General features: G+C 40.9%; 3 protein-coding genes and 1 long non-coding RNA gene across 4 annotated transcripts in view; 3 read left to right on the top strand and 1 right to left on the bottom strand.

Moving 5' to 3' along the window:
* Positions 1-15,083: 15,083 nt before the first annotated feature.
* Positions 15,084-26,052, bottom strand: LOC149318964 (uncharacterized). Its single transcript, XR_016280115.1, has 4 exons — positions 24,509-26,052; positions 17,103-17,156; positions 16,304-16,351; positions 15,084-15,629 (listed from the first exon to the last, which is right to left on the bottom strand). It is a non-coding gene; the product is annotated as an uncharacterized LOC149318964 (long non-coding RNA).
* A 167-nt stretch (positions 26,053-26,219) lies between these two features.
* On the top strand, positions 26,220-71,183 carry TM9SF3 (transmembrane 9 superfamily member 3). Its single transcript, XM_089510821.1, has 15 exons — positions 26,220-26,403; positions 32,987-33,182; positions 40,044-40,166; positions 45,375-45,535; positions 46,691-46,768; positions 49,117-49,248; positions 49,915-50,081; positions 56,945-57,039; positions 60,713-60,843; positions 61,287-61,426; positions 64,090-64,158; positions 64,293-64,439; positions 66,605-66,688; positions 66,804-66,880; positions 68,758-71,183. Exons 1-15 carry the CDS (start codon positions 26,317-26,319, stop codon positions 68,823-68,825), a joined length of 1,755 nt encoding a protein of 584 aa, XP_089366947.1. The 5' UTR covers positions 26,220-26,316; the 3' UTR covers positions 68,826-71,183.
* A 5,202-nt stretch (positions 71,184-76,385) lies between these two features.
* On the top strand, positions 76,386-86,554 carry LOC149318962 (eukaryotic translation initiation factor 3 subunit F-like). Its single transcript, XM_089510820.1, has 8 exons — positions 76,386-76,710; positions 78,543-78,613; positions 79,728-79,807; positions 81,820-81,957; positions 83,196-83,287; positions 84,372-84,508; positions 84,617-84,730; positions 86,289-86,554. Exons 1-8 carry the CDS (start codon positions 76,410-76,412, stop codon positions 86,364-86,366), a joined length of 1,011 nt encoding a protein of 336 aa, XP_089366946.1. The 5' UTR covers positions 76,386-76,409; the 3' UTR covers positions 86,367-86,554.
* A 16,097-nt stretch (positions 86,555-102,651) lies between these two features.
* ANXA7 (annexin A7) overlaps positions 102,652-135,261 on the top strand; it is a 33,683-nt gene continuing 1,073 nt past the window's right edge. The window contains exons 1-13 of the mRNA XM_089510819.1: positions 102,652-102,758; positions 113,381-113,435; positions 119,125-119,347; positions 124,143-124,238; positions 125,185-125,225; positions 125,925-126,027; positions 126,525-126,619; positions 127,752-127,865; positions 130,425-130,595; positions 131,504-131,674; positions 131,819-131,894; positions 133,936-134,048; positions 134,876-135,261. The exon at positions 134,876-135,261 is cut by the window's right edge and continues 1,073 nt beyond it. Of these exons, the coding sequence (XP_089366945.1) occupies positions 113,382-113,435; positions 119,125-119,347; positions 124,143-124,238; positions 125,185-125,225; positions 125,925-126,027; positions 126,525-126,619; positions 127,752-127,865; positions 130,425-130,595; positions 131,504-131,674; positions 131,819-131,894; positions 133,936-134,048; positions 134,876-134,998 (1,380 nt within the window). The 5' untranslated portion in view covers positions 102,652-102,758; position 113,381 and the 3' untranslated portion in view covers positions 134,999-135,261. The remainder of the gene's footprint in view (positions 102,759-113,380; positions 113,436-119,124; positions 119,348-124,142; positions 124,239-125,184; positions 125,226-125,924; positions 126,028-126,524; positions 126,620-127,751; positions 127,866-130,424; positions 130,596-131,503; positions 131,675-131,818; positions 131,895-133,935; positions 134,049-134,875) is intronic.

The raw sequence follows: 135,261 nt of genomic DNA, 5'->3' as shown, positions 1-135,261 counted from the left end.
ATAATAATGTCGTCTATGTATGCAGCCGCACAGTCAGATAAGTCCCGTAGGACCCAATCCATCAGCCGTTGGAAAGTGGCCGCGGCCCCGTGCAAGCCAAAAGGCATTCTCGTAAATTGGAACAGCCCCTTAGGAGTAGCAAATGCCGTTTTTTCCTTATCTTCTGGCCGTAATTTAATCTGCCAATAGCCCTTCGTTAAGTCTATAGAAGACAGATATCGGGCTTGACCCAAACGTTCCAACAAATTTAGGGCCCCGGGCATAGGATAGGCGTCAAATTTAGAGACCTTATTCAGCTGTCTAAAGTCTACACAGAACCGTACCGACCCATCTGGCTTGGGGACCATTACGGGTAAGCTTCTCCACGGGCTTGTGGAGGGTTCAATTACTCCCAACGCCAACATAGCTTCCACATCCTAATTAATTACCTCCTGTAGCCTCCATGGCCATGGTCTAATAGGTAGCCTCACAATGACCTTCGGGTCGGTGTAGATGGCGTGTTTGTAAGATCCGCCAACTTCCACCAGTGATCCACAACAGCAACTTGCTTAAAAGCAGTGAAGTTTATTGAGATACAGATGAAAGTGAACAGACAGACTTTTCAGTGAAATCTGAAAGCCAAGCCTCAAACACCAAGTTAAAAGTACCCAAGCCCCCACCTTTTTTCCTCTCCAGCCTTTTCTCCTCTCCACCTTCTTTCCCCCCTTTGCTTCCCAAGCTAACGATGCCTGAGAAACCAACCTGACCTTGGACAGTCTCCGCAGATGTCTCCAGCTAATTAAACAGTGCATTCCAATCCTAAGTTGCAATCCGTCCCAAGCACCCCATCCCCCTTAGCAAAGCAATGCAAAGCAGACAGAACTACAATTAAAGCAATTACCCAATATGAACAGTAACCAAGGTGAATGTGAATATTGATCAGTAATTGGCTTTGGAGTTCTGACACTCTGCCCCCCCAAAGCTCTATTTACTCATTTTAGGTTTATCAGGGTAAGCCAAATGAAACTCATGTATCAGCCGCTCAGCATTGACATGTTTAACCCCCACCCACTCAGCCATATCAACTGGGAAATGTTTCCACTGCACCAAGTATTCTAAGCCCCCTTTTACAACCCTAGAGTCCAAAATCTTCACAATCTCAAAATGTTCTTCCCCCTCAATGAGCAATGGCAGTGGAGCAGGTTCCTTCAGTTCATCTTCAGTTCTCTTCCCAGCAGGTTTCAGCAGGCTGAAATGAAATGTAGGGTTAATGTGTTTGTACATCTTAGGCAGGTCCAACTCAACAGTCACTTTACTAACAAGTCTTTTTACAGCAAAAGGACCCACAAATTTGGGGCCTAACTTTTTACAAGGCACTCTACACTTTAAGTTCTTGGTAGACAGGAACACCCAGTCTCCCTCCTGAATGTCCCAACCAGGCTTCCTGTGCTGATCAGCAAAGCGCTTGTAGTCCAATTTGGCCTGTTTCAATGCCTCCTCAATTTTAGGCCAACTGTCCCGCAATAGCTGACTCCACTTTCCTACTGGCACCGGATCCTTTGGTTCAGGGGATAGTTGTGGGATGACCCTAGGCTCATATCCAAACACCACTTGAAAAGGAGACATCCCAATGCTGGCATGACTAGATACATTAAAGGCCACCTCCGCATGGGGCAGCAAGTCCATCCAGTTATCTTGTAGGTAATTGACATAGCACCTTAAATAGACCTCCAGGCTCCGATTAACCCTTTCCGTCTGACCGTCCGTCTGGGGGTGAAAAGCAGAGCTAAACGCCAATTGCACCCCCAACTTGTCTTGCAAACACCTCCAAAATTTGGAAGTGAAGGACGATCCCCGGTCGGACAGAATCTTGTCCGGCAAACAATGGAACTTGTATATGTTTTCAATGAAAAGGTCAGCCAGTTTGGATGCAGTGGGGACCCCTTTGCAACCCACATAGTGCACCTGTTTGGAAAACAAGTCCGTAACAACCCAAATGGTGTCTTTGCCTTTGCTTTCTGGCAAGTCAGTAATGAAGTCCATTGCAATGTGTTGCCAAGGCCTAGATGGGGTCTCCACCGGCTGCAATAGGCCACTCGGCTTGCCCGTGTGGGGTTTGGCTCTGGCACAAATTGAACACCCCTGTACATAAGCCTCCACCCCTTTACGAGCTTTGGGCCACCAGTACTTGGAGCTTAGTGTCAGCCAGGTTTTAATGAAACCCCAATGACCTGCGGCTTTGACATCATGACATAGCTCCATCACTTTAGGCCTGCAGGCCCCAGGCACATATATTTTCCCATCTTTGGTCCATACTCCCTGCTCTGAGCATTGGAGTTCAGTCTTTAGGCCTGCCAACTCCTCATCTGTTTCATATGCCTCCAGAATTTCTCTCACCATGGGGTCTAGAGCTTCCCAGCTAGATTCCTGCTCCCTTTTGGCCTGAGAGCGCGTGGTCACTCCCAGCCCCAATTGTTTGGAGGAGAACAGAGTCTGAAGTTCACTACGTTCTTGTTGTCCAGGGCCATGCATTCTGGACAACCCATCTGCCAGTACATTGTCTTTACCAGGGAAGAACTTTATTGTGAAGTTGAACTTATAGAACTCCTTTGCCCACCGCCTCTGTTTGGGGGTCAATTGCTTGGGGGTTTGTAGGGCCTCTAAGTTTCGATGATCCGTCCACACTTCGAACGGGTGCGGAGCCCCCTCCAAGAATTGCCTCCACACCTCCAAAGCCCTCTTAATGGCATAGGCCTCTTTCTCCCAGCATGGCCAACCTTTTTGGGTAGAATCAAAGCGTTTAGACAAATAGGCGCAAGGCCTCAGTTTGCCCTCGCTATCCCTTTGCATCAGCACTGCCCCCACTGCTTCATCTGAAGCATCTACTTGCACCACAAAAGGCTGCTCAGGGTCTGGGTGCTTTAACACAGGCTCCGTACTGAACAATTTCTTTAACTGCACAAAAGCCTCTGTGCACTCCCGAGTCCAGTCCACTTTAAAGGAAGGTTTCATTCGGGCTGCCTGTTCTCCAGCACTTGCAGGTTCACCAGATTCCCCCACCTTGGTTTTTAACAGATTGGTGATGGGTAATGCAATTTGAGCAAAATTGGGGATGAACTGTCTGTAAAAGTTAGCAAACCCTAGAAATCGTTGCACCTGTTTGCGGGTTTTTGGTTGCGGCCAGTTCATGACATCTTGTACTTTATGTGGGTCCATTTGTAATCCCCGGGTGGACACTCTATATCCCAAGAACTCCAAACTATCTGTGTGAAATTCACATTTAGACAGTTTAACATACAGTTTGTTCTCTAACAGCCTTTGCAACACCTTTCGCACCAGTTTCACATGGCTGGGAAGGTCCGGGGAGTAAATGAGAATGTCGTCCAAATATACCAGCACCCCTTCGTACAGCAAGTCCTGCAGCACCTCATGGATCAGCTGCATGAAACACGAAGGCCCCCCCGCAAGGCCAAACGGGAGGACTAGGTATTCAAACGCCCCCAACGGGCAATGGAATGCGGTCTTATATTCATCCCCCTCCTTAATCCTTACTCGAAAGTAAGCATCCCTTAAGTCCAATTTGGTGAAAATCTTCCCCGTGGCCAATCTGCTCAACATGTCCTTCATCAATGGAAGGGGATATTTGCTACAAGTGCTGATAGCATTCAAGTTCTTGTAATCTGTCACCAACCGCAGGGACCCATCCTTCTTTTCCCTGAAAAACACTGGCGCACCGAACGGTGAGCTGGAGGGGCGGATGAACCCTCTAGCCAAATTCTTGTTAATGAACTCCTTCAATGTCACCATCTCCCTTGGAGTCATGGAGTACAGTTTGGGTTTAGGGAGTGGGGCCCCGGGGGTCAATTCAATGGCACAGTCTGTGTCTCGGTGAGGCGGCAAGAGGTCACACTCAGTTTCCTCAAACACTGCACTCAAATCCTTATAGACCTCTGGGAAACTCCCCATCTCCTGTAGCCGGTTGACTGTCGCTTTTGGGTAAGGGCCATAGACCGTCACCGCAGTGGCACGGTGCGGCTCTCTCCCCATGTTCCCTGCAGGCGCCACATGCTTACCGCACCCAGGGTCGTTGAACACCAACTGCTTGGTTTTCCAATTGATGAATGGGTTGTGAAACGCCAGCCAGTCTATTCCCAACACTAAATCGCAACCCCTGGTGGGCCCAACCACAAACCGGAGGGTTTCCCAATGTCCCGAAACCTGAAGCATAAGTTTCTCAGTCTGATGACTGCTGGGTTTTCCCCCCATGACCGTCCCATCCATCTGCAGGAAAGGGATTGACTCTGGCAAAGGCTCCTGTTCAATCTGGAGCGATTGCACCAGCTTTTCGCTGATTAGACATCGGGTGCACCCCGAGTCCAGAGCTGCCAGCATTGGCTCTGTAGTCCCTTTTATTTTATGTCCCAATTTAACTTCCAAGTAATAAATGGAGATCCCTCCACTCACCAAATCCGGAATGGCCTGGTCTTGGGCCGATCCAGCTGGGCGCTCGTCCTCGGCCCCGGCCGGCTCGGCAGCCTAGCCGGCGGCCCCTTTCCCTGGGCCTCCGGAACCGCCTGGCGCCGCCTTGGGGGTCTTTTTGCCGGTGGCCCTATCCGGGCAGGTCGCAATCATGTGGCCCTTTTTCCCACATGCCAAACACAGGCCCAGTCTCATCCGGCGCTGCTTCTCCACCTCCGCCGAAGTCTTGGGTCTGCCTTCTCGGCCCGGGGTCGTGGCCACCTTCCCTTGTTGGAAAGCTGCTCGCTGCTTGGCAAGCCGAATCCGCTCCCTGGTGGCCTCCGCCTCGCCGGCACAACGAATCCACTCTTGTAGGCCCACAGGCGTTTCTCTCATCAGGATCCACTCTAGCAGGTCTGCGCGGAGGCCATCCTGGAACTGGCGGGTCATCATCGCGTCCGGATAATCCGGAATGTTTGCAGCCACGCTCCGGAACTCCAACACGTATTCTGCCACGGATCGACTTCCCTGCTGCAGGGTGGCGAACTTGGCCTTTGCCCGATCCACGCGGAACGGGTCCTCGAACCGGGCTCGAAGTGCTGTCATGAAGGCGTCCAGGGACCGCAGCTCGGGTGCCCCACAATCATACAGCTGCACTAGCCACTGAGCCGCTTGGCCCTCCAGTCGGCCGGCCACGCATCTCACCTTCTCGGCTTCGTCCGGGAAGTAGTCCCCTCGAGCCCGCATGTGCCCCGCCACCTGCGCGAGGAAGAATGGGAGCTGTTCCGGGTCCCCGTTGAACTTGGCCTCCAGCTTGCCCGCCAACAGCTCGCGCAGCGCCTCTGCTTCTCCCCGACGAATTCGTGAGGTTCCCCCCACTCCTCTCCGACGAGAGGGCGGCCTTGAGCTCTGGTCATCCTCGTCCTCCATCTCCGAGTCGACGTCCTCCTCCAGGTCCACTGGACGGGCGGCCCGGGCGGCGGCGAGTGCGGGTGCCTTTCGGGCTTCCTGCCCCGGTTTCTTCCCTTCCTTGGGCATCAGGGTGGCCATCATCTCCTTCAGTTGACGGATGTCGTCCTTGACACCTGCCACCTCCTCCGATAGGTCCTCAGGTCCGGGGCTCTGCAACATAGCTTCCCCCAGTCCTTGGTTCCACGCCGTCAGTCTGCCAGCCCGGCGCCGGTGTCTCCCGGTCCCCGCTGGCAGGTACCACCAGTCCTCTGGTTGGTCCTCTGAGCTGGTCCCTGTCTTGGGCCTTGCTCCCTGGCGTTCCTCGACGCCGCTCTTTCCCTCGGTCCCGAGGGCCCCGGTGTCTTCCACCACCTCGATCTCCAGATCGGATGGTTCAACCTGCACCTTCACTTCAGTCATGATGACAAGTAGATTACAGTAGATTTCACTGACTGTAAGATCCGCCAACTTCCACCAGTGATCCACAACAGCAACTTGCTTAAAAGCAGTGAAGTTTATTGAGATACAGATGAAAGTGAACAGACAGACTTTTCAGTGAAATCTGAAAGCCAAGCCTCAAACACCAAGTTAAAAGTACCCAAGCCCCCACCTTTTTTCCTCTCCCGCCTTTTCTCCTCTCCACCTTCTTTCCCCCCTTTGCTTCCCAAGCTAACGATGCCTGAGAAACCAACCTGACCTTGGACAGTCTCCGCAGATGTCTCCAGCTAATTAAACAGTGCATTCCAATCCTAAGTTGCAATCCGTCCCAAGCACCCCATCCCCCTTAGCAAAGCAATGCAAAGCAGACAGAACTACAATTAAAGCAATTACCCAATATGAACAGTAACCAAGGTGAATGTGAATATTGATCAGTAATTGGCTTTGGAGTTCTGACAGTGTTGGATTACTTCTGTACAACCGGGTTTACCCACAAACACATCACCAAATTGTTGCTGCAGAGCCCTCACCTGTTCCTGTTGTTGTTCAGTGAGTGGGGACCTGATATCCACTTCCCCTGCCTCCATGAACTCCTCGGTCTGAGGCCCTATGAGCCACTCCTCCTCCTCAGACTCATAGGCCACCTCAGCACACATGGCCTCTCGTACCTTCCAAGCCTTTAGGAGATTAATGTGAAAGATTTGCTTTTTAGGGGGTTCAGTGTTGAGTTGTACTTCATAATCAACCGGTCCCACCCTTCTCACCACTTCAAAGGGCCCCTGCCACTGTGCGAATAATTTAGCCTTCTGTGAGGGCAATAATACCAGCACTCTCTGCCCAACCTGTAGTTCTCTTTCCTTTACCTTGCTATCGTATAGCCGCTTTTGTTCCTCCTAGGCCCGGGCTAGATTCTCTGTAGCTATTTTCCCAATATCTCTCAACTTTTGCCTCATCTGTAAGACGAACTGGAGCTCAGATTGGTGGGAGGTTTGTTCTTCTTCCCACCCCTCCTTTACAATGTCTAGTATTCCCCGGGGTTTTCTTCCGTAGAGCAACTCAAAAGGCGAAAACCTTAAAGAGGATTGGGGTACCTCTCTGAAAGCGAACAATAATGGTTCCACTAACTGAGGCCACTGTTTGGGGTGTTCTGAAATGAATTTTCTTAACATGGTCTTCAATGTCCTATTAAATCTCTCGACCATCCCATTGGCCTGCGGGTGGTAAACCGAGGTCTTAAAGGGTCTAACTTGCAACATCTTCCAGATGCTAGCCAGGGTTTGACTCATGAAGTTAGTCCCTTGGTCCGTCAAAATTGCCCTCGGGAACCCTACCCGGGAGAAGAGCTTAATTAACTCCTGTGCTACTCTAGGAGCGTGGATAGATCGTAATGGGAAAGCCTCTGGGTACCTGGTAGCACAATCTACTACCACCAACAAATACTTATATCCTCCCGCCGCCCGCTCTATTGGGCCCACTATGTCCAACGCTATCCGGGAGAACGGTTCCTCGATTATAGGTAAAGGCACCAGCTTTCCCCCGGGAGGTCCTTTCCCTTGAACTAACTGGCACTCCGGACACGACTGGCAAAATGCTTTCACATCCGCAAAGACCCCGGGCCAATAAAAACGCTGAGTCACCCTTTGCACCGTTTTGTCCGTCCCCAAATGCCCAGCCATCGGTATCTCGTGAGCCAACTTCATTACTCCCCCCCTCAAGGCCTTAGGAATCACCAACTGTTCCTCTGGGCTTCCGGGGCTCCCTGCGAGAGGGATCCGATACAGCAAATCCCCCCTCATTTCAAACCGGGGCCTCTGTAAACTTTCTCCCGCCTGCGCCTGTCTTAGCGCCTCTTGGAGGCTAGAATCATCCTGTTGCCAAGCTACCACCTGCTCTCTACTCACCCCTGCTATATCCAGTTCCAACTTTTGGGTAACTTCCCCAGCTAAACCCTCTGCCTCCTTTAAGAGACGCCGCCAGTTAGGCCAGTCTCTTCCCAACAACGCCTCTCTCCTCAAGGAAGGGACTACCCCCACCTTCAACCTTTTCTGTTGTCCCTCTACCTCCACTAGGGCCCAAACCGTATCATATGCTTTTAAATCGCCATGGATGCACCTCACATTGATCTTGTGTGAAGGGGCCCCTCCTGGGTCCTGCCTTACTAAGTCTGGTTGCACCCAGAATCAACCATTGCTAGTATTTCTTTACCATTGACCCTGATCTTCACAAACTTGCCCTTTAAATCTTTGTCCCTTACCTGAGCGGCATCCCAGGTGTCTCCCCAAGAACACTCCATCAGGGGGCAATCGCGGCGTACGTGTCCCTCCACACCGCAGGTATAGCACACTACCGGCTTTCGGTGACTCTCCGTGGACCCTGGGTCGCCCGTAGCCTTCGCCCCTTCCTCCCCTTTCTGAGGATTGCCCTTCTCTGAGGGTACCACCTGCATCACCATCTCCCGCAGCTTGGCTCTCCCGATCCCCGCCGGGCTTTTGCCCCCTCTGAGAGGTACTCCTTCCACGCCCCGCCGCAGTCGGCCTCCCTCGCTTTCTTCCGCCGCGGTAAAGGCTTCCATCAGTCCAATGGCCTTCTCCAAATCTTGGGGTCGGTGGCACCTCACCCAGTTACGTGCTTGCGGGGGTAGCCCCCCTACAAATTGCTCCACCATCACCAACTCCGCTACTTCACAGGCGGTGCGCTCCGTGGGCTTTAACCACCTCAAACCACTGGCTCTGATTTTCTGTCCCAAGGTCCGTGGATGCATTCCCGGTCTCCATCGGAGGTCTCTTAACCTCAATCTATAGGTCTCTTCTGAGATATTAAGGGTTTGCAAGATTGTTGCCTTGACCTTTGAGTAGTCTCGCGCTTCTTCGGGTCCCAACGTGTCGACCGCTTCTTGTGCCGGCCCCGTAAGGCAAGGGGTCAAAATAAGTGCCCATTGTTCTTGTGGCCATTGGGCTGCGGCCGCCACCCTTTCAAAGGTATTAAGGAAGGCCTCGACATCATCCTGTGGGCCCATTTTCATAAGTTTTAGGGGATTTAAACCCACCGTCCATGTTAAGCCACGCTCCTCCCCTTCTGCCGTCCTGGGCGACTTCCACAAATTCGTCAACTGGGCCACTAGCTGGGCTTGCGCATTTTGTTGGGCGGCACAGACTTGCTCCAGAACGCGAGTTTGTTGGGCGGACACGTGCTGTAACATCACCTGCTGTTGTTCAGCAAACCATGCAAATAATTGTTCTTGGGCCGGTCCTGGCCCCGCCCTAGGGGCGGTGCCCGCATTCTCCACCAATGTGGGCGGGGTCGGTGAGACCGGCTGCATGCTGGGGGATGTAGTTTGAGGGAACACGTGCGCAACAAACTTTCCACTGCGAGCGTTGCAAGAACTGTGTCCTTTAATGGCAACTTATAACATTAACTTCGTGCAACACACCCCAAAACTCCCAGTCCCAAAGTAACAGTGTCTCGTGGTCTTGACCTCGCTACAGCGGTTCCTCCTCGCTCTCTTCTCGAGGAGGCCCACGCTCGGCGGCTCGTCCACCAGCGTGCTTTTCAAGGGGCTCCCTTTCCGCTTTCTCCTTCGCTGGGGGTGGAGGTCCCTGCTCCCAGTAACCCCCTTTGCTATCCCACCACTCACTCGTTAGGCTCCCGGACTCCTGTTTCTTCCAGCCTTCCTCATCTGGAAAGGGGAAGTCACCCTCTTCCCGGGGGTCCCTCAGTAGTAAAGCCTCGTGAGGTCCCGGTGGTCTTGGTGTCGGCTTGTTTTGGAGGGATACGGGCCGCCCGGCCCTCTGGGGACTATGGGTCACTCTCTCCCTTCCTAACTCGACCGCCTCGCCCCGACCTCCTCTTCCGCGTTTGTTCCCTCTTCCTCGACGCACCTCTCCCTCTCCTCTTATCCACCTCTTCGGCTCCTCCTCCTTCTCTTCCAGCCCCTCCCCTGGGTTCTTCCTCCTTACTTCCTCCACCTGATCGCTCTCTCCTCCCCCAACTCTCCCGCCAGGTACCTCCACTTTGCTACAGGTAGACATAAGGGGGGACTGGCCATACTTCTAAAACTTTCTAGTGGTCTTAAGTATACCGTACTGACACCATGTGCATCAATAGCACAAGTTATCTCTTTGCAATTAAGAAATGTTAAAACATTTTTGTTTAATATCTATATTCCCTCTATCTCAAATGAGCCTAATTCAGCCACTTGCTGGTTTGTTTTTTCAAGGTGCATTTTAATGGGTGATTTCAATGCAAGAATTGGGCCCTCAAATGATTTTCTTTCTGAGCATTTCACAATTGATCCAAGTTTGCCACCCTTTCCATTAAATCTCCCTTGTGTTGGGATTCAGTCCAAATCGGAGTACTTGTAAGGAGCCCCGTATTAGTAAGTTGAGCAAATTTGAGTGATTATCCTTACACAGTCAATGTGTTTATTTAGTCAATGTATTTTTTCAGTAATATCTTAAGTCCCTATGAAATCTCTTGCTTTGGGAGGATTGAAAGGCTTCCATGAAGCTGTGCTTGAAACATGTGCACACTTGCTCCAGAAATGTATCTTTTAGACATGTTTGACCCTCATTCCTGTTCAAAGAGAAAAGTCCCTTTCTCACAAGATACTGTAATTAAGCATGCAGATTCCATTTTAACTGCTGCATCCTATGGAATTATAACTGGCTGCATTTTATGAACTTATAGCATGATGAGAGGCACCAGAGGAGATTCCTGGCTGAGGATTCAAAATGCTCCTTCCTAATAATAATAATAATAATAATAATATGTTTTATTTATATACCGCTATTCCAAAGATCATAACGGTGAACAGCAAGTAAGCTAATTAGCAAGTAAGCTAATTTGCCCCCCAACAGTCTGGGTACTCATTTTAGCAACCTCGGAAGGATGCAAGCCTGAGTCGAGCTTGGGCCCTTTTGCTGGTCTTGAACTCGCAACCTTGTGGTTGCGAGTGAATGGCTGCAGTACAGGCATTTAACCACTGCGCCACCAGGGCTTCTAGCTTTTCTGCTCTTCCAAACAAATTTCTCCATCTCTCTATTCCAATCCGTAAACACTTTATTACTCATTATAATAGGCAGGTTCGTAAATAAAAAAATTAATTTCGGCAGAATATTCATTTTTAGTATTGCCACTCTTCCTGTCAGAACTCCAAAGCTAATTACCAAACAAGATTCACAGTTCCTATAGTCATTGATCATCTTGCTTAGCAATTGCTTTAGAATTGTAGTTCTGCCTACTTGTAGTGGGGGGTTGTAGTGCTGGCTGGTGCATGGGAATGATTGCTGCTATGGAGTGGAATGTGATAAGGCCGAGACATCTGTAAGCGTCTTCAAGGCCACAGTGTTCGCTTCTCAGGCTTCTTAGTCCTGGAAGGAGGGGGGAAAGGGCTCACAGGAAAAAAGGTGGGGAGGAGTAGCTGTTTTAACTTAGTGCTTGAGGCTTGGCTCGCCAGATTCTGCTGAAAAGTTTGTCTAGTCACATCTACCTGTATTTCCAATAAAACTTCACTGCTTTGAAGCAAGTCGCTGTTGTGGATTTCTGGTGGAGGTTGCTGGGTCTCACATATAAAGACATGGACAGGGGGAGCGTGTCCCTGTTAGTGCTCTTGGACATCTCAGCGGCCTTCGATACCATCGACCATGGTATCCTTCTGGGACGCCTGAGGGAGTTGGGAATTGGGGGCACTGCTTTGCAGTGGTTCCGTTCCTACCTCTCGGGTAGGTCCCAGATGGTGGAGCTGGGGGACTGTCGCTCCGATAGGAGGGCCCTGACATCTGGTGTCCCTCAGGGAGCGATTTTGTCCCCTATGCTATTCAACATTTACATGAAGCCGCTAGGAGAGATCATCCGGAGACATGGGGCGCGGTGTTATCAGTACGCTGATGACACCCAGATAATTTTCTCTATGTCTCCGACTGATGCAGTAACTAAGGATGGCATCTCTCCTCTAGATGCCTGCTTGGCGTCGGTAATGGGCTGGATGAGGGAGAACAAACTCAGTGTGAATCCAGGGAAAACGGAAGTACTGGTGATAGGTTCCCCGGTTTCTGGTGGTGAGATCTGTCACCCGGCCCTGAATGGGGTCACGCTCCCCCTGAAGGACTCGGTGCGCAGCTTGGGAGTACTCCTTGATTCGTCGCTCCAGCTGACTTCTCAGGTGGATGCGACGGTCAGGAGTGCCTGTTATCAGCTTCGGCTGATACGCCAGCTGCGTCCCTACCTGGACCGAAAGGACCTAGAATCTGTTGTACATGCTTTGGTAACCTCTCGATTGGATTTCTGCAACGCGCTCTACATGGGGCAACCCTTGTACCAAACTCGGAAGCTGCAATTGGTGCAGAACATGGCAGCCAGATTGGTCGCTGGTAGCTCCAGGTCGGACCATATAACACCTATTTTAAAAGACCTTCACTGGCTGCCTATTCGCTTCCGAGCTCAATACAAGGTGTTGGTTTTGACCTATAAAGCCCTAAATGGCTTGGGCCCAGGGTACTTGGAGGACCGTCTCTCCCCATATAATCCACCCCGCACACTCAGGACATCCGGGACTAAATTGTTGGAGGTCCCTAGGTCTAACCTTACTCGGACCTCACAGAGGGCTTTTACTACTGCTGCCCCTTTACTTTGGAATAAGCTCCCTGCAGAGCTTCGCTCCGCCGCCTCATTAGCTGTTTTTAAAAAACAGCTGAAAACATATCTATTCCGGCTGGCCTTCCCACCTTAATTTGTTTGTGTATTCTTCCTGCCCCCCCCCCCTTTTTTTTTCCCCTTCTGACCCTGGACCGATGGAACTTTTTTGCATTTTCTCCTGCCCCTGATATATGTATTTTCTTATTTTACTGTTTCCTGTTCCTGTTTTTTGTTTTTTGTAGTAATGGTTTTAATTGTTATACTGAATTTTTAATCCTGTATTGTAATGTTTTTATAAATTTTGTAAGCCGCCCTGATCATTTTCATGGAAGGGCGGGGTATAAATAAAATTTATTATTATTTATTATTATTATTCAATTTATCCCATTTTTAGCTTCACACTAATTTTTTCCACATCTCTATATAGTTATTTTGATACAAATGTGCATTTCTTTCTGAAAGCCATATCCCCAGATATTTTGCCTTTTTCCCCCCCTTTGTATTCCTGATCTTTCCACCAATTCATTCATGAGAGGCTTTTAATAGAAAATGAAAATACTCGGAGAAATACACAACATTGAAATGAAGGAACTGAAGAATGAGAGTGCTCATAACACAAAAATGCATGACATAGAAATGAAGACATGGGACTTAATGATCAGTTTAGAATCTAGAGTTACTCATATTGTTAAGAATAACATTAATGGGTTCCCTCTATATGATGTGGAAAAAATTTCTAAATATGTTGCTGGAGATAACTTTGACTTATATATAGTTAATTTTGAACAAACATGTGATGATATGGAGTTAAAAGACAAGGAGCTTGCCATGATTAGGCTTGAATTAAAAGAACTAAAACACAAAAAAGATTAAGCAAAAAAAAAGAATATGTGAGAGAGTTAACTGAAATATTTGAGAAAAAGAAAAGAAAAAGAATGGCAACTTGTGAGGGAAATAAAAAGAAAAGAATTCCCAGGCTCACACAGTATATATACACATACACCCAACTTTTTCCAGGCAAAGCATTCTCTGAAGGTGCCAGCTACAGATGCTTGTGAAACGTCAGGAAGAAACTTTTCCGGAACATGGCCACATAGCCCGAAAAAACCACAAAAAACTACTTCTGTTGTTGACTTTTAATGCCTTGCATGGGTTGCCCCTCCTTATTTATCAGACCTTCTTTCTCCTCACCTTCCCACTTGTACCCTCCATTCTTGTAGTCAAAATCTGCTGTCCCAGCCTAGGATTTTTCTCTACCCTGTCCCAGATTCGTCCCTTTTCACTTGCTGCCCCTCACTCCTGGAACCTCCTGAATGCTCGGCAAATGAATTAATTTGATTCACAAGATTACATTTAAATGCCAAAAACACACTGGCCAGTGTACCATACATATTACCAGATGAATTATCTCTTTCTTCCCCCTTTTAGGAAATTCATAGTAAAGGGATTATTTTCATTGCCCATAAAAGGCAAGACTACAGTTGTCAGCTTTATATTTCTGGGATATCGAAAGAAACGGTGCTTACTCTGCATGTTCTATCCTAAGTATCATCTTGAGCCTTGCACATGAGATCCAGAATTTTTACTCTAGCTCTGATTAAAAGCAAAAATGGCAGTTTCAGGGTGACGTCAGACTCCATAGCTAACAACTTGACTGATTCCATTGACATTATGTTAGCGCTGCAGCAAATTTGGATAAAGAATTTTATAAATCCCTAAATGTTTTATGCAGACAATTGGTATATTCAGACTTTCACAGAAAATAAGACAGAAGAAGTAAAGTGTGGTTTAGCAGAACTACATTTCTGCTTTTTCTAGTAGACTGAAGCACTCATTATTTTACAATGCATAATCTATGCCTATACTTCTTTAGCTAAATAATAAGCTGATGAACAGCTTACATGCACCCCTAGTTACAGTGTTTTCCTATTAGGTCTAAAGTGCTGTGGCAAAGGGGTACATTAATTATTTCATGTAACTTAATATAATTGTGTAAACCCAAAATTAGGCTTTGATTGGCACTTTAAATGTTTCTGTTAAGAAATGGAAGCTGTAATCTCGATGGCCACTTGTGTTTTCAATGTGAAGTGTTAAGCAAGCTCTCTCCCAAACACATTTCCTGGATAGCAATGGCATTTGTAAGGACTAGTGTTCTTTATCTTTCCTTATGACTTGTTCATTGCCTGTCACTAATACTTGATCTTGTTGTATTGTCACCTAAATACTGATGCTGGTACTAATAGAAATTAATATTCATATTACTTTTGGTCCTTTTTTTTGCTGTTGCTGTTACTGCTCTTTTAAATTGCTCTCCTTTGAAAAGCACCGTTACAAGTTTGAGTTGGTTTCCCCCTTTAAGGGAAATGACAGCCAACATGTTTATTAAAATAATAATAATAATAATAATAATAATAATTTCTTCCCTTATTCTAGTGTGTCTTTGGCAATTTTTAAATTAACTCTGAAGAGTTTATCTACATCCCTACTTAGCTCACATTCTGATGTCTCTATGAATCTTGCAAATTGTGACATTATGCTCTTGTATAAGTTTTCTTTTTTAAAAAAATAATTTTTATTAAGGTTTCAACATTTAAAAACAAATAAAGAAAACTATTTACATCCAATGCTTATAACATTTAACAGATCACATCATACAAACCTTATCGTCCAGTACTTCCTAACCATCAGTCCATTTCTGCTTATTTAAACATAAAACCATCCTTGCTTAATATCTTTCAAATACAACTCAAAGTTATTAATTGTGTACATGTTTATCACCCTCTGATATCCTGCCCAGCCATAATCCTTGGCTGCATCGCAGAAGGAAGCTCCACCTTAAAGGTAAATTATGATGGCCTTGGGGCTTGCGTATCGAATTGTCTCTTAATTTGACTTTCTAAATCATCAAATTAATATCAACGAAAATAGTAGGGAAAGGGCATAAATCATCTACAATATTCCTACTCCCACTACTGCATTTCCCCCCCCCCCCCATTCTTTTTGAAGAAAATTAATAACAACAATCCAGTCTTCTTTGTAAGTGTTTGGTGTTTCATTATGGAGAGCTCTTGACAGTTTATCCATTTCCATCATGTCGAGAAGTTTGTGGATCCAGTCTTCTTTATGAGGAATCGATTTGGATTTCCAAGTACGTGCATAAATTATTCTTGCTGCCGACAACATATAGAAAATGATTTTACCATATCTCTTTTCCAAACTTAAATCTATTATATAAGTTTTCTTATGGACCCGACAGATGAGTATCCAGTCCCTTTTTAAAGACCTCCAAAGAAGGAGACTCCACCACTCTCCAAGGGAGTGTGTTCCACTGTCAAACAGCTCTTACAGGAAATTCCTCCTAATGTTGAGCTGAAATCTCTTTTCTTGTAGTGGGAGCTCCTCCGCCACGCATCCGCTCACTTTGAATTAGCGAACGGCACTCTTTATCTTTACACCTTTCCATCTACTACACTATTATTACCATATTCAATACGGTTTAGGGGCATAAAACCCTTGTGAATATGGGAAAACCACAAATAACAAAAACACAATGTTTTTACCTGAGAAGACACCTCTCAGGACCTCTCTAGATCTTCCAGTGCAACTCTGTGGTCAAGGTCCAACAGACACTCACCATAGAACTGCACTGGAGGAGCTACAAATGCCTAGTAGAATATTCTCTCTGGGAACCTCTAGGTCTTTCATTGCAACTTCAAATTAAAGTAGACCATAGAGTTGCACTGGAGGACCTAGATATTCCTAGAAAAAACATATTAATCAAATTCAGGAATAATCAAAACCGTACATATCAAAGCTGCAGATACGGAGGGATGAGTGTACTTACTTTGCAGCTCGCGTAGTATGGCTTGTAAAACACAATTTGTTTTGAGATCTGTAAAAGAAATGGTAAATTCATAGAATCACAGAGTTGGAAGAGGCCACAAGGGCCATCCAGTGCAAAACTACCGACTCATCAAGAGGAGACTGATCTTCCCAAGGGCAAAAAAGATTCCTTCCCTGAGCCTTCCCCAGCTAGTGATGAGGTGCCTTTCCCATCTGAATTTATGAGAGTGCTTTCATTTGAAGAATGGTCATAAACCTGCAACGGTTAGACCCAATCCTTCTTCTGTTAAAAAATTCTATTCCCTCCCTCAAACCATGATGTCCAAACTACATATTCCTATTGTGGCCGCTCCAGTGTCGTCTCTTGTTACATCTGCCGTCTATTCTAAAGATGGAGAAGATTCCCTTAAATTGCTAGAGGACAAAAGGGCTGACTCTGCCCTCAAAAGGTCCTTTGAGGCATCTTCCATTGCTATCAGGGCCGCCGCCTCTACTTCTGATTTAACCAGGAATGCTCACCTCTGGGCCAGGGACCTCCTATTACAGGTGCCTGGGGGAAATACCAGGCTACGCCAAGGAATTAATGAATTATTAAAGGTTTGATTCCTCCCTCAGTGTCATTCAGTTTAGTGCCGGTGCCCAGGCAGCTTCTATCCCTGTCAGAAGACATTTTTGGCTAAAAAACCGGCAGGTAGATTCTAGATCTCAACAAAATTTAACTTTGGCTCCCTTTGGGGGTGTCAAGCTCTGCCTTCACCAGTGGAAAAAAGACATATACATTGAGCTTTGAGTGCATGTACTTTCTGACTCATTTGAGTTGCTGTCTTGTTCATCTTGTACATGGTTCTTGAAACCTGTAAAAAAAGAAATGGTAACTTCATAAATTCTGCTTACTGTATATACTCAACTATAAGTCAATTAACCTTTGCCCCCTAATAGCCTCCAGAATCCTGGGTAGTAGACTTATGCAAGGGGCAATAGGTCTTTCACCAAGCTTCTCCACAGCTCGGCTACCTCCGTAAGGGGCAGCCCAGTTGGGGAGAGCCGCCCTGGAGTCTCTCCTTCGCTGGGCTGCCTCCACAGAGGAAGCCCAGCAAGGGACAGGCTTCCCAGGGTGGGTGTGTTCGCCCAGGAGACCTCTCCTTCACTGGGCTCCCTCCACAGAGGAAGCCCAATGAGAGACAGGCTTCCCAGGGCGTGTGTGGATATGGCTACAGATATATAGAAAAGCTATATTACATAGAGCGAACGGCTTGGTTTTTTTGTTTTCTTGCTTGACCAGATAATATAAAAAGCAAATGTCAAAAGGTCAGCATGTAGACATGTGCTGTGTGCTATGGAATTCTGGGAAGTGTAATTTACTGACACCATTCTAACCGCCATGACTCCATGCTACGGAATTCTGGGAAGCGTAGTCTGTTGAGGGACCGTTTGACACCATTCTAACTGCTATGACTCCATGCAGTGGAATTCTGGGAAGTATAATTTACTGAGCCACGGTTTGACACCATTCTAACCGCCATGACTCTATGCTATGGAATTCTGGGAAGCGTAGTCTGTTGAGGGACCGTTTGACACCATTCTAACTGCTATGACTCCATGCAGTGGAATTCTGGGAAGTATAATTTACTGAGCCACAGTTTGACACCATTCTAACCGCCATGACTCTATGCTATGGAATTCTGGGAAGCGTAGTCTGTTGAGGGACCGCTTGACACCATTCTAACTGCTATGACTCCATGCAGTGGAATTCTGGGAAGTATAATTTACTGAGCCACGGTTTGACACCATTCTAACCGCCATGACTCTATGCTATGGAATTCTGGGAAGTGTAGTCTGTTGAGGGACCGTTTGACACCATTCTTTTTTTTTTTTTAATAAATTTATTGATGCTTTACATTCATACAAAAAACATAATATACATACCTACATACATACCTACATACATACATATAAAATCATCTCTTCCCATTTCCACCTCCACATTTCCTATTTTCCTATCCTTCTATCTTCTCTCTCCTACTAAACCTTCCTTCTTCTCAATCCACAACCTTCTAACCACACGAGTCACTACAAATCTATCCTTCTCATTCACTTCCACTTCCAGCTAACCCCCTTCTTCTCCAATCAATCTTAACCTATCTTAACCTACTCTCCTCTCTTCTCCTTCCTTCACATACTCTCACCTTCTTCACATACAGATATCTTTCCTTTCTCCCCTCATTCACTCGACTTCCCTCTCCTCCAAATGCTGGTGATTATTTTCTTATCTTATCTGTAACTTTCTTTTATCTTATCAGTTGCACCTCCGTTTACGTTTTCAAATTTTATTTTCAACCTTATGAAGCGTGGAGATTGAGCAATCTTAGTACTGCATTTGCAACTTGATTAAATCCATTGTCCCTTCAATGATACCGATTCCTGTAATGATTGAATTGTATATATGGAGAAACAAAAAAATAAAAATGAAAATGAAAATAGAAAATAGGAACTATTATATACATCAACTACTCGCTTTCTCATATAGTCCATATTTTCTCTAAATATATTAATACTTTTTCCCATGTATGATTAACCTCATTCATATCTTCTCCCCTTATCATACAAGTTAGCTTGTCCATCCCCACAGCTTCATATAGACTCAGCAACCATTCATTTCTATCAGGGATTTCATCTGTCTTCCATTTTTTTGCTAGGGATATTCTTGCCAAGGTAATTGCGTAATACAGTATTTTACCAAATTTCCTTTCCATAGTTTCATTAAACATATTCAGTAGATACATTTCTGGCGACTTTTGTATGGTACAGTTTAGGATATCTGCTAGTGTCCTGTTCACCATATCCCAATATTTTTGAATTACCTTGCAAGACCACCAGCAGTGGAAGAAAGTGCCCTCCTCCTTCTTACATTTCCAACATGTTGGGGAGCTGTTCTTGTAGATTTTTGAGATTCTATCAGGTGTTAAATACCAACGAAAATACATTTTATAGAGGTTTTCTTTCAGCTTTTGCGAGGCCGAAAATTTAGAAGTGTTTCGCCATATTTTCTCCCATTTATCCAATTCTATATTGTGGCCTAGGTTTCTTGCCCATACTACCATCGTATCTTTAACCACCTCTGTTTTCATTTTCTCTTGCAACAATAATTTGTACAGTTTCCCAATTGTTCCTTTCATATATGATGCTATAATCTTAAAGATTGGGTGCTCTTTATCTTTTTTTATGAAATCCAATTGTCTTTCTATCCTCCCTCCATCTTTCTCTAATCTGCCTATACGGAAACCAGTTAATTTCATATCCCTCTCTCACCAGTTCCTCTTGAGACTTTAAGTTGGCCTCCTCCCCTTGCCACTTTAATAAATTCTCATATGTCAACCACTTTTCTTCTTGGATCATCTCTCTCCTCTGGAAAGCCTCTTGTGGCGAGACCCAGCTTGGCAGTTTTGTCATAATTCGTTTTTTATATTTTTTCCAGACATCTAATATGGCTTTCCTAATATAGTGGTTATTAAAGATTTTATTAATTTTGTCTTTTCCATAAACTAAATAGGCATGCCAGCCATATCGTAGTCCTTCACCTTCTACTGCCAGTAACCTGTTGTCTCTCATAGTTAACCATTCTCTTAACCAAAATAAGCAGCACGAGTCATAGTATAATTCCAAATGTGGCAGTCCTAACCCTCCTCTCTCTCTGGAATCTTGTAGGTATTTTAGACGAACTCGGGGTTTTTTTCCTTCCCATAAAAAAGACGTTAGTTCTTTATTCCATTTTCTAAATGTGTTTCTAGAAATTGAAATTGGGATCATTTGAAAATAAAAGAGTAATTTGGGGAGTATCGTCATTTTAATAGCCGAGATTTTCCCCAAAAGGGATAGATTAAGTCTGTTCCATCTCCTTAAATCTTTTTTAATTCCCTCCCAACATAATTTATAATTATTATCAAACAAATCTATATTTTTGTTAGTAAGCCTAATTCCCAAATATTTTATTACTTTTTGCGTGTTTATACCAGCACGAGAGCTTAGTTCCTCCTCTTCCGTTTTGGGTAGGTTTTTAGTCAAAAAGAGAGATTTTTCTTTATTCAATTTACACCCAGTCATATCACCAAATTCTTCTATCTTACTCATTAACAAATCTATGCTAGAAATTGGGTTGTCCAAGATTATCGCAAGATCATCCGCATAAGCTCTAACTTTGTATTTATGATTTTTAACATGTAATCCTTTAATATTAGTTTCTCTTTTGATATTTTTTAATAATATTTCAATTGTCAACACAAATAACAGAGGAGACAGAGGGCAACCTTGTCTAGTGCCTCTTTCAATTTGAAAATTCTGGGTTTTTAAACCATTTACGCATACCCATGCAGACTGCATTTTATAAATCTCTTTTATCCATAAAGCAAAATTATTTCCTAATTCCAGTTTATCGATAATTTAGTACATAAATTCCCAGCTTATTGTATCGAACGCTTTTTCAAAATCCGCAAATAATATAGCTAATTTCCTATCCCCGTGTTGTTTATAATATTCTAATATGTCCAATATAATTCTCACATTATCCCCCATTACTCTTCCCGATAGAAAGCCTCTCTGATCTACATCGATCCATTCCTGCATACAATGTTTTAATCTTTTCGCCAAGATATTAGAAAAAAGCTTATAATCTAGATTAAGTAGAGAAATGGGTCTAAAATTCTTGGGGTTCGATAAATCTTTGCCTTCTTTAGGAATGACAACGATATTTGCTTCCGTCCATGAGGGGGGGATTCCTTCTTTCAGAACCGCATTCATTGTCGTTCTTAAGGGGCTAACCAATTCCTCTGCAAAGATTTTATAAAATTTAGCCGTAAACCCATCAGGGCCCGGAGCTTTTCCATCTTTACAGTTTTTTATGGCCTCTAACACCTCTTCATCCGTAATCTCTTCGTTTAAGTTCCTCAGTTGCAAATCTGATGGTTTATAAAGTTCAAATTCCTTCAAATATTCCCTAATCTTAGCCAATTGTGTAGGTTGTTTTCTATATAATTCTTTATAATAATCCTGGAATACCTCTTGAATTTTATCTCCCCGTACCGTGACTCCCTCTTGATTTTTTATCTCTGTTATAGTGGCCTTAAGTTTCTTCTCCTTCAATTTCATAGCCAGAAGTCTCCCTATTTTATTCGAGTGTTTGAATTCCCTTTGTTTTACCTTGGTTAAATCTTTCCCCATCTCTACTGTGTTTTCCAAATCTATTTGTCCCTGTAAGATCTCAATTTCCTCAATTATGTTTCTATTGGCTGGGTTCATTTGCAAGCTTTTTTCTCTCTCTTCTAGCTTTTTTGTTAAGTGTAATATCTTTTCACGTTTTTTCCGATTTAATATTGAGCCTTGTTGGATTAAATGACCCCTAAAAACCGCCTTACTCACTTCCCATATCATTATGATCTTCATTTCCCCTTGGGTGTTTTCTTGAAAATAATGAGTTATAACCTTTTTGAGGCTTGCAACTATCTTTTTGTCTAATAACATCTCATCCTTAAGTTTCCAAGAGTAACAACCTCCCCCGTTTTTCTTCAATTCTATAATGACTGCATTATGATCCGATATCGTTCTTGGGAGCGTCCCTACCTTACATATGTAATTACTTAGAGACTTGGAGAGGAAAACCATGTCAATTCTAGAAAGAGAATGATGTCTCTCTGAATAGAAAGTGTATTCCTGTTTATCTCTGTATATATGTCTCCACCCATCACATAAATTCATGTTTTTCATCATGTTAAAGAAAGCTCTGGGCAATTTTCCTTGGTTTTCGTCAATTTTTTTTGTAGATTTCCGGTCAATTTTGGGGTCTATCACCGCGTTGAAGTCTCCCATTATTATTACATTCATGTGCTCATAATCTGAAATTAGTTTATCAATTTTTTTGTAAAATCTACCTTTGTTAGTCTGGGGGCCGTAAATTCCTATTACTAAAATTGTTTCTTTATCAAAGTTTATAGTTATTCCTACAAAATGACCTTCCTTGTCATTAAATATTTCTTTTGGGTTCATGTGCTCCTTAACATATAATACCACTCCTTTTTTCCTATTTATAGTTGCCGAAATGAATTCTTTCCCAAGTTTGGGGGAGTATAAAAATTGTTTATCCTTCATCTTAATTCGTGTCTCCTGTAGACAGATCAGGTCATAATTGTTTTTATGCAGGGCGTGAAAAACCTTTTTCCGTTTAGTAGGGGAGTTCATACCTTTCACGTTCCAAGTAATTAACTTCATTTTCCTTTAAATCTTAGTTCAGTTAGGAAGAGAAAAAGGATCCAATAAGTTTCAAAAGCTTATTTATTAAAAAAAAAAGAAAAATTGTTATTAGATCAGTACGTTTAATTTGTTCCAAAGAATAGGTCTCCACTCAGATCTTCGTTTCGTCCTACGTTAAGCTCTTCCTCGTCCTTTGACGCCTCCTCCTCCTTCGATGCTCCTTCTTCTGTCTGTGGTTCTTCTTCGTCCAGGGTTTCTTCTCCATTTCCGTCTTCTCTCAGATTTGTTCCTTTCCCCATCTCCTCTGTTTCAGTCCTGTATTTCTCCCAGAACTCACGTGCTTTCTCAACCATCGGTAGATTGAACCTCTTTTGCTTCCATAGCACCGTGAGGCCATCCAGCTCTGCCCATCTGTAGGGAATTCGATGTTTCTTTAACAAATCTGTTAAAAATTTGTATTCCTTCCTCCGTTTCAAAATCTTTGGAGGGATGTCTTTATAGATATGGGCCTCTTGTCCTTGTATCACCAATCTTGTTTTGTGATTTCTCTGTAGCATAGTATCTTTTATTCTTTTTCGTACCCAATAGATCACAATGTCCCTGGGCAATTTTTTCTCTTTCGCTACTTTTGAGTTCAATCTCTACATCCGATCAATCTCCCAATTCATTTGTTGTACCGGGATGTTCACATATTTCGCTAGTATTGGAGTTAAGAATTCATAAAGATCTTCATTTGGCTGCTCAGGAACCCCTCTAAGCTTTAAGCATAGCTCTCTCATTTTCAATTGCAGTCTCAGAGAAATTTCTTGTTCCTCTATCTGAGTATTTGACAAGGTCTCTACTTTCTTCTCCAATTTCTTTGTGGCTATCTCTAATTTTTCCATTTTCCCTGTAATTTTTGTAACATCCTTATTAATTTTGTCCAAATCCTGTCTGATTAGTTTAGTTTCCAATTTTAATTCTGAGGACATTCCTTCCCTTGAGTCCCTTATCTCCTGCTGGAGCTCTCTTTGTGAGTTTTTGATTGCTTCCATCAATTGGTTAAATTGATCAATGTTTTTTGTGTTTGTTTCCATGGAGTTTCTTCTTTGAGTTTGACTTGCTGCTTTGGCTGCCATCTTTCTAGTTAGCATTAATTGTTCAAGAGTTCAGGTACTCAATTTTTCCCTTATATCTCAATGAATTCTACTTGTCTGCTTTAAGAAAAGTATCTTATACTTTTTTTTTCTTCAAAAGTACAAATATTTCAAATATGTGCTTATATTACTCTTACTCTTATATTCCTATAACTTCCTATATAATTTTGCACTTAAGTCAGTCTCTTATTATGTCAGCTTTCAGATGTTTTGTAAATTTGCAGTTAGTAGAGTTAAGCAGCAGATGTCTCTAAAAGGAGAAAACAAGAGCAAAAGAAGGAGGAGGTTGAGAGAGAGAGAGAAAAAAAAAGGCAGCTGCGTTATGTAAAGCTTGTTATCTCCTTATCATATGTTAGTTGGCCTTGAATTAATGGCACCCGTCAACAGCTGCCTCAAATTTAGCCCAGAACAGCAGCAATAACAATGTAACAAGAAGGAGGGCAATTATAACTCCAAAATATTCTCTTAACAAAAGAGACTGTATAGTAACTTCAGCCTTGTGGCTCACTGACTTCTGAAGAACCAGCCGTCTTAGCAAAACACTAATGTAGCAAGCACCTCTCTCAATAAGCCTAATTGTTACAGAGTATTTGTTTCAACACCTAAACTCACAATCTCTTGATTTCAAATTAAACTCTTACCCAATAATAAGGTACTCCTACTATATAGATACTTTATAGCTCACTTCTTTATATTATTTCAGTATTTTAACATTCATCCAGAACTTATATCACCTTATACCTTTTACCAATTACAGAAGGAGCAAGAGAAGATCTTTACTTTCTCCTTTAAGTGATACTAATGAGGGGCTAAGTTAAATATATATTCACCAGAGACAGCAATCCAAGTCCCTAAAAAAGGGAAGCAGTAAAGAGAAAAAGTCACCAAAGTCCAAGCAACTCAGCGTCCTTTCAATCCTCTTCTTCCAATCTTCCCAACTCTTAACCCAACAGAAGAGAGGACATCTCTGTAGAAAAACAAATTGTCCCAAGCCCCAGTTCAGCGCCAAAGAGAGAGGTAAGCCAGAAGACTCCAATGGGAAATCACAGCTAGGTTCCTACTTCTCCCCGGGCATGCAAATAGTAAAGTTTCCGCAGCCTCAGATTGCCCTAATGATAGCGGGGCCGATGCTTCAAGGAGTCAAATTCCCTAAGAGTGGAAAAAATAAAAAGGGGACTTCTGGGGCTCTGGGAAGAGCTAAAGTCTCCAACCGCCCTCTTAATCCGTTTTCTTCTCTAAGCTCTCCCCCCCCCCTTAGGTTCTTCTCTTGCTCTGACTCCTCTGACAACGTCCAGATCTTCTCTTATCCCGGCTATCCAGCTGCAAAGAGTTTCTCCCTTTAAGCCTCCAGGTCTTGGTATCCTTAATCCAATGTTCTATCCCAAAAGCGGCAGACCTCATTGCCCAATCCCCTTAGGTGTTCTTACTCATTAATTGTCCGCGGTGGTCTTAAACGGAAAGCCCAGCCCCAGCATTCGAAAGTGGCTGCTTAAAACCAAGCTGCATAAAAATCTTCTTTAAGAATGCAGAAGCGGCGGCGGGTCTGGTGCCGAAAAAAAACGGCTGCCTTTTGCGGACGTGGCTTTCTCCACCTCTTCTCCCGATCCTCGCGTCTCACCCCAGCTCTCTCTCTCTCTCCTCTCTCCGCTGGGGTGGAACTGGATAGAAATGTCGGGAAAATCGGGGTCTGAAGTGTATAGGCGAGACCCTCTGTTTCTCCTCAACTTCGGAGGTTATATCCTGGCCGCAGATATCACTTGCAGCCGGACTAGCCCCCGCAATTGGCAAGCACCCCAGGGAGCCAAGCCTTGGAGGTGCTTAACGACCCGCCATGCCACCGGAAGAACCAGTTTTTATTTTCCGTTTGACACCATTCTAACCGCTATGACTCCATGCAGTGGAATTCTGGGAAGTATAATTTACTGACACCATTCTAGCCACCATGAATCTATGCTATGGAATTCTGGGAAGTGTAATCTGTTGAGGAACCGTTTGACACCATTCTAACCGCCATGACTCCATGCTACGGAATTCTGGGAAGTGTAATTTGTTAAGGCACAGTTTTGACGCCGTTTTAACCACCACAGCTCCATGCTACTGAACTCTGGGAAGCGTAACCTGCTGTGGAACACTTATGACCCCATTCTAACTGCCATGACCCTGTTCTTTTTAATTGTGGGAAGTGTAATTTGTTGAGGAACACACCTGACACAATTTCAACCGCCACGGCTCTGTGTTATTGAAGTCTGGGAAGTGTAGTTTGCCTAAGCACCAGAAGGGAGTGCCTCAACAAAGGACGCTTCTCAGAACTCCATAGCATAGAGCCATGATGGGAATTAAAGGCAGTGCCTGAGGTGGATAGACCGACCGTTGGGGCTGGCCCCGCCCACTGCTTGGAAACCGCCGCCTCAGATGATCATTAACGCCTCCCTCCCTCCCTCCTCCTGCCGTGTGACGTCATTCCCTCGCGCAGCAAAGGCAGCAGCGCTCCCCTCCTTTTCGCGTTTGGGCGTCTTCTTCTTTTTGGCCGCCGCCGGCCGCCGTAGGTTAGCGGTTGTTCCGGCGTGCGCCCGGATGACGTGGCGGGAACGGCGGAAGCGGCGGCGCCTTCTCCTCCTTTTCTTCGGCGGAGACGGGGATGGCGCCGGCGGGCTTCCTGTGGTGCCTGGCTGCGGCGGCGGGCCTCTTGGTGCTGCGCGCCCGGGCCGACGAGCACGAGCACACGGTGAGCCTCCCTCGTATAGGCCTCCTCCTGCTCCCACTTGGGGAAGGCCCCTCCCTGGCTGGGCCTCGCTGGCTTCCTCCTCCTCCTCCTCCTCCGTCGGCAGTGAAGAGGGCCAAGGGATGATGAGCCCTCCCGGAACCGAGGCCAGGCAGGGCGACTCACTGGCCCAACGCTGCGCCCGCCTCTTCGCTCCCCATAAAACCAGGCGCCAGAGAGAGAGAGAGAGAGAGCTTGGGGCTCCTTTGAGACTCATTGAGAGAAAGAAGTCGGCAGCAGGAGCTTTCCTTCAGTCTACCTCCTCATCAGATGCATTTGCATATAATAATAATGATGATGATGATGATAGTAATGTAAAGAGAGATCGTGCAGCACCTTTGAGACTCACTGAGAGAAAGAAGTTGGCAGCAGGAGCTTTGCTAGACTTCGGTCTACTTCCTCAGATGCATTTGCATATAATGATGATGATAAAGCAGAGAGGGATCTTGGGGCACTTTTGGGACTCACTGAAAGAAGGAAGTCGGCAGCAAGAGCTTTGCTAGACTTCGGTCTGCTTCCTCAGATGCAGTTGGAGCTGACGGAATTTGGACCAAATGCATCTGAGGAAGTAGACTGAAGACCATGAAAGCTCCTGCTGCCAATTTGTTTCAGTTTAGTCTCAAAGGTCAGAGACTCAGAGTATAAGATCTCTCTCTATATATATATTTCGCACAAGACCCCCCATGACTGTGGAAGAACCGCAAATAACAACACAACGTTTTTACCTGAGAGGACACCTCTCTAGGAATCTCTAGGTCCTCCAGAGCAACTCTGTGGTCAACATCTGACAGACACTGACCATAGAACTGCGCTGGAGGAGCTACAAAGGCCTAGTGGAGTACTCTCTCTAGGAATCTCTAGGTCTTTCAGTGCAACTTTTAGTTAAAGCTGACCATAGAGTTGCATTGGAGGACTTGGATATTCCTAGAGAGAACGTATTAATCAGATCTGTGAATAATCAAATATTGAAGCTGCAAATATGGAGGGATGAGTGTAATGATAATGTAGAGAGAGAGATCTTGTAGGCCCTTTGAGACAAGACAGAAAGAAAGAAGTTGGCAGCAGGAGTTTTCCCTAGGCTTAAGCCTCCTTCCTTAGATGCAGTCTAGGGCCTGTTACAGACTGCCAAAATAAAGCTGCTTGGGGTCTCTTTGAAGGTATGCTGTTTAAATGATGCATGCATCTGAAGAATCTGGAAGCTGCACCAAAGCTGCACTCCAGTGCTTAGGAATGGAGTGTGGCTTTGGCGCAACCTCCGGACTCTTAGGACCCACACATCATTTAAATAGCATACCTCCAAAGAGACCCAAAGCAGCTTTATTCTGGCAGTCTGTAAAAGGCCTAGGAAAGCTCCTGCTGCCAACATCTTTCTTGCGTTAAGTCTCAGAGATGCTATAAGATCTCTCTCTACTACACTATTATTATTGTTATTCTCATGATTATTATATCCATCTGAGGAAGCAGACTTTAGTCTAGGAAAGCTCCTGCTGCCAATTTCTTTCAGTTATGTCTCAAAGGTGCTACAAGGTCTCTCTTTACATTATTATCGTTATTATTATATCCAACTGCATCTGAGGAAATAGATTGAAGTCTAGCAAAGCTCCTGCTGCCAATTTCTTTCTTTCTCTTTAGTCTCTAAGGGGCTACAAGATCTCTCTCTCTCTCTATGTTGTTATTATCATTAGCATTATATCCAATTGCATCTGAGGAAGTAGACTGAAGTCTAGCAGAGCTCCTGCAGCCAACTTCTTTCTCTCAGTGAGTGTCAAAAGGGCGATAAGATCTCTCTACAGACTGATTCCACAGACTGACATGGCTATATCTTTGAATTCTTCCACCATGGTTGCCATAGTTTGTGGTAAGAACTATGCTGCTTACTAGGTGTAAAAAGCTACATCTAGTTAAGTTTGACCAACAAACCAAATCTGCAGAAACAACAGCTATTGTTACAGTGCTTGATATGAAATTTGGAGCCTCTCTCAGTCTGAGTGGCACAGCCTCTTGGCCGCTTTAATATCCCTAAACACAGACTCCAGGGCAGCATTGCGTAGTGGTTTGAGTGCTGGATTACAACTGGAGACTGGGGTTCAAATGGTCATTGTTCTCATTTGCAATACAGCAATCCACATGGGATGTCATCAAGGCATGTGTTAATGTGGCCAGATCTCACTTCTCCATAAATGGGGACATTTAACTGGGCAAATCCACCCCTGGTCATGGCTGAATCCAGGAGTACCCCCAAACAGCAAACCTGCAATTTTAGGGGGAGTATAACCACATCTAATATTGTCTGAATCCTTATTTTCCAGATCTGTCTATTGACTGGTCAGGAGCACCAGTTTCTTTGCCCCCATCCAGCCCATTACAGTTGCCATGCACTGCAGCACAGAAACAGTTTCTTTGGCATTGGATGGAACGGAGTAATATTGCTGGGTATCATCAGCAATAGTGGTGATACCTGATCCCAAAAACGTTGGACAACTTCTCCCAGAAGTGTCATGTATATGTTAAATAACATAGGGAACAAAACAGAACCCTGAGGGACACTGCAGGCAAGTGGTGGAGGAGTCAAGTCAAACAAGAATCTTACAGGAATGGCCCTGCAGGGAAAAATAAAACAGAGCCACTATAAAATGGTACCTCCAAGCCTCGCCCCAGCAATGTGGCCAAGATACGATGATTGATGGTATCAAAAAACTATTAAGAAGTCCAGCAGAACTGACAGGGATTCAACTTTATCCATCCAGTACTTGGAGTAGGCAAGAATCATAGAGTTGGAAGAGACCCTAAGGGCCATCCAGTCCAACCCCATTCTGCCATGCAGGAACTCACAATCAAAGCATCCCCAACAGATGGCTATCCAGCCTCTGCTTAAAGACCTCCAAAGAAGGGGACTCCACCACTCTCAGAAGCACAACAAAGCAAACAAAAACAGCTCTTACTGTCAGGAAGTTCCTCCTAATGTTGAGGTGGAATCTCTTTTCCTGTAGCTTGTGTCCATTGCTCTGGGCCCTACTCTCTGAAGCTGCAGAAAACAAACTTGTTCTACCCACAGCATGACATCCTTTCAAATATTTAAACAGGGCTATCATATCACCTCTTAACCTTCTCTTCTCATGACTAAATATACCCAGCTCCCTAAGCCTCTCCTCATAAGGCATAGTTTCCAGATCTTTTACCATTTTGGTCACCCTCCTTTGGACACACTCCAGCTTCTCAACATCTTTTTTGAACTGTGGTGCCCAGAACTGGACGCAGTATTCCAGGTGGAGCCTGACCAAGGCAGAATAGAGTAGCACTATTACTTCAATCGATCTGGACACTATATGGGTGCATCCTAGAATCGCATTGGCTTTTTTAGTTGCTGCATCACAGTCAACTCATGTTCAACTTATGGTCTACTAGGACTTCTAGATCCCTTTCACATATACTGTTGTAAAGCCAGGTATCCCCCATCCTGTATCTATGCTTTTCATTTTTACTGCCCAGGTGTAGTATCCTACATTTTTCCCTGCTAAAATTCATGTTGTTAGTTTTGGCCCAGCTTTCTAATCTATTAAGGTAATGTTGAATTTTGATCCTGTCCTCTGGAGTATTAGCTGCTCCTCCTAATTTGGTGTCATCTGCAAATTTGATAAGTATATCCCCAATTCTATCATCCAAATCATTGATAAAGATGTTGAATAACACTGGGCCCAGGACAGAGCCCTGTGGGTCACTTCTCTCCAGGATGAAATGGAGCCATTGTTGAGCACCCTTTGGGTTCGGGCAGTCAACCCACAAATCCATGTAACAGTTACCTTGTCTAGCCCACATTTCGCTAGCTTGTTTGCAAGGATATCATGGGACATCTTGTCAAATGCCTTACTGAAATCAAGAAATATGGCACCAACAGTATACCCTTCACCTACCAAGCTGGTAATTTTATCAAAAAAAGAAATAAGATCAGTCTGGCATGACTTGTTTTTGAGAAACCCATTTCTTTTTAAATGCTTACAGACTGTTTCTGTACTGATCTGCTCTAGAATCTTTCCTGGTATTGATGTTAAGCTAACCAAATGGTAGTTGTTTAGTTCCTCTTTTTCCCCCTTTTTGAAAATGGGGACAACATTTGCCCTCCTCTAGTCCACTGGGACTTCGCCTGTGTACAGGAATTCTCAAAGATTATGGCCAGTGGCTCTGAGATTACTTCTGCCAGTTATTTTAATATCCTTGGATGTAGCTCATTTGGCCCTGGAGAGTTGAATTCATTTAGATTAACCAGGTATTCCTGTGCTACCGCTTTACTTATTCTGGGTGCTGCGTTTTCCCTGCTGTGTCAACTGTTCCATTTCCCTCAGGTTAGGCATCCTTTTCCTTTTGTGAGAAAACTGAGGCAAAGAAGTTCTTGAGTAGTTATCACTGTCTCCTCCACACAATGGCCCTACCATTTCCTCCTCCTTCCTTTTGCTACAGACATAATCAAAACCCCTTTTTTATTCTTATCCTCTCTGGCAAGCTTGAGCTCATTCTGCACTTTAGCTTTTCTGACTTTCTCCCCTACATGAGCTAGCTATTTGTTTAAAATTCCTCTTTGTTGGTTCCCCCTTTTCAATATCTTATACATGTCACTTTTAAAACTTACCAGTTGAAAAATATTTAGTTAGACATGAGATACTCACATTTTCCCTTCTCATTGGAACTGTTTGAAACTGTGCCATCAATATCTCCCTTTTGTGAAACTCCTATTCCTCCTGCAGAGGACTAAGCTGTCTCTGTCCCATTACCAGGCCTGATACCAGACTGAAATGGATCTAGATAATTTGTCTCATCTGGGAATCCCTGTAGCTGGGAAGCCATCACACTCTCTAGTAGCTTGCCCAAACACGTAGTGTTGAAGATTGGCCTTCCTTCCTTCCTTCCTTCCTTCCTTCCTTCCTTCCTTCCTTTCATTTTTATGCCGCTTTTCTCCCAGAAAGAGACTCAGCATAGTAGGATCCAGGGAAGGTTTTTTCAGAAGTCTTACAGTAGCCTCCTTCAGGCATGTTGGTACCCTGCCTTGTTGTAAAGTGGCATTCATCGCTCCCCTTATCTACTCAGTCATTACCTGTCTAGCCTGTTTAATAAACCAGGAAGTCCAAGGTCTAGTACACATACAGTGGCTCTTGTTTCTCCAAGGATCCTGTCCACATCCCCAGGCTGTAAAAGGTGAAAAGTATCCATCAAGCAGGGACCAAAGTTACACCCGCTGAACCTGTGTCAACACTTTGTGTGAGGTGGTGGGCAAATTCTTCATAGTGGGGTATTTTTTGGGTTAAATTGTGACTGTTTTAAGTGGTTGGAAAGAAGCTCAGTAATTCTTAGCATTTGTATATCTACTAAAGATGCATAAGAGGACTGAGGTTTCTCCACTGGACAACAGAATGTGCCCTTGTGGAAATTTAACATTGAATGGGTAAAGAATATTAGAAATCAGGAGAAACTGCTGGATCTTCTCTGGCCAATACAAAAATTACAACTAATCTTGGTTAAACTATATTAGGGTAAGCAGCTGAGTGTCCTCTAAGTCATGAGTGGGCAACTTGTAGACCTCCAGCTGTTGGTTGCTTCCCTCACCTTGTCACCATTAGCTCTTCTGACCAGGACTGGTCAGATTTACAGTCTTACAGTGTGTGTGTGTGTGTGTGTGTGTGTGCGCGCGCGCACGCACGCACGCGCGTGCCCTTCAACTTGCATACTGACGTATGGCAACCCTCTGAATTTCATAGTGTTTTCTTAGACAAGGAATACTCAGAGATGGTTTTGCCAGTTTCTTCCTTAGAAATATAGCTTACCTGCTAGAAGAGATTTGCCAGTTATCCTCACTCGAAGCTTTCAAAAAGGCGACAAAAACCTTTCTCTTCCGGCAGGCCTTCCCCGATTGATAATGTCCAGAATCAATTGAATCCCCCTCCTTTTATTGTTTTTCTTATTTGCGGTTTGTTTTTTAATTTTGATGTATTGTTCTGTACTTTTTAACCATGTTTTACTGTTTAATTTTATAGTTGGGAGGGAGGGTTGGGTCGGGGTCTTGTGGGGCTTGTTGTTTTTATTGTACATTGTATTAACTCTGCTGTTACCCGCCTCGATCCTCAAAGAGGAAGAAGCGGGATATAAATAATAATAATAATAATAATAATAATAATTATTATTATTACAGCACCTGGTATTTGTTGGCAGTCTCCCATTCAGGTACTAACAAGGGCTGACCCTGCGTAGCTCCCAAGATCTGACTGGATCTAGTGCATTTAGGGTATTTGCAGCATATGGAGGGCCAGGAATTACCTATCCATGATCTAGATATTTGGACTAATCGCTGAACATTGTCCATGCTTGCTGGGGCTGGTGGACCTTTAGTGTAGAACATCTGGAGGTCATCTCATTGCTACCCCTAGCCATTGCAATTCTATTTACATTTTCCAACTTGTATTTTCACCTTATGTCCCCAGGAGTATCTCTTCCACATTGAGGAATTAACTTATTATTTTAATTCTTTTATTTATTTTTCATTGATTGTTTTTCTTTTCAGTACCAAGATAAAGAAGAAGTTGTTTTATGGATGAATACTGTAGGACCATATCACAATCGCCAGGAGACATACAAATACTTCTCTCTCCCTTTCTGTGGTGGATCAAAGAAAAGCATTGGTCACTACCATGAAACACTGGGAGAGGCGCTTCAAGGAGTTGAACTAGAGTTCAGTGGTTTGGACATTAAATTCAAAGGTAAAAAAATCCCCTGCTGTTGCTAAGGTTTTTTGAATTGTACATTATTTTTCCTGTACTAAAATATTGCTTTGATATTCTTATAGTCAAGTTTACTTACAGCTTTACAATTATTTATTGGTTGCTTTTCTTGCTGTCATATTATTTTCACTTTGACTCCATGAGTATTCAGTTATGGTTAAAAACTCAAGAGCAGGCCAGAGGGTCTCATACCCCAGCATCTCCTGTATTAATTCTCCTGTACCTGCTTTCATTTTAGTGAACACTTACACCAGCATTGAACTTGGGATTGGTTGATGCTGACTGACACTTGTTATTAACCAGTACTATTTATAATGTTAGTCCTATAGGGTTTGAATCTGATTAGCATTTCCTGTGTGATTGAGGCTCATTGAGAAATTTGCAGAGACATAGGAAAGGGCATATAATGCTGTAATGTGATCATTTTTTAATCATGGTAAGTCATGGGAACATTATATCAATTAAAGCTTTTAAGGTTGGCATGTTCTTCCTACCTTCTCTCATGCTACTTGGCAGTGGCCATCTTTGTTACTGAATCAATGGGGAAAAGAAGGCAGCTCAGCATACTACTACCTCCTAGTGTTAGCTGTCTAACCATTCAATTTCATTGTCATTGTTTTCTTTTCAAAGCAGCTGTCATATTCTATCAAGTATAGTGTGTGTACATCACCTGGAATATTGCATTTCCCAGTTGTATGCAGTATTTATTTTTAAAAGTAATAGCAATAAAAAGTACATTTCTACACCACTTATCAGTGCACTTAAGCACTCCCTAAGCGGTTTATAAAGAGTAAGCTAATTGCCCCCAACAATCTGGGTACTCATTTTAGCGACCTCGGAAAGATGCAAGCCTGAGTCGAGCTTGAGCTCTTTCGTTGGTATTGAACTCACAACCTTATGGTTTGTGAGTGAGTGGCTGCAGTACAGGCATTTAACTATGCACCACCAAGGCTATTTAAAAGACTTTAAATAAATATTTGTACATTACAGGTTAGATTCATTTGCTGCTTCTGTGTCAAAACTGCATTACCTTTCATTTTGTGAAAGCCCTTAAACATTAAACTATTACCGGTTGAGTACTCCTTATCCAAAATGTGTGGGACCAGAAGGATTAAAGATTTTTTGTCAGGTTTTTTGAGATCAGTCTCTCTATATTGAATTAAATTAAGAGTGAATAAATATAATTTTTTTACACTGTATAGGACATATTGAACACTCTAAATCAACAGTCACTAATCATACACCTAGTTTATGCATTCTTAGAGATTATAAATTTTGGAATTAATCAGCATAAAATGTCAACTTCAGGTTGCATTATATCAAAGTGATCCAAGTTTTATAAGTTTTTGTTACATAAGATACAGTGTTCTACTGTCGAATAGCTCTCAGCGAACATTTAAAAAGTACCAACTAGGCTGTAGCCATTGTACAAGCAGAGGTATGAGACAAAATATGATGTGTCTCTACTGTTCTTCTGATTGTGTAAATACCTGAGAGACATAGACTAGGTTTATCTATTTTAATAGACCTGGGGTCAGTCACGTAGTTCTGACATCAAGTAAAACTGATAGAACTCAGAAATTATCAGGATCATTTTCAGAAACAAAATGTGTATTTTACGTGTAACCAAAATTTGAGTAATATAAAAGTTGTTCTATGTTAGGTGTAAATGTGGCTGGTAACAATGTGAGAATAGACATTCTAGGATCCTCTAAAACTCCATTCTCTGGCCGAGTGAAGCTCTTTCTCCTAATGCTGTCAAATGCAGCCTCCATTTAAGGTGAAGGAAACGCTTACCGTATGGGAATCCTTTTCTTTCCATCATGTGACGTTATCAGTGATATGATAAGAGTGGTGTTATCAGAAAATATCCAATTCATTCTTCAGATTGCATTTATTTATCTGTTTTTGTTTTGTTTTTTAACCCACCCACTGCAGATAAATTATCCTTGGAATTCATAAAAAGTGCCACCTTCATGCCAATGAGGGGATTAATGGCATTTGCCATATATATTCTGCAGGCTTGCTGGAAGCATCTTAGCTCATGCAGCTTTTGGTGTTTAAATTCAGGCCAGATGCTCTTGCAGCTTTGGCAGAGCTGCTGCTTACAGTTAAGCTAACAGAGTCCCATGCAATTGAGGGCATTACTTTATGATAATATACTTGATTCAGTAACCTTTTGTGTCCAGACTCTGAATGCTTGGAAGCAGGATGAATGTGGGTCCTTCTTCTATATCTGGTAACAGTTTGATACACTTTGTGCTAGTTTCGCTGAATCTTGAAGCTTACGGCTCATACAGTTAAAATAATATTGAAAAATGAAGGCGGTGCTATCCATTCTCAGTTGTTAGTACCAGTTTAAGTAGATGCATTGAATTATTGGAACTTGCACAAATGTTGGTGTACTAACTTCCCATTGATTTCAGCGAGTCTCCTCTAAAGAGTTGGATTTAGATTAATGTCTCCAAGATATTCAAGTAATTGGGGACCCATGGTCTGAAACGCATGGGCCAAATAAAGCGGATTCCAGCTGCTTTGGGATCATGGCATTTACATGATGGACTTACTGCTTTGGGGGTGTGGCGTTTATATGACAACTTCGGAGCAGCTTCCGGCCCCGTTGGAGAATCGAAATTGGTTATTTAGTGTAGACCAGTGCTACTCAACTTGATAATTCCTGGATTGCACCCATCCCTGAGCCATTGGCTGGTGCTTCCTGCTAACTTTCCAGGAAAGAAGAAAGGAATTGTACACAGTGTGCAACATTTAGTGCCTATCCCTTGGGAGAATGGAAAGCAATAATTGCTATCCTTTCCCATCAGATAGCCTGGGAAGCATGGGTGCAGATATTAAAAAATGATGTGGTTTTACTTTCATTAACTAATATTTGGGCAGATTGATCTTTGTAAATGGTCTGAATCCAATTTTGAAATTTCTATCCCAGATCAATTTTAGAAAGAAATTTAAGTATACATTTCCAACCAAACTATATTAAGATTATGAATGGCAGTTGGCATGGGCATTGTTGTGTCTCTTACTATTTATACCTGTATTAGAAATCTTGAGTAATAAATTGCAAATAGAAGATTCTCTCAAAGGCCTATCCATCTGGGGGTCAAAATTACAAACTACATGTCTTTGTGGATGATCTGATTATACCTTTGGAAAATCCTATAGAAAGTATTGGAAGGCTGACTATAATTCTAGAAGAGTTTGGAAATTTGTGAGTTTAAATATTAATAAGGAAACATGTTATAATTACTAAAAATCTAACAAGAAAAGAAGAAATAGAATTGGAGAATTTTGCAAAATACAAAAAAGTTTACTTAATACAGTGCACCCACGTCATACGCGGGCATGCTTTACGCGGCTTTCAGCATACGCTGAAAGCTGCGTGGAGAGGAAGGCCCGGTGCGTCCCATAGGGATGAATGGGGTGTACGCCTGTGGCGCGTGTGCGCCGACGCCGCACTGCAGCGTGCATGAGGCCCATTCATTTAAATGGGCCTTGAGCATAGGCGGTATTTGTTTTACACGGGGGAGACCGGAACGGATTCCCCGCGTAAACAAAGGTACACCGTATTACAAAAAAGGCATATAATAATTTGAGAATAATTATAAGAAAAAATGGTCTCAAATAAGAGAAAATCTTAGAAAATGGAACAAATTGGATTTATCTTTGTTAGGAAGAATTTTGACCATTAAAATGAATGTTCTCCTGAAAATGTTATTTTTATTCCAACATAAGCCTATACAGTTGGCCCTCCATATCAATAGATTCTTTATCCACAGTTTCAAGTATCCACAGCTTGAAAATATTCAAAAATATACAAATTCCAAAAAGCAAACTTTAATTTTGTCTTTTTATGTAAGGGACACCAGTTTACTATGTCACTGAATATATTGGGACTTGCACACCCACAGATTTTGGTATCCACAGGGGATCTTGGAACCAAACCCAATCAGATGCCAAGGGCCCACTTGTAATAGCAAATGGTTTGTTATTCAAAGAATGGCACCAAGAAATCTCAACATTTATATGGGCAGGAAGGAAGCTGAGAATGCAGTGGAAATCAATGCAAGATTAAGGAGGAAAAGGTTTAGGCCTTCCAAATTTGAAATGGTACTAACATACAAGCTGCCTCTTTTGGTTATTAGACTGGATTAATCTTGAAAATGGGAAGCTTTTAAAATTAGAAGGTTTTAACTTGTGTTATGGATGGCACCCGTACGTAAGGTATGGAAAGCATACTATTAATAAAAAATTTAGAAATCATTTTATTTGAAACCCATTATTAAAAACTTGGTTGAGGTACAAAATAAACTTTTATAACATGATACCAACATGGAAAGCTTTTCACAAGAGAGAGAGAGAGAGTTTGATTAAAGGGAAATGGTTAACCTATAAATATTTACTAAAAAGAGAACGGTCAATTTAAGAGGACTTAAGTAAAGAGGGAATAATATGTAACTGGTTTCTCCATCGTCAGTGCTCAAGAAGATTCAAAATAGATAGTAAATTAAAAATAATTGAAGCCGGGGGGGGGGGGTAAAAAACACCCGAATTTGGTGTATTACATCCACGAAAAGGCACGTAATTACTAAATTATACAAAATGTTGAAAAAATTAGACCTGGAAAAGGAAACAATCAAAGAAAATATGGTTAATGTGAAGTCGAAGGCTTTCATGGCCGGCATCGTTTTTTGTGGGTTTTTCGGGCCATGTTCTGTAAGAGTTTCTTCTTGAAGTTTCGCCAGCATCTGTGACTGGCATCTTCAGAGAAGATAGCCTGAAAAAACCACAAAAAACTATAAAAATATGGTTAAGTGGGCCCAAAATTGAGAAGTTGGGAATGAGCTTGGAATCAAAAAGCTAAAAACTTATGGAACATGATACATATTTCTATTTCTAAAATGTTAAATATAGTATTTCCGATGACCCTTGTGTTATATTTGTTAAATATTTTAGGTATTTTGGATACCCAGCAAAAACAATTATTGACAAATAATTGTATATATGATAACGGTGGCATGGTTAACATCTGCTCAAAATTGGAAAACGTACAAAACCCCAGATGAAGTGGGTACTTAAATTAGTTGATATGGCAGAGATTGATATATTAACAAACATTTTAGAAGACAGAACAAACAAAAAAGTTTTTCTAAGATGCGACGTTTTGTATTTTGATACCTAACAGATTTTTTTTTTATTTTGAATAGCAGAAAGGGATACATATTAGCAGAAACAAAGAGGAAGCAAGTTAATGAATCTACAAAATATTTTAAGTCTTTAGTTAAGTTTACGTATGGGGAAAGGAAATATAAGTTATATGAATGCATGGGGATGAACAAATTACAGTTGGCCCTCCTTTTTTGTGAGGGATCTGTTTCAAACCCCCCCCCCGCAAAAACGGAGGCTTGCGCATATTCAAGCCCCATAGGCTTGAATGGGGTGCTCCCCCGTGTGCATGGCCTGGGCACACATGCCATTGAAAATAAACAAAAAAGAAAGAAAAAGATTTCATAGAAAATAGCAGAGGTCACCCCTCCGTGGATATGCAAGTTTTCAGATCTCAGATCCCCGAGTTAGGAGGGGCGACTGTATGTGAATGTTGTGTTCTGTAATTGTAAAAATCAAATTACAGAGGTGGTAAATGGCTTATTATTAAGGAGTACAAGTGACAATACACAAATTTTCATACAGAAAGTCAATTTTTGTAAAGTAGTACAGTATACTATAATCCAATATAATACAGTCGGCCCTTCTTATACACGGATTTTTTATACACGGATTCAAGCATACACGGTTTGAAAATGTTCCAAAAAAGTATAAATTTACCTTGATGTTCCATTTTTTATTAGGGACACCATTTTGGTATGTCATTATATTTAATGGGACTTGAGCATACACTGATTTTGTTATACACGGGGGATCTTGGAACCAAACCCCAGCGTATAACATGGATCCACTGTATAGCATATTGCTATCATTTGCTTAACTGCTCTTCTGTTGGTGAAGCATTTTTAATCAAACCAAGACTAGAGCTCTCTGGCTGCGAAGGCTAAATGTCTCACAAAACTACAGCTCCCAGGATTCCATAGCCTTGAGCCAGGGCAGTTAAAGTGGTCTCAAACTAGATTATTTCTGCAGTGTGTTTTGGGCCCAATTTAACGTAATTCCTTAACTCTTTGTCACAAACTTAATATCCATGAAGTTAATGAAATAGAAACATATTAGACACACACACACACATTTAGCCTTCTCAGTCAGAGAGCTCTGGTGCCAAAATAAACTACAGCACTGAGCCAGGATAGTTAAAGCACTCTCAAACTGGATTATTTCTGCAATGTGTTTTGGACTTCATTTACAACAAGGAGAAAGGTTAACATTGAAGAATAGGCCTGATACTGAAGGAAAATTGTTTACTTGTTCTTTTTGTATTATTTGTTAATAATGTCTTTGATGAAAAATGCTTCACTAACAGAAGATCAGTTAAGCAAAATGATACCAATATGCTGTATGATTTCTAAGAATTTCTCACTGTTGTATGTATATGTGTGTATATATGAAATATCAATAAAAGTTTTATATTAAGAAAAAAATTATGTGGTTTGATGTCTATCTGTGAGTGGATTTTAGGGCCTTCTTGGTGGGGTTTGTCTGAGATGAATCATGAGTGTTAGGCATCAACACAGCATAAAGGCTTCATATGTCTTAGGTCAACATAACTATATTTAAATAGTGGGTTCCTTCAACAAATCCTTATGATAGCATTGATATTAAGATTAGTTTACTCCTCTTAGATATTTCACGTTTGACACATTGTTTTAATTTCCACAGATGATGTAATGCAGACCACGTATTGTGAAATAGACCTGGATAAACAAACAAGAGATGCTTTTGTTTATGCCATCAAAAACCACTATTGGTATCAGATGTACATAGATGACTTGCCAATATGGGGTAAGATATATCTGTTTACATATTTTTCTGAAAAATATTCTAGTAAGTACTGTATTATGCTTCCTTCTTTGATATTATACTTATCCTTTTGCTTTTTTTCCTGTTTCTGCTATTCAGTGGATAGGAGCTGCAATTAATGTTTTGTTTGTTTATATATTTTGAATGAGGGTGATGCCAGGTAACTCTCCTGATAGCGTCTTGTGAACTGAATTTTGAAGTTGCTAACATTTAACTATACTCAGCTATCCACTGTGTCCACTGAATTTCTTACATTCACATGAAGATGGTTATGCTCTGCATTACTTTTTCCAGGGTTTAATGCAAGTTTACCTCTATCTGGGATGCCTCTGTTCAGCTAGTGGCAATAGAGCTCCCTTTCTCTGTTACCCAACATCTTCTCTGAGGGAGACATTGGCCTATCTTGGCTATGGGAGGATTTTTAAATAGCATACAGTTTCTTTGGAACACACTATAGCGGGTTGTCTTGAGTGCTCTGCAAGGTGTGAAGTGCATGGGATAAGGGTGGATTTAGAAAGTTGTATTTGAAGCATGCTCATCATGCACATAGATTACATAGCAGGGGTTGTTGTTTCAACATGAGAGTTTAGGTTGTCTGTTGAGTGTATCTAGAGTCTTAAGACACAGGGTTTTGAAGATGTTTTAGTGGAGAAATTTCCATTTGCCTTTATTTGTTATGGGAGTTGCTTTCCTTTTTTTGCAATCTGCCCTTTTTACTAAGATCACTGGGAACTTAGTTGTGTGCAGCTATAGGCATGAAGGGCTGACAAAATTAACGTAATTTAACTGTATTGCTGAGGCTTAACTGCTCCTAAAGCAACACCATGACTAATTTTGAGTTGATTAGAATCTGGAGAGAAAAATCCAAGAGGTGCAAGTGGAAAGGAAGAGGCAGTAGGGATCACATTGCAAATATACAATAAGTAATAAGAGTGCCCCAAGGAGTTCCAAAAGAAAATCAGCATGTGGTTAATATGCCATAGCAAAGCATTTGACTGCATAGAGCATGAAAAGCTATGGGATACTTTGGCAGTGCCACCACATCTGATAGTCCTGATGAGAAATCTGCACTTAGGACAAGAGGCTACTTTAAAACAGAATTTGGAGAAACCGAATGGTTCCCAATTGGTACAGAAGTCAGACAAAGCTGCATCCTTTCACCCTGTTTGTTCAGTTTTTATGCAGAAAATATCATATGAAGAGCAGGCTTAGACTCGGAGAAAGGAGTAAAAACAGGAGGAAGCAATGTCAATAATCTAAGATTTGCAGGTGACACCATACTAAAGCAGAAAACATTGTGGACTTGGAACAATTACTAAACAAAGTCAAAGAAGAAAGTACAAAGGCAGGCTTAATACTGAACATAATGAAAACAAAAATAATGACCATAGAGGACCTACATGAGTTGGAAGCGAGTCAAAGAAAGTTAACAACAACAAAGCGTGTTATATACAGCTGTTGCCACCTTATGTTCAATTCATACAATGTATTCCCCCACACCATAGGAAACTAGCAGCTGTTTATAGCATGGCCAATATTTTAATTATTTTTATGAACCTGAAATTAAATTTGCCTTGTCTGTAGTTGCTTTCCAGTTTATAAATATTTCAGCATACCACTAAAATGCTCCATTTTTCCATAATCACTTTGATATCATGGTGGTATGGGTATTGACTTAGTTGCAAAACTCCTGCCCCTGTTACCTGCTATCTTGTTTCAGGACTAGGTGTAGCTGCAGATAGGAATTATTACCAGTGCATAAGCTTTATCGGTGGTAAATGATGCAGCGTATGGTATACAGGAGAGAACCTTTCCAGTTCTTTTGCTGATAAGAGTCAGCATCCTTTTGTAGCCAGGGTTGAATTGGCTACCAATTCTACCCAGACTATCCCTTGGCCAGTGATCAAATTCCTCATTGCTGGAATATGTGGAGAGTCCTTAGGTTCAGGTATAATCCCCATCAAGGCAAGGCCAATGTAAAATGGACTTCCGAGGGTTACATAGTGCAGAAACAAACAAAGAAAATCAAAGTGCTCACGTGTGACCTATTCCTCCCATAGCAATGAGAACAGTACAGGCAGGTTAGCAACAGAAAAATTCACTCCTCAGTTCATTCTCACACTTTTTATCTTTTCTCTGCTTTCAACTGCAAAGTACAATAAATGCAAAAAGTATCATATGCAATCACTAAAACGGAACCACTGGACAGCAGTTAACATTTGGCCAAGATGCTAATAAGGACCCCCAAACCCATCTACCTGGTAGAAGTGGCCCAACTCACTACCCTTCATCCAACTTTGGCATTAGTTGGATGACTGCTGGTAATCTCAATGAGAGGGACTACAGTCATGGCTGCAGAGGATGCCATTGTCAGCTATAGTTAAATTATAACTCCACCCCCCACTAACTAGCCAATCAGTGTGTGCAAAAACCTGTTATACATACTAGAGCACTTCACAGAACAAACACACAGTCTTTTGCGAGGAGGGAGCTGCAGTTGTACACAAATAAAGGCCACAGCCTGTCTTTAGAACAAGAGGCAAGTCTTAAAGAGAACTTGGAAATGGCATTTGCAGTCATTGCTCTCCAAGGAATCCACATTCCATTACAAGCTGCTGGCAATCTCCTGTTCCATCTGGTGGCCATAGCGTGCCACGGCTTCATGTTTGCAAGGTGCTTTTAGGTCAGAGAATGAAAGTGTGGAGGAAAATGAGGATGGGGTTCAAATCCCAGCTTGGCCATGAAACCCACTGGGTGACACTGGACAAGACACACTGTCTAAGCCTCAGAGAATGACAATGGCAAATCCCTTTAAAGACACGTGCCAAGAAAAGCCTATGATAAGTTCGCCTTAGAGTTGCCATAAGTCGAAAATGACTTGAAGACACACAACAACAACAAAAATGTGGCAAGGTAAGACTACCCGAGCCACTCCTATACTGGCATTCCCCTCTTTTCAATAGCTCCTTCTGCTGTTTTGGCAGATCTAAGCCATAGCCATATACTGCACTTTCAACCCCTGGTTTGCTTTTTACCACTACTGCTGCTCTCCCTCCACCCCCTCAACTCAGCACACTGTTGTTGTTTTTCCTCTCAGTCTATTCAGTGTGCAGGTTTTTTTCCTCTTAGTCAACTTGATGCCATCTAGAGTTCAGTCTTGTATTTTCAAACTAAAAAAAACCCCTGAGTTTTAGTTTTCAACAGATTTTCACTTTTTGACAGACCTTTGTATCCACATTAGCCCTGGAAATAGAATTGTGGATGTGAATCTGACAAGTGAAGGGAAAGTTAAACTAGTTCCCAACACCAAAATACAGATGTCTTATTCTGTAAGGCTAATGTGGATTTAAAAAAATAAACAGTCACCATCCAGATAGCTATTTCTTTGAAATCTGTCTTTAAATCTATGTTGGTGTACTTGGAGGAAGGGAGAGTGAAAGAAGAAAAGGAATATAGCAAACCAGTTAGTCTAAAAGGTGCTACTACATTCCTCCCCACCCTTCTTCTCCCCACCTCTCCCTTTTCCTCCTTTTTATCCATTTAAGGACAGAGAAGGTGTGGGAAAACATTGTTTTAAGAAGGGTTATAATATGTTAATCTGCCTGTCTGAGTAGATTAACCATCTGTAGATACAGTTTGTTTAGTAGAGATCACTTTATTTCAGTGAAAATAAAGTTACATTGGTCATACAATTAAAGATATTTTCTGAAGGGTCTTTTGGTTTTGGTGTATTACCATAATAAGACTGAGAAAAATGACCAGTTTTAACAATGAATGTTGGCCTTTCTCTATTGTACAGTATTGTGACTGTTGGTTTGTTAGTTTGTTTGTTGCATTTCTGTATCGCCTCCCAGCTCCCAAGGGCTCCCAAGGTGATGAATGAATAAAAATCAGTTAAAACAATACAGAGATTAAAATATTTTTAAACTGATTAAATTACTCTTTAAAAACTCTTAAAAGCAATCTACAACAATCCTGGAATCCAGTTTGAAACAATTAAAACAGCAATTTCAAACATTGAATGCTATGTGGGCAGCACTGTTTTGGCTGTACATTGGAAGCTGGAAAGAGATAGGGCTAGCCCAATGTCCTTGGGTAGAGGGTTCCATGGTTTAGAAATCCCTGTTACATGTACCCACTAACCTAACTTCACAAGGTGTTGGAACACACAACAGGGCCTGCACTGATGCTCTCAAATGGTAGGCTCTTATGGGAGGAGGTGGTTTTTCAGATACTTTGGTCCCGAGTTATTTAGGACTTTGTAGGTGAGCACCAGCACCTTGAATTGAGCTTGAAAACAAATTGGATCCCATTGTGATTCTTTCAAGTCTGGTGTTATATGGTCTCTAAAATGTGCACCTGATACCAGTCTGGCTGCTGAATTTTCCACTAGCTGTAGTTTCCAAAAAATCTTTCAAGGGCAGCACAGAGCTCATGGTAGTAGTCTAATCAACAGGTGGTAGCTAAGTCACTGTGACCAGATTGATCTTGGCCACCACAGAACTTGGCTTTCCAGGAGCAGCACTAGGTCCAAGGGCACCCCTAAACTACGAACCTGATCTTTCAGAGGGAGAGCAACCCTATTTAGAACAGGCTCTGATCCCAATCTTAAATTGGTTTTCCTTCTGACCAGCAAATCTTCTGTCTTGCCTGGATTAAGCCTCAGTCTATTCATCCGCATCCAGTCCGTTACTGCAGCCAAATAAAAATGCAATACTACCACACCTTTCTTGGCATCAGTTGTAAAGGAGAGACAGAGCTAGGTATCATTAGCATTCCGGTGAGACCCAACCCCAAAGCTCTGGATCATTTCCTAGTGACTTCGTGCATATGTTGAAAAGCGTAGGAAACAGTAATTTACATTTCTGTATTTTTGTTCATGTAGAAATGTATCTAAAATTTTATTGGTAATTAAAAAAAAATCTAATTGATTAACTCATAAAATCCCAGAAGCTCAAAATGAGGGGCTGAATTGAATATCCATAGCTCTTTCCTTCTTTGTAAGTAGTAGAACCAAAGTGCTAATCTGTTTATAAATTGCATAATTAAGCGTTATTATGCAGGATTAGGATTACTTTGGGATACAACTTTCATTTGTAAAATACAGATTACAGATTATTCCTTCTGCTCTCTTGCTTCTGTAAGCAGTGAAAAATCAGTGTATTTTCTTTCCTCTTCCTGTTCTTGCAGGTATTGTTGGTGAAGCTGATGAAAATGGTGAAGATTACTTTCTCTGGACATATAAAAAACTTGAAATAGGGTACAATGGAAATAGAATTGTGGATGTGAATCTGACAAGTGAAGGGAAAGTTAAACTAGTTCCCAACACCAAAATACAGATGTCTTATTCTGTAAGTAATTTGAATGTGTGGGTAAAAATATTTTGTCAAAAGCAGAAGAGCTGATTATTTAGCCCAGAGTGGGCAGAGTGCAGTCACTCACGTCCTGTTTTTGTGGTCCTGAACCTCTCTAGACTTCCCAGGCCACCCTTTTCTAGCCTCAAAAACAATGCATTGCCTCTTCTGAAGGGCTCCATGAAGAGCAGTTCCTCTTTTAAACAAGTTGCAATCTCACTGTGCACAGTTTAATAGAGGTGGGGGATTCAAAACCAGAAGGTGACTTCCAGTTCTGGGGGAAGGGGATTTTCTGACAGTCTGCATGGGCAAGTTAGTGGTGGGTGGCTGCTTTAAAGGGCAGCAAAAAGGTTTTCATTTTAGCCCTACATTAAGGGCTAACTGTTGTGTTCCTTTCCAGAACTGTTGTGTTATGTTCTTTTCCAGGTAAAATTAGAGCTTGGATGTAAAAATATATAGCCAAAGGATTATTGTAATTTTCTTTCTTCAAATCTACTTTGTCTTCCCACCCTCCTCTTCCCATCAATGTCTTTTGGGCTTCATTATCTATCTTAGGCTTTCTAAGTCTACCGCTTGAAAGGCTCGCTGGTTTAGTAAGGGTTATGTAAAAGCAAGAATTTCACCAGGGGTAGTGCACTTGGTAGAATTTCCCCCAGGTTGTTTTATTACCTATGGTCATTCAACGTCCAGACACCTCTTCCCTGAACAATTTCCCTCCTTTTTATGACTTTCAACAACAAAATACAGGAAGAAAATAAGGAAGTGAAATTTTATTCTCATGTTCCTGCTTAAAAAACAAGCTTGCCCTGTTTAGTTCTTTACTGTTGAACATAGGAGCAGGAAGTGGGGTGGCAACTAAGATTGCCACATCTCAGCTCATAGTCTTAAGTATACAGTGATAAAAGTTTGTACAAGAGAAGGGCCAGAGAAATGGTGCTGCCACATTTAGAGATTGTGCTAAACAAACTACACACCCCAAAATCTGTTGTTGTGTGATCAGGCACTATGCATTAGTATGCTGCTCATACACATCAAGCCAGGGTTTCTGTGACACACACTATTTAAGAATGGTGTGCAAACCCGTCCGTTCTGAACTGGGGCTCTGTAGATTCATAATAGAATATTGTCTTTTTAAATGTGATTTCCCTGTAGGTGAAATGGAAAAGATCAGATGTGAAGTTTGAAGATAGATTTGACAAGTACCTTGACCCATCATTCTTTCAACACAGGGTATGTTTTTGTTATTTAGTGACATAAGCCCACCCTAATTTTATTGATGAGTATCTGTTGAATGTTTTTTTAAATGTCTTTTTAAAGGCTGGACAGTTAACTCTGAATATGTAGACACTGTAATATGCATACTTTAAGGGTACTCCCCACCATAAAGATCATGATCAGCAATTTTTGTTTCCAAAAATATTAAAATATATTAGAATACACATTAAAATAATGTATATATTTACAGTTTTTAAAATTTTATTTAAAAATATATTCTACATATATAAATAAACATTTAATTAAAAAATAAAATACAGAATATTATCTAAAGTATCTGTCACTTATGTTCTAAACATCCATGCTTGATTGCAGAGTCACAAAGTTATGTGTGTTAATCTTCGCTGCATCTCATCTGCAGAAATAATGCAGTTTGACACCACTTTAACTGCCATGGCTTAATGCTATGGAATTCTGGGGTTTGTAGTTTGTGAGATACTTAGTTTTCTTTGTCAGAGAGCACTGGTGCACAACAAGCTACAGATGAGAAGATTCCATAGCAGTTGAGCCATGGCTGTTAGCATGTCAGACTACATCATTTCTGCAGTGCAGATGCAGCCCTTATCAGGCCAGAAACATAATAAAATTTTGAACCTGATCTTCTAACTAGTTTGGGTACCTCCCAAACACTTCAGAGTTCATATTTTACAGCAGTTGTCAAGGGTGTAATATCCAAATTTGAGACATGGTGTTGTCCATTCTCATTCACATTCTCTGTGTTAGACAGTGTAAGCAGTAAATGGTTTCTACATACCTAATTCATTCATGTTACGTATATACCTTGCACACATAGTCTGAATGTAATTGTAAACATAATAATAACTTTTAATAATTTTGTTTATGAAACAAAATTTGTGTACACTGAACCATGAGAAAGCAAAGGTATCACTATCTCAACCACCTATGAAAAAAGTTTTGGGTTTTGGAGTATTTTGGATTTCAGAATTCCAGATAAGAGAGACTTAACCTGGATCAACAGTAGGTCAGACAGGTTAAAACTTGGTAATTAAGAGAAAAATTTAGAAACCATTACTTTAACAACAAAGGGAGATTTAGAAAAGCAACATGGTTAAGCATGTATCAGACATTTTACTTTATTTCATTGCAGTTGGTGCAAATAGCCCAGTTAATTTGGGCAGTGCATTGGACCAGTAGGGAAGCACGCAAATTCTGCAAGATGTGTTTCTATACTTTCCATTCAATAAAGAAGATATTGATATGGTAGTCCATGTATTTTCAGGGGGAAAACCCTGGAATTGGGAGACATGGCCCTATTGCCACACTGTTGATTTTACCATACCAGTTTGGCTTAGGTTCATATTATTTGGCTTGGATGGCTTAGATCCAGACTGCCTGAAAGACCGTATCTCCACATATGAATATGCCAGAACTCAAAGATCTTCAGGGGAAGAGTTTTTCTTAGTTCTGCCACCATCACAGGGTTGCTTGGTAAGGACATATAAGAGAGAGTCTTTTCAGTGACTGCTCTCACCCTTTGCAACTCCCTCCCACAAGAGGCTAGGCTAGCCCCCTTCTTGTTTTCAACTCGGTATGTTTTTAATGACTTGATATTTTTAACATGTTATATTAATGTGATGTTTTAAATTGTGCTTTTAAAACTTCTGTTTTTAAAGTATCTTTTGTGAGCAGCCTTTTGCCCAATCTAGGAGAAAGGCAGCATATAAATAAAATAAATAAATTAAATTAATCTCCTTTCTGTACTACCCCATCATTTGTGAGGATAAATTCGGTTGGAGAATGGGCTAATCCTGTATGCACTGCTCTGACTTCCTTGAAAGTTTATGCAAATAAATAACAGTGTTCTGAAATTTTACAAATAGTTCCCTGGTTGATACCTGATCTAAAAATCATATTTTAAGGTAGTTGATGCCATCCATTAAAATGCTGCATGGTGTGAGAGGTTTCTGAACCTATATTCTTACTAGGAAATGATTGAGTTTAGAAATGGTTTGCTAGATCTGTCTGGGTGTTCAGATTTGTCCATGTTGTATAACAAGATTTAATTTCAGTTTATGGGTGGTTGAATTACTGTATATGCTCATCCAAAAGTCTAGAAAGTTTAGTCATATCCATTCAGCCTTTAGTAATTTCTTTGGCATTGTTTTCCTTTGTTTCATCCTATACATCCTTTGTTACATGCCTCTAAGTTTTAACCTTGACTTATCCACAGGTCATATCAAAATCCATAATTTTGGCCCCAAAACCTGCCCTCGACCTATACATGAGGTCAAGTTATAGTCGAGTATATACAGTGTATTAACAACATCTCATTTTTTCTGTAGATTCATTGGTTTTCAATCTTCAATTCCTTCATGATGGTTATTTTCCTGGTGGGCCTGGTGTCTATGATTTTAATGAGGACACTGAGAAAAGATTATGCACGGTATAGTAAAGAAGAAGAAATGGATGATATGGTAAAAGTCTTGCTTAGCTCTTCTTCTTTCTTTTTTTTAATGGATTGTCAGAAAAAAGACTTCCAGATATCAGTATGGCCTCAGCAGTTTTGCACATAGTTTTGCCTCATACTATGTTAGATCTTGGTTCATCTTCTAGCCTCTCACTGTCTTCACTGACTGTAGAGTAGTCTTTCTTAGTCTGATATGCAAATGCTAGTAACTGGACCTGCAGGAAAAGCATATCTAGATTCTATTTGCAGTTAACCTAGTCCCAAAACTTTTATTAAATTATGCCATTATCCAAAAGAAATTGCAGAAATGTTATCTTGTTAAGAAAATGAACTTTGTGTTTGAGCTGTTAATGTAGACACTGAGGAATAAATTCATTATTTTGGAATTTTAACTTGAGTATATCAGATGGAGGAATTAAGTATAAAAGGAAGCTCAAATAAACATCTTTTTAAAATAACACTTCTTGGCTAACATCTTGTTGGTTAGTCCCAACTAGAAAAGACCTATTCAGTCAATTGTGGACTGGTAAGTCAACATGTAAGTTAACTGAATGGTACTCTAGTCAGAACTAACAACAGGATTTAGGTTATTTTGTGTTACTATTCTATTAGTGTTCTACATAAATGGGTTCAGTTTCTCTTTGGTAATTATTTTCAAACTATGTTTTTATAGGATAGAGATTTGGGTGATGAATATGGCTGGAAACAGGTTCACGGAGATGTCTTCAGACCATCTAGCCATCCTTTAATATTTTCATCCCTTATTGGTTCTGGCTGCCAAATCTTTGCAGTTTCTTTTATTGTGATCATCGTTGCAATGCTGGAGGATTTATACACAGAGTGAGTATTGGTTCCTTTTCGTCATATTTTTAAGGTTCTTGGCTGTGATCCAACAGGCTCACTGAACCAGTATGGTTGCTTGGAACTCTGTTTAAGTTTTCAAATGTGGTTCATATGGGAAAAATTGCTTTCGACTCATAATCACCATTTGACAATTAACAACACAATGTAAAAGTGCTTCCTGAAGCTATCCAGTTTTATTATCCTTTCCCCATGATCTCTTACGGAGAGCAGAACAGATAGGAATGGTTCCAGGGGTGTTGATTGCCCTGAATTTAAAAATGAACATTAGACAGTCATTGAAATTACAATTATTAAGAAAATTGGATTAGTTTTATGGCTTGAAAAGCCAAATTTCTGGTAAAGGAGTGGTCACAAACTAGGTTAATTATAGCTGATCATTTTAGGGGGGAAACTACTATTGTCAGATTTTTTAAAAATGTCCTTTCTCTTTTAAAAATAAAACCTGAATTACAGTACAGATTTTTTTAAAAACCTATGTGTCTAATCTGATTATTTGAGTGCATTCTAATCAAACATACTTAGCTAAAGGTGTAGAATACAAGTCTTTGGCTCAAGAAAGCTGCTATACTTGATTCTGGTAAGACAAATCACTGAGCCTAATACCGGATCTGTGTTGTTTTATTAGATTTTATGCACCCTATCTGAGCTCAGTAGTGTTTTCAGTGCAAATTAAAAATTATAAAGCTGACTTAAAACTGTTAATTTTGATTGATCTAAATAATTTAACATTTCATCAGCAATCAAATGTATAAACTTTATTATTTTCTATTTCTGTTTCACTTTTCTATAACTTCATCGGCAACTGTAAAGCAGCAGCTGTAATCCATTAACTCTGCAAGTTGGAATTGTATCTAATGCTTCTTTCTTAAGCACTGCCATCACCCCTTCTGTTTACCCTGCTTTAAGAAGAGACACCCCCCCCCAAAAAAAACCCACCAGGTTTGCATCTGGAAGGAGAAATTTGTAATAAACTCTCCTTATATCCTCTGTGGTAAGAGCCAGCATGGTATAGTGGTTTGAGCTTTGGACTATGGCTTTGGAAACCAGGGTTCAAATTCCTTCTTGGCCATGGAAACCCACTGGGTGACCCTGGACAAGTCACAGTCTTGCAGCCTCAGAGGAAGGCCATGACAAACCCTCTCTGAACAAATCTTGCTAAGAAAACTTCATGATAGGTTTGCCTTAGGGCTTAGGGCCTCTGTGGCTCGAAATGCATGGGCCAAAAGAAACAGCTTGCGGCTGCTTGGGGTGTGTGGCTTTTACATGACGCACACCCCCAAAGTGTCCAGAATCTCCTGGCGGCGGCTGTCTTGGGACCGCAGTGGCAGCCCGCTTTGGAGGCTGCCCGTGCCATTGCCGCGGTCCTGGCCTTATTGCGTCTGGAGCGGCCTCTGGCCGGTCCTGATGGGCCGTCTGCTTCATCCCCATAAATCATAAATACCTTGAAAACACACAGCAATCTCCACTAAGCAGTGGTCTGTCATTTCCCCCTTTTTCCATTTTAGAACAAAGTACATGGTATAAATAATCAAGAAATATTAAACTAGTAACACTTACAGAGAAAAGGATTGGTTTATCCACTTCGTGAAAAAAAAAATCACAGGCGAGACAAGCTACATTTTATCTTTGTTAGCAAGTAGAGAAGTTGAGTGTGTGTGAAGAGAAGACAATAAATAAATCAAGTATTAACAACTATTTTATTAGTGGGTTTCATATTAATTTTGACAGAATAGATGGCTGAAGGGGGCGGGGACAAGATCCCTGGAAGTTTTGTATGTGACAGAAAAATTGTGGGATGGAGAGGTGTATGTTCAGGGTGGCTTCACAACAGCTAAACTCAAATATTAAAAGCATTCTATACATTAAAAGCATTCAATACAGAGTAAAAAATCAGTTGTGAAAAAGAAACCAGTAAACCAATAAAAAGTGAAATCACACAGGGTTAATGTGATGCTATCTGTACCTGATAAATATGCTGGTGTTTCCTTATTTAAATAAGCAATTTACATGATGCGCACAAACATCTGAAGTCATTTGATACCATTCCAGTGAGTAGTTTTACCATTGGTACCTTTTTCATTGTAGTATGAGTGTGACAATTTAAATTAGTTATTACTCCAGTCACTTCTTTGAGGCATGTATTCTGCTATCCCGTGATCTGTCACTCTTTTTTGTTCCCCTCTCATACTGATGACATTCTGCTTCATTAGCAAAGTCTCCCCTCATCTTCCCAATCATATCTTGGCTTCATTTTTTGTCCAGCATTTTCATGCACAGTCCACCCTGTTGTTGTTGTTAACTGTCTTTGCGTCGATCTCGACCCATGGCAACCCTATGGATGAGACTTCTCCAGGCCCCCCGTCCTCTACTGCTCTCCCAGCTCCTGTAAACTCATTCGTGGTCTCTTTAATGAAGTCCATCCATCTAGCATGTGGCCTTCCTCTCTTTCTACTTCCCTCCACCTTTCCTAACATTATTGTCATTTCCAACTATTCATTCTTTCTCATGATGTGTCCAAAGTATAAGTCTTGTAATATTGGCTTCTAGGGATATTTCTCGCTTGATCTGCTCTACGACCCATTTGTTTGTTCTTTTGGTTGTCCATGGAATCCTCAGCACTCTTCTCCAGCACCACATCTCAAATAAGTTGATTTTCCTCCTATCTTCTTTCTTGACTGTCCAGCTCTCACATCCTTACATGGTAATAGGGAATACAATGGCCTGTACAATTCTGACTTTTGTGCTGAGTTGTATGTCTTTGCATTTTAGCATCTTTTCTAGATCTTTCATAGACACTCTCCCCATTCTTAATCTTCTTCTGATTTCCAGGCTGCAGTCCCTGTTCTGATCAGTGTTTGATCCCAGATATGAGAACTCTTTTACTATTTCTATTTCCTCATTGTCTAGTTTGAATGTGTGTAAGTTCTCTGTGGTCATTATTTATGTCCAACAGTAAACCTGCCTTTGCACTTTCTTCTTTGATCTTCCTTAGTAGTTATTCCAGGTCTGTGAGGTTCCCTGCTAGTATTATGGTGCCAGCTGGATATCTCTGATTGTTGATATTTCTTCCTCCTATTTTCACTCCTCCCTCTTCCATGTCCAAGCCTGATTTCCTTACAATATGTTCTGCATATAAGTTGAATAGGTAGGGTGATAGGATGCAGCCTTGTCTGACTCCTTTGCCAACTGGGAACCATTCTCTTTCTCCTTGTTCTGTCCTGACAGTAGCATCTTGTCTTGAGTACAGATTCTCAGTCCACTACATCACAGAAAACATGTGGAAGTAGCAGCCTCTCCTGTTTCTTTTCCTCATAATTCCCTTGCCTGCTTATTGTCCTTCCTTTTCTTTCTGGATCTTGTTACATTCTGTCCCACTCTCACAACTGTATAAATATGCTTTTTAAACGAATAGTTTAATATCACTCTGTACTGCATTGGAAAGCTATGTTAAAATAAAAACCAGTTAGTCGTGAAGGTGCTGCTACATTTCTTTTTTTTCTTCCTCCCTCTCCCTCCTTCTCTCTTTCTTTTGTTTCTCTGGGAGGATGTCTGCTGTTGTAATTAGGCTTTGGTGCTGAAATATGCATGCACCTGCAGAAAGATCACTCATTGTTTTTCCTATGCGGGGAAGGGGCAGAAGGTCAATTTACTTTCTGTATCTATTTAATTTTTAAATGGATTTCAGGGCACCTTGAACTGTTTAATATGACAAACCCTATTTTTCAAAACCAAAAATGGACTTTATTATTGTTTCAGTTTTGTGTGTGTGTGTGTGTGTGAGAGAGAGAGAGAGAGAGAGAGAGAGAGTTTGGGTGTTTTATTTTTCACCGTTTCCATAGTCCTGAGGGGCAGAAAATTTGGGCCCACTGCAGTTGCCACCTCTACTTTCAGGCTTTGGGCAGTGATTTTGCAATATTCACCTTTCACTTTGTTTTAGGTTCAGAAAGAACAGGAAGTAACCAGAAATTAGTTTTGGTTTTGGAAAAGATCTCCTTTCCTCAGTCCCAAACATGTTGCAAAATGCCCTCATAGGCCCTAGAGGGTACAAGGGGCTATTTTAACCCATTAAAAAAAGTAGGTGGGGATACATGTTGCACATAGGCCACACTTTGCTGAGTCCTACTGTACACTGTACTTCAAAATGTACAGTATAGGACAAGACAAGACTCGTACAGTACTAGGCAAGACTAGTAAAAGCAAGATCACTATGAGGAGATGGTCTTGTAGTAATAATAGCCCTATAGTTACTTTAGTTGATAGAAAAGAAAGGTTGTGTATGCCACAAGGTCCATGGAGATAAAAAATACGAGTAAGTAATGAGGGCAGCTATGAAGGAACTAGATGAAATCCTGTAACGATATATCATTGAATACTAAAGTTAGTCTTGTCCATGTGATGGTATTTCCAATTTCTATGTATGGTTGTAAAAGCTGGACAGTTGAAGAAAGCTGAGAGGAAGAAAATCAACTCATTGGAAATGTGATGCTGAAGAAGAGTTCTGTGGATACTATGGACTGATAAAGAGATAAAATAAATGGGGCCTAGAGTACATCAAGCCTGAACCCTCCCCAGAATCCAACATGATTATCTTGAGACTGTTGTACTTTGGCTATATCATGGGGAAGACATGTCTTCCTAGAAAAGGCAATATTGCTTGGTAAGGTATAGGGCAATAGGAAAAGATGAAAACCTCATTACAGATGGATAGACTCAAACAAGCAGGCCATGCCTCCAAGTGTAAGACCTGAATTGGGTTGTTCATGAGAGAGTGACTTGGAAACATTCATAGTGTCATTGTAGTGGACTTGATGGCAGCTAAGAACAAGAGACGTGGGTTGACCTAGCATTAGGTCATATTTCAGAAGTCTGGCTTCCTTTTCTTCTTTGTATTGTTTTTTAAAGTGATAAAAGTATTGAGTTTTCAGAAGAGCTCTAAATCCTATGCTGGTAGTACCTTTAACTTGTCTTGCAGGAAACTCTCGCTTTATTACATTAGGTTTCTGAAAATAGTGCCCCAGTATGAGAACCCATTTATTTTCTCTGCATGATACTAGGGAAATGGGCTCCTGTAGCATATAATTTGAAATGCACAGTTGGTGGAATATTGAAATGCTTTAACTTGTATCTCGTCATGGGAACAGAGATCCTAAAACTGTTTTTTAAACTTAGCGCTGTTTCTCTGTATATTTGCAAAAAGAGCTCTATAAATGATAGATAGTCCCCCTTCCTATAATGTAGGTAGTTACGGCGACTTTGTTGATAAGAAACCTAGGGGATTTCTTTTCATTTCATCAGACACGAAACCAAGATTTGGTTTCAGATGCCACAAATACTGATGCAGGTTAGTGGGTAAACAAGCATTGGAATAGGAAATACTTAAAGGGAAATAACAAGTCTTCTATTCTTTATTATATCCCCAGGAAAATTAGTTCTTTATACATCTTTTCCTCTGCATGCTCTCAGATAATGTTTCTTTATAATCTCAGTCAGGTAGTACTGTATTTATAATAGCCAATGTTAAATTTTAATATTAGCACTTCAAAACATGTCTTGCTACTTACAAGAAATAAACTGATTTGGAGTTAATGAAAATAGAAGTGAGAGTTAGTAGAAACAAGAGAGTCTGGCAATAACTGATGCTGTGTCATAGCAACTTTAAATCCATCCATAGCTGTATTATATCCTCTGGTATAATATATACAGTTGGCTCTCCATGTCCACAGCTTCTGCATTCACATATTCAACTATCTAGAACTTCAAAATATTCCATTCAAAATCTAATTGGAAAGGAAACCTTAATTTTGCCATTTTATATAAGGGACTCCATTTTACTAACCCAGTGTATATAATGGGAATTGAGTATCCACGGATTTTGATATCCATGAAGGGCCCTGGAGCCCAGCAGATACTGAGGGCTTAGTGTTTGTTAGTATACATATTTGTCCACTATCCAGGTTCTGTGCTGCAGATAATTTATTTTGCATTCTGAATCTGAATATTGTGGGAACCACCACAATGTATGCTTCCTCATCCCACCCCTGCCATATTCCATCTTTGAGGTTTGAATTATCTGCAACATAGGAGATCAATAATAGGATTTTCCTCAATGATAATGTTAAAAGCAGCAGGAGAAAATTCCTATCCCCTAACCTATTTGCTACATAGTGGAAAAGCTGCAACTGATGTTATAACTTCAACAACCATGGGAACTTGTATTTATAGATCTTCTTCAACAGTAGTAAATTTGTAAGGTAATCTGTAATCATATAACCTGAAAAATATTACAGTTTTTTCAGTATCGTAACAGGGATCTTAACACCATCTGAGTTTTGTTGAATAATTAATTGTCAATTAAGAAATTTAAAGTAATATTTTGATTGTTCCTGTGATCCTAAAGAGTGGCAGTGATACCAGCCTCTTCTATTCTGCAAGCGACTATGTTTAAATATGAGAGTAATTGACATAATTGTTAGGTATTAGTTTGGCCAGTGAATTTTGTAAAGTGTCTTGTGTCTGTGTGCATGCTTTCATGTCCTTCAGCGTGGTTTATTGCTCCTTACCTCAAATTGTTATTATCTAGGCCAGTTACTTCTATGATACTTTTAATAGTCACATCTGTTCAGATGTAACATACTGGCACTTTCAAGCAGGAAGTTTATTTCCATACTTTTTAAAAATTTCAGCACATCTTGTTGTTGTTGTTGTCCTACTCTTTCTTCTTTTTAAAAGAAACTAGAACTAAATATTCAATAATTATATTGTGGCTGTTGTAACATTTTTCCTGTAGTAGACATCAGACGATCATTTGTGTAGCCAAAAATACATGTCTTTCATTTTAGGAGAGGATCAATGCTAAGTACCGCTATTTTTGTTTATGCTGCAACATCCCCAGTGAATGGCTACTTTGGAGGAAGCCTTTATGCCAGGCAGGGAGGTAAGCCTTATCACAATAATTTTTGTTTAATCACATTAAAAATTATAAACCAACTCCTTTCCTCTACCTCATGGATAGGGGTTGTTGGGATTATCTGCACTACTAATACTATTTCAATTTTTCTGGATTCTAAAATAATCTGGTGCTAATCAGATATATGTTGGTTGATTATTTTACAGAATAAATGAACATTGTGGTTACAATGTAATGTTGCAAATAAAATATTCCATAAGAAAGTGAACATATCTGAAAGTTCATACTATTTGTTACAGTTCTATTCTAAGAAGGATAAGTGTCTGTATTTTGTAATTCTCATGTAATTGTAAAAGTTTGCAGTAATTCATAGGCTGAAGGAGGGGCAAAAGAATAATGAGATCATCAGCCTGAGAGAGACATGCATTTCCTTGAGATGCTATATCTTAAGATGTTTCTAATCTGCCTGAGCCCCAAGAAAGGCTTTGTTAAGATAGATACAACTTGATTTTCCCGAGCAGCACTGTAATTATGAAAGCTTCCCTTTTGTCCCCCAAAAGCAACAACAGTTTTGCATCTTCCAACACGGTTGGCTTCAGGGCAGATTTCTCCCACCTGCTGGGCTCAAAAGAGAGTTCAGTGATTTGGTACTTGTAAGTTGGCCACCTAGTATATACAATTAGACTGAAAAGTTCTTTATGGTAGAGCTTCAGCAGCACTGTAGTTGAAGAGATAGCGCAACATCTTTCCTGTCCTTTGGACATATTTTACCACCTGAGAAAATCCCTCTGAGGATCTGCACAAAGCTATAATTGGACCTTGCTGATAGGAAAAGACACAACCTGCTAAGTTTTTGGCATGGATGTCAAATAGCAGCCCTTTACTAGTTCAATGAAAACACAATGAAAAGTAAAAGGAACATTTTTCTGTAGTTACTATGTTCCTGGAATCATAGAATCAGATCCAGGACATCCAGTTCAAATTCATGAGCAAAGAAGGGTCTGCAGTGCAGAAGGTGGTTAAGCACCTATGAGAGAGATAGCTGTGTACTCTGTGTTTAAATACCTGTGAATGAGAGACTATTCCGTCAAAAGGCTCTTACCATCAAGAAATTTGTTTTTCTTTTGTGAAAGCTTGTTTCCACAACGTTTTCCCTTTCTAAGTCTAATTTTGTATAATACTTAATGATAATAATATTTATTTATACCCCGCTCATCAGCCAAAGCTATCATATACTCTGGAGCAACTGAATTATAATCTTATATGATATCCTTTTAAATGTTTCAGCACTGCTGTCATGACTCCCTTAATTATATCTTCTCTAAACTTAATATACCCACCTGCTTCAACTTCTTTTCCATGGGATGGATTCCTGCTGATGTAACCATCTGTTGCACTAGCATAGTCTAACAATCTGTTAGTGTAATCCTCTGTTACATTAGCATAGTGCACTTATTAGGACTTTGCAACAGACAAAGGAAGAAGTTCATCATGATTGTCCTCAGGAGAAGATGGTTACCAGCTCCAACAGTCTATTTCTTTAAGGATGGTCTTGGTGTTTGGTGAGCATTGTCAGAACTAAAAGCGCTCTGAATAAGATGGATTGCTAATCTGCCTGCACCTCAGGACAGGCAGTTTTACCAGTCTGTATTCCCAGTGTGGCTTGGGCTCTGAGGACACCTCAGAGCACTGGAAAAACAGACAGCTTGGAACTGTAAAATAAACATCCACGATAAGTCCAGTATTCTTCCTTAATAGCTGCTGAACCCTCATCTTCTGTATTCCTGCTAGTAGTGTGCTGCTAGTGCATCCTACATTGGCCTAATTAGATTGGCATAAGTACCCAACAGAATCTCAGACATAATTTCCAGACTATTATCCAGTTTCCCAGTGTTCTTAAAATATGACATCTAGTACTGGATAGAATCTTGTAGATAGCACAAAATAACCCAAAAAGAAACCTTAATGCAGCCTACAATTGCATTAGGTTTTTTAAGCAACTGTATTGTACTACTTTCTCATGCTTGTTATCCACCAAGACACTTAGATCCTTTTTATATGTACAGTTCTCAAACCAAGTGTCTCCATCCTATATTTGAAACACTTTCTGTATCTGCATCATCACCATCATCATCATCATCATCATCATCATCATCATCATCATCATCATCATATCTTTATATAGAATCAGCAGTGTATGTGGCACTGCTTTACAAAGTAAAACAATTAGGGTAAAGAGCCAAAGATATGCACACTGAAAAATGTATACACAAACTTATATTTACATTTATCTCTTGTTGAATTTTATTTTGTTAATTTTCAACTCAAACTTCCAACCTGTCAAAATCAATTTGATTTTAGATTCGGCCCTCTGCAAAGTTGTACTCTGTCAAACTTCTAAAAATGCCAAACAGCACATGACCAAGAATACAACCCTGTGACATAACCCTTATGTAATTTGAGACTCTCCACATCCATGCATAGCCATTAGTGATCATTCTCCCAGTACAATTTTTCATCTAACCTTGGATCCACTTAACAAGTCTGTAGTATTATTTTATTTATGCCGATATTCATACAGATGTCACTGTTTGACATGATGCAGCCAATAGAGATGTAAGAAACAAGGTACATTGACTTCACTGTACAAAAAGCCTTGCTACCATGTTGGTCCCAAGAGAGTCCCAAAATTACACTCCTAGAATAAATACCTGAAGATGTTCTATAACATGTAAAAGTACTTTTTCATCATCAGGCTCTAAATGTTCTGCTTTTTGCACCAATCCCATGGTAGTAATGGTTAAAATAAATACATTTTAATAAGAGTGATTCTCAATAGAATGAATTAGTTAAAACAGGATTGGTCTTTTAAAATTCTGTTCATTACCTTCTGTTTCTAATATTTCTGTATTTTTAATTCCTGAAGAGAAAATTACTTAAATTATACATTTTTTTTTCATACTATCAGAAGAAGCCATACAGGTAGCACTGAGATGCCAGCAACCATTATGAACAGGAGTAAAGGAAGGGAGGAATTGATATAGGAAGGAAAAGCAGAAGCTTAGATGGCTAATAGAAAAAGCTTGGCAGGATTGATATAACCACAGTGTACTTGTCTTACTCTTTGATGTACACCGCTGTGATCGCTGGAATAGCGGTATAAAAATAAATTTTTATTATTATTATTATTACTGTAATGTAATGGCATGTGGACCAATGAACATTGCCTTAGTTGGATATAAAGAGACATTTAAGAGACCTGAACTGAGTCTGTCTACTAGTCCAATTCTGAGACTAGGTTCAAATACATTTATGGCCATATTTACTTGTTCTTTTTACTATATATATATATATATATATATTGAGACTGGAATTTTTACAAGAAAGTTAATTGGAAACACCATTTTGGTTGCAATTTTACGTTGATTTTATGGGGGGAAATAGTTTTTAGATCTGGGATTTGTCAGATATTTCTGCCTAAATGGTATCAGACATACCTGAATGAAGACATTAATATGCCTGTTTTTTTATCCAAAACAAAAATTCAACTCTTGATAAATAATAATGAATGTGGAAAGCTCTTTCCTTTTATCTAATTAACAGTCTAGCTATCAATTAAGTGAGACCTCACAGTACAGTGCTTTTCGGATTGTTGTGGATAACCAGAATCTTGGATGAATTGAGATGTTCTTCCTTGCAGGAAGGCGGTGGATAAAGCAGATGTTCATTGGAGCTTTTCTTATTCCTGCAATGGTGTGTGGTACAGCTTTCTTCATTAACTTCATTGCCATTTATTATCATGCATCAAGGGCTCTTCCTTTTGGGACAATGGTGAGTACTTTGATTATCACTACCAGTTTAAACTAGTAAAAAAGCAAGTTGCTATATATTGCCTTCAACAATCCAACTGATCAAAATAGGTAGAAATCTGAATAGAAAGCTTTTAATTAAAATGCTTATTTCCTGTTTATTTTAATTTCATTTTCATTTGACACTGGATCAGATTCATGCACAGGGACACATGTAGAAGCCCAGCTAAGTACAAACACAGGAGCATCTCTAGGAAGGATGAGGAAGTTGTGTTGTTTCATCACAGTTGAAATAGCTGATGGTGAGGGACTTTAGACAATGTTTATTGTTTCTCTCAAGGAATACAGTTTACTTTTATTAATCTTGGTAGACAAAAGGGGTATATATTACAATTTACATTGCTAGAAATACATTAATATTATAAAGGATCCATTTTATATCTACACTTCTTGTCTGACATACAGGTGGCTGTATGCTGCATCTGTTTCTTTGTCATTCTTCCTTTGAACCTTGTCGGCACAATACTTGGACGAAATCTTTCGGGTCAGCCCAACTTTCCTTGTCGTGTCAATGCTGTTCCTCGTCCAATCCCAGAGAAAAAATGGTACAGTACAAATTGAATTTATTTGCATTTGTCTGTCCATTGAAGCAAGTTGTCCATTAAACTATTCCTGTACTACAGTGCGTCCTTGTTATACGTGGCTTCCAGCATATGCTGGAAGCGGCAATAGAAATGAGAGAGGTGCACACTGAAAAGAAACAATGGTGCATGCTCCTGTAGCATGCGCCCCATGCGCCAGTGCCACATCACCGCGGGCATGTGCCCCATTCATTTGAATGGGGCTTGAGCATCCGCTTTTTTCCTTTACGCAGGGCGGACTGTATTTACACACCACTTAGGAAACAAATGCAACATAGGAAACACAACATTTCAAATAAAATAATAAATGCATAAATATATTAATTATCTAAATAAAACATATTAACAACAGTAAAAGCACTATTCACAATGTAAAAGGACAAACTAAAATAATGTGTTAAAACACTGAGCTTTAACTGCTTTCCAAAAAGCTAAGTGGCTAAGATCGATCTTAGTTCTGAAGGGAGAACATTCCACTATTTGAGAATGATTCAAGAGAAAGCCCTTCCTTGTTTATCAAAGAAATGGGCTTCTGAGGCAGATGCATCCTCAAAACTACCCCTTCTGCAGATTGTATTAGAAGGTCCTTCAGATTACCACACCAAAAGCCATTTAAAGCATCAAAGATTAAGAGCAATATCTTGAATTGAGCCTGGAAAACAAGTGACAACTAAAGTATATTTTTCAGTCTACCTGTACCAGATAACTGCTCAGGTGATAAATTTTACACAAAATGAAGCTTCCAGTTTCAAAGACAATGCTTTGTAGAGCTCATTGCAATATTTAAAATGGTGTAATCAAGGCATGAATAGATCCACGATTATACTTTATACTTAATTATTTTATTACTCCTTTGTGTCACCTGGAGGGTCCCTCCAAGTGATGCAACATGTTCCTGACCACAAAGCCTCCTTTGTATAATCCAACCTACTTCTGTGTAATGGAGATTATAAATATGCTGATTCTGTACATTGTTTATGTTTGTGATTTTTTAATATTTATAGTGCCTGTAATCATTAATTTATACTACTTTGAAATCTAAACAATTTACAAATATTTTCACTTAAGTAACAGTTGCCAGAAGGAAGGGGTTCAGATGGTCCAGTTAAATATAATTGTACAAACACACTACTTGCTACCATCATTTTGTGAAAAGGTGTCACCAAGGACCCTGTAGGATCAATGAACAGTCCAAAGATATGAATTTGACTTTTCAGAGGGGGTCTAGTCCTTCCAAGACAGGTTGAATTCCAGTCTCCAGGCCAGATTTTCTGCTAATTGAAGTCATGTCCACCTTGTCTAGATTAGATCCCAGCATGTTTACCCTCATCTTAAGTAGTAGCAGCAGCAAGGAACAGGAGATAGGGGTACAGCAAGAAGTATTGAGGAAGATTTAGTACTGCTGTCACCTTCATGACTTATTGCTGATTGAAACTGTGCATGAGTGAATTACAGGTGATGAGTGCTCTAATCCAAAGCACAGAGAACTTGCTAACACCCCCCCCCCCCCAAAGTCATTAGCACTTTGGGCATTTATCTTAAACAGATACTGATAGAATTGGGACTCCAAAGAAGCTTTATACAATGGAGGAAAGTCTTAACTTACCACAATTGTATCCTTAAATCACCTGTTTGCACATATTTCTATGCTCCTTATATACCAAAATTTGTAAGTGGTATATATCAGTGAAATACAAAATATTCATAAAACACAATCATACAGAACTTAAACTTCAAGAAGTGGTGTCTAGTTAGAACAAGTAGGGGAGGATTGCTGAAATATGTTATTTTTAACTTGCATTGAAAAATAAGGACCATTGAAGCATATTGAAGTTCCTGTAGAAGAGCATTTCATATAGTAGGTCCTTTTACATTTAATGCACTGCTCAGAACAACTGCCAGGCAGATTTCAGGAACATGTGGAACTACCACGAGGGCCTCTCCAGATGATCTTGGACATAATGGGTATATAAGGGAGAAGGTGGTCTCTAAAATCACAAGATTCTAAGTTGTTTAGGGCTTTATAAACATAGTAAAACCTTAAACCTCGCCTGATCGCAGATAGGCAACTAGTTCATTTCTTTCAGCAGAAGTGTTAAAGACCTTTCATTAGATTGGTCTGTTCAGAAGCTTTGATGAACTATTCTGTACCAGCTGCAGTTTCTAGACAAACTCCACATAAAGCACATGGCAGTAGTCCAGCCTTAATCATACTAGTGCTGGACCACTGCAGTGAACAATTACTACGATTGATGTATTAACCAGAATGGGTAAAAGGGGTTAGTTGGGCCTCCGGTTCCAAAAATAGACCCAGGAGTACCACCTGGTTGAGAACCTGACCCTGCTGAACAGTGCCACCCCATCCAGAATAGGGAGCCTTCCTGTTTTCCAGACATGGGAACCCATTCACCCCCCAAGTCCTCCATTTTGCCAGAATTCAGTTGCTCTCATCCAGCCCACCCATGCTCTGCTCCAGAACATGTGCTGCTGTCTCTCTGATTCAGCACAGTGAACTTTGGTTGATCTCACTGATAACCACTGCATGAGTTTTGCATGTACCTTCTACTCTTTAACACATTCCATTGCTTTTCAACTCATTACAAGGTAAACTCTTAATTTCTTTCCAGGTTTATGGAGCCAGCTGTTATTGTTTGCTTGGGTGGGATTCTCCCATTTGGATCCATTTTCATTGAAATGTGAGTCTTTTACTTGGAGAATTGTTCAAATTTTTTCATATTTAAATAATATATCTATTCATATATAAATAATTGTCAGAGTAATTTAGTTAGTGTGTTTCCATGCACTAAATGCAGGGCTTTTTTGTCCTTAGGTATTTTATCTTCACCTCCTTCTGGGCATACAAGATCTATTATGTTTATGGCTTCATGATGTTAGTGCTGGTTATCCTCTGTATTGTGACTGTGTGTGTGACAATCGTGTGTACATATTTTCTACTGAATGCAGAGGATTACAGGTGGTAAGTATTGATGCTTCAGTTTATTAGACATCAGTTTTTTAAAAAGAGAATTTCTAAAAAAGTCAGTCAAACACTATTAAAAGATGATTTTTTTAAAAAAAAAACAATAAAAGCAATGTATCTGTATCCATGATACTTCTGGGTTTTTAAAAAAAATCAGACCCATCAGATATGTGGGAATTGAAAAGCATTTTAATCTGGCACCAAAAAAATTGTTATATTCAAAATGACCTGAATAGACTATAAAACTGAGCCAAAGGTAACAAAATTAAATTCAACACGGAGAAATGCAAGGTACTGCACTTAGGGCAGAAAAATGAAATGCACAGATATAGGATGGGGGACACCTGGCTGAATGAGACTACATGTGAAAGGGATCTGGGAATCCAAGTTGGCCACAAGTTTAACATGAGTCAACAGTGCAATGCGGCAGCTAAAAAGGCCAATGCAATTTTAGGCTGAATCAATAGAAGTATAGTGTCTAGATCAAGGGAAGTAATACAGTAGTGCCACTGTATTCTGCTTTGGTCAGGCCCCACCTGGAATATTGTGTCCAGTTCTGGGCACCACAATTAAAAACGGACATTGAGAAACTGGAGCGTGTCCAAAGGAGAGTGACTACAGTGGTGAAGGGTCTGGAAACCATGTCCTATGAGGAATGCTTTATGAGTATGTTTAGTCTGGAGAAAAGAAGGTTAAGAGATGATATGATAGCCCTTTTTAAATACTTAAAGGGATGTCATAATGAGGCAGGAACAAGCTTGTTTTCTGCTGCTCCAGAGACTAGGACCCCGATGCAAACTACAGGAAAAGAGATTCCAGCTCAACATTAGGAGGAACCTCCTGACAGTAAGGGCTGTTCGACAGTGGAACACCCTCCCTCAGAGAATAGTGGAGTCTCCTTCCTTGGAGGTCTTTAAACAGAGGCTGGATGGCCATCTGTTAGGTATGCTTTGATTGTGAGTTCCTGCATGGCAGAGGGTTAGACCAGATGGCCCTTGTGATCTCTTCCAACTCTATAATTATATGATTCTACATTATGTTACCCTAAAAGATGGGGGAATGTTAGTGGTCCCCACCCATAATGCCAGCATCTCTGTAAAATTTGGAGAAATTATAACTCCACAAGAGGAGGATAACTGCAGGGATCTTTTCACTTATGCATACCAGAAATAACTGCAGATGAGAGCCCTCATCTGTGAACAATGTGGCTAGGGCTGGGGTGGATATTTCTACCCCATTACATGCGCTAGAGGAGTGCATTGCATTATGACAAAGGCCTTAATGGATTTTCCAGCAATCTGACAAAAAGGTCCAGAATGGCTGATGGCTTGAGTTCCAGAGTGACAATACATTGAGTAGATTTGAGATAATTCCTTAATGATTGGGCAGGAAGGGTGTATACGAACTTTGTCATAAGGTGAGGTAAAGGTCATGGTCACTGATTACTTTTCAATACAACTCTCTTTGGTTCCATTGTAAGTGGAAATGCATAGAGCCTGGGGGGAAGGACCCATCATCCTAGATTTATGGTCTCTGCATTTTCTCCAGTCATCATGACTCCAACATGTCATTGCAACCCCCAAACATGCTCAACTCTAAATATTAGTTATGAAACCGCATATCCAGTGCAAGGGATATGGGGTATGTTAACAATTAGGACCAGGCAGGCCTTCCTGGAGAGAGATTGGGGAGAAGGGCACAACTTAAAGGCCTGTGTCATTGTCATCTCTGATGTTAACATCAGGTTATAGATATGTTCCTGGGAAAAGAAGTGTTCTCTCAAGTATTGGTATCTCAACCCATGTAAGGATAAAAGTAACGTTTTGAATTAAGCCTGGAAACACATCAACAGCCGGTCCAGCTGAGGCAGAACTCAAATAATCTTGTCCATTTGTGTGTGAACAAGACAACTGGAAAATGGTAGTTCAAGAAGAACACAGCCATAGAGACTCTATAAAGTGAAAACTTCATAGAATATGTTGAAGAAAGCTGCAAGAAGTATTCATGGTGATTTGTTTTTTCATTTGAAGGAGAAAATAATGAATTAAGTTTTAATAAAAACAAAAAAACAAAACTTTTCTGTTTTGGTGGTTGTCAGGGATTGTTTTAAACTGTTAGACAAATGAATTATTTGTTCCTAATTGTTTGCATGTATTTTTCAGGCAATGGACAAGTTTTCTGTCTGCTGCTTCAACTGCAATCTATGTTTACATGTATTCCTTTTATTACTACTTTTTCAAGACAAAGTACGTAGCTTTTGATATTTTGTGTTTTCACTTTTAAAAATAAGCCTCACAGAACATGTTCTGATTATTGGCAATTTGGAGACATTAAATCTGCCTGTGTTTTGTTTTTTTCCAGGATGTATGGTTTGTTTCAGACATCATTTTATTTTGGTTATATGGCAGTATTTAGCACAGCCCTGGGAATAATGTGTGGTAAGTTCATGTGTTTGTAGCCCATCTTATTGTTAGTTCTTTCTAATGTAGAGCCACTGGATCATTGAGATTTACCTACATGTTGAATCAGTGGGGTCTATTGTAGTTGGATTAAACCTATAACATTCAAGGCAACATCTGCAATTACTTAAATAACATTTTAGCTTGTGACAAGATCTTCTTTAACACTTAGGTTGATTCCACATTCCAACCTCTGAATGTACCCAGTCACTAACACTTGGCCTGCTTTCACCCTTTTAACACTATTCTTAAGTGAAGAAGAGCTAGGGTGCCAAGCATTTCCATAAACCAGCTCCAATATTTTAGATAGAATGTACTTTCTTCTTTCCAGTTCTGCTCTCCACATTCACGGGGGTTAGGGGTGCAAAGTGGAAAAAACACAAATATGTGGAGGAAGGAAGGAGGGGTGTGTGTGTGTAGTCTTCTCTCCCACCCATGCGTGCATTCCCCTCCTGCCTTCCCCCAAGTTTTGGTCAGCTTCCCTCAGCCAGCCAAACCATGGGAGGAGAGAAATGGGACATTAAGAATGGCAGTAAGAATTGGTGTCTTCTCCAGATTAGTTGACTTTAAGTGATTCACACTTTCAGTGTGAGCTCTCTTTGCCATTATGAGGCATACTATTCATTTCCTTCCAGTAAGGCATATCTTCCTTTTGTTGACGAGAGAAGGATGCAGGACACATCTGGTCTGCTTCTAATCTTTAGATTAGGATTTCTTTATTAAGACAATTGGATGACTTCATTGGATTGATTATGCTGGGCTGATGCTTGCAACTTCAAATGTATGGAGACCTTGTTGGGCATGGGTTTTCTTTCTTTCTTTCTTTTAATCAAAACTTTAATTTTGAGGACAGGAGAATGCAGAGTAAATGAATCAGTCCCTCCTAGGTTTCAGATTGTATCTTGGAGTGTGGGACAGAAAGCATGGTTTAGCCTCATCTCTGAAAATGTAAAAACCATCTTTGGTCCAGATAATTTTCTTTCTTGGATTCCATTGTTGGCAAAAATGGTTTCAAAAATGGTTCTGTCCGCCACCCATATGTCCAAAAGGGGCACAGGATGCATGAGCTACAAACTTCCTGTTTTATGCAGCAGCTAAATAAGCCAGTGCAATTCTCTGCCGCATCAGTAGAATACTGTCTGGATTGGGGAAAGTAGTAATGTCACTCTATTCTGCTTTGCTCAGAAAGCACCTGGAATATTGTGCCCAGTTCTGGGCACCATAATTCAAGAAAGATACTGATAAACTGGACAATGTCCACAGGAGGGTGGCAAAAATGGTGAAAGGTCTGGAAACCATTCCCTGTGAGAGAGCTGCATATGTTTAGTCTGGAGAACAGAAGGTTAAGAGGTGACATGATAGTCTTGTTTAAATATTTGAAGGGATGTCATAGTGAGAATGAAGCAAGCTTGTTTTCTGCTACTCCAGAGAATGTGACCCGGAGCAGTGGAGCCAAACTACAAGAAAGAGATTCCAGCTCAACATTAGGAGGAACTTCCTGACAGTAAGGGCTGTTTAACAGTGGAACACACTCCTTAGAGAGTGGTGGAGTCTCTTTCTTTGGAGGTCTTTAAACAGAGGCTGGAAGGCCATCTGTCAGGAGTGCTTTGATTGTATATTCCTGCATGTCAGGGGATTAAAATGGATGGTTCTGGGGGTCTCTTGTAACTTTATGATTCTGTGATTCTTGAGAAGTGACATCATAAAAGACATACGTGCCTTGCCAGTGCATATAGATTTTTTTTAATGTGTAGCAGTTTGAAGTACATGTTTTGACACAAAACCAAAGTGTTAAAAGTGAAATGTAATACATTTGCTTGCTTGCTTGTTTATACATATTTGTTTTCTTTTTGCAGGAGCTATTGGCTACATGGGAACAAGTGCCTTTGTTAGAAAAATCTACACCAACGTGAAAATTGACTGAGAAACTGAACTCTGGAACAGTTAATGGGTGGGGTGGGGACAGAGTATATATAAACTTGCACACCAAAAAGTGCAAGAAGAAAATTGTGTGTTTAACACTGGGCACTCTGTGGGTCTCTCTCTCTCTCTCTCTCTCTCTCTCTCTTTCTGGGTAGGATCATTTAAAACATCTTTTTTCATTGATCCCAGTTCTTACTGACTTCCTCCAACTGTTCACAGCAAATGCTTGGATTGTATTCAGTAGGCATTGCCACAGTACATGCTAATCTCCCTCCCTGCCCCAAAGAAGCCAAGCTCATAAAGCTGAAATAGACTAGCTCTCTTCAGTGAAGAGGACAAACTGTATTTAAGCATTTGTTCCATTCAATTAAAAAGGAAAGTGAAACACGTGGCTCCTAAATTTTTTTCTGATTAGTTACTGATACTTAAATTACTGCTCTGGAAGAATTTCTTCTCCGTGTTTAAGTGCTGTTTGAGAGGGTAAAGAAACTCTTGGCGGTACCAGGATAACTTGCAATATCACCTACTTAAAAAGATAATATATATTCGTTTAAAAACGCAAATGTTTGCATGCAATATCTGTTTAATAGGACCAACTTTCCATTTGCTCATTATTAAAGGAATATCCAGCTATATCTGAGATCCATCCAAAGAAACTAAGTACCAAGGTGGAACTCTCTGCACTGCAATTTTTGTACAGTCAGCAAGCAGAAATGTTAAATAAAGATGATGCATTCTGTTTTTATTCAACTCTTGGAAGTCTAGATTTAAAAAATAATAATTGAATGTCTGCAATGATTTATTTCTTTTCTTATTTCCTAATTCAACCGCCCACCCACCCCCAGTTTCGAAGTGTTTACTTGATGATTTAAAAGGGGTAACAAGTGTATAAAACATTAAATGATGTAACTTAGATGTAGCTCCCAAATGTATTTGGATGTACAGATTTACTAAAGAATACTTTTTCTGATGATTCAATGTAAAAATGTGTGAATTTAGGTGGCTTTTTACATCTTGCCTGCTGTTGCATGAAATGTTGAGGGTTTCCTTGCAATATGTGTGTCATGTTTTCTGTTTACTGAAGCTCTTTCAAAAGCAAATACTTGTAATTTATAACAGTTTTAATTTTTGTTTAGTTTTCTCTGGACACTTGTGTAATATCTAAAGCAGTCCTGCTTCAGGTGTTCAGAAAATTTAAAATAAACTTTTCAGACAAATGTTCTGATCGTGAATAGATAAATTTGCAGTTGGATTTTTTTTTTAAGCAGAACTTCAGAACACCTGTTTCTGAATAAAGCACTAATATATTTTTCAGAGACCAAAAACCCAAGGCTTTTTCATACTCCAGTTCCAGGGTGCTTTGCGCATCTCTAGAATACAGGGTGAGGAATCTGATCCACAGAAGATGTTAGACAACTCCTATCATACCTGATTACTGCCCATGCTGACTGGGACTGACAAGAGTCCAACAATATTTGGCGAACTACATGTTCTTGACTCCAGAAGAATTTGACTGGTTTATGAAAAGCAGCATTGCATGTACTGAAAGAGACAGAAGTGGAAGAATGAGGATCATAATTTTTGAAGGTTGTGAAGCTTAGTTGTTACAGGGCCTTCTGAGTTTCTTGTTTTAAAGAAATGTTCAGGTAAATTTTAGCATGTATTCTCAAGTCTGATACCAAATAATGAAGGTATCCTCAAAAGGCAAATTACTGTGAGGAGGATTTGTTAATCCTTAAAGAGTGTGTTTGTGTGTGTGTGTAAAAACATTTTTCTTGAGGTAAGTTCGTTGGAGACTTATTTTCACATTGGGAAATAAATGTGCAAGAGAAATAAATACAATTTTACAGTAAGTGAACTGTAGCTGACTATAATCTGTTATACGTGTAGCCAAATTCCATGATATTCTTTTCCCATCTTAATTGTAGACAGATATTAAATGATTTCGGCCCTCTGTTTTGGTAATGTTTTCAGTTCATTCTATAAATACAGTGATTTGATTTTTAAATTGTAGGTGATACCTGCCATATGCTGTTGCTGTACAACACATTTTGCTTTTCAGTTAGGCTTGAATGAGGATGCTGCACAAACCCCATTGAAATAATTTCAGAGTGTACAGCAGTATGTGTCCACATATATGAAATAGATCAAAAATTTTAACTCCTGTTTATAAGTTTGAAGACGGGCAGTTTCACTTGTAACTAGTTAGAAGGATGACAGAGATGACTAGCTGGCTTTCATTAATGAAGAATTGTTTTATATTTCTCTCCATTCTTAATGTTTTGTGTTCTTTATCAAAACCCCTCCAGACTATACCCCATGTGAAATCCAAATGGCAAATTAAAAATAGCAAATGAAATGCTCTACTTAGTTTGCTTAGTATTTGTTCATATGGATATATGTATTCATCCCATCAGAGTTAGCACTCCCAGTGCAGCTTAAATAATGCTAAAGCAATTATAAAAAAAGAAAAGAGTCGTAAAATAGTGGTAACAGAATTGAAATCAACAATAGTATTTTTAAAGCTTGGGAAAAGAAAAACATATTTACCAGAGGCCTTTTTAAGTGCCAGTTGAGCCTCTCTGAGTAAGCCTTCCACAGATACAATGCCAGAACTGAATCGTTTTTCTTGTTTTTATACACCTAACCTGCAAAAACAAGTCACTAGAATTAAGGGGCCTTAATACCTTGGTGTATAAACAAATTCTCAAGATGAAGAAATTCTTCATAATACCCAGATTATAAACCAGGGCTGGGGAATGTGTTGACCTCCCAGAACCTTTCGGACTGCAACTCACACTGGCTCTACCCAGCATAGCAAACGGTTAGGGTTGAAAGAAGTTCAGTCCATCAACTTCTGGAAAGCCATACATTCCTGATTCTCTTTTAAATCGTATAGAGCATTAAAGCCTATCACTAACACTTCAAATTGTTTGGCAATTGTGTGGTCACCGTTGAAATGTAAGACCTTGCAAGATTTGTGAAGTTGAAGGCTTTAATGTCCGGCATCCATAGTTTTTTGTGAGTTTTTCAGGCTATGTGGCCATGTTCTAGAAAAGTTTATTCCTGATGTTTCGCCAGCATCTGTGGCTGGCATCTTCAGAGAATGCACCGTCTCTGAAGATGCCAGCTACGGATGCTGGGGAAATGTCAGGAATAAACTCTTCTAGATCCTTGCAAGATTTGTTTTTTTGGACAGTCCCAGTCATCCACCAGTAAATACTCTGAGACAATGTGAAATTTCTGGAAGGTCTTCCAAGACAGACTCATGTCCAGTTAGCACATTGCAGTAGGGTGTGTGTTCTGATTGTGGTTTTATTTTAGTCAAGGTCTGGAGTGTAACTATTAATTTTATTGCATACTGCATAATACACAACAAAAGAATCAACATATCAAAAGGGGGGAAAGCCATACATACATACATACATACTTCATTTAGAAACCTAAAACTAAACTACACTAAACTAAATTAATACTGTAACACACTACTAAATCTATTACAATAAATGCTACCTAACTAAACATAGCCTAACTAATGCACAACTTTAACCCCACCCAGACTATAATGACAAAACTAAATAAGTGAAAATATATTCCACTATTACAGATCCTGCTAAATTGAACTAAGTACTGTAATCACTAATAATTCTAAGTACAAGTTATTACTTTGTTAGAGATTTCTTACTGTTCAAATATATATCCATAAATAGGTTCCAGTCCTTCAAAAATCTTTAAGTGGTATATATTTTAAAATCCATGGAGTTCTTGCTTTATGAACTAGTGCATGCTTTATCATATCAGATTCATTCAATGTTACACTCAGTCTTCAAACACAAAAGAAGAAAAACTGAATGGCAGGAAATGGCAGAAGTGCAATGTGTAACAACTGTGAAAGATGATAAAAGATAAAATACATTGACAATTCATAACAGCAGTTGATGCACTGTTTGTATAAAGCTTCTCTGGTGCTAGTGGGTTTTTACCTTTAATAGTTCATCCTATGGGATTTGCTATTTTTAAATGTTTTCCCCCCATTATCCATTATAGTATGTATCTATGTAACATTAGAGCTGCATGAACTCTGTTCACATTTCTTATTAAAGCTTATCTAGCAAAGTGACATTTCATTTCAATTTGAACACTAACTTTATTGCCTGCATTTCATCGGGGCTATCCAGAGGGATGTTTGATTTCCTGGCAGATTAGAGCTTGAGAATCCTTTGTTTATGGAAGCAATAGATACCAAATCTATTTGCTTGGAGGTCTACTGTGATGGTGGATTTGACATATTGATAATGCTGTTTTCCACATACGTCAACTGCTCCCCACTTCCTAGAACTGGAGGATCTAAAGATGGTAGTGCACACATTGGTAACCTAAAGGCTGGACCTCTGCAATGCGCTCTACATTGGGCTAGAATCATAGAGTTGGATGATATCACAAGGGCCATCCAGTAGAACCCCATTCTGCCATGCAGAAACTCACAGCAAAGCATCCCCAACAGATAGCCATCCAGCCTTTGTTTAAAGATCTCCAAAGAAGGAGATTGCACCACACACCGAGGGAGTGTGTTCCCCTGTCAAACAGCTCTTACTGTTAGGAAGTTCCTCCTAATGCTTAGGTAGAATCTCTTTTTCTGCACCTTGCATCCATTGCTCCGTGTTCTATTCTCTGAAGCAGCAGAAAACAAGCTTGCTCCATCCTCAATGTGACACCCATTCAAATACTTAAACAGGGCTATCATATCCCCTCTTAACCATCTCTTCTCCAGGCTAAACATAACTCATAGGGCATGGTTTCCAGACCCTTTAGCATTTTAGTCGCCCTCCTTTGGACACACTCCAGTTTCTCAACATCCTTTTTGAACTGTGGTGCCCAGAACTGGACACAGTATTCCAGGTGAGGCCTGATCAAGGCAGAAGAGACTGACACTATTACTTCCCTTGATCTAGACACTGTACTTCTATTGATGCAGCCTAAAATTGCCTTGGACCTTTTAGCTGCTGCATCACACTGTTGACTCATGTTCAAGTTGTGGTCTACTTGGACTCCTAGATCCCTTTCACACGTAGTTTCATTCAGCCAGGTGTCTCCCATCCTATATCTATGAATTTCATTTTTCTGCCCTAAGTGCAGTACCTTACATTTTTCTGTGTTGAATTACATTTTGTTAGCTTTGGCCCAGCTTTCTAGTCTATTCAGGTCATTTTGAATTTGATCCTGTCCTCTAGGGGTTGTCCACTGGTACCTCTGTACCAAGCCCAGAAACTGCAGCTAGTTCAGAATATGCAGCTAGACCGATTACAGGTACATCCAGGAGGACTACATCACACTGATCTTTTCTGGGCAAGGTACAAAGTGTTAGTTACTATTATTAAATCCCTACATGGTTTGGATCCAGTTTACTTACAGGATTGCCTTCTCCCGTAAAATCTGCCCTGTACACTGAGGTCATTTGGGAAATGTTTGCTCCAAATGGCTAGGACCAGGCTGGCAATGGTTTCCCAGAGGACCTTTCTGTCTGCTGCTTCCAGACTGTGTGGAGTGACCTGTTGGAAGAGATACAATAGCTGAAAATGCTGGCAGCATTTAAAATAACATTAAAGACACATCTCTTCTGGCAGGCCTACCAGTCTATTTTAAATGATAGCTGGCTTTGTGATTTGTATATTTTAAAGAATGTATTATGTAAGTGTATGTTAATAATTTTATGGTAGTAAAAGTATTTTAATTGTTGGTTTTTTGTGTTTCCTTTTTAAACTGTGTTTTGTATTTTACCGTGTTGTACCCTGCCTCGAGCCTTGAGGGGAGTCGGGAAAGAAATACGTTTGTTGTTATTATTTGTATTTTGTTGCAGCAATGTGAAACACTTAGACATTCATCCACAATGGGAAAGGCTGGATGTCTCGAACCCCCAAAACACACTTCAGAAATAATCCAGTATGATTTAACTACCCTGGCTCAATGCTATGGAATTCTGGGAACTGCTGTTTTGTGAGAGAGAGCTCTGATGCCACAATAAACGACAGTTCCCAGGATTTTCTAGCGCTGAGTCAGGGCAGTTAAAGAGGTCTCAAGCTGCATTAGTTCTGCAGTGTGTTTTGGACCAATATCTCTCAAAACTACAGCTCCCAAAATTCCATAGCATTAAGCCATGGCAGTAAAAGCAGTCTCAAACTGGATTATTCCGGCCGTGCAGAGGCAGCCTAAGGTCTGTTTCATTGGTTTGAACGTCGGACTCCAGAGACCAGGGTTTGAATCCCCCGTTCGGCCATGGAAACCCACTGCGTGACCTTGGGTGAGTCACACTGTCTCAGCCTCAGAGGAAGCGAAGGGCAAGGCAAATCCCCCTCTGAACAAATCTCAGCGAGAAAACCCCGCTATAGAGCCACATCAGGGTCGCCATAAGTTGGAAATGACTAAGATCCAAAACACACTGCAGACATAACCCAGTCTGAGACCGCTTTAACTGCCCTGGCTCAATACTAGGGAATTCTGGGAACTGTCATTTAGGGAGACATTGAGCCCTCTGTCAGAGTTCTGGTCCTACAATAAACTACAATTCCCAGGAGTCCCTAGCACTGAGCCAGGGCAATTAAAGCGGTCTCAAACTGGGTTATTTCTGCAGTGGTGTTGGACCTAAGAAAAGGAAATGATAACGATATCACCGCCTTCAGTCTTTATATTGGGAGAAAGATGGGATATAAGAAAATAATAATAATAATAATAATAATAGTAATATATAATTATAACAACATATTATATAATTATAATATATTATAAATTATAATAATATACATTATATTATTATAATTTATAATAATATATAATATATAATTTATATTACAATATATATATTATTATAATAATATATTATTATAAATTATAATATATAATGATAATATTTAATAATATATAATATATAATTATAATTTATAATAATATGATATATATTATATATTATATTATAATATATATATATTATAACATTATTATTATAATAATATATTAATACAAATTATAATAATATATAATGATAATAATATTTAATAATATAAAGTATTATAATATATCATTATAAATTATAATAATATATAATATATATAATATATTATACATTTATTTTTATAATATATATTATTATAATATATTATTAAAATAATATATTAATATAAAATAATATATATAATTCTAATAATATAATAATGATAATATAATATACATTTATATAAAATTATAATAATTATATAATTATAATTAGATAATATTATTTTATAATTATAATAATAATTATAATATATAAATTAATAATAATAATCATCATCATCATCATCATCATCAACGCGGAAACAGGGGCGACTGCCGCCTGCTGGGCCTTCCTCCTCCTCCTCCTCCTCCTCCCACCTTTCCCTCTCCTAATGGCGGCGGAATGCAAAACGACCGGAAGTGCCCTCATCTCTATGGTGGCGCCGCTCTGCTTCCTCTCTCTATGGTCACTTTCTTAAGTCACGTGACTTCCGCGATCCCGAGCCCATCAGCCAATCAGAAGGGGCGCTGAGCCCTCCTTCTCCCTTTTGCCGACAAGATGGCGGCCGTGGTGACCGCAGGTGTTCCTCAGGGGGCTCCGACGCCGCCACCGACGCCTCCTGCTCTTTCCGCTCCGGCGCCTGCTTCGGGGACCTCGGCTTCCGCGGCCGGGGCCACGCCGCCCTCAGCTCCTCCAGCCCCGGCTCCGGCCCCAGCAGCGCCCACCCCTCCGGCCCCTTTGGCGGCGCCTTTCCCCGGGGGCCGCGCGGTCCGTCTGCACCCGGTGGTCCTGGCCTCCATCGTGGACAGCTTCGAGCGGCGCAACGAGGGCGCGGCCAGGGTCATCGGGACGCTCCTCGGTGAGAGAGCAGTGGAGGCCGGGTCGCCTAGAAAGGACTCCTTAAGAGGGAGCGGGGACGCTCTTTCTTCTCGTATCTTAAGTCAGTGGCCTCCAAACGGAGCCCTTTATGGGATTTTGGACTCCATCTCCCAGAATCCCAGGCCATTAGCCCACATGGCTGAGGCTTCTGGGAGATGGAGTCCACCAACGTCTCTTAAAGGGCACACAGTTTGAGGACCACCGTTTTAAAGCAACGTAACAAGCAGTGAGCATCCTCTAAAACAGTGGTCCCCAAATGGTGCTCTTTAAGGGGATTTTGGACTCCAGCTCCCAGAATCCCAGGCCATTAGCCCACATGGCTGAGGCTTCTGGGAGATGGAGTCCACCAACGTCTCTTAAAGGGCACACAGTTTGAGGACCACCGTTTTAAAGCAACGTAACAAGCAGTGAGCATCCTCTAAAACAGTGGTCCCCAAATGGTGCTCTTTAAGGGGATTTTGGACTCCAGCTCCCAGAATCCCAGGCCATTAGCCCACATGGCTGAGGCTTCTGGGAGATGGAGTCCACCAACGTCTCTTAAAGGGCACACAGTTTGAGGACCACTGTTTTAAAGCAACGTGACAAGCAGTGAGCATCCTCTAAAACAGTGGTCCCCAAATGGTGCTCTTTAAGGGGGTTTTGGACTCCATCTCCCAGAATCCCATGCTATTAGCCTACATGGCTGAGGCTTCTGGGAGATGGAGTCCACCAACGTCTCTTAAAGGGCACACAGTTTGAGGACCACCGTTTTAAAGCAACGTAACAAGCAGTGAGCATCCTCTAAAACAGTGGTCCCCAAATGGTGCTCTTTAAGGGGGTTTTGGACTCCATCTCCCAGAATCCCAGGCCATTAGCCCACATGGCTGAGGCTTCTGGGAGATGGAGTCCACCAACGTCTCTTAAAGGGCATACAGTTTGAGGACCACTGTTTCAAAGCAACGTAACAAGCTGTAAGCATCCTCTAAAATGGCTGGTTCATTCAGCAGCTTTGATCTTGCGAATCATCTAAACTGCGAGTGCCAAAGCCGCGAGTGTCAAGGGACGACTGTATTGCCAAAAGTGTTCAGGAGCACAAAATGGCAAGATGAGCGTAGGATATATCGTATAGGGAAGAGAATTTGGGCAGGATGTTGCTTATCGGAAAAGCTTTTGAAGTTTTTCCCTAAATCGTTTATTGAACTCAAAGACGTAGTCGTGTTAGTCTCTAGCAGCGTAAAAAGGAGGAAGGGAGGGGGAGACAAAAAAGGAACATTGGCAGCAGCTTTAAGACTAACTGGTTTCTCCTCTCCCACTGTGATTCCCTTTCCCTTGTGCTCCATGTCTTATTTCACTTGGAAGCCTGAGGGCAGGGAATGGCCAAACTGACAGTGAGTAAGCTGCTCTGACAACATTTGTGGCTGAAGAACAGCATATAAATAAATAAATAGATAAATAAATAAATTAAATTGAGTATGAGCTTTCTTCCACCTCCTTTTTTGCATCCAGTCATCCCTCTCTGCCCTGTGGGAGATACTGTTTTCACATTCTAGAGCCAACGAAGCCCCGTAAATTAAAACCATGTTGCCCTTTGCCAGTGAAAAAACATTCTCTGCTAGACATTCTCAAGTGAAGTAACTTGATGGAAGAAGAAAAGCTGGTAACATTTCTGTTGCCTGTGCTACTTTCTCCAATCTACATGAGATGTCCCTTTTGATTAACCTCCTAGTGTTTGTCTGTCAATTAACAAATTGCTACCCACGTGGTTCAGGGCTTTGGAAGGGGAAAATTTCCTCTTTGGGAAACATGTTTCTTTTCTTCTTTTAAATCTCACAGGCACAGTTGACAAACATTCAGTGGAAGTCACCAACTGCTTCTCTGTCCCTCACAATGAGTCGGAAGATGAAGTGAGTGCCGTCTTGGTCTTCAGTCTGCATTATGTTACTGCCTCTTGAGGCCAAAGAAAGGATCCAGTGGTGCAGTATGAGTGAGATGGTGGCAAATTGGGTTTAAAGATCCTGTGATTCTGATTTTTACCAAATCATTTCTAGGAAATCTAATGATCTGATTTCCCCTGTGCAGCAAGGGGTATACTAACGCTATGTTGTCACACACAGCAGTCTTGCGTTGTATTGCTGGGATCTTGTTCTCCACAGACATGCAGATGTAGAGAAGTGAAACAAAATGCCCCTTTTAGATACAGCATGATTAGCATCTTTGGTGACTGAGAATATGAAGCACATCATGAGTCTTGACTCAGCATTGTATAAGATGCTTACTCAGAGCAAGGCTAGTTGTCTGGGAGTAGTACACAGGTTGCCACTTGTACACAATTAGTGTCCTGAACGGTGCCACCTCACCTGTCCAAGAGAAAGTAAGTCTGGGTATGTCTGCTTTGTCTTAATTTGGCACTAGTTCTTCAGAGAGCATAATTAGTAGCAAAATGGGGTAGGAAATAGGTTTATACACAAAAGACATTTTTCATAAATAGGGTTATATTGCAACTTTACCCTTTAAAATGAAGGAAAAACAGTATCTTGGTGGTACTGTTTTCATCTGACATTACTGCTGACTCAGGCCTAACCTGCAGGGTCTTCCTTATCTTCTACCTTCCCAACTACATACAGCCTTTCCTGTCTTAAGCTTTTTCAGTGGTTTCACTGTTATCATAAATCAGCTTAGTATTTTCACTTTGCACACTACTGAAGTGCTCTCCCAGTAGGAAAATGCATGGAAAGATTTGTTCTCCATGTTTATAAGGTTGCTGATGTCTGTGTTTGTAATTTCTTATCCAGGTACAAGTATCGTATAGTACATGTACATGTACTGTGCATTGTGCCTTACTCATTTTACACTTCCCCTTCCCACTGTGAATGAAGTTACAGACCTATTCATTGAAAACAACTGCTTGCCAATTAGAAGTTCAGGCCAAGGAAAGATGTTCCCAGTTACAGTTGATGTACACTTGTTAGTCTAATGAGTTTAGATTTTACTAGTATGCATCCTTTTGCTGCTTTTCAGGTGGCAGTTGACATGGAATTTGCCAAGAATATGTATGAGCTGCACAAGAAAGTGTCTCCAAGTGAAATTATTCTGGGATGGTAGGTCATTGCTTTGCATTAAGTTGCTGTTTGCCCAGCTATCTGGAGAGGATTTTGTTCTAACAGTTTTAAAAATAGTTCAGTAGCTGTATTATAGAGTTACCTTGTTATCATGTTGAAGTGTCAGTCTCATGCTATTTGCAGTTGATGTTTTCTGTGTACTAAATGACAAATCGTGGCTTGTCCTTAAAACAGTGAGCCTCACTCACTTCTTCCCTCTGTTTTCCTCTGTGTGTGGCACATTGCTTTCATTTTTCAATTAAGCATGGACCTCTGTGTTCTTTAAACTGGGGAACTGCTGGCTAGTTCTGCTAGTGGTTGGTTATTGCAACTATCTGAATTAAGGCGGGGCGGGGGGGACCTTAACCGCACATAGTCCACAACTGGAAGCTTTTTGATTCTTGAAGACAAGAGGAAGAATGGTTTAGACCTGAGGTTACTGCATGCCTGTTTTCAGGACAAACCATGTTATGTTATTACATATGAATTTAGCAGCTGTATCCCTTAAACAGAATGCCATAGCAAATACATAATGCCTGCTCCCAGCTCAGGGAGTATACAAGAAAAGACACTAAGCTCACTAAACAAATAATAATTTGCGACTCTAAACCCCAAGGTCACTTCAGTAGGTGCTTTTTCAGGTGCTGTAAAAGTGGATGGTGCTAGTCATTCTACTGTTCTTTATTTCAGTAGTGAGGTAGACAGTGCAAGGCTGACCCTTTTGACTACCATTAATCTCTCAACACTTTCAGAATGCTGTTACAGATTATATAGCATAATATAGCAGAGTTGGACAACTAAACTAGGGGTGGAGCCATTTTTCAGTCCTGTGATACCTTACAGGGCTGCAGCGCGCATGCATGCACACACACATATGCACGCATATATAATTGCAGAAGGTCACTTCCAATTCAGGTTTCAACCAGTTCGACAGCTGAGGAAAAAGGAAGACTTAGGTCCAAAACACACTGCAGGAATAATCCAATTTGAGACTGCATTAGCTGTCCTGGCTCAATGATAGGGAAATAGGGAGCTGCAGTTTTGTGAGACATTTAGCATTCTCTTTCAAAGAGCTGTGGTGCCACAATAAACTACAGTTCCCAAGATTCCCTAGCACTAAGCGAGAACAATTAAAGTGGTCTCAGACTGGATTATTTCTGCAGTGTGTTTTGGACCAAAATCATTATTTTGGTGGCAGATGGGTCTGTGGGGGCAAAAGATGCCTCACTTTTTCTTTTTGGGATGTTGTAAGTGTACAGGGGTGAAGTTGTGGGTTTGCATGTGACCAATCGGCTACATTTTCCCCAACAGTAATATACTGGCTGGTAGGCAACATTGAACTGGATTAAATAATCTTATTTCATACCAGTGAGTAGTCAGTGTGTTAAGCAAAGAGTAGGAAGACTCAGGCTTCATCTGCATTGCAGAAATAATCCAGTTTGAAACCACTTTAACTGTCATGGCCCAATGCTGTGGAATCCTGGGATTTGTAGTTTGTTGTAGCATCAGAGCTGTCTGACAGGCTAAATATCTCGCAATACTACATATCCCAGAATTCCATGGCATTCAGCCGTAGCAGTTAGTGCTGCTAAACTGGATTATTTCTGTAGTGCAGATGCAACCAGTTTTAAATAGTTACCCAACTCTGCAGGTGATCATGCATGTTATTATCTCTCAGATTAATCTAGTTCACAGGGCCTTTATGAATATAAAATTGTATCGAGCTTCTTGAAGAAAAGATGCCTTTGTCAAATATTCTTATTGGTTGCATTTCTAGTATTTATTATGATAAAATAGGTGTGTTCAAAAAAGTTATACTTATTTAAAACACTTCAAAGGATAGGAGCGAGATGGTTTATAAATAATTTTAAATCTTGAATGCTGGAGCATTAATTAATATGTCCCACTTAGAAAACATTGCTGTTTTTGGAAGAGCTATTTTTAAAAGTCTGTGTTTAATTAATGAAATTCTGTGTATGTGGATTTTAATTATCTTAACTATTTCTTTGAAGGTATGCAACAGGACATGACATCACAGAACACTCTGTCTTGATTCATGAATATTACAGCCGAGAAGCACACAATCCAATTCATCTCACTGTAGATACTAGTCTACAAAATGGCCGTATGAGTATTAAGGCATATGTCAGGTATTTATTTTTGCACTTGTTTTACCTGTCCTTGGGTAGCTAACAACTCAACAACTTCCAGAACGCAAAATATAACTTGTGATCCAGATTCACTGTAATACTGGATTAATTTATATCTATCCCTCTTCTCTGTGTGGTCCAAAACACACTGCAGAAATAATCCAATTTGAGACTGCTTTAATTGCCCTGGCTCAGTGCTAGGGAATCCTGGGAATTCTAGTTTATTGTGGCACCAGCTCTCTGACAGAGAAGATTAAATGTCTCACGAAACTGTAGTTCTGAGAATTCCCTCCCATTGAGCCAGGGCAGTTAAAGTGGTCTCAACTGGATTATTTCTGCAGTGTGTTTTGGACCTCAGAAATACAGTGGGCCCTCCCCATACACAGAGGATCCATTCCGGATCCCCCCACGTATGGGGAAAAACACATATGCTCAAACCCCATTTGTTTTAATGGGAGAGTGCTCCTGCGTGTGGCATGCTCGCTATTATACCTGTTGCAGCTTAGCCTTCCACGTAAGGTTAAAGCCGTAGTTGGTGCGCACACATATGGCGCGGGCGTGCTGTAGATCCCAAAAATCAGCATATAGAGTAAAATCATAAATGATAATAACCAATTATGAAAATGATTCATCAAAAATAGGTTGTTATTTTATAAAAGAAACATTGCTTCTGTCCATAAATTTCATACTAACAAAGGATGCTAAAAACCTTTAAATGAGTGAAGATGGAAAGAGGATAAATTTGTGTGTACCTCACCCCCTTTAAAGGATTCCAGTTGTGTAAATGAAAGAATTTTTGATGGATATATGATCTTTGCTCTCTTTGACCTGCTGTGTATAAAAAGATAGAGGAAAAGAACAAACTTTAATTACTTCACTTCTGCTTTCAAAGATTGCCTATATCACTGTTGCCTTTTTAAGCTGATGTGCATGCATCTGAAAATGTGGAAATATGCTATTTGTATAAAGAGCATGTTTGATACTTCTTGCTTTCTCTTCTGCAGTGATTAGGAACTAGCAAAGGGAATATAATTTTTCTTTGAACCTTAGTCTGCCCTATCTATATGCAGTACACAAGCCTACATTTTGCTTTCTGAAGATTATTCTCCTACGAATGCAGTAAAATCTGTGGTGGATGTTTTGTACTCTTAGTTATGTATGCTTCTTGAAGTCAGTGCGCTGCTAAAACTTCATATTTGGAATTATCCTTAAAAATAAATATATCTTCTTCTCTCTAGTACTGCAATGGGAGTCCCTGGTAAAACTATGGGAGTAATGTTCACTCCCCTCACAGTGAAGTATGCCTACTATGACACAGAGCGAATAGGTGGTAAGCACTTCATTTCTTGTTTGATACCTGGTTAATGTCTGAGTGATCTTACTAGTGTGTACCTTGTCCTCCCCCCACTCCCAAATCTCTACTATACTCTTACGCGAGTGGCTTTGTGTTTTTAGGGATGAAATAAAAATGTTATAATCTGGAGCATAGTGGCAGGGGGCTATTGCTCACTCTCATACAGATCCTCAGCTTGTCAAAATTAGGGCAGATTAACTTCTGTACCAGAAGCATGACTATATTCATCACTTTACATTTTCCTCTTAAATGCTATGTATGTGCCATTTATTTTCATACTGTTGTGGCTGAGCTGAATCTGTGTTCTCTGGCTTTCTGTGGACCAATCTCTGCTGGCAAAATTCCAGTGTGTTTGTATGTGTGTGGTTTTGTAACTGCACACACAATGCAGCACACACTCCCCTCTTTCTTTAGCTTTGATTTCTCAGTCTACAGATGGGTATCATTAGCATGTCTGCTGTCATGGAGAAGTGCAGGGTTGAAATTGCAGTTTGGTTGATCTGGCAGGGTTATTTGAATCATCAATAAACAGTAAACAGGCTGAGATATTCAGCCTTTTGTGTGGGGGGAAAACAGGTAGGAAAGAGGACCTGGAGGGGAAAGTGACAAGAAGGGAGTTAAGTACAAATAACTGTATGTATCACCACACACACACAATCACTTTAAAGATCTTTTGGAGCCCCTGGTCTGTTGTTGAATAGCTGGTTCAATCCTTAGTGCCTTCCCTAGATAGGAAGATGGCCTAACAATGCAATCTGTATTTTTTAAAGTATTAGTATCTGATTAATTAAATTCTTTATCAACAATTCTCTTGGTTCTAGAAATAAACCTCTTAGGAAAAATTTCAAGACTTAAGGCAGTCATATAATAATTGTTGAATTCCCACTGAAGAGAAGGAATCATTTCAAAGGCTGTTTATGAGTGAAGCATCATTCTTATTAAAATACTTGTCTTATTTATTATTTTAAAAGTGCTTCATCTTTCATAGTACAGTGGTCTCACAAAGCAGTGTTCATGTTTATAAAAGACATAAAATAACTGTCTTATCCTCTGTTCTCAGTTGATCTTGTTATGAAAACTTGCTTCAGCCCAAATCGAGTGATTAGTTTGTCCAGTGACCTTCAGCAAGTGGGAACATCTTCTGCTCGGATCCAGGATACCCTGAGCACAGTGCTGCAGTATGCAGAAGACGTATTGGTAAGATATACTGTTAAAGTAGTTCACCCTAGAAAGAAATGGACTATACATATTTATTTTTCTTTTCTTATACATGTTAAAAAGTAACTCTGGCTCTCTTTTTTCTAGTCTGGTAAAGTGGCTGCAGACAACACTGTTGGACGCTTTCTGATGGACCTCATTAACCAAGTTCCAAAGATTTCCCCAGAAGATTTTGAAACAATGTTGAACAGCAATATCAATGTAAGTTATTGGAGTGAGCTTGACTGGTGGACAAGGCCACAGTAGCCCAAAGCTAGGACTGCAGAGGCTTGAGCGATGGTGAACTACAGCACTCACTTCCTCCTATTCATCAATCTCCAAAATATGAACCCATGCCTCCCAGTGTAGTTAGTGGCAGCTATAGCCTCCCCAAAGAAGAGGAAGCCAAGATGATAAAGTTGAGGCTGTCATACTTTGTCCACATCATGAGAAGGCTTGACTCGTTAGAAAAGACAAGGATCTAAACAGAGCAGTAGAGGACAGGGGGTCTTGGAGATGTCTCATGACATGTCACCATGAGTTGAAGATGACTCAAGGGCAGGTAACAACAACAACTAATAGTCACTTTATCACTAATCATCACAGTGGGTGCTAGATCATCATCCAGCAACTGTGCTCAGTGGGCCTGCCATAGGATGTGCAGTTGCTAAGAGTTTTGTCCTCTTGAGGAAGGAACCAGCAGCTGCAAATCAGTGATGATTGGAGTCAGCTAGACCACTGATTGGACTGCAGGAAAGATCTTCCTCAAGGGGTGCCTCCCAAGTGTTAACTGTATACAGTTCAGTGACTTGCTTCAGTTCCTCCAACACAGGGAATGCTGCACATGGCACCCCAGGAAATGTAAACTTTCCTCACAGCTCAGAATTTCAGATATAGGCTATGATTGGATCAAACTGCAGATACAGGTTGAGTCTCTGTTATCTAAAATGCTTGGGACAAGAAGTGTTTTTGGATTTGGGATTTTTTCAGATTTTGGAATATTTGCATATGCATAATGAGATATCTTGGAGATGGGACCCAAGTCTAATTATGAAATTCATTTATGTTTTGTATGCACCTTATAAACATAGTCTGAAGGTAATTTTATACATATTTTAAATAATGTTTAAAATGAAACAAAATCTGTATACATGGAACCATCAGAAAACAAGGGTGTCACTATCCCTGCCATCCATGAGGGCAATTTTGGATTTTGGAGTATTTTGGATTTCAGAATTTTAAATAAAGTATACTCAAGTGTAGTCAAGCATATGAACTACAGAACTTAATGTAGAGCACTGCAGTTCAAAACAACTGACTAAACTCTCTTTTTTTGGACTAAATCCAGTTGATGTAAGCGTGATGTCCCAGAGTGTGTAGCTGTTTATAGTTTAGAAGCTTTGCCAGTCTGTAGTGGGCAGTTGCAGTTTCTTGTGACAGTTCAGTGGAGCTTGTTGCTCTTGTTGCTTTCAAGTGGTTTCTGATTTATGGCAACACTAAGGCAAGCCAAACACAGGGTTTTCTTGGCAAGATTTGTCCATACAGGTTTTTGCCTGTGCCTCTCTATGAGAAAGTGTGACTTGTCTAAGGTTATCCAGTTGATGGTCAAGCAGGGATTCACCCCCAGTCTCCAAAGTTACAGTCTTAACGCCCAGACCCCTACAGCATGCTGGTTCTCCCAACTCAATGGACCCAATTATAAAAATGCTATAGTTCTAATTAACCTTTGCTTATAGAATACAGATGTGTAATATGCAATCTTACCTCTGTTTCCTTACAGGATCTGCTGATGGTGACTTACTTGGCAAACCTCACCCAGTCACAGATTGCACTCAATGAAAAAATTCTGAGCCTGTAATTGATTTTCTAAAAGAGCATGAAGAATATTGCAGTTTGTACCATTGGCCATCCAAGTTATATAGCTGGACTGTAATTTTCTGAAATGACTATCAGACAAACTCATCCTCACCCCAACTCTTCCCTCCTCCCCAAATTGAATTGGGCTGACAACAGTGAAGACAGTCATTAAACATGAATTACACTCTGTGAAGCTGCTCAGTCTCACATACTTATCCCTAACACACACACGTTTTTCTTATTAGCATGTTTGGTTCTTAGTAAGCCAAGTAAAATACAATTGTCTATCAATTTTTTAGACTTGGAATTTACTCTAGCAGAGAGAGGGAGAACAACCTTGATCTTACAAAGATGAGTGAGAAACATCACGATGCTATGGAAGTATGTGGTACTGGTTGGTTTCCCTCATAATATAAGAGTTGACCAAGACATTTGTGGAATGGCAAACAGATTATATTTCATGTAGGCTGAAAACTGCATTGTAAGAACAAGAGTTTGTTGGACTTTAACAGGTTCAGAAGGAGAACAGTCTCAAACTTAATATATTAATACCTTGGCAAAGAGCTGCTACTCTAAAGTGACCATTTTGAGATAAAAGCATATTTATCAGCAAGATTGTATGTTGCTTAACTATGAAAATAGAAATCCAGCAGGACTGTGGGTAACGTGAGAGGCTGATGAGTAAGCTCTGATAGCAGTGCCTTTAATGCTTGCTCGGCTGTTGAAAAGAGTGAAGCGTCTCTCAGAAGAAGGTAACCACTTGGAAGAATAAGGGAATGGTTACTTAGAATGTACTTGTGGGATTTGAGGATATTTCTCTGGTCAAGGCAAGAGATGTTCAAGATAACAGGCTGTTTGATCATTAGAAATAGTTCTGTGATGGGCACATAGATTGCATAGTGAATTGCCTGATAGGAACAAATACTGCAAATGACATACAGTATGTTGTCAAAATGGGCATAAAGTGCCGGCCTGTGAGTGGAGTCACGGTGGAGCATCCGCACGCTGGATGCCATGACTCTGCCCCCTCACACCATAATGCTGTGCACCGTTCTAGACAGTGCACACCATCATGGTGTGACCTTGGCGCTGCATCTAGATGATGCAGCGCCAAAAGGGCATAACAAAGCCACGCTGGCACAGCTGTGACGTCCTTTAAATGGCACAAAAAGGAGCTGCATTTTGCGGCTCCTTTTTCCACCCTCTGGAGGCCGGATCAGGGCCGCAGCATGTGGTGGCTGCAGCCCCGATCTGGCCAATAAAGGGTCTGCTGTATGCTGCCCCTTAGGGGTTGTTTGTACAGCCCCATAGTCTAGTAGATCGTACTGGGGTAGAGTCAGTAACCATGATGCATGTGTAGAAATATATGTCCCAGAAGCCACATTGAGGTTGCTACACAGAAATTTGAAAGCAAGGACCTCTGAAGAAGTTTTATTGTGAAATGCTACCTTTTCTACATGCAGAGCTAGCTGCAGCTGAGGGGTCTCAGTGTATGTATTACACAGTGGTATAAGGAGGGCAGATTAGTTAGCCCCTGGAGAACATTATGGAATGAGGGCCAGTAGGAAAGGCACAGAACCCACTTAAACCAGAATGGGTTCAGACTGCTGGTGTTCAGTGTCAAAAAGTTGGGAGCACAGTTCTTAAATGGACGCCTGGGGAAAAGTTAACAAGAACTGAGTGTACAGTTCAGAATGAAGCCAACTATCTGTAGGGGATAAGTATGAAATTGTTTCTGAGTGCCCAAATGGGAATGAAATAGATTCTGAGCATAACAGTAAAATGTGATTGCCAGTTAAAAAGCCAGAAAGGGAAATGTATTAATTTTATTTATTTCTGTATTTGATTTATATCCCACCTTTCTCCCAAAATGGGACTCAAAGCAGCTTACAACATAAGGCAGATAGGACTGCTTACCATTCCTACTTACCTGGCCCATCCTCTCCATTGTCCTTTAAACAAAGATAGTGATCCACTAACCCAGAGACATCATCAATCTGGACTGTGCAAGATGTTTTCTTCTTCCTATCATAGGACTAGAAAAAAGATACTGGGAGAGGAAACCGTGCTATCATTATTGGAGCAGAGATCCCCAGTGCTACAGTACAATTCTTGAGCTCTACATAAGCTGCCCAAGGCTAAGGCAGCCTTTCTGCAGAAATGCACACATGAGGCAGTGATACAGTGCCTCTCTACAAAGAGAATGTGGCTTAAACTGGCTTCAGATTGCTCCAAGAACACAGTCCAATATGCAACTCCAGAACAATACCCCTCTTGCTTAAAAGGATGTAGTTGCATCATGCTCTGCTGGTAAACTTATAGTATTACATCAGCCTTTTATGTTGCACTGACTACCACAGGAATAGACTGCCATTTCAGGAAAGTTGTTCAGTCCATTCCAAAAGTTGTTCCTCATTTCTAAGGCAAGAAAGGCACCATACCTTTACCAGGAAAACCTGGGTGACCAACTGTATATAAATTACACAGTGCAACCAAAAACCTTTGTAGAAGTTCTTGTACAGGTGTTTCTGTGCTAATGCTAGAAGCCAAAAAACCAAGATGAGAGAGTTTTGAGTGCTTCCAGGTTAACACAGAAAGGTCAGCGTGATGGAAAAGGAGAAGAATGGAGAGGACCAGTGGCAAATGATCATCTGTGTCTATGACTAGAGGAATGAAAGGTATGCTCTATACCTGAAAAGGTGGACTGATTAGAAACTTCAAAAGGGGTAATTTCCTCCCAAGAATTACTATGGTTGATAATACCCTGCCCAAAGGTAATTTATCAATGGGAATATTCTAGAAACTTCCTGACCAAAATCCTCAACATGTTCTAGACATTAAATGCACATAAATATGAGTGTTTTTTTCCCGTGCAGTTCTCAGTAATCATTACAAATAGGTAAAACTGCTAGATACTCTACATGACTGCCTTAGAACAGTTTGTGATGGAGCTGAGCAGGAGGTAGGCAGCCCTGAACTTAATCAAGATGGGCCTCGGAGTTGGTCTTTGTTGTAGATACTGAAGTGGTTTGAAACAACCAGAGTACTTATTTTGTTGTTGGAATTCAAAAATGTAGTCATGTTAGTCTGTAGAATCAGTATGTAGAGAGATCTTGTAGCAGCTTTGAGACTTAACTGAAAGAAAGAAGTTGGCAACGTGAGCTTTCGTAAACTTAAATCTACTTCCTCGGATGCATTATTCTGTTGTTGTGTGCCTTCATGTCATTTGCGACTTATGGCAACCCTAGAGTAAACCTATCACAAGGTTTTCTTGGCAGGTTTCTTCAGAAGCAGTTTGCCATTGCCATCCTCCGAGGCTGAGAGAATGTGGCTTGCCCAAGGTCACCCAGGGGGTTCTTATGGCAGAACTGAAATTCAAACCTTGGCTTCCAGAGACATAGCCCAATGCTCAAAACCACTACACCATGCTATCTGCTGTACTTATTCTATGTAAGTAAAAATCCCAAGGAAGTTCAACAATTATGCTGCAATTCAAGAAAGGAAATGTCTTAGAAATGAAGGTATTGGTAAAAGGAAGAAGTCAAGGAAAGTCATGAAGGTTGCTTGTGGGATTAGACAAAATAACAATAAGATGCTCAGAATTGCATTCAACAGGTCAGAAAGTCTAGGAGGATACAGCAATATTGAAGAGTAGTGTCATGGAAGCTATTAGATAAAACCTTTCTTGTTTTGTTTTTTAAATAATTCAGATAGCAACCATTAAATTACAGGCCAGGTCCCTAAACATTTCTGACTAAACCTATGGAAGGCATTAACATTATCACTCATGTACAAGGATCTGTTTGCTGACGGAGAATCAATGAAGTTTCCGGAAAGGTGTGGTTTACTCAACTTTTAGAGATTACTCACCTGTTGGAACTCTCACTGAATGTAAACAAGTGTGGATATGAGTAATCGGATTCATACTGTGGAAATCAATTTAAAATCCAGTTAAAGTCTTAACCGAAACAGAAATCAAGAGTAGAAATAAGAGCGCAATGAAGGTATGTAAACAAACACACCTGTTTTTTTATGGAGCTTGTAAACTTCGGCATACAAATTTTGCAGTCAGGTATGAACATAGTTTTTTGTGGGGGTTTTGGGCCATGTGGCCATGTTATAGAAGTGTTTGTTCCTGATGTTTCACCAGCATCTGTGGCTGGCATCTTCAGAGAATGCTTCAGAGATGCAAGCCACAGATGCTGGCGAAACATCAGAAACAAACTCTTCTAGAACACGGCCCGAAAAACCCACAAAAAACTATGGATGCCAGCCATGAAAGCCTTCGACTTCATATAGGGTTGGAATGGGAACAGTACTAGAAAGGTGTTCATGAGGCTTAAGCACATATGACGAAAGGTTAAAACATTTCGGGTGTTCCAGCTTAATACAGTGGTCCCCCGGGTTACGAAATTAATTCGTTCCGCGGTTAATTTCGTAACCCGAAAAACCTTCGTAAGCCGAATTCCCATAGGCGCTAATGGAAAAAAAGCCGCGGCTCTGCCGCGGCTCCGCCGCGGCTCCATTTAAAACAGCGCCGGGGTTTTTTCGTAACCCGAAAAAACCTTCGTAACCCGAAACAATAAATCCCTATGGGATTTATTCGTATCCCGAAAAATTCGTACCCCGGGTAATTCGTATCCCGGGGTACCACTGTAAAAGGTGAGAAGCAAGCAATATATCAGTTTTCCATAATACATACACTAAACCATTTAGTGGACACCTTGTACCTAATTCTATATGTGACAGTATGGCAGCATATAATACTACAAGGAGTCCTCTGTTCATGGCTGTAGAAAGAGGCTATATTGTACACTGAACTTTACTTTTATAAAATATTAAAATAAAATGTGGGGCGAATAAGTTTTTCAAAAATCCAATATTGGAATTAGCCTAAATACTCTAAAGGCAACAGAGCCCATCTGATCTTTGAAGCTAAGCAGGTTAGCTCTAGTTAAGTACTTGGATGGGAAACCAATGGACACCAGATGCTGCAGGCTACATTTCAGAAGAAGGACCTGGGAAAACCACAGCTGAGTATTCCTTGCCAAAGAAAATCCTACAAAAAATCCATGGGGTCACCATAGGTTGACAGGTGACTTGAAAGCACACACGCAATATTGGAATTAAAAGCATAGCTGTTTAGAAGGTAAATGGCTGTAAATAAAACCTCCATGTATTTATTACTGTACTTTACTACTCGCCTTTAGATATTTAAGTGTTCTCATTCATCAGGGAATTCCATAGCCTCTTAAAAATTAAAAAGAATATAACTAAAATATAATTCAATATGTTTTATGAAATAAATCTAAATATATCTAAAAATCAATATAAAATAAATACAGCAAATAACAAGAGTATTGACACACTGACCTGGTTTGCAAATAACACTGAATCATAGTTTAATGTGGGAATAGAAAACTTTTAGCCTTTCATTTTGGACTTCAGTTCCTACAATCCCCTACAATTGGCAGAAAATGGAACTGATGGGAATTTAAATCCTAAATATCAGGGCTAAAGATTCCCACTTCTGTTGGAGCAGTTCATAGACGAGCAGCAAGAAGCGTGGATGAAGTCTCAGGGTCGCACACTCATAGCTGGGAAAAGAGCCTGATATAGTGTTTATCTTCCAGGACACCCTGGATCCTTGGACCAGAAATTGTCCTTGGAAAGTTTTAATTACTTAAATAAACCCGCTTCCTAACCCACGATTCCAAGTTGCCTTGTTAAAAACCTAACCAGAATTTGCTTTAAAGCAGTGGTCAGTAACTGTTGGCCTGGGAGACCTTGAAGAACTGTACCTCCTTGCTGCAACCCTGAACCAACCCAATTTTAAAGAAATGATTTCTGGTTTCCGCTTGCTCACAAATTAACGGGAAGTGAAATGAAACAGTATTAAAGTCCTTTCCCCAGCCGTGGGATGTGGGTAAGGATGTGAGCCTAACTCAGGTTTCATTTTGCTCAAGCACATATTATTGCATGTTTCCCCAAATCTGGATCTCCATATGTTTGACTGCAGCTACCATCAGCTTTAGCATGTGGCAAGTGGTCAGTAATAACAGAGAAGCAACTTGGTGGGAATTTATTTGCACTAAAGCGTAGTTTGGAAAGTGGTGAACAACTAAGGCTGCCTAGATATTGTATCTCCCAACATTCCTTACACACTGGTTATGGTGCCTACAGGTGAGGGGAGTTATAGTTCAGCTACATTTGGGGAGAGATCACAAATGTAGCTGAACTATAGTGTTTAGTGTTATATGCAAAGCGGCCTACTGAGCCAGAATGGGTGCTGGTGAATAGATAGTGCTTCCTTTCCAAAGACTTTCTGTTAACAAAATGTTTTAGATACCCATGGAAAGAGAATGGTGGGGAAGGTATCCAGGTCCCTCTAGAATCTTGGATGCAAATTTGAGAATGCCAAGCTGCTGCTGTGAAACCCTGGTTCCTTCGAGATGGGCCTTCTCTTGTCCTGGAGATGTTCATTGTTGTGTGTGTGTTTGTTTGTTTTTTACTACTGCTATTCTGGATAATATCTCCAATTGAATCAGCATATAAGTATTTGAAGCCTTACATTGAGGCTGGAGCATGCTTGTTTCCTGCTGCTCCAGAGAATAGGACACAGAAAAATGGCTGCAAACTACAGGAAAAGAGATCCCACCTCAACAGAGATCCCCCTGGCCCGGGGATGACGCTGGTTCCACCTGTCCTGAACGGGATCACGCTTCCCGTGAAGGACTCGGTACGCAGTCTGGGGGTGCTCCTTGATTCGTCCCTCCACCTTACAGCTCAGGTGGATGCGACGGTCAGGAGCACCTGTTATCAGCTTCGGCTGATCCGCCAGCTGCGTCCCTTCCTGGACCGGGGACACCTTGAAACAGTAGTACATGCTCTGGTAACCTCTCGTTTGGACTTCTGCAATGCGCTCTACATGGGGCAGCCCTGGTACCATACCTGGAAGCTACAATTAGTGCAAAATATGGCGGCCAGGCTGGTTGCTGGCACGTCCAGAGCCAGCCATATAACACCAGTGCTTAAAGATCTGCACTGGCCGCCTATTCGCTTCCGGGCGCAATACAAGGTGCTGGTAATAACCTATAAAGCCCTAAATGGCTTGGGCCCAGGATACCTCGAGGACTGCCTCTCCCCATAAAATCCGCCCGCACTCTCAGGACATCTAGGCAGCAGCTATTGAGGGTCCCAGGGGCCAGATTAGCCTCCACATCTAGGAGAGCCTTTACCATCTCGGCCCCGACCCTCTGGAATTCGCTGCCCAATGAGCTCCGCTCGGCCACCTCCCTGGCCCAGTTTAAAAAGGGGCTAAAAACCTTTCTGTTTAGGTCTGCATTCCCTGATACTTGCCCCAATTAGTTCTTCCTGCCCCAAGCCAACAGTGGCAAGTTGGTTTTGATTGTTTTGATGTTGATGTATTTTAACTTTAATTGTATGTATATCGAGGACTGTTTTGTAATGTTTTTATGATGTTGTACACCGCCCTGATTGCACAGAAGGGCGGTATAGAAATAAAAATTTTATTTATTATTATTTATTTATTAACATTGGGAAGAACTCCCTCACAAACACTCTCTCTGAGAGCAGTCTCTCAGGATCTGGAGCCTTTATGGTATTTAGGCTGTTGCTGGCTATAGCAAGTATTTTAAATAGAACAGAATGGCGTAATGTGTATTCTTGTCAGAAAGTGTGAAACAGAAATTCACCAAGTGAAAGTACGTCTCTTCTGTTACATCAACAAGTTTTTTTTTAAATAAAGGAGATCTGATAAAGCACTCCAGGCATTTGAAAATATATGTTTGGGAAAGTGTATGTTAGTCTGGCTACATCCAGACCTCCCCGTAGTGACTGGGAAGGTGTGAAGAGAAACTAACTGCATGTGGCTGAACATGGATACCATGTTCCTTGTGACTGGGAACTTTATCCAATTGTGAATATATGAATAGGACTATTGAGCCTTGCGAATTGTCAGATGACACCACTGTCAGGGGTCTTTGTTTTCTGACTGTTGCAAGGTCATATATCTGTTACCGGCCTGTTTTCTTCTTTGAAGAAAACAAAGGAGGATGTAAAAGAATATCTTGTGCGTAATTTTTTTTCACAAGTATGTATTATAATGAACCAGAGAGTTGCAATTGCTGCCCACTGCTTGTCCCCACTTAGCCTGTTAATATTAAAACCTTGCCTTGACACCGTTGTCTTGTCAACCAACGGTCGACAGGCTTTTAGCATTTGCCTCTCATATCAAGGCTGCACAGCCTGTTCCTCTTCTCAAGCCACTGTAAACTAATACCTGAATAAAGCCTGCTATCAGTTTTGGAAGCATCTGCCCACGAATGTGTATTTATAACAGATCAATAGAAAGTTCAGTTTTTCAACAAAAATGTGAAAGAAATCATTAATCTACCATTTTGGAAAGGAGATGAAAGTGGCAGGGAGAAAGAAAGCATCCAAACTGGTGGCCTGGTGGTTATCTTTATTGATATGTTTCCTTCAGTATCCCAAAACGCTATGTTGTAGCTTTGGTAATATCTTAAGATGGGACTTTCACAGATTTCCAAATTAAATGCGATCTGTGTGTCTTTTTCTCTGGGCAAGTTCTCCTGGGACATGAGCTTAGTAATGCATTTTTTTGCTTTCGTACTTTGATCTGGTGGTTTAATTATGAGCAGGACTAGGTAGGGCTAAGAAACTGAGTAAAGTATGCAGGCTTGGCTTCCTTTTGAATGAGTGTACTAGAGAGATGTACTATATATAATATTTTCTTTTGTGTCAACTATACAAACTGACCATAAAGGGGAGGCAAAAAATCTTTCTCGGAGCAAAACAGCCCCACAAGGTAGTTTTAATCAACTGACAGCTGCTTTCTTGAAAGGAAATGTCTAGGAAATTCTCCATTTCCTTGTCTCGGCTGTGGTGTTATCACCTCTAAGCTCTGATCATAATTCAACAATAGATTTTCCACTTATAAGACATTGGCTGATCATTGTAGAATACTATCCTGAATGCACCTGATCTTGTCTGAGTTTGAATCATATAATCATAGAGTTGGGAGAGACCGCAAGGGCCATCCAGTCCAACCCCCTGCCATGCAGGAACTCTCAATCAAAGCATACCCAACAGATGGCCATCCAGCCTCTGTTTAAAGACCTCCAAGGAGGGAGACTCCACTACACTCTGAGGGAGTTTGTTCCACTGTCGAACAGCCCTTACTGTCAGGAGGTTCCTCCTAATGTTGAGTTGGAATCTCTTTTCCTGTAGCTTGCATCCATTGCTCCGGGTCCTAGTCTCTGAAGCAGCAGAAAACAAGCTTGCTCCCTCCTCAATATGACATCCTTTTAAGTATTTAAACAGGGCAATCATATCACCTGTTAACCTTCTCTTTTCCAGGCTAAACATACCCAGCTCCCTAAGTCGTTCCTCATAGGGAATGGTTTCCAGGCCCTTCAACATTTTAGTCACCCTCCTTTGGATATGCTCCAGTTTCTCAATGTCATTTTTAAATTGTGGTGCGCAGAACTGGACACAACATTCCAGGTGGGGCCTGACCAAAGCAGAATATAGTGGCACTATTACTTTCCTTGATCTAGACCCTATTCTTCTATTGATGCAGCCTAAAATCGCATTGGCTTTGTTAGCTGCCGCATCGCACTGTTGACTCATGTTCAACTTGTGGTCTACTTGGACTCCCAGATCCCTTTCAACTGTAGTCTCCTTAAGCCAGGTGTCCCCCATGCTATATTTATGCATTTCCTTTTTCTGCCCTAAGTGCAGTACCTTACATTTCTCCATGTTGAAATTCATTTTGTTAATTTTAGCCCAGCTTTCTAACTTAGGTCATTTTTAATCTTGATCCTGTCATCTGGGATATTAGCTACTCCTCCTAGTTTGGTGTCATCTGCAAATTTGATAAGTATGCCCCCAATTCTGAAGCTTAAAGCACTGTTGGCCTTTGTTAGTATTTGAATGGGGAACCACTAGCAAATACCTGGGGTCTCCAGGAAGGGCTAGGAAAGAATCCTGCCTAAAACTCTGGAGAATTGTTGTCATTCAAGAGTTGGCAATAGTGAGATTGATAGACCTGTGGAATGCCTAGTATAAGGCCAGCTTCCTATTCTTCTTCCTATGTTCAGTCAGCAACAAAAGGCATTGATATAGCACATGGTCTGATGGCTACATTTAATTTAGAAGAAAGTCTGGACTACTATGTCCCTGAACATTTGATGTATTGATTCTGTCATGTACAGGCTAACTCCACTTCAGAAACACAAAGCTTCAAAAGTTCAGAAAACCTGTATTCAGTAAGCAGAGGTGATTACAGCACATGCTTGTTGTCAGGACTGAGGAATATTCCTCAGTTAAACCAGTATGCTTAGAGTTCAAACAATTCCTCCATTATAAAAGCCTTCATCCGATTTGTCAGCATTTCAAAACATTATTTTCCCAGGTCTGGACCCTCCTTATTTTCTCTCTATATCAAGCTACAGATTACTTCAAAAACGACCTGGGAGATTTCTAACTCATTTTTCCTCCCTCACAAATCTATTTCTTATCCCAGACTACACTTGATATACAACCCATCATCCTGCATTTATGCACATGTGTTCAAACACAATAATTAAGCACCGTAACAATTAAGAATGGCAGGACCATGTCTGGATTCTAATCCCGATAGGTTTAAAGCTAGGCTACGCATTAAACTTATTTTAGACATGCATAATTTCTGACACACATAAGTATGTTGCAAAAAACTAAACATTGGCCTGTTACAGACTGCCAAAATAAAGCTGCTTGGGGTCTCTTTGGAGGTATGCTATTTAAATGATGCATGGGTCCAAAGAGTCCGGAAGTCGTGCCAAAGCCACACTCCATTCCTAAGCACTGGAGTGCAGCTTTGGTGCAGCTTCCGGATTCTTAGGATGCATGCATCATTTAAATAGCATAACTCCAAAGAGACCTGAAGCAGCTTTATTTTGGCAGTCTGTAACAGGCCATAGGCAGAATATGAACAACTATACTCAGGTCAGGCAGGGTTTAAGTTTATACATCACACACAGGCAATAAAAAGGACGCTAAGCCACTCAGATCACTTATACCTCTAAGTGACCTGATCCAGAATATCCTTAATTTGCACACCTGATCCTTTTGGTAAGCAGTAGGGAAGGCTTTCTAGATGAACCTCAAATTGTCTTCAGGCAAAAAAAAGAGGATTTCCACATTCCCTCTTATTATTCTCTCCCCAAACCTTGCTATTCTCATTGGAAGGACCTTTTCTGAGAGGCAAGCAACAAAGCTGACAAATCTGCCACCTCAGGAAGCACTCCTTGATGCAGCAACTTCCTGAGGTGGCATTTTCTTGTTGTCTCTGAACAAAAATATTAAAATATCAAAGCCAAGCCTGTTATCTTTAAATCAGCAGAATAGCAGAAATGTCCCTTTGTCTAATTATGCTTCCCTAAGAACTAGACTGACTCAAAATGCTTGTAGTTCAAACAAAAGTTGACCAATGGGTTTAATCTATATTTGCACAGAAGCTATATCCCAATCTAACTAGTGAACAGTTCAGGTAAAAGGAAATCTTTATCTCACCATCTTTCTATAGAAAATTGAGAGAGGAGAAAAACCAACAGTTCGGTTGAAAATCTTTAGAGAATATCTGTTAGTCCCAAAGGGGGAAATGACCTAAGTCACATGGTTAGTTTGAAAGAGAGAGAGTGTGTTTGCATGCAGGAAATCCCTCTCTATATAAGGATGAAGAAAGAGAGCAAAAATCTTTTACCCATCTATTTCTTCTCTGAGACGTGAGATCTCTGGCCTTCTTTGCAGAATGGATGGGGGACTGAGCTTTCAACTTGTGTTTTCCTGCAAATAGCATTCAAAGGCATGTTTCTTTAGGGAGCTATGTACCAGCAACCTTTGGATGATGTCCCTAAGCAAACATATCTTATATCAGTACTATATTAATATTACAAATAGTAGGCACCGATAGCCTTATCCTCTTTGAGCGCCCCCCCCCCCTTTAAAGCTGTCCAAATTGGCATGCACTGCATGCTCTGTAATTTAGGTAAGTGCTGTGTGAAGAAGTACTTCCATTTATTGATCCAGAATCTTCCACCATTCAGCTCCATTGGGTTCTAATATTACAATGTGCCAACTCCATCTCCATCTCCACTCCGGCAACATTATTAAGGAGCTGAATACTGTCAGCCATAATAGCAAGGGTCCATACATCTGTCTGTTTTCCAGTGTGATATATGCTGGCAGAGATGTCCTAATCCAACGCATTTTACACAGGCCAAAAATGATCAAGGTCCTTTGCTGCTTTTGCTGCAAAAGATTAATGTGGCTACCCCTATGGAAATGGTTTCATCTAAAAAAGAACACCTTGAGTTGTATAGCTATCAAACACACAAGCAAAGCTTTGCCCAAGAAGGAAATATTTGTGATAAGCTGGTAGTTTCTAAAAAAAAATGTCTGGGCCATTAAAACTTTCTTATCTCTGTGATCCACCAACCTGTCCCTTTATCTTAAATGTAACTGGCCACAAATGTAAAACAGGAGACAGACTGCATTTCTTTAGGCATTCTGTCACCAACAAATTAATCCCGCAATACTGGACTAGAGGGTATATTTGATACATCCTCAGCCTGAACAGCCAGATTTAAAAAGAAGGTAAATTAAGATTTTAAAAGTGACTCCACGTATGGAACAGGAAAAGATTAACAAGTGCAAACATATTTTGTTTTACTGCAGCCACATTTTTTTTCTCCTGTGCTCTGCATTTCTCATTTTGTGGCACAGAGAAATTTAATTCATTATCCATTCCTTTCATAATGAATTTGGCCACACAGCCCTTAGGATTTGTTCCAACAACTGGCAGAGGGAGTCAGGGTTCTGTATTTTTCAATTCTTGTTTGTAGGGCTGTTACAGACTGCCAAAATAAAGCTGCTTCGAGTATCTTTGGAGGTATGCTATTTAAATGACGCATGGGTCCTAAGAGTCCGGAGGTCACGCCAAAGCCACACTCCATTCCTAAGCACTGGAGTTCAGCTTTGGTGCAGCTTCCGCATTCTTTGGATGCATGCATCATGTAAACAGTATACCTCCAAAGAGACCCCAAGCAGCTTTATTTTGGCAGTCTGTAACAGGCCATTGAAAGGTTTCTTAAGAGATGTAGATTAAAAACATGTGCTCTGCCCCCCCTCCCCCCACACCATTTCTTAGGGACAATTTACATCTGCATTTTCATTATTTGACTTTACATGGTGCAGTGTTTGGGCATGAATAAATGAACTGCTATTGATAGTAAAGAAGACTGCATGTGTCCTGGGTTTCGGCTCCAATCCAGGATTTCTCAGTGAAGTAGTTTCTATGTTCAGCTGCAAATCATTTAGTGGTTTCGGGTGGGGATGTGGGAGTCATGAGAAAACCACCACTATGGCTCTGCTCATTGTTGTTAACCCCAAGTGGGTGAGACATCTCCAGGACCCCCTATCCTCCAATGCCCTGCTTAGGTACTGTAGATTTATACTTGTGACCTCCTTGATTGAATCCACCTATCTGACATGCAGTCTGCCTCTCTTTCTACTTCCCTCCACGTTTGCTGGCATTATTGTCTTTTCTAGTGAGTCATGCCTTCTCATGATGTGGCCAAAGCACAACAACCTCAGTTTTATCATCTTGACTTGTGGGGAGAGTTCAGGCTTGATCTGCTCTAGGGCCGATTTGTTTTGGCTGACTTTTTGGCTGTCCAGGGGATCTTCAGCACTCTTCTCCAGCACCACGTCTCAAATGAATTCATTTTCCTTCTGTCATCTTTCTTAACTGTGCAGCTCTCACATCCATACATGGTGATGAGGAATACAATGGCTTGTACTATTCTAGTGCTCAATTGTATATCTTTACATTTTAGGATCTTGTCTAGCTTTTTCATGGCTGCCCTTCCCATTCTTAGTCTTCTTCTGATATCTTGACTGCAGTCTCTGTTCTGGTCAATATTTGATATAGGGTAGGGAAAATCTTTGACTAGTTTGATTTCCTCATTATCTAGGCTGGATGTATGTAGATCTGCTCACAACACTCCCACAACATTTCAGGGAGCTTCAGGCCTTTTCTTCTCTTTGCTGAATTTCTTTGGCCCCAGCCAATATACTTGTCCCTCTACATTTGCGGCTTTCATCTCTGTGGCTTTGATTATTCACTGATTTTATTAATATGTTCTCTCTAGGAATATCTAGGTCCTCCTCTGTGGTCAACTTTAACCAAAAGAGAACCCTCCACTAGGCATTTGTAGCTCCTCCAGCACAATTCTATGGTCCATGTCTGACAGATGGTGATGGTTTTAGTGTTGGGACTAAGACTCTGGAGCGTAGGGTTCGAATCAACGGAGTGACCAAGTCACACTCTCTCAGCCTCAGAGGAAGGCAATGGTAACCCTCTCTGAAGAAACTTGGCAAGAAAGGTTCGCCTTCAACAATGATGGTACACAACAACAAGAAAACCATGTTAAATCTGTGGAAGGCCATCCCCACATGCCTCTAACTACCGTCTAACTAAAAAGATTGCATGTACAGCGCTGTGTAAATTTACAGCGCTTCATAAATAAAGGTTAATAAGGTTAATATGTGTCTGTGTTCTGGAAGAGTTTATTCCTGATGGCTTGCCTGCATCTGTGGCTGGCTTCTTCAGAGAATGCTGGCAAGGAAGTGAGGGGGGGGGTTATATACACACACACACACACACACACACACAGTGTGCAAAGATATACAACTGTGCACAAAAGTTAGAACCATTGCATTCCCTATTGCCATTTATGGATGTGAGAGCTGGACAGTTAAGAAAGATGATAGGTAGAAAATCCATCCATTTGAGACGGAGAAGAGTGCCGAGGATCCCATGGACAGCCAAAAGGACAAACAAATGGGTCCAAGAGCAGATCGAGGTGGAAACCTCCCTGGAAGCCAAGATGAGCAAACTGAGGCTGTCGTACTTTGGGTCCCATCATGAGAAAGGACGGGTCATTGGAAAAGACAGCAATGCTGGGAAAGGTGAGGGAGGTAGGAAGAGAGGAAAGCCGCATGCAGGATGGGGGATTCTGTTGAGGAGGTCACTGTGGGTTTTATGGGGTTGAAGGGATTCTGCAGAGTAGCAGAGGGCAAGGGGCCTTGGAGGTGCCTCATCCATAGGGCTGCCATGGGTTCAGACTGACCAGGGCACAACAACAACAACAACTCCTGTGTGACCCTTGATACGTAGAGTGTTCTTGTAGCACCTTTGAGATTGATTCAAAGAAAGAAGGTGGCAGCAGGAGCCTTTCTAGACTCCAGTCTACTTCTTCAGATGCAGTTGGATATAATAATAATAGAGATCTTGTACCCTCTTTGTGACTCAGTGCAAGAAAGGAGTTGGAAGCAGGAGCCTTTCTAGACTCCAGTCTACTTCTTCAGATGCAGTTGGATATAATAATAATAATGTAGAGAGAGATCTTGCAGCCCCTTTCAGACTGATTGAAAGAAAGAAGGTGGCAGCAGGAGCCTTTCTAGACTCCAGTCTACTTCCTCAGATGCAGTTGGATATAATAATAATGAAGAGAGAGATCTTGCAGCCCCTTTGAGACTGATTCAAAGAAAGAAGGTGGCAGCAGGAGCCTTTCTAGACTCCAGTCTATTTCCTCACATACAGTTCAATATAATAATAATAATAATAATAATAATAATAATAATAGAGATCTTGTATCCTCTTTGTGACAGTGCAAGAAAGGAGTTGGCAGCAGAAGGAGCCTTCCTAGGCTTCAGCCTACTTCCTCTGATGCAGTTGGATATAATAATAATAATAATAATAATGAAATAGGGGGATCTCGCATCCCCTCTGAGACTGACTGAAAGAAAGGAGTTTGCAGCAGGAGCTTTCCTAGACTAAAGTCTACTTCCTCTGATGCAGTTGGACATAATAATAATAATAATAATAATAATGATGATGAAATAGGGGGATCTCGCAGCCCCTCTGAGCCTGACTGAAAGAAAGAAGTTGGCAGCAGGAGGAGCCTTCCTAGGCTTCAGCCTACTTCCTCAGATGCAGCTGGATATCATAATAATAATGTGGAGAGAGCTCTTGCAGCCCCTTTGAGACCCACTGAGAGAATGAGCTTTTCTAATAAGGCTAAAGCCTCCTTCCTCTCCTCTCTTCGGGGGAAGGAGCGGGGAGAGACCGGGGAGGAGGAGGAGGAGGAGGAGGGAGGCCTGGGCGGGACGACGGGCTTCTTGGCCAGCCTCGCCTAGTCGCTTCCCCCCGACCGACTACGACACCTCCTCCTCCTCCTCTTCCTCCATTTTGCTGCCTGCGCAGCCTGAGGGGACTCTGAGATTTGTGGCTTTGCTGGTTCAGGTGAGGCTTGGAAGGGGCTTTGGGGGAGTGAGGGGGAGGGCCTTCTCCTCCTAACCCGGTTTGGAAGCGCTTTAACTCTTGGTCTGGCTCTTGGCTATGGAATTCTGGGAGTTGGAGTTTGTTGTGGGGCCCAGGCCCACACCAAACTCCAACTCCCAGAATTCCATCGCCAAGATCCAAACACCACAGATCCCAGAATTCCCTAGCATTGAGTGGTCTCAGACTGCATCATCCCTGCAGTGTGTGTTTTGGACCTCAGTGTCCAGTCTGTGGGGCTGTGCCAACTGACTCCTGGATTTATGTGCTGACCACATAGGAATGAACCTACATTTCAGACACTGTGCTTTCCCAGGTTTGTAACTAGGCAGCCCCAGTCTCAAAAAGTGTTAAAATGCAATTAAAAATGCTAAGACAAGATGAGAAATGCATATATATGCAAGATCCAGGGTTAGGCCCCAGTGAGCCAGGAAACTCATGGAGAGACACTCTCTCAGCCAGACCAACTTCCAAGGAGATGGGTAAACAGTCATTTATTGTGTTTGACTACAAGCCATGATAAATAAAGAAATATCCAATGAAAGTAGAATCGTAGAGTTGGAAGAGACCTCAAGGGCCATCCAGTCCAACCCCATTCTGCCATGCAGGAACTCCCAGTCAAAGTATCCCCACTGACAGATGGCCATCCAGCCTCTGCTTAAAGACCTCTACTACACTCCTAGGGAGTTTGTTCCACTGTCGAACAGCCCTTACTGTCAGGAAGTTCCTCCTAATGTTCAGGTGGAAGCTCTTTTCCTCAAGCTTGCATCCATTGCTCTGGGTCCTAGTCTCTGGAGCAGCAGAAAACAAGCTTGCTCCCTCCTCAATATGGCATCCCTTCAAGCATTTAAACAGGGCTATCATATCACCCCTTAACTTTCTCTTCTCCAAGATAAACATCCCCAGCTCCCTGAGTCGTTCCTCATAGGACACGGTTTCCAGACCCTTCACCATTTTGGTTGCCCTCGCTCCAGTTTCTCAACATCCTTTTTAAATTGTGGTGCCCAGAACTGGACACAATATTCCAAGTGAGGCCTGACCAAAGCAGAATACAGTGGCACTATTAGGCCCCACCTGGAATATTGTATCTAGTACATACATACATACATATACATCTGTACAAAAAATCAGATTAATGAACCCCCTGCACAACCTATAGCACTATCTATGCCATAACTAGCACATGAGTCAGGTAAGCAGCCTTGTGTTCATTGGGGGAAATCAAGGGTAGCAATGCAGCAAACACACAGAAATTAAATCCAGCTTTGTATGCACATATTCATGAAGATTTTAAAAACCTGCACATGAAAGTGGAAATGTAAAGAAGAGATTTAGGAAGACGTGGGAATAGATTGATCATATTATATCTTTTGTGAGTCGTTGCGTCTTGGTACATTTATTTAAATGTTTAATAGATACATGTTGAAACGTGTCAAGTGTGAAGACATCAGCTGCATGTGTCAACTGGCAACCTGGATTTGTTGTCATATTATGTGACTAGATAAGGAACTTCCATTGGATACTGGGTGCTATAGGCTGTGTTTCAGAGGAAGGCAATGGTAAACTGCCTCTGAGTATTCCTTACCTAACAAAACCCTACAGAATTCATGGGGTTGCCATAAATTCACTGGGGACTTGCAAGCACAACCTACATGCACACAATATGTGCAATGATCCTAATCAATTCGGTCCAGATTTCAAAGATCTCTCAAATGCTATTCAGTTTTTCTTAAAACACATAATTGTTCACCATTTGTATTCTTTACATGTGCAGTTTGGCAGTTAGCAATATGAAATACTGGCATTTAATATGTTTTTATAAATGCTTTGATACATGGGATGGCGATTCTTAAACGTTGAATGAAGGAGAACCATTAGCATGTATATGAGACTGCACTTTTTTCTTAATCAAATGAGCACCAGCTGATCCTTTGCTTGCAATTTATGTATTAATTTCAGACTTAGGAAGTAACCATCCCTCACCCCCAGTAATGATTTAGAACAGAGTGATTTTTTAGGCCTGTTACAGACTGCCAAAATAAAGCTGCTTGGGGTCTCTTTGGAGGTATGCTATTTAAATGATGCATGAGTCCTAAGAGTCCGGAGGTCGCGCCAAAGCCACACTCCATTCCTAAGCACTGGAGTGCAGCTTTGGTGCAGCTTCCGGATTCTTAGGATGCATGCATCATTTAAACAGCATACCTCCAAAGAGACCCCAAGCAGCTTTGTTTTGGCCGGTCTGTAACAGGCCATAATCCACTACTTTTCCGTGGAAAAGAATTGGGTTTTCTGTTTGTTGCTTGTTGCTGGGTGTGTCTGCTGACTCAGTCTGAGCAATAACAGTGGGGAGGAGAAAGGGTCGAATGAATGGCTACCTCATGCTGCGGCTGGAAAGGCTTGTTTTGTAACGTCTTCAACCTTTTCTCCCCCAGAATTTACAAAGTGCAGTTTCTGAATTGACCACTGACAAACCAGAGAAACCTGTATTTCAAATAGCAACGTAGCAGTAGTAGTCACGGTAATTTACTAACCTTGCACCTTACATCTTAGGGTCGCTACAAGTCAGAAATAACTAGGAGGAACACAATGATAACAGATTTGCTAGTAATTGATAACTTGGCAAGTTACTGGACTGCTTTAATACTAATGTTGCTTGAGCAATGTAAGGAATAAAGTTAACTTGTTCCTTTAAAAAGGTAGCTTTCCACAAACTGATTAATTCCATTCTGGAATCGTACAGCTTCTGAATGTTGTCAAATTGCAGCCCTGGCCAACAGACTCAGGAGTGCTGGACATTGCAGTTCAACATCTGGAGTGCTGCACAGTTTTCAGCCCAATTTAAATGTATAGCACTGCCATCCCAAGCTTGATGTCATCTTCCAGATATGCTGGACTACAAGTCCTGTCATGAATTAAGATAATAGAAGTTGTAGTCCAACACATGTGGAGAATAATGCCAGCATGGGAAATACTAATAGATACTGCCCCACCCTCTAAATGGGCAACGTTAAAAATGCCTGAAGGCATAATGTAAATAATCTGATGGTAATAGTTGCAAGAACTCCCAGTACTATGATACGTTAGCTCTGCCCATAAAAATGCACCTCAACACACAAATGTTCACACTTATTCATGGTGAATCTTGGGAAATAACACATCCTTTGCTGGAAGGTACAGCTCTCTGTGAGAGTAAGGGCAAACATCAGTGGTTCCAAAAAGAGGGAGAATGAGGTAGAGAATGAAAACTCATATCAAATGTATAAGAGAATTCTTTTCTAAGAAGTTTTAATCTACATATAACCTAAAGAAATGGTCATGTAGCTCTGCACTTTACAAAGGTACATTGATTAATTTTGTCGTATCCTTTGTGACAGCTCTTTTTTCAGTGTCTTCCTATATTTGAGAAGCTTAACCTGTTCTTAAACATGATTGATATGTCTCCTGTCCTCCCACATTCCTTTACTCTTGTCTCTCTTCATACTTTCTGGCTGCTTTCATTCATTTGTTTCCTAATCTTATTGTTAAATTCTCTGTTCCCATTGGCCAACCTACAGCCTTCGTATGGGACACCAGATCTTCCAGTATAAGGAAAGGAACAGGTCCAGACCAAATGAAACGGGTTCAGTGCACTTGGTACTTCCTCTGAAGAAGTAGGTTTATATCCATGAAAGCTCATGCTAAAATAAAAATCAGTTAGTCTTAAAGATGCTGCCACATTCCTTTTTTCTCTCTCCCTCCATTCCTCCTTTTTAGATCCAGACTAGTTGTCAGAGGATGTTGAATTGGTTTGTCACAGTTGTGTAGTATGTGAGAGCGATTCAGGGCTTGTATGCAGAGGCCAAGAGGCCCATGCTCTGGCCTCAAGTCGTCCTGTACAGATGATGCAGGCCATTATCCCCAGCCTGGGATTGGCCTGTCCAGATGCAAATCTAGTGGTTCCAGACTGATCCCAACCCAAAGGGACTTTAGCTTGGGGCATATAGACCTGTTGTTTATGACAGCTGGCACACTGCACAGCCTAACATGCTCCTGCTTTTGCTCTTGCATCTACTCAGAAGACCCCCATTGGGGCTTGTGATGTTGAATGGGGGAGCCTGGCTAGGTGCCCTGTTTCTGCCCTTATGGGCCATGGCAGACATCTTCTGAGAAGACTGGATGACAGAGCAGGCATGGGGCACATGGTGGTAGTGGGTCCATGGCATGATGGCAGGTGGGCATGTAAGCATCCTTCCATCACTGTGGTGGTCCAGAGATTGACCCAGCCAGAATCCAAGGCAGGATGGACTTGGCCCTTGCTATCCTGCCTGCCTGCTTAGGCCCTCATTGACCATTCCTTCCTTCTCTTCTTTTTCTTCTCTCCCTATCCTCCTTGCTGTTAGGTCTAATGAGGGAAGCAAAAACAAACATCAGTATTACACTTACCTGTTTTACCCAGCAGAAATAACAGCAACTTAGAGGGTGTCTGATATTGATTAGGGTAGTTGCACAGGAAAAAAAATTTTTAAGCAATCCCACTATTAGTATCACTGCTCTAATCCAGAAATGATTATGACTGGATTTTAAAAGTTTATGTCATTTTCTTATAATAAAGTTTTTAAAAATTCTTTAAAATTCAGTTAATGACGCTTGTGTGTTTGTGTTCAACTGTCGACGTATGGCGACTCCATGAATTTCATAGGGTTTTCTTAGGCAAGGAGTATTCAGAGGTGGGTTTGCCAGTTCCTTCCTCTAAAATATGCCTACAGCATCTGATATTTGTTGCTGGTCTCTTATCCAAGTACTAGCCAATGACGACCCTGCTTAGCTACACTCTTACAGCACTCAAATATCAAGCCTAACTTATATCAAAAGTGCATCTTTCCTTTTTTTTTTGCTTTTATTTTAATTTAGCCTGTCCTTTTGCTGTTAACACCTAGTCTCTTCCCTCCTTAACCTGTTACTCACTTACAAAATTTCTAATTGTCTGGTATTCTGTTGGTGATATAAACCTACCTCAATGGCAGTGTTATATCCTTTTAAAGTAACTGCACAAGGCAAATAGAAATCAACATAAGAATTATGGCAAGGAAAAATCCCTAAAGATTCCCCAAATAATCTTTAATCAGATCAAAGTTTATAGTTTACAAAAAAAAATATGTGAAGCTTTCAAAATAGATAAAGGAATTTTCTTTGGTGAAAATAATCTAACAGAAGCCGAAAATAAATGTTTCTTAATCCTAGCTAGTGGACATCGATGGCACCTTTCTCTGTGGATTTGAGGTAGTTTTATCAACTGACTTTGGATTTTGTTTTGTTTTTGTATGGTTTGCTAGGTAGAAAATTAGAGAAGGGACAGATTGTTCAGAGTATCTTTTAATGAATAAACAACTGATGCATAAATTATTTAAAAAGTGCTATGTAGTGATACTTGGTGTTGAAGTAATTAATAGGCCCAAAACAAATGAAAGGAAATAGAGGGAGGTCACAGACAGTGCAAAGGACAAGCACCTTCTTTGTAAACTGTGGTGCTTGTAATTTTGCACTGGGCAAATGTCAAACTCATAGCATAATGTAGTGGTTCTCAAATGGTAGGGCAAGACCTCTGGAGCGGAGCATGAGAGTTGTTCAAGGGGAGTATGGGACTTGGAAGCTCTGATCCCTCCTTCTCCTCCTCCTCCTCTTCCCACACTTTTTAATGTGTAAAATTTACACATGTGTTGAGTTAAATACTGAATTCATGTTATTTCCATGTAAAATGTTAAAATATGAATATATATGTATATGCAAATGAAAATACGCACACTAAATAAACAAAATATTTTAATTCATGTATTATGTTGAGTTGGGAGAGGTGCAGTGTCTGCATGTAGATGTAAAGGGGGGGGGGGTCCCAAGGGTACCACTTGTGTAATGGGAAATACCTGGGTTGTACAGGTTATGGCTTGGCTAGCTGATAATAATTTGTGTTCATGTCTGACCTTTTCTAGCTTGCTTGTTCCAACAAACTGAGGGGCAGGGGTATCTCCTATAGCTATGAGCCTAGGTGCAGATAGAAATGCTGTGAACTATTCCAAAGCTTACTCAATGTGGTGAGAATTGATTGGTCTCATGTCATGTTGATTTTTGGGAAAAGCTGTTTTTTTGGCTGTCACCCAGTCTTTATCTGTTGCAAAGTTCACTGTAACATGAGACTTTTCTTTTCCACCCACATGTTAGAGGAAGGCAGATTTCTAAAGAATCACTACAAACGTTCATGGGGAATATAGTCATATTTAGAGGAGCCCCATTGCTTGAAATGGGTTAACTCTGACTGTATCTGGGGCCTACCTTTTACAATACCTGTATTAAATGTGTTCCTACAGGATACACTGAATAGCATTGAAGTTTGTGAAGTCGAAGGCTTTCACAACCGGCGTTCATAGTGTTTTTTTGGTTTTTCGGACAATGTGGCCGTGTTCTGAAAGAATAAACTTAGAGACTGCTTAGGCGGTATGAAGTGGTATATAAATGAAGCTGCTATTGCTATTTCTTCCTGATGCTTCCTCTGCATCTGTGGCTGGCATCTTCAGAGAATGCTGGCATGGAAGTGGGTGGGTATATATACTTTGTGACCCTTGGTTGAGAAGAAGTGATTTACATGTTAATCTCTATGTTGGTCTGTTGTTGAATGGCAAGGCCTTAGTTAATGATCCATTGTCTGCTGGGAAATCCACCTCACCCTGGGTGGTTTACATTTGCGCTTGCTGAGTCTTGCTGTTGGTGTTTTTCAGGACTGGTAGCCAAACTTTGTTTACTTTCAGGGCTTCGTCTTTCCTGTTGAGGTTTTCCAAGTGTTTGTGGATTTCAATGGCTTCCCTGTGCATTCTAACCTGATATTGTTGGCATGGTCCAAAATTGCAGTGTTTTCAAATAGCATTTTATGCTCAGTTTGGTTTATAATGTGTTCTGCTAATCTTGATTTTTCTGACTGACCCAATCTGCAGTGTCTCTCATGTTCTTTGATTCATGTTTGGACGCTGTGTTTAATGGTCCCTATGCAGACCTTTCCACGGCTGCATAGTATACGGTAAACTTCTGCAGCTGTGAAAGGGTCTCTGCTGTCCTTTGCTGAGCACAGCATTGCTGGATTTTCTTGGTCGGTCTGTAGATCATTTAAGTTGTTACTACAAAAAGCTTGTTGCTTCCCCACCTCTTTTAATAGGCAGTGAAATATATATTTAAATCTGCATAAGGTGTTGGAAGTAGAGGATTTGTTGTAAGGAAATACTATACAATAAGTTCAACAAGGCAGAACCCAGAAAGCTTTTTACCTTTACACTGCTTCTTTTAAAAACCACTTAAACTTTGTTCCAGTCAAATGTTCTTCTGCCCTGCTATTATGTAACCTCTTTGTGAAGGGTGTGGTCTTCATTTTATTTCAGGATACGCTGAAGCATGCAAATGTGATTTAATGTGCTGCTGAAACATAGCTGGCTGGCTTTTAATAAGTGTTCACACTGGGACATTTAAGAAGCTTGACCAGCTCATTCATTTTGCAGACCCCTTCCCTGATTTTGGCTTTTTCTCTGAAGTAATCTCTCTCTGATATTTCTATACATGGATGTATTGGAGAAAATCTACCTATTCTACCTAGTAGTTCAAGGGGGAAAATCCTTCTTTCCCCTTCCTGCACTCGGGCAAATTTAGTACAAAGGTGATCGTATAATTGACAGATGTTTGCTAAAGATTTAAATTGCATTTTGCCTTCTGTTCTGGGTTTTTACTGTTTCACCTAGACTTGATTGCTTCCCTCAGTTTAGGGCAGGCGTCTAAGCCTAATCTTGCCTTCTGAGGTCCCCAGTCTGGTGTGCAGGGTTTCCCTTTTCACTCATCTCTTAAGCCTGCCCCCCAAGAAGGAGATAGGTAGGAACCAAGTATCTCTGAAGCTTTTGTTACTCTCCCATTGCCTTCCCCAGGAAGAAGAATTGAAGCACTGAATTCAGCTAGCACTGAGTTGTCTTCAGGGCTCATGAACCACTTCAAGCACTGGCTGTGCTCCTTCGTTACTTTTCCCCTGTTGAGAAAGTGACTGGGGAGTTGAGCCTTAACCTCAAGACTTGGACGTATCTCAGGGCACCCTCTGAGTGCATGTGGATTCTCACCACATGAGCAGCACTTGCAGGAGAATGAAGCTGGCTCTCTGGATGAATCACTGTTTAAAAAAAGTAAAGCTATTACTTTGGTGTGACTGCCAGTGACATTAAGGGACGTGGCTACAGCCCCAATATGTTTCACCTATTGCAGGTAGAATATAATCAACTACCCCAAAGGGATTTCCTTCACCTGCCCAGCTGCTAAAAAAAAAAATCAAATATAATATAATATTGATATAGTTTTCTGTGGGTTTTTTGGGCTGTGGCTGTGTTCTGGACGAATTTATTCCTGACATTTCGCCTACAAAACTGTAGAACACACAAACTAACTCCACCATTAATATGTAAACCACTTCCTCCCAAACAAGGGTCCCACGGGTATATATATTTCACACACTTTCATGCCACTAACCTCTGAAGATGCCAGCCACAGATTTGAAATGGGAATAAATTCTTCCAGAATGCGGTCACATAGCCCGAAAAACCCACAGAAAACTATGGATGCTGTTTGTGAAAGCCTTCAATGTCACATAATATTGACATACATTATATTCTGCCTTACATCAAGGCCCTGCACAGAGTTGCTGATAGTTGTTTGTGCAATAAGCTATTAACTAGTATGACCTCTCAAAAACTATTTTATTTCTTTACAGAGAAAAGTTTTCAGGGTGTAGTCACACTGAAACTAACTAGGCCCAAATCATTCTCAGTATTTGAATTGGTTGTCATAATCTATGTAAGGATAATAATAAAATTACATTTTATTGCATTTCGCTCCTTAGAAGTTCTAAAAGACAGCAACTCGATCCTTAATCGGGTAAAATTTCAGCTTCAAGCCATATAATTGTTACAAACACAAGTCACTGGTAGAGCATATATATGAGATCCAAAATTCTGCCCCGGTTTCTTCAGTTGAAGGATTTTGGGTGGAGTGGCTTGAGGAAAAGCAGTCCAGCAAAGGCCTCAGACAACAACACAGTTGGAGCTGCTTCGCAAACAGAAAAAATTTCCAGAGGGGTGGCTGCGTAAGTCAGCAACAAAGAATCGTGTAGCACCACAAAAACTAGGATATTTATTGCAGCTTTCATGGGCTTCATTATATTATGCACGTCTTATCTAGACTATCAAGTACTCATGGTTCAGGGTGGGATTGCAGATATAACAGACAAATATCTATTTGTTGCCATGTTTACTTATTTATTTTGGATTTAGAAATATTTTCATTTATTCATTTTATGTGCCATCTTTCTCCCAGAACAAAACCCAAGGCAGGTATTTGTGTCACCTTGCAATAGAGATCAGCGTAATACTGCTAAGCAAATGTACATGGAAATATATTTATTAAATTAAGTGGGCCTTTACTTGGCAGGTTTTTTCAGAGCCAAGGTCCCAGCTGTGTGTGTCATTTTAATATTTTACCTGCAATTAGACTGAGCAATGTTTTTCTAAGTTGTTATAGGATAGTTTTATTTTTTTATATTTCTCTGAAATGAAGAAGTAATAGGAACAACAATACAGTCTATAAGAAATAATGGGTCTACTGAAAATAGACTGGTTTGAAGTTATTCATATTAAACCTTAACTCTGGAGCTGAAATAGAAATTCACCAGTTAATGTATACGCTGTCCTCTACTTTCTTGTGAAATTCCAACTCTATGATTCTATGAAACCTCTATGAAACAGATCAAAGCTCAAGCTTTTGAATTTCTACTAGTGTCCATTGGCTGGGCCTTGTTTTGAACAGACCGTCTTAATACACTGCCAGTCCAAATCCCTTCTACCATTTCCACCTTTGTTACAGGTTCCAGTATCCCAAATGCTTTCAATTTATGTGGATGGCAATCTCGATCATGTTTTCTGTCTGAATTAGCATTTTAACCATGATAGCAGGGGTAGGCCAAGTCTGGTCCTGCAGGACTGTTTTTGTGGTTCCCAGGGTTAAAAAAAGCCCACCTTTTTGGGTCCAAAATGTCCTCTAAGCGATTTATATCATATTTGGAGCCTCCTGCCTCCCAGGGGTTAATTTTTTCTCCTATAACACCCTAAAGGATTTCCCTCCAGGCCAGTTGCGGCTCATAAGAGACTTATTTTGAAACGAGTTAAACAGAAAGTGACTTCTGGTCACGTCCTGTTAAAGCCCCAAACACAATGAAAATCCCCCATGCTCCGTAGAAGGCATTTGGGTTCATTTGGGGACAAAACGTTGTTGTTGTTGTTGGTGGTGGTGGTGGTGTTGTTGGTGTTGGTGCGGGTGCAGTGAGGGAGTGAGGCCCATCAAGATCTTGTGGGGATGAGGGGGACAGGCTTCTGCAGGCCCTAGTCTTCCCCAGTTACCCTATAGCACAGATCAAATCACAGATGAACAACCTTCTCAACAAGTCCCTTTTTGGGAGGTGAATTGCTTTGCTTTCCTGAGAGATGAAATTTGAGGAAATTAACATCCAAGCTCTAAGGTATATTTCTTTTCCCTTGCAGAATGTCTTATCCAGGATATCCTCCTTCAGGCTACCCTGCTTTCCCTGGCTATCCTGTAAGTATTTATTGGTTTATTTCCTACATTCTGTCTCTTTGCACTAGCAGACAGTGGCACCAAGGACAGACATATACAGACAGGTGTGATTTTCAGTGGCTCTTTTTGTCTCTGGGTAGGACAAATTAAAGACATTAGATTTAGACCCTCTTATATCACAAAGAATATTTTACAAAGATGTGTGTGTATGTATGTGGCGTAGTATAGGGGCCCTGCTCTGTTGTTTAAGCATTACTACATAGAAGTATGCAGTTAGGAAGAGTAAATACAACTTTTTCACAGAGGCAACGCTCGATATTCCATCATTTTTCAACTTGTGCCATTGTCTCTCAACAAGATGTTACTTTTTAATTTATATTACAAAGAGATTGTATTTTATTTATTTTATAAACTGCTTTTGATGTTGAATTCCTAATGATTCACTTATTTTATTTGCATTTACTAATAACCATTAAGTAAGAACTGCTTCTTTGCAACAACATAGAATCGTAGAATTGGAAGAGACCACAAAGGCCATCCAGTCCAATCCCATTCTGCCATGCAGGAACTCTCAATCAAATCATCCCCAACAGATGGCCATCCAGCCTCTGCTTAAAGACCTCTAAGGAGGAAGATTCCACCACTCCGAGGGAGTTTGTTCCACTCTAAAATAGCCCTTACTGTCAGGGTCTTCCTCTTAATGTTGAGGTGGAATCTCTTTTCCAGTAGCTTGCATCCATTGTTCTGGGTCCTGTTCTCTGGAGCAGCAGAAAACAAGCTTGCTCCCTCCTCAATATGACATCCCTTCAAGTATTTAAATAGGGCTATCATATCACCTCTTAACCTTCTCTTCTCCAGGCTAAACACCCCCAGCTCCCTAAGTCTCTCTTTATAGGTCATGGTTTCCAGGCCCTTCACCATTTTGGTGGCCCTTTTCTGGACATGCTCCAGTTTCTCAATGTCCTTTTTGAATTGTGGTGCCCAGAACTGGACACAATATCCCAGGTGGGGCCTGACTAGAACAGAATAGAGTGGCACTATTATAATTGACACACATCTTTATCTAATATAAGGTAGCATATGTGTCAGAGTGTGAGACCAGAATCCTTGACAATCAACCAGTCAGCTTGATTGATAAATCAACAGTACTTTATTGATAGCTCCAGAATCAGCAATTCCACATCACTCACTTCATAGCTGAGACTGACCCAGCCAAGTGTCAGAGTTAGCACCCAGAATCCCAGACAATCAACCAGTCAGCTTGATTGATATAATCAACAGCACTTTATTGATAGATCCAGAATCAGACATGTGCCTCACTCAGCTTCTTAGCTGAGACTAACCACACCCCTCCCACAGACAAAGTAACAGAATTCCCAAAAGCCAAGATCCCCTCCCATGCAGAAACCTGCCAAGCGAAGCCCCTCCTTGTTCCCACAGAACTGAAAGCACATTCCCCGCTCAGAGAGCCAGGCCCTCAAGGCCACCCGATAAGACACCTGGCCCTGCTATGCACTAAACATCACTATCTACATTTCTAACTGCAACTAAAGCCCCATCATCCCCAACTACTATACTACAACACTAACCACTATCTGGTAGAATACTAACAGGATTCTAACACCAAGCCAATGCCTAAATCCCCCCCTTAGCTGAACTACTCCTCCCCTAGCAAAAGCCCGTGCAAGAAAACCCCTCCTTCTCCTCACTGGTTCCCATCCTCCATTACTCCCCCCTGAGCTCCTCTTCTCCCATAACTGAAACTGCATTCCTAGCCTCTGAGAGCCAGGCCTTCAAGGACACTAGATAGCACCACCTGGCCCAGCTTAGCACTACACATCTCTATCTCTAAAAACTTATGCTGAAGCATATCCTATCCCCCATTATCCACAGTTACAACATATTTGATAGAATACATCAGGATTCTAACAGTCTGCCCCCCTAGAAACCCCCCCCCCCAAGAAAAGAAAGAGAATTAACCCAAAGCAGAAACAGAAGGTTTGTCAGGGTAATTAGCATGGAAACGGGCCACCAAATCAGGCGCGTTCACATGTGCAACAGACACCCATTCATCATGATCCACAGGAAAGTGCTTCCAATGGATCAAGTACTAAAATTTGCCCTTCCCTCCTTTGGAAGCTGTCACTGGTGGGGCTTGGAAGGGGCTGGTTTTCTTTTCCTAGCTCCTCTCCGGGCAGGCTGCAATTAAGTGCCCTTTGCGGCCGCATCCCAAGCAAAGGCCCAGCCGTCGTCGGCGCTCCCTCTCGCTCTCTAGTGTGGCTCCCTGCTGTCCTCTGGCCTTTTGTCCGGCGGGCTTGTTCTCTCTCCCTTTCGAATCCTTATATCTTCTTTGGGTTAACATCTTGACTTCGTGCTGGATGGCCTCCGCCTCACCAGCCAGTTGGATCCACTCTAGAGCAGTGGGGGGGTTGCCTTTCATGAGTGCCCACTTTACTATCTCTGGGCGCAGTCCCTCTTTAAAATATTGAATCTTCATCCCCTCTGTGCAATCTGGCACCTGGGCAACCAGTCGTCTGAACTCCATTGCATACTCCGACACAGACCTTGACCCTTGGTCCAATGCTTTCAAGCTGGCTAAAGCTATGCTGGCTCTGAAAGGGTCTTCAAATCTGGCTCTGAGAGCCCTCATAAAGTCCGGTAGACTTCTCAGCTCCGCTGCCTGGCAATCATACAGCTGCACCAGCCAATTTGCCGCCTCCCCTTTGAGGTGTCTGGCTACACATTTAACTTTGGCTGTCTCATTGGGAAATGTGGGCCCCCACTCCTCCATGTGCTCTGCTATTTGTGACAAAAAATAGGGCAGGGTCTGCGGGTCCCCATCATACTTGACTCCCAGCTTTCGAGCTTGAGGCTCTTGCGCTCGATCTGGTGCCTGCCCGGCAGGTGGGGGAGCTGGTTGAGGGACCCCTTCTGCTCCTGGTGCTGGGGCTGCTGGAGCTGCTGGGGCAGGGGCTGCCCTTGCCCCTGTGCCTCCCCTCAGGATGTCCAATATCTGGGCCAGCGTGCCCTGGACTCCCTCCATGTCCTCCCGGAGTCGCTGTACCTGCTCTTCCAGGTCCTCCTCGTCCCTGGGCCTCAGCTGCAACGGTTGCGTAAAACCGGTGTCCCAATCAGACCAGCGAGTGGCTCTCCGTTGCTCCCTCATCCCCAGGGGAATTGTGGGCTGGCCAAACCATGGCCCCCCAACTCCTGGCGTCTGAGCTAACAGCGGCCTGGTGTCTTTCGGAAGGGCCCCAGCCTCCATCACCTGGGACTTGGTCTCCTCCACGGTCGCTGCCGTGGTCTCCGTCTTGGAAGATGTAGATTCCTCTGAGGTCTTCTGCTCCAGCATTGTCCTCAGAAGAGGTTGCACGGTTTCAGCTAACTGTCAGAGTGTGAGACCAGAATCCTGGACAATCAACCAGTCAGCTTGATTGATAAATCAACAGTACTTTATTGATAGCTCCAGAATCAGCAATTCCACATCACTTGCTTCATAGCTGAGACTGACCCCTCCCAGCCAAGCCAATGCCTAAATCCCCCCCTTAGCTGAACTACTCCTCCCTTAGCAAAAGCCCGCGCAAGAAAACCCCTCCTTCTCCTCACTGGTTCCCATCCTCCATTACTCCCCCCTGAGCTCCTCTTTTCCCATAACTGAAACTGCATTCCTAGCCTCTGAGAGCCAGGCCTTCAAGGACACCAGATAGCACCACCTGGCCCAGTTTAGCACTACACATCTCTATCTCTAAAAGCCTATGCCGAAGCATATCCTATCCCCCATTATCCACAGTTACAACATATCTGAAAGAATACATCAGGATTCTAACAATACGTTATACTGAGTTTCAACATTTGAATCCAGAAGTGGTTTTTGACATCCATGGATTAATGGATTATTATATGGATTAATATATGGATTAATGTAGTATTCCTGTATAGAAAAGAATGATTTCCCCCCCTCAAGAACCCTGTGCTCTGGAGGTTAGTCTATTGTAGCAGGACTTGGGAGATCAAGATGCTAATCCCCATGAGCCATTAAGTTTATTGAACAACCTTGGACCAGTCAATATTTTTAATTGATCTACAGCACAATATTACTTGCCTGTTTGGACCACTGCATATCTATTTCTTTTTCCAATTATAACTGATTTTGCACTGAGTATAATAAAAACTTAGATATAAATAGGAGAGCCATATAAAAGCTACCTGTAGCTTGTTGGCAAAGTGACAAGTTGGGAAGTCCACAAATAGAACAAGTTAGGTACCACTTTCTCATTCATATTCCCTAGCAAACTGGTATCTACAGATATGCTGCCTTTGAACTGAAGCCGATATAAATGACCATCATGACTAGTAAACATTACAGTTTGAGTACCCTTTTCCCAGAATTCTGAAATCCAAAATACTCTCCAAATCCAAAATTGTGTGTGTAGGTGGCTGAGATAATGACACCTTTGCTTTCTGATAGCTCTGTGCAGACAAACTTTATTTTATGCAAAAGAATTAAAAATATTGTGTATAATACATAATACAAAGAATAAGACAATTTCATGTTGAAACTTAGATCCCATCGCCTAAGATATTTTATTATGTATAAGTAAATATTCCAAAACCTGAAAAAAAATCCCAAATCCAAAATGTTTCTTGTTCTAAGCATTTCAGATAAGGGAGTCTCAACCTGTATCAAATAGCCTTATCTTCCATTAATTTGTCTAATTCCTTTTTAAAGCAATCCCATCAGATGGCCAGCACTACATCTTGTGGTAGAAAGTTCCAAAGTTCAGCTGTGTGCTATATGAAGAAGTACTTCATTTAAATACTTTTCTAACCTCTTGATTTGTCTTAAGTGTACTGTACATGCAAATAAAAGTACAGTTGGCCCTCCGTTTTTGTGGGGGATCCGTTCTGCACCCCCCTGTGAAAACAGAGACTCACCGATATTCAAGCCCCATAGGCTTGATTGGGGTGCGTGCTCGAGAGCATGCGCAGCGTGTGCGCTGCAGGGGGCACCCCATTTGAAAATAATGGTGGTTGCCCGTCCGTGAATATTCAAGACCGTGGATCTCAAGTCTGCGAGAAAGGAGGGGTAACTGTAGTACAAATTCCAAATGTATTCAATTTATCTGCTTTTAACACAGATTTGGGTATTTATTCTATAATCTGTAGTCTTGATGAATAAAAGTTGACTGTACCTATTTTATTTTTCATATGCCAGCTGCTTTAATGATCAGGTTTGCATTCCCCAAGCCAAGCATTATTGATCCCTGGTGTTTTGTGAGGTTTTTTTGTGTTTGTTTGGCCTGTTACAGACAGCCAAAATAAAGCTGCTTCGAGTCACTTTGGAGGTATGGTGTTTCAATGATGCATGCGTCCTAAGAGTCCGGAAGCTGCACCAAAGCTGCACTCCAGTCCTTAGGGCTGGAGCATGGCTTTGGTACGACTTCTGGACTCTTAGGACGCATGCATCATTGAAACACCATACCTCCACTGTGACTCAAAGCAGCTTTATTTTGGCTGTCTGTAACAGGCCTTTGTTTGTTTTTAGAAAATCCATCAGGTGGTGAAGAAGTTGAAGCAGGAAGCTCAGTATAGATTTTCACAATTCTGTGATTTTCTTTCTCAGTGTAGAGTCAGCAAATCTTGAATCTGGCATTAGTTAAAATAGCAATGGCCCATGTGTATTGTGAGATCTCAATCTCGATGTGTTCAGCCTACAGGGCAAGAGTCTGTTTATCCTGCTGCTGGTCAGTATTCTTACCCTAATGTGCCTGGAGGCTTCCCACCTATGGGAGGCGGTGCATATCCTGCTGCCCCACCGTCTGGAGGATTCCCAGCAACGGCAGGATACCCACCTGCATCTGGAGGATATCCCCCTGCACCCAGTGGATACCCTGGGGCTCCTCAGCCTGGTGGAATGCCAACGTATCCTGGAGGTAACATGTCAAAATGCAATTTTTGTTGGTCTACACTGTAGCTGAATGCCTGTTTCATGTGATTCAAGAGAAACAGGCAAAAAGACAACGCTCTTACTGCAGTAACAACCAAAATCCACAAAACAGTGATACTGGGCCAACCAAAATTCACAAAATATATCATGTAAGCTTTTGAAGCTCCACTAGCAAAGGTGTTAAAAATCATATGACAAAAATCATATGACCTACATTTTATCAATATATTGTTGTTGTTGTTTTCAGTTATAGTATGGAGGAATATCCACGCAGGCAAAAGCCATTGCTTCTGGCTCTGTGGGCTCTAGGAGACGAAGAGTCTTAAAGTTCAGAAAATAAAATAAAAACTTCATTAGCACATATGGCCAAATGGAATGCCCCCTGCCTGCATGGATATCCTTCCATGCCTTCTTAACTGACAACCACAACAACAACAACAGCAAATGCAAATGGGAAACCACTCAGAGTCAGGGGCTTTCCCAGCAGATAATTGATCACCAATTAGCAGACATCCTCGTTTGCATTAGCCTCCCAGGCTGAGGCCAGCTATCAACACAGAACAATACACATGCAAATCACTCCTGCATTCCCAGGCTCACACAGTATATATACACCCAATTTTCCAGGCAAAGCATTCTCTGAAGATGCCAGCCACAGATGCTGGCGAAATGTCAGAAAGAAACTCTACTAGAACATGGCCACATAGCCTGAAAAACCTACAAAAAACTATGGATGCCGGCCATGAAAGCCTTCGATTTTACAACAACAAACATTGTGATAAAATCTTGACCTGTTACTCTATTCTCAAAACAGGTATCACAGTTTGTGGATTTTGGCTGTTATTGTACTTTACTGTATCGTCCACACAGCTACTCCTGGATAATAATCTTACTGTTATTGTTTGCTGATACTATTCAAAAAGTTCAAAGAATCTTAGTGCAAGAGGGGAAACTTAAATGCACATCTTCCAGTTGTCTTCTGGTCAGGTACTGATCAAGTCCTGTACACAGGAAACTGAATAACTGGGTTTGACAGAGTCGAGGGACTAGAGTCAAACCCATCTAGTGTCAAAATCATAAGTAGTATAGTTGAAGGACCAGATTAACCTTGGTTTTGGTCTCTCTCTCAGCAACAATTGATTTCATTGATCACAGTATGTTCCTAGATCATCTTTGTGAGCTGGCATAGGGAGCACTTTTTTTTACAGTGGTTTTGTTTCCCCTTCCAGAGCTCATTGCAGCAAGAGTGACTAGTGACATCACTAGGTAACCTTGTGAGGTAACTCATGATGTCACACACATCCCATTGATCGTGTCTCATACCACACCATTATTGTTGTTGTTGTATGCCTTCAAGTAGTTTCTGACTTATGGCAACCCTATAATTTGGATTTCTTGGCATGTTTCTTCAGAGGGGTTTTGCCATTGCGATCCTCTGAGGCTGCATGAGTGTGACTTGCCCAGGGACAGCCAGTGGGTTTCCATGGCTGAGTGAGAATTTGAACCCTGTTCTCCAGAGTTATAGTCCAATGCTCAAACCACTACACCATGCTGGCTCTCACCACACTATACAGAATCCTTAGTAAATTTTTTTTTGTATTACTGTTACTCATAAATTGTAATTTGCATATATCACTGAATGTAATGGCCATGAGGCTTTGGTGGTGCAGTGGTTAAATCCCACTACTGCAGCCACAATGTTGTGAGTTCAGTCCCAGGGGCTCCAAAGTTCACTGAGCCTTCCATCCTTTTATAGGTTGGTAAAATGAATACCCAGTGTAGAAATGGAACTGCTATTGCTATTGGTGGTGAGATAAACAACTAGCAAAATTATACCTTGAAATATATCATAAGCACTTTTTTTTAAAAAAATTGAATTTTAAATTTTAATAAAAAAAAACAACACCTGAGGCCTCTCATTTCTTTTTCTACTGATTCTCGCACCATTCACATAATTTCTTCCTCTAAGCTCCAGTGTTTTAAAGAGACACAGGAGAATGCCACAGCCTGTTTGTGCTCAGAGGTAGATGTTTGGGGAGCAGTGGTGTCTCCCCCCCCTTAGGATGTCACCTGGTGTGGTCTGCACTCCTCGTCCCTTCTGTGATGCCACTTGAAGGTGACTAATTTTTCAACCCTATGACAATTGTATCAGGGAGTTCTGCAAGTTGTCATCCTCTCTCAAACGGTATCTTAGCCTTTAAATCAGGCATCGGCCACATGCATTTCCTCTCTGCTGCATTTGTGGCCCCTCAATGCCTGCCACATGGCGACGACCATGTCCACCAAAAAGGACAGTGTACTGCTATGGATGTAGGAGAGTGTCCATTTTTCATTGCTAAAGCCAAGACTGCAAGTTCTATTTTTAGTTACAGTTAAAATTTGAAAGGAAAATAACAATTTACTTTGCATTTCCAAAAAGTAACTGCAATAACTATTTTTGTTTACTCCCCCCCCCCCCAACAAACCTGAAATACAGTGTAAAATGCACTCTCCTTCTTCCTACTTCATTGCTCACAGAGCATGATATATCAGCTTAAGGCATAGCAACAAGAGTACTTCAACTATGTGATGTTCTTCCTCCCTAGTTGGTGAGGCTATTCCCCTGAAACTATAAAAGCAACTTTTAAAAGGTTACAGGGAAAGAACTGAAGTTCTCATTACGTTGCAGTCATTAAAAATGTTATAAATAATGTCATAATAATACTGGGGAAAAGGAACTAATTATAGATAATTTATTCCTTTTCTTCATAACAAATTACTTCCAGACAGAGTCTAAAATAGCCACCTGCACTAAAGTGAGGCATTCAGAGAGAATGCACTTTGTCTGGTAGCTAGTTAGGATGCCTAGAAGTGTTAATTGGCTTACAAACATGGTTAGGGCACCCTGAGCACCTTGTCCTAAGATGGAAGTGTCTTCGAAGGCTTTCATGGCTGGCATCCATAGTTTTTTGTGGGTTTTTCGGGCTAAGTGGCCATGTTCTAGAAGAGTTCTTCCTGATATCAGCCATCAGAAGGGCTGCCAGGCCCAGGAAAACCCAGAGGAGTGAAGACAAGCAGCCACTCAAAGGGAAGGTATTTTTACGATACATCAAAGGAGTCACAGACAGAATAGCCAAAGTGGTGAGGAAGCACAACCTGCAAATGGTTTACAAACCAACGAAGAAAATCCAGCAAATGCTTCGTTCAGCCAAGGACCAGAGAGATCCTCTCACAGCTGCAGGAGTTTACCGCATACCATGCAGCTGCGGACAAGTCTACATAGGGACCACCAAACACAGTGTGCAAACAAGAATCAAGGAACACGAGAGACACTGCAGACTGGGCCAGCCAGAAAAATCAGCAGTAGCAGAACATGCCACAAACCATCCTAGGCATAAAATACTCTTTGAAAACACTGAAGTTCTGGACCATGCCAACCACTACCATGTCAGGATGCACAGGGAAGCCATTGAAATCCACAAACACCTGGACAATTTCAACAGAAAAGAAGAAACCCTTAAAGTAAACAAGTTTTGGCTACCAGTCCTGAAAGATAGCAAGATAGAGACTCAACAAATGCAAATGAGAAATCTCCCAGCAGACAATTAGCACTATTAAGCAGACACTAATCCTCTTTGGCAGACCCTCCCACCCTGAGGCCTGCCATTAGCAACAACACACATGCAAATCACTTCTGCCTTTCCAGGTCACACAATATATATACCCAAGTCCTTTCCAGGCAAACATTCTCTGAAGATGCCAGCTACAGATGCTGGTGAAATGTCAGGAAGATACTCTTCTAGAACATGGCCACATAGCCTGAAAAACCCACAAAAAACTATGGAAGTGACTGTTTTAGAGGCGAAAATGGAGTCCTGTGCCACTGAATTTTGTGTGTATGTGTGTTGCGAGGATGGCAGTTCTGCATGCAAGTCTGTATGAAGCTGTTGGGAACAGTTATCAGGAGATGTGGAGCTAGTGTCATCAGCTCTGTTTTTCTGGGACATCCCAGTCAGAAGAGTCCATATATGTTCTGGACTGGTGAGTGTTAGGATGCAGCTGGATGTGGGCAAAAAATTCTGGTATGCTGATTGTATGCTGGTAAGGTGACATTTTTCTGGGTGGTTCCTGGGTTTAGAAATCAGGCTATTTGTCTGTTTTGGACAAGACTGTACTCCCACTGAAGTAACAGCTTCATATCTGGGGTACTCAGGAACTATCCCTGGAGCACCATAGGGCTACAGTGATAAGGGTCACCTTTCCCAAGCTTCAGCTGTTCTGGACAGCAATAATGTAGCCCAGACACTTGTAGCCTTAGGGCTGGATTAAGTAAATGAATTATATGTAAGGCTCCTCTTGTGCTAGTTCCAAAAACTGTAGTTGGCACAGAGTGCAGTTGGGAGGCTGCTTAAGGCTTAAGGGTCTTATTTTCATACAGGTTACACATTTAGAATTGTACTAGCTTTCTATAAGCTGATCCAGCATTTTGAACTAATCTATTCAAATTTTCCATTAACATCTTGAAGCCATACACCTATGGGGAAAGTGACCAATTACATTAAATAAAAGGGTTATATAAAGTAAAAAAGGAAGAGTTGCTGGATATTTTGTGAGAATAGTTTTATATACATTTGATATTTCAGATGGACTGAAATTTACAGAGCATTTTGTAGCCACTTACACTGATGTTGTAAAGGTTTAGTTAAATTTTTGTATTACAGATTTTTTTGGGGGGGTAAATTGGTTGTGTTTGCATGGTATTAGAATTTTACTCTTATACCCCCCTTTTTGTATTTTTCCAGGTGCAGGGTTTGGGACACCCTCAAATGGTTCTGGCTTTGGCTATCCACAACCTCCATCCCAAATGTATGGTGGAGGTGCACCCGCACAAATACCAGGTATGGCCTGTTATTCTCATCTGATACAGTTAAAATAACAAATTGTAGTTATGCTTGTTTCAGAGGTGAAGCACACCTTTAAAATGAAGTATTAGTGAAGCACAATTTAATCCAAGCCATTTTTCGTTGTATCAACAAGTCTTTGTCTTACTCTGAATAGATATGAAATAATGATGGAATACAGATGCACCACTGGTTAGCTTTTAAAATGAGGGTAGAAGCTGATTGTCATTAACCTGACTGATGATAAGGCAAATATAGTGATAATTATACCATTGTTAAACTACCGAAGAAGAAGAGGCGGTAACTTGATGCAAAAAGGGGAGGAGTTAGGATGTGAGAATGTGTCAACCTGTGACAGTCAAACTACAGGGAAAGAGGTTCCACCTCAACATTAGGAAGAACCTCCTGACAGTAAGAGCTGCTTGGCGGTGGAGCACACTCCTTTGCAATGTGGTGGAGTCTCCTTTGGAGGTTTATAAAGAGAGGCTGGGTGGCCATCTGTCAGGGGTGCTTTGCTTGTGTATTCCTGTATGGCATTGGGTTCAGCTTGATGGCCTTTGAGGTTTCTTCCAACTCTGTGATTCTGTGACATCCTTTTGTGTTCCTAAGCCAGGTTAGATTGCTGCTAGCGGTATATTTGCTGTGGCCTTTACTGTAGCCCAAATTTCTATCCTGTTTATTGCTTTGGAAGTTTCAGTCAGTCTTGGAAATGACCTTGGGAGTAATACTTCCCAGATTATTAATTTGTTTGTAGATCAAAAGCTAGGAAGGGATAGAAAGAAAGAGGCAGGAGTTCAGAGAAGAGAAAGTTACATGCTTTGAAGCATGTCTATGACACTAAGGCTGCAGACCTTTTTACATACTTTGAAGTTTTGCTGCACTGTTCTATGCATATAATATACTAACTGTCATTATTTTACTTCAATTTTATCTTTCTCTTAAGTTGGGTATCCTGGTGGACAAACACCTACCCCCACACCTCAGGTATGTTATTCCCATTCTCATTATTGAAATGTCTTTTTCATTCAGAGCAAAAGGTGATTTGCTTTGGCAGAGAGGAATCTTAAGATCAACTTCTATAATCGATACAGGAGACTTGTGTATGCTCCATATTTGAAAATCTTTGTTCCTCCTACAGCATAGTTTGGAAAGCAAAGGAATGCCTTAAGTATCACTTCTGTCTTTCATTTGAAGTTTCTTTAGTAGAAATAAAAAGATACGTGCAGCATATTTATTACAGGCAACCTAAACAAACTTGCTTATATTGTTGTAATCTCTTGAATGTCAAAAAGTAAGGTGCACATTAAATATTTGGGGGAAATTCCTATTTTTAAAACCTCTCTCAGAATAATTATTTAAAAAATCATTTTGTAAAAATCTTGTTTAAATCAAAATCTAAAATTAGTGGATCAGGGAAAACTTATGCATCCTGTAGGAGCCACTTTTACAGCCTTGAGGTGTACTTTATGCTTCTTTGTGTTCACCTAGAAACTAATTAATATTAGTGGAAGTGTGTGAATTTATTATCATCAGCACACCTTACTTGTTCAGCTATGTTGGGTTCCTGACTATATCTTTTCTCATTTCTCTCAAGTACTGACTCTCAAGATTTCAGCGGTAGTATTGAATAAGCACTTTATACAAAGCAAGTAATATGGTAACACAGATATTCCTTGTCCTCAGCCTGCAGCAATGATTCAAGCTACACAAGGCACAATTAGACCAGCTGCTAACTTTGATGCAGGGAGAGATGCTGAAATTCTGCGCAAGGCTATGAAGGGTTTTGGTAAGGACTGTTTTGGCTTGTGGAATGCATCAGGGCAGGCAAAATACAGGCTTATGGCTGCATGTTTGTTTGCTTGTTGTGGACTCTATTTTGGGGCTGCCTAACGCCTTCCCCAAACTCCCCTAGGTCACCATATATATATATTTTGGACCAAAAAAAGATGGATTGCCTTTTGAAGCTTCCAGGAGCAAAAATATACTGTTTAAATAGATCACAAGACTCATCTGCCATGCTTAACATTTAAGAATAACTGTTTTTCTAAACCAGAAGTTTGACCATTTCTGGTTTAGTCTTTCTGTCTTTCAGTTGTGCTTTCTCTCTCTTTCTCTTTCTCTTTCTCTTTGTGGCATTTTTATTAGAAAATGGGCTCCACATATGCCAACATTATACAGTATTACATTATACAGTATTTGTGTTTAAACTTATTTGATCCCAGAAGTGAAAGGCTTTTCTCTTCCTGCATTGGTTGGGACAACACTTGTCTTCTTGCTTTCTAGGGACAGATGAACAGGCCATAATTGATGTTGTGGCCAATCGCTCCAACAGTCAGAGGCAACAAATTAAGGCTGCTTTCAAAACCATGTATGGCAAGGTAGGCATTGCTAGTGATTTTTTTTAAAAATCATAAAATATGGAGGCAAATCAGCAACTATACAGCAGATGGTTAGCTTGTGTGTTTATCTGTTTAAACAAAGTGAGACCTGTAATGTGACTCCTTAGTTTGACATTTGTTTTGCTTGTCAGCTTATCTTCACTATGCTAGCATTGAGTCATTGGAATAAAATGCAGTGCACATTTATGGAACGATTTTATATTTGAAAGAACAAACCACACCTCTAAATACCCTCACCCACCCACTTTAATGCAACAAAAAAATAAATAATTTATTAAACACAATGCAGTTTGATATTTCCTTTGAAGACTGATTCTTCAAAGTTGGCATGCATATCCAGGGAAAAAATATATATATAGCAAAACTCCAGGTCCACTCTGTACCTGTTTTCATGAGGGTTACCACTGAGCAAAGCCTCTTGCTGTGCTTTACTACATTTAATTGTGAAATTATAGCAACAATGTTCTTACATTAAGTATTAGCTGAGAAATAAGATTTTGATTGAGTCTAAATTTATTTTTCACCTAACAGATTAACATCTGTTGATCTGAGATACCTATAATAAACATACATATTGCCAGCATGGTGTAGTGGTTTGAGCGTTGGACTAGGACGATGGAGACCAAGATTTGAATCGCAGCTCAGCCATGGAAACCCACTAGGCGACCTTGGGCAAGTCACACTCTCTCAGCTTCAGAGGATTGCATTGGCAAACCCCCTCTGAAGAAATTTGCCAATTAAGTCTCATGATAGGTTTGACTTAGGGTTGCCATAAGTCAGAAACTACTTGAAGGCACACGACAGCAACAGATCAAAGGCACAGGTGCATGGCATAGCCATTCTTCAGAAGGAATCCTGCTTTCATGCATTTGAGTCTTGCTATCAATAACAGAAAGCAATTTCTTTTTAAAATATGCCATCTCACTTATTACTTGCTAAACTGATCTTTCCTGATTACTTGATTTTCTGTATGGAAAACATGTCTCCTAAATTCCAGTAAGCGGAATGGTTACTAGCAATTGCACCAGATGTGTAGCTGATTTGTGTGAGTATGTGCTTGGTTGCTTATATCAGTGTATATCTTTATGACATTTGCCTTGTAACTGGACAGGATTTAATTAAAGATCTGAAGTCAGAACTAAGTGGAAACATGGAAGAGCTGATCCTTGCGTTGTTCATGCCAACTACCTATTACGATGCCTGGAGTTTACGACATGCCATGAAGGTATTGTTTTCACTGGAAAAAAATGACACAGTAAACTAAATACCGTAGAACAAAAGCAACTGGGAATGACTGTAATCTCCTACACACTTTCCAATTTTATTTTCAGTAATAATAGGTTAGCTGCTCTGATTGAAACTTTGTTAATTTGGGGATATCAGTAATGAAAACATCTGAGCAGTCCTACATTGGTGCAAATTCCTACAACAGATGTGTTTGGATTGTAAACAATGTAGGGCTCTTATTGCTTTTCTGATACCTCTTGGTTTGCTTTGGAGGCTGCAGTGCTTCAGAAATTCTTAATGCAATGCCACTGAAGTGTAGGTCTTTGTTTTTCTCTGTTGAAGTGAATACCTACTAAGAAAAGAAAGCGTTCTACGTTATGTGCTTTGCTGCCAGATTTTAAGGCAGACATTTGGTTTTCAGCATCTACTATGTTTTCTGTTAGAACCTCAAGATCCACCAACTAACACCAGGCATAAAATAGTAGGGTTACATAATAGATAGGTCCACCCACTTGGGCCATATACTATGATTGCTCTACATGCATGACATTTCAGTTACTACAGTTGGAAGATACTTAACATCAGCCCACAAAATAAAGTCAAGTATGTACAGTGGCTTAGAGGAATTGAAAATGGAGTCTAAAGCAGATAAGATTTCATGTTGTACTTCTGATAGGGTGTATGTTTATTTAATTCCTTACTCTTTTACAAGATACTCATTTGACATACCTAATAACCAAATGAGAACGGACTTTTCTTGGGAGCATTTAAATATCCTTCACTTATCTAACTGGCATCCCTAAGGAGGATAGCACTTATTCTTGAACTCTTTTGTGCCTGCAGGACATTGTTTTTGTTTTTGAATGCAATGTTTTGTTTTTGAATGCACTACGTATCATGATTTTATAATATCTTAGATTTTCTCCTTACTCCATTTGCACAATTAGTTTCTATTTAATAAAATTAATAGACGTTTTCCATACTCAGCTCAATCATTAATCTGATCGAGGGATCAGAAGAAGACTAGGACTTCGGAGGGCAGCTATGAAGGAAATAGACTAGATCTTGAAGTGTAAAGATATACAACTTAATATGAAAGTTAGGATGGTTTATGCCATCATATTTCCCATTTCTCAGTATGACTGTGAAAGTTGAAGAAAGTTGATAGGAAGAAAATCAACTCATTTGAGATATGGTACTGGAGAAGAGTTCTGTGGATACTGTGGACTTTCTAACAAGACAAATAAATGAGTCTTAGAACTCTCCCTAAAAGTCAAGATGACCAAACTGAGACTGTTGTACTTTGGCCATATGATGATAAGACAACAGTCTCAGTTTAGTCATCTTGGATTTTAGGAAGAGTTCTAAGACTCATTTATTTGTCTTAGACTCCCTAAAAATTACAATAATGCTTGGTAAGGTAAAACTTTTGGGGGGGAAATGGGGAGATTTTGGGAAGAATTCTAAGGAATTAATTAAATAAATATACAAGGTAGATATTTTGTACCACTGCAGCTAGCGCAATTGTAAATAAATTTCCCCAAATTTCGGCCACATTTCAAAAATAAACAGCAGGAACATCAAAAACAGCTGATGTGGTTTTTTATTCCATAGCTTAACTAATGCATTAGAAAAAATTAAAATAGAATAATACTCTAAGCACAACCATGATGGCCATCACCTTCAGTATATTGGCATTTCTATCGTGGTCAGTGCATGACTTCCAGTTTATCCAGTGGATGTTTTTAGCTTGTTGCATGAGTCTTAAAATTAAGAAATCAGGTCTTCATTTGATTGGCTGTTTCTCATACTGGTGAAATTCAGCTGTTCTTGGAAACATTGTTTCTTACAAATATTGTCTTCTAATCCATAAGAAAAACCACACCCCCCTTGTTTTCTCTTTCATTTGGCTTCTAGAAAATCTAAAAAAGTTAGTCTCTCCCACACCATTCTATAACTTGCATGCCTTGAGAGATCTTGGCCTGTTACAGACTGCCAAAATAAAGCTGCTTGGGGTCTCTTTGGAGGTATGCTATTTAAATGATGCATGGGTCCTAAGAGTCCGGAGGTCGCGCCAAAGCCACACTCCATTCCTAAGCACTGGAGTGCAGCTTTGGTGCAGCTTCCGGATTCTTTGGATGCATACATAATTAAAACAGCATACCTCCAAAGAGACCCGAAGCAGCTTTATTTTGGCAGTCTGTAACAGGCCCTTGTCACATAAAGTAGTACGCTTCCTTCTACCTTTCCAGCTACAGAGCTAAAACTTTCGGTAAAATCTCCTTCTTTCTCAGTCTCCCCCTCTCCTAGAGGAGGGCCTTGACAAGTAAAAGAAATAATTGGATTTTTTGTGGTTATTTTCTTGAACTGACTGGAAATAGATAGAAGTAGTTGCAATTGGCATCTGAAGAATGATGCCAAGGACACTGCTGTTTCATCAGATCTGATTGTGATAAATAAGATTTCCTTGTGGTAAAACAACTCCATTTTCGGTACTGCTTTCCCAGATGTCTTTTGTAGATTTATGGATGAACTATGCACTTAAATTTGTTTGCAGGGTGCAGGCACACAAGAGAATGTACTGATTGAGATTCTTTGCACAAGGACAAATCAAGAGATTCAAGAAATAATCAGGTGCTACAAAAATGAATTTGGAAGAGACATTGAGCATGATATTCGTTCTGATACATCAGGGCACTTTGAACGATTACTTGTATCTATGTGTCAGGTAAGATGAACAACCTGATTCCATCGCAATCTAATTTTATGTTCTACCAAGCATATTATTCAATTATGAGACATTGATCCAGTTGATACATCATGACTGCACCCTACTGTTGGTTCAGGAGTTTATGGATGTGAAACCTCAAAGATCTGCATTTAAAATAACACCCTCCTATTGGCCCATAGAGGCTTTCATTGATTCCAGAATTTTCTGGGGCTGCCTCTTGGTGTGCCCTTTCCTTCTGTATTAGGCACTACAAAATTGACAAGTATGAAGCATGTCTCGTTAGAGGAAGCTTTTAGGAAACAGGTTTTGCAAAAGGTGATTCCAGTTAACTAGTGGCTCTTTACATTTCTTTCTTTTTTTGTCCAATTATCTCTACCATGGTTTACGAGTTCTTGCTTTAGAAGATCACATTCATGGATGGCTTATTTCTGAGTACTGATACACTTGATACTTACCAGAAAAGGAGATATCCGTATTGCACACTTATGGTGGCTACTTCCATGCATGTCTACCTTGTCTAAATTGTTCACCAATATGTTTGTACACCATTCTCTTCTTTATGCCTATGTCTTTCCTGTGCTGGCTCTTGGACATCAGGAGAGGAGACTGTTGAAGGAGTAATTAAAATTTCCCTGTTAAAATCATGTGACCCTTGCCTGGCCTGGGTACTAATTAGACTTAACCCATTATTAGTTGATGTCTCCTTCTTGGTAAGTGTCCAAAGCATTGTTTTGAATCATGCTGATTAACAAGAAATTAAACATCAGTTTTAAGAAATGATGCAAACTGAATTTATGGAACATAGCATCCTCATATTCTTTATAGATTCTCAGTGACATAAGACAATTAGAAAGTTAGTGTTGTTCATAATGGTTATCATTCCAAACTCTTTTTTTTCCTTGTAGGGTAATCGGGATGAAAACCCAACTGTAGATAATCAAAAAGCTCAGCAAGATGCCCAAAGGCTTTACCAAGCAGGTGAAGGAAAACTGGGAACAGATGAATCTTGCTTCAATATGATCCTGGCATCTAGAAGCTTTCCCCAGCTGAAAGCCACTGTTGAAGCCTATTCTCAGGTAGATTTAAAAACAGGATACAGGGAGGGTAGTTTGGTTGACGTCAAGTAAATGTGTTTTGATTGATATCAAGTAAATGTAGGCTGAGGAAGAAAGGGGTGGATTTTACAAAAGATTAAATGCTTTCCTAACATCTCTTTGCAGGTTGCTAACCGTGATTTATTAAGCAGCATTGGCCGGGAGTTTTCAGGAAATGTTGAACGTGGCCTGAAGGCTATCTGTAAGAGACCTTTCCTCTATTTTACTTTTCAGTCATTTCCTACAATAAATATCTTCTTTAATAATTCTTGAGAAAAATATTTAAGTGATCAGAACCTTTGCCCTTCCACATCCCAGACTAGTAGAAGTCTTCAGAATAAGAGGGTTTGTGCAAATGTACTTAGTTGGCATAATTAAGAAATTTTGCAAAACAGAATTAGCTTACCTATGCATTCTGCTTTATATTGTGTGGGTCACAGTAGTTCCTTCTCTTCACTAGAAGGCAATTTCTTTACAGAAAGGTTTGTTTGGTAGCTGGACCAAACATCTCCCAGTTCTTTCCAGGACTCAAATAATGCTCACGTAGCAAAATGTCACTGTGATGGCTGCCTGTGTGTGGCACACATTTAATGAAACTGAACTCTTATAGCAGGAACCTACAGCAGCAATCCATGAAAAAAGGAAAATCCAGGGAGCATAATGGGTCACTGAATAAGTAGAATTCACAAGCCACCTACAGGTTCTGTTCTCTCTACTTGTTGTCTCTCAGTAGCTCAGATAATGGAGCATAACTGAAGAATGCTCCATTCATCCAAGACACCTGTACCTAGCACTGCTGAACACCCTAAAATACTTTATATCAAATACTGCCTTCATAGAAACAAAAACAATGATCTGATAATGTTAAAAAAATAACTGTCAAAAACGAGGAGGACTAGGAAATGATGAGGCTACAAGAAGTCATTAGTCCACTAGTTATGTTCTCTCTGGGAACATTGTTTGGGTCGCCACAACCAAAACTCAGTAATCTTTTTGTGTGGATCTGGCCTAAACTACAAGCCTGCAACTCCAAGATCAACAAGCTGTTCTGCCTGTCCCATAAAGTCCACAACTGCTCCTGCTCTACTACTTTACCTATTCCCCCAAAAGAATGGGCATCTCCCCACACCATTCAGTTGTGAAGCCGGACCTTTGCCCTTTTTCTACCCATGTTTATGCTGCTTAAGTTGTTTATTCCATTATCTAGCATGACACTCATAAAAGCCCACCATATACCAAACATAAAGTTTTAAAATAAGATGTAAGCTGACCCCATATCAAACCCAATTCTTTAAAATCTGAAGTATCTCCCCTAACCTAATTTTGTCTATTGCTGTTCCAACATGTCCAACATTAGTCAGGTTTTTAAACATAATAATCACGACAGAGTGTGTGTGTTTGTTTTAGTTATGTTATATTTTTTGTAGGTTTTAATGTTAATTTTACATTGTTTTATTAAGTTCATTTTAATTGTTTTTAAATTCTTTCTGTAAAGTTAAAAAATGTTTTTATCTTGTGAACTGCCTAATAAATAAATAAATATCTTACACATGTAAACATGTGTAAGATGAGATAAAAATGCAGTTTGGATTAGAGTAGGACTTTGTGTAGAAAACCAGCATGTTATAATGGTTTGAGTGTTGGACTAGCAGATCAGGGTTCAAATTCTGGTTTAATGACAGAAACTAAGAAGGTTAAGAGGTGATATGATAGCTCTGTTTAAATATTTGAAGGGATGTCATATTGAGGAGGGAGCAAGCTTGTTTTCTGCTGCTCCAGAGACTAGGACCCAGAACAATGGATGCAAGATCCCCCCCCCCCCCCAACATTAGGAGGAACTTCCTGACAGTAAGGGCTGTTCGACAGTGGAACACACTTCCTCGGAGTGTAGTGGAGTCTCCCTCCTTGGAGGTCTTCAAACAGAGGCTGGATGGCCATCTGTCGGGGATGCTTTGATTTGGATTTCCTGCATGGCAGGGGGTTGGACTGGATGGCCCTTGTGGTCTCTTCCAACTCTATGATTCTATGACCTTGGGGGCAAGTTATACTCTCTCAGACTCAGAGGATGCCAGTGGTACATCCCCCCCCCCCCCCCAAGAAATCCTGCCAAGAAAACCCTGCAATAGTTTTTGTCTTAAGGTCCACCATAAGTCGGGAAGATATTGACATGCTGCTACTAGAATCAAGCAGCTGTGAGCTGTGAATGTCAACTTGGAAATAATTTCCGCTCTTCTTCCTTGCAGTGCAGTGTGCTCTGAATCGCCCAGCTTATTTTGCAGAGAGACTTTATCATGCCATGAAAGGAGCTGGCACAGATGATTCAGCCCTGGTTAGAATTGTAGTCACTCGCAGTGAGGTAAGAACTATTGTGTGTATCTTGTACTTAAGATGCAATTAAAGTCCCAGTGATTAATACTGTAACAGTTGTTCTCATTGCTGATTCATTATTCACTTTCCCCTTGTACTCCATGACCTTTGACAATTCTCTTGATAGAGAATCAGGTTGACAGGAAGGTTGCAGTTACAAGAATGCTGATGTAGAAAAGATACACCTTGCTGGACTGTTTGCATAATGCACTTTTTAAAAAATTACAGGTGTTCTGGCTGATGCTAGTTCAGCATGTGCATATTGCATGAAGTCAGGTTTACTACTGCATCAGAGAAGATTCTGCATTAGCTTGTTTATGGAGATAATAATGCTGGCTGGGTAACTTGCCAGATTTTTTTTATCAAGTTATAATATAAAATAAGATACATCAAGTAGCCCTGTGATGTTAAAATACAAACAGGGCAATATTCTTGATATCTTCAAGACTGGGAAATGATTACCAGGTAACCAAGTTCTGGATAACAAGGCAAGTAATTGGTAAAGCCATAGCTGGCTAAGTTTGCAGTCTGCAGCTGTGATGATCTTTCTCTTTGCTTTTTCTCACTCTGTCTTTATCAGCTATTTTTACTGTCCAACTTTGGCTCTGTCCTCCCACACCCTCAGTAATCAGTTAAGAAGTATGAATTTAGATGGTTCATGAGTGCTGCTTGTTTGCTGGAACCTATGCTACAGTGAGGTTTAGGCACTTCTCCTTGCAGAGAAGCTTATTGTTCTTCTCCCTGTACCCCTCTCCTCTTGCACCCTAGCTGCTTTCAGTTGTTTGCTATATAATAACTTTGTTTCCTTTGGCACAGATTGATCTTGTACAGATAAAACAGATGTTTACTCAGATGTACCAGAAGACTTTGGGCACAATGATATCAAGTGACACAAGCGGAGACTACAGGCGCTTGCTCTTGGCCATCGTTGGCCAGTAGAGAGCACCACCTCCAGATAAATCAAATGGAGCAGAAACGGGCTAGCACTGCATAGAAGTTATCCTAGAAAATGCAAATAAGTATGCTTTGGTTGATTTGAAGCACTTTTATTTTGCACATATAAAATGCCTTAAATTTAACTCAAATTATGTATATTATAATATAAAATAAGATACATGCTACCTAAGCTGTTTGACAGTTCTTTTTAATTTTTTTGTTATGTCTAAAAACACTTTAATATAAATCATACTTCTTATCTGAAG

This window comes from Sceloporus occidentalis, unplaced genomic scaffold, assembly GCF_023333645.1.
Source record: "Sceloporus occidentalis isolate IW3139 unplaced genomic scaffold, rSceOcc1.0.p SCAF_2, whole genome shotgun sequence".
Taxonomy (NCBI): Eukaryota; Metazoa; Chordata; class Lepidosauria; order Squamata; family Phrynosomatidae; genus Sceloporus; species Sceloporus occidentalis.
The sequence above is the reverse complement of the archived record's forward strand: the minus strand, read 5'-3'. Positions and strand labels throughout refer to the sequence as shown.

Bases quoted from the DNA above. Each gene is read 5' to 3' on its own strand.
- TM9SF3 (XM_089510821.1), top strand. From the start codon at position 26,317: ATGGCGCCGGCGGGCTTCCTGTGGTGCCTGGCTGCGGCGGCGGGCCTC. The intron at 45,536-46,690 runs GTAAGTAATTTG...ATTTCCCTGTAG, and splicing joins AAATACAGATGTCTTATTCT to GTGAAATGGAAAAGATCAGA. The intron at 60,844-61,286 runs GTGAGTACTTTG...TCTGACATACAG, and splicing joins CTCTTCCTTTTGGGACAATG to GTGGCTGTATGCTGCATCTG.
- LOC149318962 (XM_089510820.1), top strand. From the start codon at position 76,410: ATGGCGGCCGTGGTGACCGCAGGTGTTCCTCAGGGGGCTCCGACGCCG. The intron at 76,711-78,542 runs GTGAGAGAGCAG...TAAATCTCACAG, and splicing joins GGTCATCGGGACGCTCCTCG to GCACAGTTGACAAACATTCA. The intron at 78,614-79,727 runs GTGAGTGCCGTC...GCTGCTTTTCAG, and splicing joins ACAATGAGTCGGAAGATGAA to GTGGCAGTTGACATGGAATT.